Here is a 137,987-nt window from a genome sequence, read left to right as displayed (position 1 = left end):
TAATTTTTAAAATCAACCCCATAATTTTGTTTGTAATTCAAATGAATCCTCGTTGATACGACGTAGTTTTAAGGACTTGGAAATATTTCTCTTTTGGTCCTCTATAGTTTTGTGCGCGTTCTAATAAGCCCCTTTCCTTTTATTTCCCTTTTAAATCTGCCCCAGAATTTTGTCCTTCATTCAATTTTAGTCCTTTTGGTTTATTTTCATTTCTTTATTATTAAATTAATCACTTTTAATATTATTTAATATTATTATATTTACTATTATTTATATTATTCTTATTATTATTAATAGTAGTATAAGTTTAATTATATATACATATATCTTTAATATACATATATATATACATATTTATGTAGCATTATTAATAGGTGTTTCTAACATTATTATTATTTCTAATATGTATATACTATGTAAATATTTTAATACTATATTATGTATACATTTTTTATATATATTACGTATACGTATCTTTTTGATATTATATTATATATTATTATGTATATGTCTTTAATGTTATTAAGTTGTATATGTTTCTTGTACTATTCCATGTATGTATTTTATATATCATCTTATGTACGTATTCTTAAATACTATGTTACATATATATATATATAATTTAAATTTTTAATACTATATTATGTATATATTATTATTATATCTATTTTTATCCCTATTATGTTTATTGTTAATACTAGTACATATATTTTATTATATGAGTATATATATACTTTTATATAAAGTATTATTTTCATACATCATCATATTTATTATTATACCTATTATTTTCACTATTATCACTTATTTTATTTTAATATTATTATGTGTTATTTGGTGTACATACATCTTTTTATTATTATTATTGTTAGTATATGTTCTATTATATAATATATATATGTATGTGTTTATGCAATATTATTAATAATTGTTTTGTAACATTATTATTATCATTTCTAATATGTATATCTATTTTGATCACTATATTATGTACATACTCTTAATATTATCATGTATCTATTTTTAACATACATATACATATTCATGTAGTATTATTAATATATATTTGTTTTTGTTATTAATATTTCTAATATATATTGTATATATTCATTTTAATATTATGTATATATATATTATGTATATATTTAATATTATTATGTATACACTTTTCATTCCTATTATTATATACTTTAATATATATATACATATAGTACTATTAGTATTTTTAATATTACGTTTATGTCACTCCACTCATTATTATATGTTTGTATATATGTTCGTCTCTATCTTATGTTTAACGCTATTGTTATCATGTTTAATATCGCATACGTTGTTTGTTTTTTAATATTAGTATCGTAGATATTATTTGTTTCGATGTATTTCTAACTCTGCCATGTCTTTTAATTTCAATAAATAAGGCAATATACCGATCTAACATCAAGCCATCGATTTCATCGCTATGTTGGGTGAAATTCGTCGACTCGTGTTAAAAACGGAACACCCTTCTAAAAAACCGAAAACTAAAAATTCTCATTTTTCAATTGGATCACGATTAAATGTCAAATTGAATTCGTACTTTTGAAAATCAAGACAACACGAGTTTAATAAAGATACCAATTTTGGGCATCGCGAGGGTGCTAATACCTTCCTCGTGCGTAATCGACTCTCGAACCCTATTTTTCTCTAGATTTTCGCGTAGACCCAAATTTGGCCTTCATTTTTGTTCAAGAATAAATTTTCTTTTCAAAAAGATGAGGTGTCCGATCACACCTAGAAAAAGATCAGTGGCAACTCCCTCTCTTTTTTTTAAAAACCGATTTTCAAATTTCTAATAAGTCACCTCAATTAGCGATAGAAAGCAAAGAAATTTTTACGTCGCTACAATGCTTTTATAATATTTTGTAAATTTTATTAATAATTTTAATAATTTTCTATATTTTAAATATTTTTTCATAATTTAAATTTTTTATTTTTTGTAATTTATATATATTGTTATTCTAATACTTCTTAATTTTTTTTGCAATTTTTTGATAATTTTAATAATTTATATATTTTATTTCATTTATAATTTTTTATAATTTTTTGCACTTTTATATGTTTTTATAAATTTATAATATTTTTAATTTTTATATATTAGTATTATTTTTATATTTTTTTATTATTTTTATTATAAAATATCATATTTCGTTGCATGGTACAATTCTGGTGTGCCATATGGCGAAAATAACCCTTAAAAATAGCTATCATTACTCTTAAATGGTTAACCGTTAATTTCAACGGTTAAATGATTTAATAAATTGAAATTTTATCCTTCAATAGCTCGACTGAATGCAAAAAAAAATTATAAGGGCTTAATTGATTTTTTTTCTTTTTGAAAAAATTCAAGGACTTTAAAGACCCTTTAGCTTTAATTTTTGCATCATAGTTAAAAAATTTCAATGCATCAGACATATGATATACTCAAAGAATTTGATCCGAAAACATAAATTTTCTTAAAAGAAAAGATAATTAAATTAAAATTAAATTTTATATGTAACAAAGTAAAGCATTTCTAAAATAATAATACTTTGTTTTCTTTGTTAAAGTAAATTTTGTTCTTTTCTTGCAAATTAGGCAATTACTTTGGTTATTTTATGGGTTTAAGATTACTTAATCATGCCATGAATACATGGACAACATTCCACAATCATACAAAATTGTTATCTATATATTCTTATATATCTAATTGGCCCATCAATTGAATTTAACGATTAATGTGATTAAAGAAGAAAATAACTAATGAAAAGATTTAATTGATTTTTCATAAACGGCAAGAATTTCATTGGAAACCAATTAAATCGAATACACATTGCACTCTTAAGCGAAGAACGTAGGTTTGAACCTTGAAGACAACATTATTAAGAAAGGCAATCACGAACCTAAAACATGAACAATAAAACAAACTTGAAAAATAGTAATAAAAAAAAGTGTCATTATTTATGATACTAACTTAATTATTTTAAATATTTTATTAACAATTTTAGTAATTTTCTATATTTTTAAATGTTTTTTCATAATTTAACAATTTTATTTTTTGTAATTTACATATACTTTTTGTTATTTTCACCATTATTAATTTTTTTGGAAATTTTTAATAATTTTTATATTTTATTTCATTTATAATAGGTTCTTATTTTTTTGTACTTTTATATATTTTTATAAATTTATAATATTTTTAATTTGTATATATTTGTATTATTTTTAATATAAAATATCATATTTCGCTGCATGGCACAATACTTGTGTGCTACGTGACGAAAATAACCCTTAAAAATAGTTATCGTTACTCTTTAATGATTGACCGTTAACTTTAACAGTTAAATAGTTTAATAAATTAAAATTTTAACGTTCAATAGCTCAATTGAATTAAAAAAAGTATAAGGGTTAATTGATCTTTTTGGAAAAATTCAAGGGCTTTAAAGACCCTTTAGCCTTTATTTTTACATCATAGTTACCAAATTTTAATGCATCGAATATATGATATACTCAAAAAATTTGATCCGAAAACATACCAATTCAAAAGAGTAAAGAATTTCTTAGAAAAAATAGATTATTGAATACAAAGAAGAGTTTATATGTTATAAAAAAAATCCAAACAAAGTAGAGCATTTCTACAACATTAACACTTTGCTTTCTTTATTAAATTAAAATTTGTTCTTTTCTTGTAAATTAGGCAATTATGGATTTAAGATTACTTAATCATGCCATGAATACATGGATAACAGTAGTAAACCATAAGAAATTATTATGTTTAAATATTTTACTCAGATTTTATTGTTATCTATATATTCTTATATATTTAATTGATTCATCAATTGATTTCAACTATTAATGTTATTAAAGAAGAAAATAGTTAACTGAAAGACTTAATTTGGAGCCAATTAAGTAGATGAGCTTAATTTTTTTTTTAAAAAAAATCATAATTGACTTTTTACTATCTATAAACAAGGACGAAGCCAGAAATTTTTTCTACGAGGGGCCAAAATTAAATTGTAATTTTTACGATAGTAAAAATACAATTTCACCATTTGAATATATTTTTATAATTTTTAAAAAATTAAATCAAACTTTTATTATTTTTAAGGGGACAATGTGCAATTTTAACTTTATTAATTTTAAACCTTAAAAATTTTAGAAGACCTAAATAAAAAAAATTTCATTTTAAGGGGGTTCCCCTTCATACATCTATGCCTATAAGCCAAAAACACCAAAGCACAAGTGTTATGATGTTTGCCTTTCCAAATTATCACACAAGTGTTATGATTATATAAAATATTTTAGGTAAGGATCATAATTGATAAGTTGAAATATTTAAGTCTTATGATTTTGATTTTCCAAATTATCTTTTCTAGAAAAGAATTTCTTAGGTGGTATTTGAAAATCATAACTCTAATATATAATTTTTCTAAATTAATCTTAATTTCTAATTAACCTATTGTCAATTAAAAATTAATTATTAAAATACCTACGCATATTTGGCCCATAAAAATCATTTTTTTAATTATAAAAGGAGAAATATTAGTGTTTAACACTTGTGGTGTCTCTCTTTTCATTTTATTGAGAAACAATATTGTTATTTTATTTGAAAAAGTATGTTGGACATGCGTTAGTGTAAATTAACTAACGTGTCTTAATTCTAAATACCAATACATCATCTTATTTACTTAATAATTTTTCATTTTTTTTTATTTTTTATAATTTTTATGTTTTTATAATATTTTGTAATTTTTATTAATAATCTTCTATATTTTTAAATACTTTTTCATAATTTTACAATTTTTTTTGTAATTTATATATATTGTTATTTTAATACTTATTTTTTGCATTTTTTAGTAATTTTTACTTTTTTATTTATAGTATATTTTTATAATTTTTTGCACTTTTATATATTTTTATAAATTTATAATATTTTTAAATTTATATATATTTTTATTATTTTTATATTTTTTACGATTTTTAATATAAGATACCATATTTCTCCATATGACATAATGCTTGTGTATCACATGGCGAAAACAACCTCCATTACTCTTTAACTGTTAAATGTTTAATAAATTGAAATTTTAACGTTCAATGACTCAATTGAATGCAAAATAAGTATGAGAATATAATTGATTTTTTTAAGGGCTCTAAAGATCCTTTAGTCTTAATTTTTATATCATAGTTAAAATTTTTTAACGCATCAAATGTATGATATACTCAAAGAATTTGATCCAAAAGCATACCAATTCAAAGAAGTAAAGAATTTCTTAAAAGAACAGATAATTAAATACAAAGTAAAGTTTATATGTTATAAAAATCCTAACGAAGTAAAGCATTTCTACAAGAATAATACTTTGCTTTCTCTATTAAATTAAAATTTGTTCTTTCCTTGTAAATTAGACAAATATGAGTTTAAGATTACTTAATCATGCCATGAATACATGGATAACAGTCAAAAACCATAAGAAATTGTTATGCTTATATATTTTACTCAGATTTTGTTGTCATCAATTGATTTCTAACTATTAATGTTATTAAAGAAGAAAATAGTTAATTGAAAGACTAATTAATTTGGAGCATTTACGTAAAAATTCACGTGTATGTTACATAAATAACTATATATTCTTTTTAAATATTAAAAACAAATGTTATTCATAAAATAAAATAAATTTAAATAGACACAAATTAGTTGATTGGAATGAATATTGAATGTTTTGAAATTAGAGTGTGCAATTAAGTGCTCGGACCGTGCCTTTTACATTTTCCAACGGTTGTGTATGTCTATTGGACCATACATTTTATTTATAATTTTGGAATTCAACATTTCACTCTAGAAGGGACCAAATATTGGACCATACATATGACTGACTTTTGAGGCATGTTGATGGCCAAGGTGCTTCAGAGACCCCAATGATTATCCGCAACAACAGCAGCGGCATTGAACTACAATTTTGTTCCTACAAATAATTGCTAAGATGCCCCTCAAGTTTGTCAATCTGTCCAAAATATTTCAATGTGATACATTGTATTTGTTGTATAACATAGAGTTTTTGGAGTGCTTACTGTCGTTTAGGTGATGGTGTTGAATGAAACAAGTTTAAGCAGACATTCTTGTCATTCAATGAATAATCTTTGCTTAGTTCCTTTTAACTTTTATTTACTTAATAAGTGGTACTGAAAGCTCATGAAAATAAATAAATTTTGGCATAATAACTTACTTTGTCCTTCAATTTTATAAATAAAAAATCATTTTAATTGTCCATTTAATTTTTCGTCTTTTTTAAGCTTTTCAACCTGCATTATTTATTAAATTATTTTAAAATAGATGAAAGAATTAACACCTATTAATTTTACTGATGTGGCATCTACGTAAAAATTCGCGTGTATGTCATATAAATAAGTAAATAAATTTTTAAAAATATTAAAAACAAATATTATTCATCAATTGTTATTCATATAATAAAATAAAATAAATTTAAGTAGACATAAGTTATAAGTGAAGAAATGTAGTTGATTGCAAAGAAAGAAAAAGAAATGAATTAGGGTGCCAGCTGTGGTAAATGTAACAAATATTGGAATTAACCTTATTTATAATTTTCAATTGTTGTGTATGTTAATTGGACCATACATTTTATTTATAATTTTGGAATTAAGATGTGGGATCAAATATTGGAATTAACTTTCATTTATAGTTGAGATTTGAATTCAATTGAGATTCAGATTTGTTTAATTTTCCTGACTTTTTATGTTTTTATTTCATATAATTAATTATGTTGTATTCAAGACTTCGTATATTTATACTTGTAAAATAAATATATACAAAACAAACAAGTGCAATAAAAAAAACATTTAGCATCAAGGAAAATTGCATTAATATATACAATAAAAAATATTTTAAATAATTAATTTAGATAAGAAATAATTCAAATAACTATTAATTTTCATAATTCAAATCCAACACATTAATCACACAATAATATGGAAATCAAATCTTACACACTCAAACAAATCATAGATGAACTATTGAATTCAAATCAGACAAACCCAAACAAATCTTACACAAAGCAACTCGTAAACCAAATCACACTTTGAATTTGAGCATCTTTTCATCGAAGAAGTAGAAATGAAATGTCAAATCCTTTTTGAATTCCTTGGGTTGGATAAAACCTCCGATGCTTTCCATTTGAGCAAATCACACCTCCAATCATGAAGACAAATTCATGAAAAAATAACAACATTGACGATTTTAAAAAAAATGGCTCTTTAATCATCCAGACTACTTACCATAAAGCTTTAGACTTGTTAATTCAGACATTTGCAATGGATAATATAGTCGCATGTAGACTCTTCACATTTGAGAATTTCTTCTTGGCAAAGCTTTCCACAACTAGAGCATTTAGGATAGCCCTTAGCCTTCCTAAAAAAATTAAGATCATGATGATGATTGTGATCATAATAAGGAAATGTGACCCCATCCTTGACAAATGGAAATTGTCCAAGAATACATTTGGGATGAGCAGTAGTATCGCAGATTGAACAAGAATAATACTAAAGCCTTGGATCTCTTTCTCGTTCACAAATATCACAATAACTTTGCTCCTTATCATCGTGATAAGTAAGGTTTAGCATGTGTTCATCAGTTTTGTGAAGAGTTGAATGTGGCAATGTTAAGCATCCAAAATCCAAAGCAAATCTGCATTCTCCACATCTAAATGCACCATTGTTGTTCTCAACGCCACAACCATTACATTCCTTTTCGTAATTGAAATCATAAAAGAGGAAGTGTTGGTGTCCTTCACATTCAATGATATCAACAACTTTATCACACCTTATGCACATATCCCACCACTCATCAATTTCATAGAAGAAACCACTACAACTTTGATCACAAAAGTCACAGTTCTGGAAGTCTTTAAAAAAAAGGGTGGCACTGGCTTGACGAAACCAATGTTGCTTGATTCTTGGCAATTCAACACAGGTTTTGTGAAGAAAAAATGGGCATTCTGAGCAATAATAGAAGAGAGTTGAGATAGATAGCATGCACCCATCACATTTTCTATCAATTTCCTCCATCTTGTCTGCTAACCCCAAGTAATATTGATGAGTGAAATGTTGAATCTTTGTAGCTTCCCCAACTTCATTCACCTCAATAACACGAATGATAGAAGACTGCATAGATTTTTCATAAAACTCCTCATATTGTTTTCATCCTCAATTACCTCGTACAACTTTTCATTCTCTAAGACACAATTCACATGGACAACGTAATTGCAACCTGGCTTCCCACAAGAGTAACTGCCACGATCTAGTTTCACCTCATTGAAACAAATTTTGCAGTCTTGTCTTGTAAGCTCTCGTGTTTGAAGAAAATGTTTGTGAAAAATGTAGTGATCATGTCGAGAAAATTTGATAATGCGTGGGAGTGAAGTGCATTTCTTGTGGACTTCGATGCAACATTTCAAACATATATAAGAAATATAATTTCCCTCAGTGTCACATGCATCACAAATGAATGAACCTTGTCTCCAAAGCAAGGAGAATGGGTGCTGATGGCTACTTTTATCTTCAACAATAGACCTCGGCCAAGCACATTCAACATTGATGTTAAAATGGCAAAGAGAACAACCGTAAAAAGGTCCGGAATGTTGCTTTTGGCATAGGTTGCACAAGTAGTCACTATCACTACGGTTAAGAATAAGAGGGTGTAAGCGATGTGTAAGGTGATCAATTTTAGTGGGTAACTCATCAAGGCATTTCTTGTGAATGATGAATGGACAGTCAGGATCACAAATATATATAGCATCTATCAATGGTTCATGACACCAGGAGCAGTTAAATCTTTTGGGTACATCTATAGTCGTGGGACTTTCTATGAAGGTTAATGGATGTTGGTGGATGTCATGTTTGGATGGTTGGTTAAATTTATATGAAGAAGATAAATAAGCACATTTGATGTCAATGGAAAAATAACATGCCCTACATTCATAAAAAAAACATGTTACGTTTTTCCTTGTATAATACACAACCATATACCAGGTCATTATCATAGTGTGGCCTTTGTCGAAGAAAAAAACCTTGGTTTGAGTGCTCGGGATGGAGAGGGTAATTAGGAATTTCAAGGGGCCTCTGCACATTGCTTGTGAAGGTGATAATTGCAATGAATACAAGTGAAGCATGGAGCTGAAAGCAGTTCCCCGCATCCATCGCAGTAAGCTTTGAGAGCTTCATTGCTTTGCTCTGCCAGTAGCACCAAGGGATGTTCCTTGTGAAAAAGATGCTGAATTTGTTGCGCCAAGGGATGTTTCTTATTCTCATTATCCAACCATTCAATAACTTTCAAGTACATAAAAGTTTTGTCCAATCCTGATTTCAAGCCTATATTCTTATCCAAATCTTCTCACGAGCCTTTAAGTCGAATCAAGTGGCCCAATCCATGATCAAGTCTAATTGTTATACAAAGGACGATATGACTTAAAAAACAAGAAACAACACGTATTTTCAACCAAGCAATTAGAAACCTAAAAGAATACCCAGATTCTATTCACCGCAATAATATAAACTATTTCTATACTGAATGTAGCGACGGAAATTTTTTTTTGTTTTCGATCGCTAATTGAGGTGATTTATTGGAAATTTAAAAATCAATTTTACATTTAAAAGGGGAGTCGACACTGATCCTTTTTTCCTAGGTGTGATCGGACACCTGATAAATCCTCTTCTTTTAAAAGAAATTTTTTTTTTTAAAAAAGAAGGCCGAATTTAGGTCTACGTCAAAAACCAAAGTAAAGTTGGGTTCGGGATTCGGTTACATGCAAGGAAAGTATTAGCACCCTCGCGACGCCCAAAATTGGTATCTTTATTAAACAGGTGTTGTCTTGATTTAAAAAAAAAACGAATTCAATTTAATATTTAATCATGATCCAATTGAAAAATGAGAATTTTTAAAACACGAAAATTTCGAAAACTCGAAAATTTTTGAAACCCGAATTCTTTTTTTAGAAAAACACGAAAAATTTTGGAAACATGAAAAGTTTACAACACTAGAATTTTGACAAATTACATATCCTCATCTACATTTTAAAAATAAAATTTGATCACTTACCAATAATCACAAAAATAAATATCCTATTTTAAAACACGAGAATTTTAAAATTTTTCGATTTTTTTCTTTTTAAAAGGACGTCCCATTTTTAACACGAGCCAATGATATTCACCCAACATAACGATGAAATCAACGACCTTATGTTAAATCAATACGTTGCCTTATTTATTGAAATTAATTAGAAGAAAATAAAAATATTTCTAAAATAATAAAAAGAAAACTAATAATAATGTTGTAATAATATGTGATCTAAAATATATATTAAATTTGGAATGAGTAAATAATAATAAAAATGGTAAGAATATACCGAAGCTCAATATTATGGGTTATTAAAATTAATCTCTTTTCTCCTCGGGTTGCTGAAATGGGCCTTTGTTGGTGATCGTCACTGGATCAGATTGCCGCAAATAGAGTCGGGTTGACCCGACTATTTTAAAATTTATTTTTTTTAGACCAAATTTTTGCATGGCCTAAATAAAATTCACATAAGGACAAAAGATTCAAATCATTTCAGCCTATTACAAAATAATCCCAACCCAACTAACTTCATATTTCAAACCAAACTAAACCCAACTCACTAATTTAAAATAATAATAATAATAATAATAATACAAACCAACCCAACTCACTAACTTAAGAAACCCAACACAATCAACCCAACCCACTAACTTAATATATCACCCTACCCACTAATTAACCCAAACCAAATTTAACCCATCAAACCTTTCATAAATCAATCCATTAACTAAAATATTTCTTTCTTTTTTTTAATACTAAACCCCCCAGACAAACAAGTCTCCAACAGCAAACAAAGAAAGAAAGAAGAGATCCAAGCTTCAAGCCGTCGAACCCCCCTTTCTCCTTCCACCGTGCACGCCACCAACAACCATCGTATGCGCCGCATGAAATCAAGCTACGGGTAGTTGAGGTTTGGGTTTTGGGGTGGCTGATAATTGATTGGCTCGGCTATTTAGAGTGGGTTTCGGTTTGGGAGCTTGGTTGTGGTGTTAATGGTGGTTATTTCTTGGTTGCTTGGTTGCTTGCCGGATATTGGAGTTTTTTTCTGGCTTAGATTGCTGAATGTTCCTTTTTTATTTTTTTTGCTGGAATTTTTTTTTTTTTTGCTTTTGAAATGGAATGTTTGTATTTTGCTTTTGAAATGGAATGTTTTTATTCTTGCCACAAAAAAGAATCCTCATTTGTGTTACATTTTCTCCGACTTTATAGCCGATTTGAATACATATTACATTGTTCCTTTGCTGCTTTTTTTCTTGCGTGTTTTTCTCTTCTTTTGCAGGTGGGAGTAGTTGGAATGGGTGTGCTGGTGGCAGAAAATAGGGGTGGCACTAGGTGGCTAGGGTTTTGTCTTTTTTTGAAAATAAATTTAGGTTGTATTGGGCTAGGGTTTAATTGTTTTGGCCTTTGATGTAATAGGGTCAAAATTGGCCTACAACAGCTACCCATCTTTGCTCATTGTCGTGTAACGAGAATGGAGCAAAGACTTTAAAGAGGGCTAATTTTGCCCATTCTCGCTGAGTCCCAACTTCTTTGGTGCTCCTCTTCTTCTTGTAGCTTCGTCCCAGTCCACTGCGTCTTATAGCTTTGATCTATCTCACCATAACTTCAAAGATATGACTCGTAGCTTCACTTTACTTGCTTTTTTAGGGGTCTGAGGTTCATAGCTTCGTTCTGCTTCACTGCTCCACTGCAAATTCAAAGAGATAAGGTCTAATATCTTTAGTCTGCTCCACTACAATTTCAGGGAGATAAGGTCTAATATCTTCAGTCTGCTCCACTACAACTTCAGGGTTCCGTAACACTTCGTGGATATCAGACTTGTAATTTCAACCTGCTTCACTGTAACTTCAAGAAGGCAAAATCTGTCTCTTCGATTAACTCCAATCTTTATCCTTTATTGAGAAACAAACATCAAAAATAGATCGGCCTGCGAACTTAGTGTGTGACCTAGGACTCAACTCACCTCTCGTAATGTGAGTTGATTTTTAAAACAGAAATTGAAAATATCTCAGCGTGTGACCCAAGGCTCAACTCACCTCTCGCAATATGAGTTAATTTTTTTGAAAAACAGAAATTGAAAACACCTTAGCGTGTGACCCGAGGCTCAACTCACCTCTCGTAATATGAGTTGGTTTTTTTTGAAAAATAGAAATTGAAAACACCTCAACGTGTGACCCGAGGCTCAACTCACCTCTCGCAATATGAGTTGATTTTTTTGAAAAATAGAAATTGAAAACACCTCAGCGTGTGATCTGAGGCTCAACTAACCTCTCGCAATATGAGCTGATTTTTTTTTTGAAAAACAGAAATTGAAAACACCTCAGCGTGTGACCCGAGGCTCAACTCACCTCTCGCAATATGAGTTGATTTTTTTTGAAAAACAGAAATTGAAAACACCTCAGCGTGTGACCCGAGGCTCAACTCACCTCTCGCAAGATGAGTTGATTTTTGAAACAGAAATAAAAACATCAGAATACCAAAACATGTCATCTAGTGGAACTCAGGTCTCTTTTCCTTTGATTCAGTACAGCTATCATCACATTCTCTTGCTCTACTGGAGTACCTGTATATGTCATGCATGATGTTATCATGATATGCACATGTTTGTCTTAAATGCCTTTATGCCTATATAATTATGCTATGCGCCTTAGGCATGTTTGTCGTATGTCCTTCTTCGTCACGATTTTTGTGATGATCTGTATTCATTACTTCGGCTCTTGACTTTTTCTTTAGGCCCTGTACCCGTCCTCAAGCTTTATGAGTAATCAACGTTTCTCAGATGCCCCTGGTTGAACTTTGTCTTTGCTTTGAAACTCTTGTACTTATCAAATTCTTATCCGGGTAATGTTCAACATTTCTTTTGTCTAGAGTATGTCATTTCACTATTTATCATTTAAATAAACCACATAATGAGATGCATGAAAATGGTCAGGTAGAGACAAAAAGGGTACCTCACATTTATTTATTTCAAATGTAGCAAACGAATAAAGTTAACCAATGATAGTAAAAAAGCGTCATAAAGAGAAAAAGGATCGCATTCAACGGATACAAATACTCTAGATATTCAACTTATGAACTCTTCCACGTTCTTCAATCAAGAATCTTTTCGAGCATAGCTTCTTGCCTAGAAGATTTCGAGCTACTGAAAATGATTCAAATACTGTAGTCTTGTTGTTTGACCCACCATTCAACAGCCTTGTTCTTTAAGCCCAGGTTTGCTTCATTAGGATGTCTTCTCAGGTTTTCATCCTAATCATTTTTGTTCATCGAGACGCTCTTTTCGGGTTTTCACCTTGATCTTTTTTTTTAAGCATAATATTTCTTCACAACATCTGAGTTCACTGGATTCGGTAACTCCTTCCTATCCATCTCGGTGAGAATCAAAGCTCCACCTAAGAAAGCCTTCTTTATGACGTATGGTCCTTCCCAATTTGGTGCCCATTTTCCTCATAAGTCCTTTTGTATTGGGAGAATCTATCTCAGCACGAGTTCTCCTTCGTGGAATTCTCTTGGTCGTACATTCTTGTCATGAACCGTGATCATTCTCTTTTGGTACATCTGCCCATGACAGATTGCCTTTAAGTGTTTTTCTTCGATAAAATTTAGCTGGTAATATCGAGCTTGAACTCATTATGCTTCCTCTAGTTTCGACTCCATTAAGACTCGTAGAGAGGGGATCTCAAGTTCGATAGGTAGCACAGCTTCCATTCCATAGACCAGAGAGAAAGGAGTTGCTCCCGTAGATGTCCGTATAGATGTGTGATATGCATACAAAGCAAATGGTAGCTTCTCGTGCCAGTCTTTATATGTCTCAGTCATTTTCCCAATAATCTTCTTAATATTCTTGTTGGCTGCTTCAACAGCTCCGTTCATTTTCGAGCGATAGGGTGATGAGTTATGATGCTTTATTTGAAATTACTCACACACTTCTCTCATCATCTTGTTGTTTAGATTCAAGGCGTTATCTGAAATAATCCTTTCAGGCAAATCATATCGACAAATGATTTTCTTTTTCAAAAACCTGCAAACTGCAATCTTCGTCACATTGGCAAACGAAGTGGCTTCTATCCATTTCGTGAAGTAATCAATAACCACAAAAATGAACTGGTGTCCATTAGAAGCTTTTGAGGAAATTGGCCCTATAACATCCATGCTCCACATAGAAAAAGGCCACGGAGAAGTCATGACATGAAGGGAGAAGAGGCTGCATGAATTTTATCACCGTAAATTTGACATTTGTTGCATTTTCTTACAAAACTAATGCAGTCACTTTCCATTGTCAGCCAGTAATAACCGAGTCTCATAATCTTCCTGGCCATAGCGAAACTATTGGCATGTGTCCTACAAATTTCCTCATGGACATCTTCAAGTATTTTTCTAGCTTCAACAGCATCTACGCATCTCAAGAGCACTTGATCTTTTCCTTTTTTGTACAGAATGTTCCCATCAAGAACAAATCCTATTGCCATTCTTCTGATTGTTCTTTTGTCGTTCTCATTTGCTTGTTCGGGATACTTTTGGTTCTTAACATATTCTAAGATATCATGGAACCATGGCCGTCCATCTGGCTCTTTCTCAATGCTGAAGCAATGTGCAGGGACTTCATATATGCTCATTTGTAGATGCATTATTTTTGTTTCTCTGTTTGCTTTAAACATTGAAGCCGAAGTGGCCAGGGCATTAGCCAATTGGTTTTCTTCTCGTAGAAAATAATTAAAAGTTACTTCTTCGAATTCTTTAATCAGCTCTGCCACTAGATCACTATATTTAACCAATTTCGGATCCTTCACTTCTCAATCTCCACGGATTTGGTAAATCACCAACGCTAAGTCTCCATATACTTCTAAAGTTTTGACGTTTCGTTCAATAGCTGCACGAAGTCCCATGATACAGGCCTCATATTCTGCTATGTTATTGGTACAGAAGAAATTCAGCCTGGCCATGAATGGGTAATAGTTCCCTTCTGGCGATACTAAGACTGCTCCAATCCCATGCCCCAATACATTCAATGCACCATCAAAGCTTATCTTTCATAACTTCTCTTTTGATTACTCGCATTCTTTTTCCGTAATGCACATCAAGTCTTCATCCGAAAAATCAAATCTCAATGGCTCGTATTCATCCGTTGTTTAAGTTGCTAAGAAGTCAGCTATTGCGCTTCCTTTTATCGACTTTTGACTCACATAGACGATATCGTACTCCGATAGTAAGATCTGCCACCGTGCTATTCTTCCTAAGAGTACAGGTGATTCCATCATATACTTTATTGGGTCCAGCTTTGAAATTAACCATGTCGTATGATGCAACATATATTGCCTGAGCCTTCGAACTACCCAAACCAAAGTACAACAGAACTTTTCAATTGACGAGTACTTTGCCTCAACCTCTGTGAACTTTTTGCTAAGATAGTAAATCACCTTTTCTCTTTTCACTGACTCATTATGTTGCCCCAATACGCAACCCATTGAATTCTTGAACACAGTCAGATACAATATTAACGGTCTTCCTAGAGTTGGCGGTACTAGCACCGGAGGACTAGACAGATGTTGTTTTATCTTTTCAAAAGCCACTTGGCACTCTTCGTTCCATTCTCCCGAATTATGTTTTCAAATGAGTCGAAAAATTGGGTCACACTAGTTGGTAAGTTGAGCAATGAACCGAGCGATGTAGTTCAACCTCCCTAAAAATCTTCTGACTTCTTTTTGCGTGCACAGAAGTGGTAGTTCTTGTATGGCTTTTATCTTATCTGGATCAACTTCAACGCCTCTCTCGTTGACGATGAAGCCTAACAATTTTCCCGAGGTAGCCCCAAACGTACAGTTAGCCAGATTGAGCTTCAGCTGAAACTTTCTCAGTCTTTCGAACAACTTCCTGATGTTCCCAACATGCTCTCTTTCCCCCTTCGATTTGGCGATCATATCATTGACGTAGACTTTTATTTCTTTGTGCATCATGCCATGAAACATCATTATGGCCCTCTGATATGTTGCCCCAGCGTTCTTTAATCCGAACGACATCACTTTATAGCAGAATGTTCCCCACATCGTTACGAAAGTAGTTTTCTCCATATCCTCAGGAGCCATCTTTATCTGATTATAACCTGAGAATCCATCCATGAACGAAAACAATAAATGTTTGGCTGTGTTATCCACAAATGTATTGATGTGTGGAAAAGGAAAATTATCTTTAAGACTTACTCGATTCAAATCGCGATAATCCACACACATTCGTACCTTGCCGTCTTTCTTCGGTACTGGGACTATGTTAGCTACCCATTGTGGATACTTGGAGACTCGTAGGAAGCCAGCATCAAATTGTTTCTTGACTTCTTCTTTTCTCTTTAACAGCATTTCAGGTCTAATTCATCATAGCTTCTGTTGAATGGGTTTGCATTCTGGTTTCAGTGGGAGTCTATGGACCACTACATCCTCATCCAATCCTGCCATGTCCTGATATGACCATGCAAACACATCTTTGTACTCATGAAGTAAAGCGATCAAATCATCTTTTGTGTTATCTGAAATGGAGGTCCCAATTTTCACTTCTTGCCCCTTTTCTTCATTTCCCAAGTTTACTATCTCAACAGATTCTTGATGAGGCAGAATCTGTTTATCTTCTTGTTCTACCACTCTTAGTAAATCAGAAGACGAGACATAGTCTTCAACATTTTCCTCAGCTTCGAACTCTCCTAAACAAATAACCTTCTCGAAATCGATTTCAAGATTTGTAACGGGTTTGTTCATATCGTTGATATCTGAGCACCTGAAAGTTGAATGGAAAAGAAAACTATAGAGGAACATCAAAGTATTGGGACCAACAAGCATAATGGCATGATGTGAGATATATGCAATGACAGGCTGTGAGAAGAGCGAAAAAAATTATGAAGTTAATGAGAATGAAAAGACCACGATAAAATGCATATTCATTAATGTTCATTTAAAGGATAAAGAACAAATCATAAGCTCTTACAAAAGAATCCCTCTATTGCTTAGGGACACACAAAAAGAAGAGTGTTAACATTAAGCATTACTCTGGAGAAGACTTAAAAACTACAAGGAGATCAACAGCAGTCCAATTGTTCAAAACGAATCAGGAGGACAAGGGCGTATCGTTTAAACATCTTTAATTGCATCACTTCTTTTGTCAATGACATTTATACTGACATTCTGAAGACCCATTTCAATTAATAACAGCGTGCTTCGTGAATTATCTTGCTCGGGATATATCATTCCTGCAGATGTAAATGTTTTTGACAAAAGAGGGTACGTTATGGGCTTCCATTCTAATTATCGGCCTAAGACTCTTGCAATACGCCTTTCTCGATCTTTCTGCAACTATTTTCTTCCCTTTCGTATATCCGGCTGGAACCCTAAACTATATTAAGCCTTGTGGGGCACAGGTTTAAGAGCTCTAACTATCCCTTGCTGATATCTTCCCAAACCTTTCCTCGCTCAGGCTCTCTTTCCCACAGTCAGCTTGATTTCCATCTTGGTATTCCTTGACAGCTTAGGCATGGGAATTCTATTTCCTTCAGCAACAAACGTAGCATTGAAAAATTCAAGGGACCGGAAGGAGCATTCTACTGCATCTTTGCTTATTTCGAGGTATGGTGCATCAGCAAAGATAGATGCAACAATGTCTTCTTCACCCGCGACAGTGATCGAACAACCATCCATGATAAACTTTACTTTTTGATGGAGAGATGAAGGAACCGCCCCAACAGAGTGAATCCAGGGCCTTCCCAAAAGACAATTATACGAGGGTGTGATGTCCATGACCTAGAACTCGGCATTATAAATATAGGGACCCACTTCTAGAGGAATCTCAATCTTTCTCATGATTTCACGCATTGTCCCATGAATGCCCTTACTGTGGAATGACAGGGCCTTAAATAGGACAGATCCGGAAAGCGTGGCCAAAGGCATGAAGTTGAGTGCCGACTCATTATCGATGAGCACGTTTGGTATTATGTAGCCTTTGCAGCGAGTCGTAATATGCAGTACTTTCACTGAGCCTCTACCGTTTGGCGGTATCTCTTCATCACTAAAAGAGATGAAATTGTCAGTGTTCAGATTATTCACCCACCTATCAAGCTTCTCAACAGATATGTTGTTTGCTACGTAAGCTTGATTTAACACCTTCAGCAAATCATTTTGGTGTGGCTCTAAATTTAACAGTAGAGATAAAACCGAGATTCGTGCTGATTGCTTATTCAATTATTCCACCATATTGTACTCACTATGCTAGATAAATTTTAAGAACGCATGTGCTTCCTCCTCATCCATACGCTTTTTAGTTTCTTGCACAGGTGGAGTTTCCTGCTCGACTTCGTCCTCGTACATCACTACATTTCTTTTTTACTTCTAGTCACTGTTCTTCTTTATCGACTCAATCTCTTTAGAATAACACCGCCCACTTCGGGTAAAATGGCCTACCTCCCCAACATCTCTAGTTGTGGCTTCGGATTTTTCACCTTCAGGTGTGACGATGTTAATGTCGTATTTCCACGGTATCGCCTTGTCGCCCTTGTCATGGAAAGGAAATGGTACTTCAATGATCATCTTAGGTTTCACCGGTTCCTTCCTTGCATCGTAATAAATTACGAATGGTCGATCGGCACTATACGGGAGACCTAACGATTGATTGTCAAAGGCGCATACTTCTTCTTCATCAGCCTCTTCCTTTTTATTAAAGATTTCAATCTCCTTATTATTCATCATTTCTTGTAATAATTTTCTAAATTCTTCACAGGATTGAATGTTATGCCTTTCAAGACAATGGAAATTACAAAAACCTTGACCTCCTTCTCCAAGAATTTTGTCGGTGCGATAGAGTAATCCATTCTCAACCAATACCTTCCAGATTTTCTGCAAAGACGTCCTTACTTCAGCAACACAACTTTTTGTTTGCCACTTACCCTCCTCCATTACCGCGTTCACATTCTCTTCAGCATGGTCAAGGAACGGGTTTCCAGTTGCATTACTAGCACTATCGAATCGCAGGATGCCCGCATCAATGAGTCCTTGAACTCTCCTCTTAAAGGCAAGGCAATTCTCCGTAGAATGCCCCTGGTTTCCAGCATGGTATATACAACTAGCGTTAAGATCGTACCATTTTAGGTTCGGGGGTTTCAGGGGTGCCATATAATGGGGAGATATCAATTGTTTCTCCAAAAGTTTTGGGTACAATTCCTCATACGACACAGGGATAGGAGTAAATTACGGTCTCTCGGGATTGGACCTTGCTGGTCTTGCTTCGTTTTTAGGTTAGCTTTGAGCGAGGACAGTGCTTTGTGGAAATATGACGACGGGTCTTTGGTTGTTCGTGGCGTATACGGGGTAAGAAGGAGGTAGTTCTTGGTAGTAAAGGTTTTGTGGAGGAAAATAGACGTTTGAGAATGAGTGATATCGCGGTTGTGGTTGGTTTGAGTATGGGTTTGGAGTATAGCGGCTTCTAGCTCCCACAATATGGGTTTCTGGCTCTCTTTTCTTTACGAGTGCCGCCTTTCTTGAACTGTCAGAACCTTCCATCCTTCTACTCTTGATGGCACTCTCAATAAGTTTCCCGGATATCACAATATCCGTAAAGTCTTTTGTGGCACTTCCTACCAACTTGTCGTAGAATGACGCTTTCAACGTGTTGATAAAAATGACCGTTATCTCAGTCTTAGTCAGTGGAGGCTCCACTTAGGTGGAGATATCTCTCCACCTTTGAGCGTACTGCCTGAAGGTCTCCGTTGGTTTCTTCATCATCATTTGCAGTCATTCGGTCAGGCACCATATCGGATACGTGTTTATACTGTTCACAGAACGCTGACGCTAAATCCTTCCATGATCGAATCATTTCTCTATTAAGCTGATTATACCATCGAAGAGCTGATCCGACTAAGCTATCCTGAAAACAGTGTATGAGCAGCTTATCTTCATTCACATAGCCGGTCATCTTCGGGCAAAACATGATGAGATGCGCTTTTGGGCATGTTATCCCATCGTACTTTTCAAAATCCGGTACCTTAAACTTTGGTGGCAAAACTAAATTGGGTACCAAACTAAGCTCTTTAGCGCTCAGTGTAGAGAAGACTTCAGTGCCTTCTATCACATTGAGCCTTTTCTCTAGGCTCCTATATTTCTTCTTTGCATCGTGATCATCCAATTTCAATCTGTCTATCTCTGCTGGATCGTCCAAATCTGGAACGGGTGGATCAGTAGGACTAGCCCCCGAGTTTGATACGAACATTCCTTGCCCCAGATTAGTAGGTGGCGCATTTCGTTACTCCAGGCCTGTAGGTTCCCATTGAGCGTACCCACTTTGTGTTGCATGGGCGTGCGGTGGAGTAAATCCTGGAGGATGGGTCGGATCCTGATCGAGGTTAACCCTTGACTGTGGTTCCACAACGTCAGGGTTTATAGGTCCATTTTCTTTTGCCAGAGCACACATCATTTCCATCATCCTGGCCATTTAGTCCCTTTGTTCGAGCGATTCTTCTCAAGATCTCACCATTAGATTTCTGGTTTCTTGTTGTGACTTTGCCAACTGTTTCTGTAATTTCCTTTGTATTCTTTCCATCCTCTCAATCCTTTCGTTAAATTCAACCTCCATCACTTTAACTTGTCGACGCGTCCTCTATGAGTGACGTGATTCCAGGCTTGTAGTGTCGCAGCTGCGGATTATACGATTTTAGCCTCAGTGAATGATTAGGGTAATATGTACATGCAATGAATAAATGAATGAATAAATGTCAAGTGAATGTTAGTCATGAATGCATATGCAAGAATTTGGTGTTGATTTCAAGATAGCCCCTATTTAGGCATTTCATTTATCAAAAGCCTTTTATAAAACATTTTGTCATCATACAAACTTTCTGGCTATATCGCTATATTTCTTCACTCGTTCTAAGTATTCCGATATGTTTGATCTTCGGCTCGGTGATAAAATTCATGCAGCCCCTTCGCCCCTTCATGTCATAACTTTTCCGTGGCCTTTTTCTATGTGGGGCATGGATGTTATAGGGCTAATTTCCCCAAAAGCTTTTAATGGACACCGGTTCTAAAGATTGATGTTTAAATTGAAAGATCCAGAGCCGAGAGAAGCTAAGATCGTAAGAAATGACTTAAGAGATCTTCATCTGAAAAATAAGAAATTAATAGGCACTATAAAGAATAGTGGGCTGGGCAAGTCATCAGCGGAATGGAAAGAAGAATTAAGCAACATCAAAGGCGGGATGAAATTCTGGAAAGGGAAAGCGAAGAAAGAAGAGGGAAAAGCTGCGCAGGCTATGTTAGAGCTAAGAAAGAAGAATACAGAATACGAAACTGTGTTTACCGAATTAATAGCTAGTCGATCTGAACGTCGAGAGCTGAGAGAGAAAATGCGAGAATTAGAAAAGACGCTACAAGCTCGTCAACAACAGCTAGATACTCTCCTAGAAACCTTGCAAGAAAAGAATAGTCAGTATGACAGAGGTACTTGCGCCTACGGAAGAACCCTCTATGAAAAGGACGAGAAATTGAGCTATTTGATGAATGAAATTCGTAAAGCAGCTATGCACGTGGTACAACTATCAGATAAAGCCGAAGTTCTCAATTGCCAGTTCTCCCCGAGCCGAAGATCAAACATATCGGAATACTTAGAACGAGTGAAGAAATATAGCGATATAGCCAGAAAGTTTGTATGATGACAAAATGTTTTATAAAAGGCTTTTGATAAATGAAATGCCTAAATAGGGGCTATCTTGAAATCAACACCAAATTCTTGCATATGCATTCATGACTAACATTCACTTGACATTTATTCATTCATTCATTCATTGCATGTACATATCACCCTAATCATTCACTGAGGCTAAAATCGTATGATCCGCAGCTGCGACACTACAAGCTTGGAATCACGTCACTCATAGAGGACGCGTCGACAAGTTAAAGTGATGGAGGTTGAATTTAACGAAAGGATTGAGAGGATGGAAAGAATACAAAAGAAATTACAGAAACAGTTGGCAAAGTCACAACAAGAAACCAGAGATCTAATGGTGAGATCTCGAGAAGAATCGCTCGAACAAAGGGACTAAATGGCCAGGATGATGGAAATGATGTCGGCTCTGGCAAAAGAAAATGGACCTATAAACCCTGACGTTGTGGAACCACAGTCAAGGGTTAACCTCGATCAGGATCCGACCCATCCTCCAGGATTTACTCCACCGCACGCCCACACAACACAAAGAGGGTACGCTCAATGGGAACCTACATGCTTGGAGCAACGACATGCGCCACTTGCTAATCTGGGGCAAGGAATGTTCGTATCAAACCCGGGGGCTAATCCTACTGATCCACCCGTTCCAGATTTGGACAATCCAGCAGAGATAGCCAGGTTGAAATTGGATGATCACGATGCAAATGAGAAATATAAGAACCTAGAGAAAAGGCTCAAGGCGATATAAGGCACTGAAGTCTTCTCTGCACTGAGCGCTAAAGAGCTCAGTTTGGTATCCGATTTAGTTTTGTCGCCAAAGTTTAAGGTACCGGATTTTAAAATGTACGATAGGATAAAATGCCCAAAAGCGTATCTCATCATATTTTGCCGGAAGATGACCAGCTATGTGAATGAAGATAAGCTGGTCATACACTGCTTTCAAGATAGCTCAGTCGGATCAGCTCTTTGATGGTATAATCAGCTTAATAGAAAAAAGATTCGATCATGGAAGGATTTAGCGTCAGCGTTCTGTAAACAGTACAAATAAGTATCTGATATGGTGCCTGACCGAATGACTCTGCAAATGATGAAGAAGAAACCAACGGAGACCTTCAGGCAATACGCTCAAAGGTGGAGAGATATCTCGGCCCAAGTGGAGCCTCCACTGACTAAGACTGAGATAACGATCATTTTCATCAACATGTTGAAAACGTCATTCTACGACAAGTTGGTAGGAAGTGCCACAAAGGACTTTGCGGATATTGTGATATCCGGGGAACTTATTGAGAATGCCATCAAGAGTGGAAGGATGGAAGGTTCTGACAATTCAAGAAGAGCAACACCCGTAAAAAAAGAGAGCCAGAAACCCATATGGTGGGAGCTGAAAGCCGCTATACTCTAAACCCATACTCAAACTAACCACGACCGCAATATCACTCATCCTCAAACGTCTATTTTCCTCCCCAAAACCCTTACTACCAAGCACCACCTCCTTCCTACCCCGTATACGCCACGAACAACCAAAGGCCCATCGCCACATTCCCACAAAGCACTATACCCGCTCAAAGCCAACCCAAAAATGAACCAAGACCAGCAAGCCCAATCCCGAGAGACCGCAATTTACTCCTATCCCTGTGTTGTATGGGGAATTGTACCCAAAATTTTTGGAGAAACAATTGATATCTCCCCATTATATGACACCCCTGAAACCTCCGTACCCAAAATAGTACGATCCTAACGCTAGTTGTGTATACCATGCTAGAAACCAGGGGCATTCTACGGAGAATTGCTTTGCCTTTAAAAGGAGAGTTTAAGGACTCATTGATGCAGGCATCTTGCAATTCGATAGTGCTAGTAATGCAACTGGGAACCCGTTCCCTGACCATGTGAAGGGAATGTGAACGCGGTAATGGATGAGGGTAAGTGGCAAACAAAAAGCTGTGTTTCTGAAGTAAGGACACCTCTGCAGAAAATTTAGGAGGTATTGGTTGAGAATGAATTACTTTGTCGCACCGACAAAATTCTCGGAGAAGGAGGTCAAGATTTTTGTAATTTCCATGGTTTTGAAGGCATAACATTCAATCTTATGAAGAATTTAAAATATTATTACAAGACATGATAGATAATAAGGAGATTGAGATCTTTAATAAAAGGGAAGAGGCCGATGAAGAAGAAGTATGCGCCTCTGACAATCAATTGTTAGGTCTCCCGTATAGTGCCGGTCGACAATTCGTAATTTATTACGATGCAAGGAAGAAACCGGTGAAACCAAAGATGATCATTGAAGTACCATCTCCTTTCCCTTACAAGGACGACAAGACGATACCGTGGAAATACGATATCAACATCGTCACACCTGAAGATGAAAAATCCGAAGCCACAACTGGAGATGTTGGGGAGGTAGGCCATTTTACCCGCAGTGGGCGGTGTTATTCTAAAGAGATTGAGCCGATAAAGAAGAACAGTGGCTGGAAGCAAAAAGGAAAGGCAGTGATGTACAAGGCCGAAGTCGAGCAGGAAACTCCACCTGTGCAAGAAACTAAAAAGCCTATAGATGAGGAGGAAGCACAGGAGTTCTTGAAATTTATCAAACACAGTGAATACAATGTGGTGGAACAATTGAATAAACAACCAGCACGAATCTCGATTTTATCTCTACTGTTAAATTCAGAGCCACACTGGAACGCTTTGCTAAAGGTGTTAAATCAAGCTTACGTAGCAAACAACATATCTGTTAAGAAGCTTGATAGGTGGGTGAATAATCTGAACGCTGACAATTTCATCTCTTTTAGTGGTGATGAGATACCGCCAAACGATAGAGGCTCAGTGAAAGCACTGCATATTACGACTCGCTGCAAGAGCTACATAATACCAAACGTGCTTATCGATAATGGGTCGGCACTCAACGTCATGCCTTTGGCCACGCTTTCTAGAATTCCGATAGATCTGTCCTATTTAAGGCCCTATCATTCCACAGTAAGGGCATTCAATGGGATAAGGCGTGAAGTCATGGGAAAGATTAATATCCCTCTAGAAATGGGTCCCTACATTTATAATGCCGAGTTTCAGGTCATGGACATCACACCTTCGTATAACTGCCTTTTGGGAAGGCCCTGGATTTACTCTGATGGGGCGGTTCCTTCATCTCTTTATCAAAAAGTAAAGTTTATCATGAATGGCTGTTTGGTTACTGTCGCGGGTGAAGAAGACATTGTCCCATCTATCTCTACTGATGCACCATACCTCGAAGCAAGCAAAGATGCAGTAGAATGCTCCTTCTGGTCTCTCGAATTTATTAATGCTACGTTTTGCTGAAGGAAATAGAATTCCCATGCCTATGCTGTCAAGGAATACCAAGATAAGAATCAAGCTGACTGTGGGAAAGGGAGCCCGAGCGAGGAAAGGTTTGGGAAGATATCAGCAAGGGATAGTTAGAGCTCTTAAACCTGTGCCCCACAAGGCTCGATATGGTTTAGGGTTCCAGCCAGATATACGACAGAGAAGAAAACAGTTGTAAAAAGATCGAGAAAGGCGGATTGCAAGAGTCTTAGGCCGAGAATTAGAATGAGAGCCCATAACGTACCCTCCTTTGTCAAAAACATTTACATCTGCAGAAATGATATATCCCGAGAAAGATAATTCACGAAGCACGCTGTTATTAATTGAAATGGGTCTTCAAAATGTCAGTATAAATGTCATTGACAAAGGAAGTGATGCAATTAAAGATGTTTAAACGATTCGCCCTTGTCCTCCTGATTCGTTTTGAACAATTGGACTGCTGTTGATCTCCTTATAGTTTCTAAGTCTTCTCCAGAGTAATACTCAATGTTAACACTCTTCTTTTTGTGTGTCCCTAAGTAATAGAGGGATTCTTTTGTAAGAGCTTATGATTTGCTCTTTATCATTTAAATGAACATTAATGAATATGTATTTTGTAATGGTCTTTTCATTCTCATTAACTTCATAATTTTTTTCCCTCTTCTCACAACCTATCATTGCATATATCTCACATCATGTCATTATGCTTGTTGGTCCCAATACTTTGATGCTCTTCTATAGTTTTCTTTTCCATTTAACTTTCAAGTGCTCAGATATCAACGATATGAACAAACTCATTACAAATCTTGAAATCGATTTCGAGAAGGCTATTTGTTTAAAGAGTTCGAAGCTAAGGAAAATGTTGAAGACAATGTCTCGTCTCCTGACTTATTAAGAATGGTAGAACAATAAGATAAACAGATTCTACCTCATCAAGAATCTGTTGAGATAGTAAACTTGGGAAATGAAGAAAAGAGGCAAGAAGTGAAAATTGAGACCTCCATTTCAGATAACACAAAACATGATTTGATCGTTTTACTTCATGAGTACAAAGATGTGTTTGCATGGTCATATCAGGACATGGCAGGATTGGATGAGGATGTAGTAGTTTACAGACTCCCACTGAAACCAGAATACAAACCCTTTCAACATAAGCTAAGACGAATGAGACCTGAAATGCTGTTAAAGATAAAAGAAGAAGTCAAGAAACAATTTGATGTTGGCTTCTTACGAGTCTCCAAGTATCCACAATGGGTAGCTAACATAGTCCCAGTACCGAAGAAAGACAGCAAGGTACGAATGTGTGTAGATTGTCGCGATTTGAATTGAGCAAGTCCTAAAGATAATTTTTCTTTGCCACACATCGCTACATTGGTGGATAACACAGCCAAACATTCATTGTTTTCATTCATGGATGGATTCTCGGGTTATAATCAGATAAAGATGGCTCCTGAGGATATGGAGAAAACTACTTTCGTAACGATGTAGGGAACATTCTGCTATAAAGTGATGCCGTTCGGATTAAAGAACGCTGGGGCAACATATCAGAGGGCCATAGTGATGTTTCATGACATGATGCACAAAGAAATAGAAGTCTACGTTGATGATATGATCGCCAAATCAAAGGGGGAAAGAGAGCATGTTGGGAACCTCAGGAAGTTGTTCGAAAAACTGAGAAAGTTCCAGCTGAAACTCAATCCGGCCAAATGTACGTTTTGGGCTACCTCGAAAAAATTACTAAGCTTCATCGTCAGCGAGAGAGGCGTTGAAGTTGATCCAGATAAGATAAAAGCCATACAAGAACTACCACCTTCGCGCACGCAAAAAAAAGTCAAAGGATTTTTAGGAAGTTTGAACTACATCGCTCGATTTATTGCTCAACTTACCAACCAGTGTGACCCAATTTTCGACTCCTTTCAAAAACATAATCCGGGAGAATGGAATGAAGAGTGCCAAGTGGCTTTTGACAAGATAAAAAGTATATATCTAGTCCTCCGGTGCTAATACCGCCAACTCCAGGAAGACCGTTAATATTGTATTTGACTGTGTTCGAGAATTCAATAGGTTGCGTACTGGGGCAACATGATGAGTCAGGGAAAAGAGACCTGAGTTCCACTTGATGACATGTTTTGGTATTCTAATGTTTTTATTTCTGTTTCAAAAATCAACTAATCTTGCGAAATGTGAGTTAAGCCTCAAGACACGTTGAGATATTTTCAATTTCTGCTTTTCAAAAAAATCAACTCATATTGTGAGAGGTGAGTTGAGCCTCGGGACACGCTGAGGTATTTTCAATTTCTGCTTTTCAAAAATCAACTCATATTGCGAGAGGTGAGTCGAGTCTCGGGCCACATGCCGAGGTCTTTTCAAATTTTGTTTTTAATTTCTGTTTTTCAATTTCTGTTTTTCAAAAAAATCAACTCATATTGCGAGAGGTGAGTTGAGCCTCGGGACACACGCTGAGGTATTTTCAATTTCTGTTTTTCAAACAAATCAACTTATATTACGAGAAGTGAGTTGAGCATCGGGTCACATGCTGAGGTGTTTCAAATTTTTGTTTTTTTTTAAAATCAACTAATATTGCGAGAGGTGAGTTGAGTCTCGAGACACGCTGAGCTATTTTCAATTTTTGCTTTTCAAAAATCAACTCATATTGCGAAAGGTGAGTTGAGTCTCGGGCCACATGCCGAGGTCTTTTCAAATTCTATTTTTAATTTCTGTTTTTCAATTTCTGTTTTTCAAAAAAATCAACTCATATTGCGAGATGTGAGTTGAGCCTCGAGTCACATGCTGAGGTGTTTTTAATTTCTGTTTTTCAAATAAATCAACTCATATTTCGAGAGGTGAGTTGAGCCTCGGGTCACATGCTAAGGTGTTTTTAATTTATATTTTTCAAACAAATCAACTCATATTGTGAGAGGTGAGTTGAGCCTCAGGTCACACACTGAGGTGTTTTCAATTTCTGTTTTTTTCAAAAAAATCAACTTATATTGCGAGAGGTGAGTTGAGCTTCAGGTCACACGCTGAGGTGTTTTCAATTTCTTGTTTTTTTTCAAAAAAATCAACTCATATTGCGAGAGGTGAGTTGAGCCTCGGGTCACACGCTGAGATATTTTCAATTTTTGTTTTAAAAATCAACTCATATTGCGAAAGGTGAATTGAGTCCTAGGTCACACACTAAGTTCGCAGGCCGATCTATTTTCGATGTTTGTTTCTCAATAAAGGATAAAATTGGAGTTAATCGAATACACATATTTTGCATCCTTGAAGTTGCAGTGAAACAGGTTGAAATTACAAGTCTAATATCCATGAAGTGTAGCGGAACCCTAAAATTGTAGTGGAGCAGACTAAAGATATTAGACCTTATCTCCCTTAATTTGCAGTGGAGCAGTGAAGCAGAACGAAGCTATGAACCTCAGACCCCTAAAGAAACGAACAAAGTGATGCTACGAGTCATATCTTTGAAGTTGTGGTGAGATAAATTAAAGCTATAAGACGCAGTGGACTGGGACGAAGCTACAGGAAGAAGAGGGGCACCAAAGAAGTCAGGACTCGACGAGAATGGGCAAAATTGGCCCTCTTTAAAGTCTTTGCTCCATTCTCGTTACACGACAATGAGCAAAGAAGGGCAGTTGTTATAGGCTAATTTTGACCTTATTACATCAAAGGCCAAAACAATTAAACCCTAACTCAATACAACATAAACTTATTTTCAAAAAAAGACAAAACCCTAACCACCTAGTGCCACCCCTATTGTCTGCTATCATCACACCCACTCCAACTACTCCCACCTGCAAAAGAAGAGAAAAACACACAAGAAAAAAAAGTAGCAAAGGAACAATATAATATGTATTCAAATCGGCTATAAAGCCAGAGAAAATAGAACACAAAGGAAGATTCTTTTTTGTGGCAAGAATACAAACATTCCATTTCAAAAGCAAAAAAAAATTCCAGCAAAAAAAAAAAGAACATTCAGCAATCTAAGCAAGAAAAAAACTCCAATATCCGGCAAGCAACCAAACAACCAAGGACTAACCACCATTAACACCACAACCAAGCTCCCAAACCGAAACCCACTCTAAATAGCCGAGCCAATCGATTATCAGCCACCCCAAAACCCAAACCTCAACTACCCGTAGCTTGATTTCACACGGCGCATACGTTTGCTGTTGGTGGCGCGCACGGTGGAAGGAGAAAAGGGGGTTCGGCGGCTTGAAGCTTGGATCTCTTCTTTCTTTCTTCGTTTGCTGCTAGAGACTTGTTTGTTTGGGGGGTTTAGTATTAAAAAAAAAAAAAGAAATATTTTAGTTAATGGATTGGTTTATGTAAGGTTTGATGGGTTAAATTTGGTTTGAGTTAATTAGTGAGTTGGGTTATATATTAAGTTAGTGGGTTGGGTTGGTTGTGTTAGGCTTCTTAAGTTAGTGAATTGGGTTGGTTTGTATTATTATTATTATTATTATTATTATTTTAATGAGTCGGGTTTAATTTGGTTTGAAATATTAAGTTAGTTGGGCTGGGATTATTTTGTAATAGGCTGAAATGATTTGAATCTTTTGTCCTTATGTGAATTTTATTTGGGCCATGCAAAAATTTGATCTAAAAAAAATAAATTTTAAAATAATCGAGTCAACCCGACTCTATTTGCGACAATTTGATCCAGTGACGATCACCAACAAAGGCCCATTTCAGCAACCCGGGGAGAAAAGAGATTAATTTCAGTAACCCATAACATTGGGCTTCGATATATTCTTACCCTTTTTATTATTATTTACTCATTCTGAATTTAATATATATTTTAGATCACATATTATTACAACATTATTATTAGTTTTCTTTTTATTATTTTAGAAATATTTTTATTTTCTTCTTAGGTTGTATTGGGCTAGGGTTTAATTGTTTTGGCCTTTGATATAATAGGGTCAAAATTGGCCTACAACACTAAAATTAAAAAAAGGAAAGTTAAAACCTTACATTTCATCAACCAAACCCTATGTATCAAGCACAAAAAATTTAGACTAAATTTGACCCAACCCAGCACACACAACATGCACTTTACACCAACCTTGACCCGAACCCGAACCCTTTTCTTGTAATCCTTGCAGAGTCTATATAATTTGAGTGACTAAACACTTTGGGTTATGTAATAGTGAACTTACTCTGTTTCAAGGGCTGCGATTTCATATCTCACTTCTTCTAAATGTTCGTTAATGGCAGTTACAGCATCTTGCACTCCTCTAATGGCTTCCTTGAGAGCATTATCATACTCGGCATTTGCTTCTGCTTCTTCGGTTCCGGCAGCTTCTGTTATCTCCTGGAGATGCACACATTCATGCTCCATTGGCTTCTTAAATGAGCAATTCTCATGGTTCACCAAACGCTCTGACGGACGACCTGCCTTCTTCAAGACCTGAATCGTGGCAGTCTATGTATAGAATATATATAATACACCGTCAGCAGAGAATGCAGGATTTTACAATAAGGCACATATTAAATATAGCCATACAGGTAAGAAGGTTGATGACAAAGAATATGTATCATATATATTTAATATAATATCGAAATTGAGTTTTATGTACCCACACCTGACGCTCATCTCCGATCACATAGAATGACAACATTAAATTGTAATTCCATTGTTCAATATAATAATCTTAGCAGCAATGGTACAAGAATGACTAGAGACATACCAAATGTAATTTCTGCTTTTCCTGTGTTTGAATGGCTCTGAGAAGCTCAGCTAGATCAACTCGGCAGTAATTGGGGTTTAAAAACAGAGATTCCATCTCAAGGACCTGCAGTCAAACCAATGATGTAGTAAGAACATATGGTCTCAAAAAAATGAATCCAAAGTTTATGAATGATCAGCTGTTGAACTCGGAACTTGTTTTGAGCAATCATTGAACTCTACTGTGATCTCACTGCAAAGCTGCTGGTAGGCCAATTCCCCTCCCGATTTCATATACTCCGAAAAACCCCTGATTAGTTTAATGCCAAAACTAACGTTCAAAATTCTCTGTAAAAAAACATGGTAAACATAACAAAAGCATAACATATAGTACATTCAGTCGAAGCCTTTTGAAGCATTATAATTATACCAGGCAAAGAACACACAATACAAGCAAACGAGAAAAACAACTAAAAACATGATACAAAAAATAATATGAACATGAATAGTTATCTTTAGATAATCTTTTCATGGTTTCTTTTGTTGCATTGGGTTGGTACTGTAGCAGATTTCAGCTTCTTTTGGATGATAAAAATCATATTTATCCAAATAATAATACGAACAAGACAAGAATATACGAATGTATCAAAATCTACATAACATGAATTACTGAGTACAGAGAGTTTATAAGTATACAACACCTTAAACATTATGACAATAAATAAAATAATTACGACATAAAACAAAGATCACCAGGTCTAAAGAACACGAACGTACATTCTCATCACTCAAGGACACAATTTATTCCATGAAAATGGTTCATTAAGCATCAAAGAAACCTTTTTACAAACAATTTCCTATTCTTGCACCATGTCCATAAAAATTTTAGAAGTATATAATACCTTAAACACGAAAACTACACAAATACATGACTTTCCAAATTTAACGAATTCAATATCATACAAGTTCAAAGTACATTCTTATCACTCCAACACGAAAACAACATGAATATATGAATTATCAGCCGTAAGAAACGTTTTATAAACAATTTCCTATTCTACTCTTTTCATTTCAAGATAAAGCTTAAGTAAGCGTTAGAATAAGTACATGCATTTCATACTGAAAAACCCAGGTTCTAATTAGGCGCATGGATTCGCTTATTTACCACCAAAATATATACAAATAAGAAAAAAATTAAACCCCAAGGGAGGGATTTCAAGAACTACTAGACGCATGGATTAACTATTCATTGATATTTTCCCTGATTTTTAGCAATAACACTAGTATTGATTAGCGAACCCAAGAAATAGTTATGAATAAGAAAAAAAGTGAAACAAAAGAATGGATTTAACAAATCCAAATCAAATTTAGGGGTTTCTTTTTGGGGAGAAAAAAGAAATGAAGAAGGCTTACGTTTTAAGCTTGGAGTAAGCCTGAGCTCTACGCTGTTGAATTTCAAGGAATTTGCGAAGTAAATTGAGAATTTCATTGCTTTTACTGCAATTGCTGTTTTCTTGTTCAATCTCCATTGAGTCTTTTATTGAAACCTTCTTCTCAAAATCTTCCATTTTTTTCCTTTTCGAATTTGCCCCTTAATCCGATCTCTGCAAGTTTTCTTCGTTAATCTTCTGCGGTCACGCCTCCCTCTAAGAAACTGGAAATTGAAATGCTTCGTATTTACACTGAAACCAACAAATAACTTAGAAGGCTTTTAAATATGGGGAGTTAGAACCCAGCCCACTTTTTAATCTGATTTTTTTCTTAAATTTATTTTTATATTATTATTCAAATATTTTTGGATAAGGATAAGGCTTTCAGACTTAAACCCTTAGTTGCCTTTGCGATTCTCGATTCAATTAATTTCAACAATTATTTAATTTAATTAAATAATTATAAATTTTAAAATTAATTAGTGAAAAATTATTAAAAAAATAATTTAATTAATTTGATTATTTAATCGATTGAATCTTAACTCGATTAATATTATTATCCATACAAAATAACGTAAATTTGAATACGCTAATCTACGTTACCTTTCAATTTAAGAGTTTAAAAAAATTTATCTATTTAATTAATTTTTTATTTCGATTTAATTAATCTGAAATTATTTATAAATCACCAAATTAATCTCTCCAAACCGATACTTCGTCCAATTTGATTTTAATAACATTGAATATGATGAGATTTCCCCCTCCAATATTAATTGCCTTGGTAAATTCTAAAAATAGTCACTTTTATTTGTTTTAAGTTACATTTTATTCACTTATGTTTGAAATGTTATGTTTTAATCACTTACATTATTGTTTTGTTACGAAATGATCAATTTACTGTTAAACTCCATTACCTCCCTAACAGCAGTCCTACGTGGCAGTTCAAATGAGTTTTAAATTCCAACTGGGATGTCTAATTGCTGGAATAAAAATAGATTTTTAATTAAATAAATTTGATTTAGACTGTCACGTAGAACATCCAAGTTGGTATTTAAAACTCATTAGACTACCACGTGGGACCTCCGTTAAGGAGGTAACGGAGCTTAACGGTAGAGTGACCACTTCGTAATAAAGTGATAACGTAAGTAACTAAAATATAACATTTCAAACATAAGTGATTAAAATGTAACCCAAAACAAACAAAAACAATTATTTTTGTAATTTACTCTTCTTTTAATTGGTTCTTTCAAAATTAAATATCAAGATTAGTTATTTCAATAATTTTTTAATCTTTTAATTGGCCTTTTAAAATTAATGGATTATTTTCTATATCATCCAAAATATAAAAAATTTTAGAGACGATATTATCAGAAGGAACAATTCTAGTGTACCCTAAAATGACTATGAAAAATACCAAAAATAAAAGCTTTGAACATTTCTAAAACAAAAACACACTCATCATTTATTCCTTAAAAACGTAAGTTACAATAGTGGATGTATTGCAATTTCATGATACATTCACGTTGCGGATAAAAAAAAATTATGAAGTAAATATATTTATTAAAAGTTCACATAAAAGTTAATTGATATTACTCGTGGCTCGGCCTATTTAAAAAATGGGTTTTAATTTTTGTTTAAACCCATTTTTCGAATCTATATTTTTATTTAAACCTTCTTACTTTTTAAACCAATCTTCAAATCTAGATGAGTGACTCGACTCATGATTAGATACCTTATTCATTGTTCGAGATTTTATATTATTTGAACTTGAACCCGTTTTTATTATCTTTGAGTCTAAACCCACATATTTTAAATATTAACAATAATAAAGTTATTTAAAATTTACATAATAAGAAAAACACTATATATGGTAATATTATCTTGTCTATATCTATAAGATTTTACATTTGACTGAGTCATATATGCTTAATCAATATGCTTTAATACATACATATATACATATATATATACATACATATATACATATATATATTCTCACGTATTAAGTCATGGCTTGCCTAAACAATGTAGTCAACTGCCCAAAGTTGGGTGGTTCTAACCATTTTTAATTATTTATTTCCATTCTTTAACTTTTATTCTAACTTCTCACTGAAAAAAAAATTAAAAACTTTTTTTCTATTTAATAATTTGTATATTCTATTAATTATATTATATATATATTAAAAATTCATTTATTTACATCATATTTTATAATTGTATTTTGTATCGTGGGAGTGTACTTGAGTTAGTCTCATTTTGTATGTTCAATTACATTTAAAGTTATTTAATTGAATTTGAATTTATTGAGTATTCATTTGTACTCCTCTCTTATGAAGATTTATTTATATATTTATAAGGTACAATCTTTTGATATGATGTATTAAGATTAAATAGGTCTTTGTATGTTGACACGTATTTTCTCTTAGAATTAACATGTGTCCTCCAAATATGAATTCGTCTACATGGTGACAAAGAATATAGGCGAACCATGCAGGCTAACTACATGATAATTGAAGTAAGAAGAATCAAGTTGATCTTAGGCTTAGTTTGGATGGGCGATTGGGTGCGGTGTGGTGCGTTTAGCTTACTTTTTGTCTCACGCTGCAATATCGCTACAGTATTTAATTTCACCGCCACCGTTATTTTTACACTAACCGCAGGAAACGCACCGCCTATCCAAACTCACCTTTAGTTGGATAGCGGGTTGGTCTAGGAACAGATAATGACAAACATTATAACAGAATTCAAATTAAATTATTTCAACACTAATATTTAATTGAACAATCAAGAAGCCTAATTGAGTATCTTAAATGTTCATTTTATAATTTATAAAAATGATCATTTTAAGATTTGTGATTGTTCTTTCTAATAATGTAATCTCTAATATTTAAAGTCGAATTTTTAAAAGTGTAAAATGTTCTATCACTTCACTCAACGCGGTAAATAATTTTTATTTTTATTTTCTAGAAAAAGTTGTTAGTTAATAGTTGACTTTAACTTTGTCACTTCATCATCAGCTACTTCCCCTTATAATATATTCCTTTGGTTCCATCTGAGTTTGGTTCATAATTTATACCATAAACTAATGAATCAACTGTTTGCCAATTGCTGATGTCAATCCGCGTTTCCCCTTATTTTTTCTCGATTATGTTGACTATTTTAGCAAACAAATCCTCAAGCTTCAACCTCATCCGCCATTGTTGCTTGCTTTACAAAGCTCAAAAGCTCTTCAAATCATCTCATTTTCATTGATTTACCCATGGGACAAGATAAAGCGAAACTAGTAGAAGAATACGAAATCCTAGATATACTAGGACGAGGTGGATTCTCAGTCGTAAGAAAAGGTATAAAAAGAAAGAACGGATCAGATCATGAGAAAACACAAGTCGCCATTAAAACACTGAAACGATTCGGAACGACGCCGTCACCAGCTCGAGTCGAGAAAACAATAGCTTCGATGGCGGCGTTATTGCCCACGCGTAACCAGGTTTCCATCTCCGACGCGCTGTTGACGAACGAGATCCTCGTCATGAGGAAGATCGTCGAGAACGTTTCGCCGCATCCGAACGTGATCGATCTCTACGACGTTTACGAAGATCAAGCCGGGGTTCATTTGGTGCTGGAATTGTGCTCCGGCGGGGAGTTGTTCGATCGGATAGTGGCGGAAACACGGTACTCGGAAGCCGGTGCGGCAGCGGTGGTACGGCAGATCGCGGGAGGATTAGCGGCGATCCATAAGGCGAACATTGTTCATAGAGATCTGAAACCGGAGAACTGCTTGTTCTTGAATAAAAATAAAGATTCAACGTTGAAGATCATGGATTTTGGATTGAGTTCAGTGGAGGAATTTACGGATCCGGTTATCGGGTTGTTTGGATCCATAGATTATGTTTCACCGGAGGCGCTTTCTCAAGGGAAAATCACAGCGAAGAGCGATATGTGGTCTTTGGGTGTCATCTTATACATCTTGCTTTCGGGGTATGTTCCCAAAATCTTCCATATTTTTTCCCGCTGTTCGAAATCTTAAATTATTTATTATTATTATTTGGTCATTGAATTTTTATTTTTATTTTTGTTTTAGGAAAATTGAGAAATTATATTTTTATTTTAATTTATCAGAAAATTAAGTCTAATTGAGTAATATTATTACAATTGACATGAAAATCAATTGTTTAATAATTAACAAAATTAACATTTCAGTCATTTGTCTGTAAGCAATTAGTAAATATCAATAATTTAATTTTATATATTTACCAATTTCTAAAAAAATTAAAATAGAATTATTAATTTTATAGCTTTTTTTTAAGTAAAATGATATAATTCATATTAAAATTCTTTTTATTTATTTAGGGTTATATTTGATTCTAGGGGTGTGTAAATTTCAGGTAAAGCTGAATTAATTTGGTTAACCGATCGAATTCAGTTAATCAGTCGGTTAACCGAATTAGTCCGGTCAAGGTCGGTTAATAATTTTTTGGAAATTTGGATAACAGTTTGAAATCGGTTGGTTAACCAAATTAACCAAACTTAATAAATAACATTATAATATATAAGTATTCAGTCAGTTCAGCTAATTTTTTGGAAGTATAAATGAATCGGTCGGTTAATTCGGTTAATATTTGATATGTTTTCTACTTCTTTTAATAAAAAATAAAAAATAAAAAATATAAATTTCGGTTAACCGACCGAATTAACTGAAAAATTTTGATTTAGTTAATTTTTTTAAAAAAATTCAGTTCTATTAACGGTTAAGGGTTTAATAAAGTCGATTAATTTAATTAATGGTAATTCGGGTCGGTTAACCAATTTAACACCCCTATTTGACTCGATTTATCTCGATAATTTTAAATAAAAAAGAATAGCTTATGATTCGTCGATAAACATGTTTAAAGATTGAGCATTTTTAAATATGTTTGCATAATCTAAAATCAAAACATTCTTTTGAACTCTAAACTAATATACATGTTAAATGTATATACACTAGCCAAGCAAAAAGAAATTTTGGGAGGTCAAATTTAAATTGTATATTTTTTACGGTAGTAAAAATGAAATTTTATTATTTTAATAGTTTATATCTTTATAATTTTTAAAAGATTAAATTAAATTTTTATCATTTTGGGGCTAAAGTGTAACTCTACCATTATTAATTTAAAATTTTATATATTATAAAATGCCTAAATGAAAAATCTTCCATTTTAAGGGGTCAGGGCCCCTGCCAACCTCCTCTGGCTCTACCAGTACTGTATATATATATATATGTATCTAACATCCTAACTCGAGTATGATAATATAGCTATTTGGTACTTAATTTTAGTTTCAAAGTTCAATTTATATTTAAATTACTTCTTTTTCCAATTTGATACTTGAATTTGACTTTAATGTTTAATTTGATCTCCATACCAAATGATATCATGTGGCCCAATGAGTACTAGACATATGTTCTCTAGTAAAAAAATATAGGTACTTAATTGGGATAGAAAAATTTAAGTATCAATTTGAACATTAAAACTAAATTTAGGTACCTAAATGGGATAAAAAAAACTTTAAGTATCAAACTAAAAAAAATTCAAATATCAAATTAAACATTAAAACTAAACTCAAATATCAGATTAAAAAATATTTTAATATTAATTTAACATTAAAGCAAAACTTAAGTTTGAACCTAATATAGCGCAAACATGTACATATTCCTGAATTTACGTAATATATTCACGCCATAATTGTAATGCCATTTCCTTACTTTCATATTTTGCAGGTATCCACCATTTATTGCTCAATCTAATCGTCAGAAACAACAGATGATCATGGCTGTATGTTAATTAGTTTTATTCCTTCTTTATAATTCATTGGATTTATTTGAATAATAAGTTAAAATTTGATGCCTTGACAGGGAGAATACAATTTCGATGAGAGGACATGGAAAAACATTTCTTCATCAGCAAAGCATTTGATTTCTAATCTGTTGCAAGTTGATCCTGATAGAAGACCTAGTGCTGAACAAGTATGTATATCATCTCCTTTCTTTTAACCCTTTTTACATTTGAAGCAACAGTCTATGGTTGGATTTGGATGGTAGCATCTATTTAAAAATATAATAATTTTATTATAGTGAGATCTTTTTGCAGGGACGTATTTAGCATGTTGGCAGGTCCGTCTCCCTAAAATAGAAAATTATTCATTTAGGCATTTTAAAATTTTTAAAATTTAAATTTAGTAAAAGTAAATTTACACTTTGCACCCTTAAAATGATAGAATTTTGATTTAATCTTTTAAAAATTATAAAAATATAGGCTATTCAAATAGTGAAATTGTGTTTTTACTATCATAAAAAATATTACAATTTAATTTCGACCCTCTAAATATATATATATTTTTTACTTCACTTCTGCTACTGTTGATTATGTCAGGTAAGATTTGCATGGAGAAATATGAGTTTACCTTTTTAACCTATTCAATTGGTTTTGACACTAAAAGAATGAAATTAAATTCCAAAAAAAAAAACATTTGATAGCTGGTTTAATAGGTTGCAAGTCACTAGTAAAATTTCCCGACTTTTAACGTGATTTAATTAAACGGTTACAGTTTTTTTTTATATTTTAACCACAACCATTAATTTAAAAAGAATCTCACCTTAGGGCTTGGACTTACCTTCAGTTTTATTCGAATTTGAAAAAAAATGACGATTTAAAATTAAAAAAAAAAAGAAAAGAAATGCAAATTAAATCAAATGCCTTCTTTCAATATGTACAGCTTCTAGCTCATCCATGGGTCATTGGGGATTCAGCAAAGCAAGAACAAATAGATGCGGAGGTTGTTTCAAGATTGCAGAGTTTTAACGCTCGTCGTAAGCTACGTGCTGCCGCCATAGCCAGTGTGTTGAGCAGCAAGGTTTTACTAAGGACGAAGAGGTTAAGGAGTTTGCTAGGCTCCCATGACCTATCAAAGGACGAAATTGATAACCTCAAGTCGAATTTTAAGAAAATGTAAGCATCCAAAACCGAGCTTTTTACATTTCCCTTTTTAATAAGTTTGAGATTTCAAATATTAACATTTGCAATCCTTCCCTTCTCTAATATTGAACAAATTAAATCTCATCCTAATTAATTCATAAAAGATAATTTTCAAGTAATTTTGAGTTTAGATCCAACATCTACATCTCTTTCCCCATTCTCATATTGTAGCCCGAACTCGGATCTTACACTAATCATATAATGCAATCACTTTTACAATAGATCTAGAAAATTGGACATTTTCCTAACTAGTTCTTAGGACCATTCTTAAGGGATAGTGATCCTCCAAGTTTGGCTCCCAGCACTGCAACCGTTTCACGCATGCACTTATCCTTGATTGTAGTCTTATTAAGAGATAATATTCAATAAATTTTACAACTCAGATATTAGTTTATGCATCCATTCTTAAATATAGTATTTGGTAACATACAGATGTGCTAACGGTGACAATGCTACTTTACCCGAATTCGAGGAGGTGCTAAAAGCAATGAACATGTCTTCACTACTTCCCCTGGCTACTCGTATCTTTGACCTATTCGATAGCAATCGAGATGGTACTGTTGATATGAGAGAAATTGTGTGTGGATTTTCCAGTCTTAAGAATTCTAAAGGAGATCACGCTCTTCGCTTGTGCTTCGAGGTACATCTTTTATTTATCTTATTTTATAAATACTTTTATATTTAATGTATTTATAGTGTTTTAATTTAGGGTTAGTATTTTTTTCAAGGTAAATTTTTTTTAACTCGATAAACGCAGTTAAATGAATGACATGTATTAATTTTGATTTTGTGTATTATCCAAATAATTTTTTTTAAATTATGTACTATTAAGTTAATTACATGATGCTTTTTTTTATTAAACTTAAAGTAATTTATACATATATACATATGTATATGTATATATCATAAAAATAAAGTTTTTCGTATTTTTCAAAAAGGGATTACCTAAAATTATATATATCGTTAAAGTAATAGAAACATAAGATTTTGTTAGTTCTATGGTTTAAAACTCTTTGAATTTTAGTAATCATGAAGAACTTCGAGACCCGTTCTTAATATTTTTGAGGCCTTAAGTAAAATAATAAAATGAAATTTTAGGTCCCTTAAAAGTTGATAAAAGAATTTTGACTTTTAAAAGTTAACTTTTTTTGTGCCCTTAAAAGCTGGAAAATAATATTTTGAATCCCTTTTAGTTTTGGGCCCTGGGCAGCCGCACCTCCAGACGACCCCCAGGATCGGGTCTGAGAACTTCAATGAAGGAGATTTCAATTATTTTAGTAATTAGAAAATGGTCCTATTACTATCCTAGCTAAGGCAAGTTTTTTTTTAAATGAATTTTTTTCAATTATTTGAAAATTTTGAGATATATTCTATAACATGTACAATAGAAAAAATGGAAAATATAAGAGAAAAAAACCCTAACAACAACACGACTAGCATAGCTTGAACTCAAGTCACACTTGAAAGAATAAATATCTTGACCATCAAACCAACACACAATGTTGATCATAAACTTTTTTTTTATTCTATTTATTAACAAGCTTCTATTTTCTTGGCTAACAGATGTATGATACAGATCGATCTGGCTGCATTACTAAAGAAGAACTAGCATCAATGTTAAGAGTAAATTCACTTCCTTATTCTTATAGTTTCTTTTTTTCTAATTAATGTGGATGTAGGTAGTGGTGTGAGGCAATTTTGACAAATAACCATTTTTTCATATTTTTATAATATATATTTATATTGTGCACGTACTAAACAAATTTATATACCAAAGTTTGCTACTAAATATAAATATATATACTTTTTACAATATTACATTGAAAATCATTAGTAGAAAAAGTGGGATGGAGTTACATGAAATAGTTATGGATATATCAGTGTTTTTAATTAGCATCCATGCAAGAGTGGTGTTGAAGAGGATGAGGGGGCTTTTTATCTTGGATCATTCTATCGTCATTTCTATATAGATAAGGGCTGCAAACGTTGTTAAGTAGGATTGTTTGTGACTTTTCTAATCTTTTATGGGAACTAAACTTAGAGTGATTTTTTAATATAATAATTTATTTTTTACTGTATTCCCGCAACATGTTTTAAGGATAATTGCATGAATAAACAAAGATTAATTAATTATTTTAGAAGTGTGCTGTATATAAAATAATGAAGGTTTCATTCATTACAGGCATTGCCCGATGACTGTCTTCCACCGGATATTACAGAGCCTGGAAAGTTAGATGAAATATTCGATCGAATGGATGCAAACAGCGATGGGAAGGTTACGTTCGAAGAATTTAAGGATGCCATGCAAAGAGACAGCTCTCTCCAAGACGTAGTCCTCTTTTCTCTTCGACAACAGTAATATTCATGTCTTTCCTAACTTGAATTATTAGTGTAGTTCTGAATCATGTTGGCGAATTTTGTGGTGGACGTGGTTGCGGGTGTTTTGACCATTATATGACATTTCGTCCTAGTGGTAGATGTGAACTTGAAAGTGTTTTAAGGAAATTGATAATGTCATGATCGAAATGTGATGAGTAAAATGCGACAATGATAATTTTCGGTAGAACTTTGATTATTTATCGAAGAAGTATTCTGTTTTTTTTTTTTTTAAATTGTGATTCGAATATAAGTTATCGTTGGTGAAGACAAACATCCCACCAATAGATTACAATAGAAGTTTCGTGTTTTTAAATCATTATTTCTAGGTTTAAGGGTATAAATTTTTTTCTGAATTTTTTCAAAAAAGCAATTATGATCTTGATTGACCGACATTGACCATTAATTTTTAACGATCAAGATGATGTAACAGTAAAATTTAACTTTTTTGTTCTGTTTTTCGCCAATTGAGATGTCAACCCGGATGTCACATGTATTGTTGATGACATATCAGGAAAGAAAATGTTCATCAACAGTACACTAAGTTTTGACCGTTTACATACTTAATTAAATGTAAAAAAGAAAACAAAAGTTTAATTATTATTTTTTAAAATCGAGAATTTTTTTGCACTCTTAAGCTTTATTTCTATTAATCATTGATAAGTAGTTTATCGTTTTTAAAAATAATATATTAATTGTTTGAGATATAAAAACATGAATTTAAATTTTATAACTATTTTTACCTATTTCAAAAGGGAACACTAAAATTTGCATATAATAAATTCAATAAATTTTACTAAGAAAGTTAGGTTAACATGTATTTTTAAATTTAACCAAGCAGATTTAACTTTTACCTTTTGGGTCATAATTGAAATTTCAAAATTTAAAAAGTGAATTAAAGTACAGGGACTAAATATACAATTTACTTAAAGTACAAATACTAATAGTAGAATTTCACCTTTGGTATTCTTAAATTTGTCGTGTTCTCCTCCAAGTGGACTAAGGATGGGCCAAGATCCAAGTGGGCTAACCCTTATCTATCCTTATCATTTTCCCTCTCTTTAACTCAAAACGCATCGTTTTGGGGGTACTATAAATGGCTGGAAGAAAACCCCTAATCCCCAATTTATTCTCTAGTTTCCTTCCCGCCATTCCTTTCCCCATATTTCGCCGACGTACGCCACCGTCTGCCGTCGCCATCGGCCGGCGTCTTTTATGATTCTTTTTCTTTTACTTCCCTAGTCTCTTCGTCTTCTTTCTTTTTTCTGGTTTAGTTTTTTTGTCAAATATTAAATTATTTTTTTCCTTTTTTAATTGTTTGAAAATCTAGATCTTGCAGTCGTAAAACCACTTGTTAAAATTGATTTTTGGAATCCGCTGTGATTTTAATAACTGTTTTCTTCTCAAAGTTGGGGTTTTTAATGTTTTTAAATTGTATTTGTTGTTGATTTTTTTTTAAAACCCTTACAGCTCGTGTTCCTCAATCAGTTCCGAGTTGCAAATAATTGAATCCGTTAAGTATGAAGAAGAAGATTTTATAATTTTATACATATATTTTCTTGCTCGTAAATTAAAAAAAAAACAGAAAAAAACTTAAACCCAAGCTTCCAATCACAATCCCACTTCCATGGCTGCCGTTGATAAGTACAACGTCGAGTCTGCTGAAATTCTCGCAAACAGTGCATTGGTCCGCCATTTTCTTTTTCATTTAATTTACATCTCTCCAGCTCTTTTTTTTTCTCCCTTCTTGTTGTTTATTATTTTTTATTTTATTTGTTATAGCATTTGCCAATTACACAAGCGGCACCAATTTATGAGCAACTCTTGACCATCTTTCCCACTGCTGTAAATTTCTTCATTTTGTTACTTTTTATTTTACTTTAAAGTTCAAATTGAGTTGGTTTTTATTTAGTTTTGAAAGTGAAAATTTCAGGCAAAATATTGGAGGCAATATGTGGAAGCACAGATGGGAGTAAATAACGACGATGCTACCAAACAGATCTTTAGTCGTTGTTTGTTGAATTGTCTTCATGTTCCTCTCTGGTAAATGCTTTCTAACACTGTTTCTTTCATGAAATATAAAAAAAAACCAAAAATTTAAGGCCCCGTTTGGTCCTTTACTGTTCCTTTTATTTATTTTACTAAGCACTTTTTTATATTGTTAAAAAAAATTGAAGAAACAATTACTATGGAAACACAAATTCTAAAGTAATTGCTCCTTAAATTTACGTTGTTAATTTTTTTGAATTCTGGAATTAGTTTTTATTCTTTTCCGAATGCAGATTTTGTAGTCTGCTATGGGAACCAAAAATTAAGTAATATAGACCAGTTAAGATAGGTAAGATAGATAGTTTTGGTCTATATTACCTGTACTCTTTATTTTCCTTAAAGTACCCATGTTTGACACCTATGTTTGAAAAATATTTGGAGTTCTGGATATTGGTATGGGGTATAATCCTTTAAGTATATGAAAAAAATTATTAAAAGAAAAATATTACCTGTGTGAAACTCTTGCTGTTGACGCTGACCCCCAACTCCGGGTAACATAAGTTTAGGTAATAAATATTTTAGCCCTTTTAGATTATATGGCAATTCCTTAAACCCTAAAGTTAGAAGGAACACCTTTGAATGGTGCATTCTGAAAATTAACTTCTTGGAGGTTTGGTTACATGTTTCTACTACTATTCTGAATAATGTTTTCAAACCATCAGGTTTGCTGCCATAGGAAATCATTGTGTTCTCTCTTCTTTAATTTTCTTTTTAAATGGAGCTTGGAAGACTATTACTTTGGGAAATAGAAGAGTTTTGAACCCTAAGCATGGAATAAAAAGCAACCGAACATAATAGTACTACTGTTAGGTTTGACAAAACCCACTGAGTTGTTCTTCTGAACAAGCAGCTACCATACTTATTGCATCTATGTGTATATTGCCAATTATGTGTGCGATTAATCAGCCTGTTTTGTTGTTAATTTGTTTTGATGACGTTATAAGCAAACGAGTACATTCTTAGGCTTCTCTCTCTCACAGACACACACACACACATTGTTTTAACATTCATTTCAGAGATCTTGAACCAGAATTAGCAAAATGAGCGGATACCTCTTGTCATATATTTTTCCTGCGTGTTTTAACATTCATTTCAGAGATCTTGAACCAGAATTAGCAAAACGAATGGATACCTCTTGTCGTGTATTTTTCCTGAAGGAATGAGAATTTCATTATGTTAAGGTTGAGTGTCAACATTAATATGTCTTCTGTAGTGTTTTGTGCTGTGGAGTTAACTGGATAGAAATAATGCTTACTTGATGTGAGAACTTATTTCATCATGTTCCTATTGGTTTTGTAGGCGCTGCTATATTCGATTCATCAGGAAGGTCAATGACAGGAAAGGTGTAGAGGGTCAGGAAGAGACTAGAAAGGCTTTTGATTTTATGCTTAGCTATGTTGGTTTGTTTTCTCTTGAACTTTAAAATCTTTTGGCTTTTCTCTTTTGCAGTACATATTGCTTTTGTTTTGGTTCAGGCATTTTAGAAGTAAAAATGGAAAGGATTTATATATGTGTATGTATATGTATTTGTGTGTTTGCGCCTGTTTCTATGCTGGAATGATCAATACAGCAGTCTTTATACCCTATTCAGAAAACTAATTTTCCCTTTTTCTGATGTGTATGTTATCAGGAGCTGACATAGCATCTGGACCCGTATGGATGGAGTACATTGCTTTTTTAAAATCAATGCCGGTTGGTGAAGTTTTTTTCCTAGATTTTCCATTAGTGTAAAGTTCCATTAACCTTTTATGCATTTATATGCTATTTTTTCCTTAGAAAGTGATGGTTTGCAGGCTGCCAACACTCAGGAAGAAACACAGCGAATGACTGCAGTGCGAAAAGCTTACCAGAAAGCTGTTGTTACTCCAACACATCACATTGAACAGCTATGGAGGGATTATGAGAATTTCGAAAATTCTGTTAGCCGTCAGCTGGTAAGGTTTTGCATCATGGTGATTACTTTTTTGGTTGGGTAGTTTCTAGTTTTGCTCTGGTGCAGGCATTCCATGTAAATTTATAGAATGCTGTACTTATTATCTTATTGGGCAGGCCAAAGGACTTCTCTCTGAGTATCAACCAAAATATAACAGTGCGAGGGCTGTATACAGGGAACTGAAGAAATATGTCGATGAAATTGATTGGAATATGCTTGCAATACCACCCACCGACTCCTGCAAGGTATTTTCTTGCCAATTTCAGCCTTTTATTTTTGATTTTCATTTTTTCCTTTGGCTCATTGAAGTTAAGTGTCTAGTGCATGCACTTAAATTTGGATTGGTTATATAGGGGTAACCGTTATCGTATTATGGAATTGCTGTGAAACACTAGTGTTTCTGTTGCAGCGCAAGAATTGTGAAAGGTAGAGCAAGATGAGAAAATTATGACTGTGATGAGATATTGTATTAGTTAAAAAATGGTATTTCTTGGAAATTTTCTGGTTAAGTGGCTTCTTGATTGCATCTTGTGATTTTGGTTTAGTGTCGTGTGGAAATATTAATCCAACATAGCACTCTCTCAGTCTGTCTTACATGAAACTTAAAAGATGAGAAAAGAAAAGAAAAGAAAAGAAACTCTTAATTATTGCTATTGTTCTTGAGTAGCAACAATTATTTCTATTGTTCTTGATTAGCAAAAAAAGGTGGTTAATGATCTGAATTTATGTTTCTGAACTACTGAAATGAATGAAGAAACAGAAGAAAATATAAATTCTAGGTTTAAGAGCTAAAGCTCCTTGAATATCCGGAGTTGATTGCTTCACGTAATCTATATCTTGTTGTATAGTTTCTAAATTTTGAACTCCTAGTATGATGGAGGACTCTGTTTAAATAGTATATGATTTACTGTCTATTGCAGAACAAATTAAGACCAGATTAACATCAAAATTTATGTAATGTCAGCTTAAGTATTCAGCAGACTTCTAAAATTGAACTAAAGCTTGGTAAAAATGGGATCTACCTTCTACCTACAAACATAAAATTAGTATTGTTCAATTAGTAGAAGTATGCAAGTTTCAGAAAATTCCTCGTCCATGGACATGTGCTAAATTAAAGGCTTCAGCATTTTATATTCTTTGTTGCACTTAACAGCATGAAACCTTGCACTAGTAACTGGCATTGTTCATGGGTTAGAAAGACAAGTGCCAAAATAGGCTTTGAGAAGTTTTAAACTATGATGCAAATATGATTAGGTTTATATGCAAATAGCAAAAGTCTTTACAAGGTTGCAATGTCTCTGCTGATTGTTCTGTGGTGGATTATATGATAGGAAGCTGACGACAGCTGCATATGTTTAATATTTGAATACTCCTTTTTTCATCGAAGATGTTACTATCTTGATTTCTGGTTTCCTTTTCTAATATTTCATTGTTATCTATTACAGGATCAGATGCAATGGGTTGCATGGAAGAGGCTTTTAGCTTTTGAGAAGTAAGACGCACAGCATTTCTTCCCCGCCCCCCTTTTTATGATTTAAATTTCAGCCATGGTAGAAGGTTCATCGACCTGGGCACTACCACTCTAGGAATTTACTATTTTTTAATTAAGAAAATATGATCTCTTGAATTATGGCACAAGAAATGGTTTCTTACTTTTTATTTCATTGTTTTTGGATATTGACATTTTTGGTTCTAATGAGTATAAATATCATATGAACTGGAATAAGTTGAGCAGTTACATGGACTGCCATCAATATCTCTTGTCAGAAGGTGAAACATGTACAAGAGCAAAGAAAATATTTGCTGATTGCTTCTATATGTGTATCATTTTAGTATTTACAAATTATTATTTTCTGGTGGTTTGCAACAACGTTTCCACTTCTCTGATGTGCCTGTAATAAAATAAATTTACACAGCAATTTTTGTATATATATTTTAAATGTATAAATAGCTGAAGATTTATGTTATGGTCGGATAAAAGTGCATCTGTTCCTACACTCTTGAATACTATTATTTACATCCTTAACCTCTTGAATTCAACTTTGTTGCAGAGGAAATCCACAAAGGATAGACAGTGCCTCCAATAAGCGAATTATATTCTCGTATGAACAGGTAGCTTAATACTCAGTATTTCATTTAATGATTGATATATCTACTTTTGGCTATTATGTATGTAATACTATTTGCACCCACTTGTCTCTAAACTTGATATCTTTTTCTAGATAGCATCTTCAGCATTAATGCATTTAAGCTTATGTGGAAATCTAGGGAGTCAATCCTACACTTATTTCCTAGCTTTTGTTTGCAGTTGCTTATTGTGCAATTTTCTGAATACTTTTTGCATTCAAGAAAGTTTCTACAAAGCAAAATCTGAAGCTACTAATAAAGAGCAAATTTATGTTTAATCAAAGAAGAAAAAGAAAATAATGAAAATGGGCTCAAATACTTTATCCATTTAAGCATAACTGTTTCTTGTAGAATAAAAAGGTACTTCACCCTAAAAGGTGCAAGATGCTCTTCTTAAGTGCATTGTGCCTTGGTGTAGCCGCATGCCTTGACTACATTAGATGATATGTTAAGAGTGGGCAAACTAACATGCAAGTTGTTGTTTGTGTGTATATATGTGTGATAAGCATAGGAATACAATTCTGTCAATAAATTAAAGGGCGATACATTTTTATCCTACTAAACATGCAAAATTTTCCTTTTTTGCTCAACATGCACCCTTTCCTTGTGAGAAGTATAGAGTGTGATACGTCCCTCTTTTAATTCTTAGAGGTAAAGTTAATTAATAACTATGAAAATAAAAGAAAAGTGAATTTCATTTACTTTTTTTGCACCTATAGTCTTGCAAAAAAAGTTCACTTTGGTGGGTCAGGTGCGTGCCTGATCAAATGCTCCTCAGGCCCTCACTAAAAGGGGTCTAAGATACTTATGTTGTTTATGGTCAAAGTGCAGCATTTAGGCACGCCTTGGTGTGTGCCTTGACAATATTGAGTGTAATGAATATTGGTACCAGTTTCTTGTATGAGTAGGTGAAAAAAGGATTGAAATATTCTCAAATGTTACTAACCTTTAAACTATATGGTGACAAAGAGTTCTACAAGTTTCACTTCTTAATTTTGATAGTACTTTCTTTCAAAGAAAAAACTGTTAGTACTTGTAACCTCTAGGGGACCATTGAATTTTGTTTGTTTGTAGTGACCCTTTTATTTATTATTTTCTTGCTGCATTTATTTCTTTTCCTCATTCTTTGTCTCTATTAATGTTATTTGCTGCATTCTCATGTACCCAGTGTCTGATGTATTTATACCACTATCCTGATATATGGTATGACTATGCTACATGGCAAGCTAAAAGTGGCTCCATGGATGCTGCAGTCAAGGTATTTCAGCGAGCCTTGAAGGCTCTTCCTGGTAATTGGTTCTTTTCTCTTTGGCAAGAAAGTTGTTCAGAATATTTCTAGTAACATATTCTCATATGTATCTAGCCTCTGCCATGGTGTAGCCCTGTTGCACCTTTCTTCTTTCACTTTCTATAACTTTCCATCTGGTTTCTGGTTTATCAGAGTCAGAAATGCTGAAGTATGCATATGCAGAACTAGAGGAATCCCGTGGATCGCTTCAAGTATGTAAATTGTTCAATCTTTCCACTTAAAGTTGTTTAACTATTGGCTCTTTGCCTTTTTGATTTGCTTCCCCTTTGGTGCAGTCTGCAAAGAAACTATATGAAAGCCTTTTGGGGGATGCTGCTGAGACCACGACGCTGGCGCATATACAAGTAAGGAAGTTATAGGTTGTTAAATATAGTAGTTTTATCAATACATTGCAAGGAGTTAAGACAGCTTAAATTGCCTCCTTGTTATCAAGTGCGCACATGGTTTTCTTATATGATTAAAATTAAGGTTATTTTCTCTAAACTAAGGTTATCTCTCCAATTTTTGTCTGTCCTTAAATGGCCTATAAGAAGTTATGTCATAGCACTATTTTCTTATTTATTTTAGTGACTGTTTCATAGTTTCTTGCTGCAGTTTATTCGCTTTCTAAGAAGGAATGAAGGTGTTGAAGCAGCTCGCAAGTACTTCTTAGATGCTCGCAAATCACCTAGTTGCACATACCATGTTTATGTTGCTTATGCATTGATGGCCTTTTGTCTTGACAAGGACCCAAAGGTGCTATTTGTTTCATTTTCTCAAAAAAAAAAAGAAAGAAAGAAAAGATTATGATAGCTTGTATGTGGGGAAGTGAAAGGAATAAAGGAAACAGTGCTACTTAAGATGATTATTATAAGAACCATTCATTTTCTTGTTTCTTCTCCCCCGGTTTGTGGAGGTTTAATGTTATTACATGATCGAAACAATTAATTATTTTCCAACAAAAAAATTGCCATGTGAATAATTTATTAAAAGAAAAAACCTCGCCATAACTTTTGCTGTTACCATCCTTTATGCAGGTTGCTCACAATGTTTTTGAAGCAGGGTTGAAACAATTTATGCATGAGCCTGTATATATTCTAGAGTATGTTTGTTTTTTCGTTATTTTTATTAGCATATTAGTTGTTACCTCGTTGGATAGTTTTGTAGGAATTTGTTCTCTTTGATGTTTTTCTTGAAAATGAACACTGGTAGTAAAAGCATTATATATATTAGGTCTCCAACTTGAAAGTAAAAGTTCAAAATATCATGCCAGTAAATTTTGAGATAAGTCAAGGTGTTAACTCCTTTCCCTTTATTATACTTACCCTTGTTGCGTCAATGGCTAATTAAACAATAATTTTACTCTCATCATTTAAAATTCTTGGTTTTCTAGTTACTGCTTAGAGGGAACTTGACATATTCAGTCATTTGTTTTATGAAAACTTAGACTATTTAGATTAATCCCATGCAAATCATCTAAGTCAGAAGAGTAATTACATGAACCATTGTTTTAGAGTTCTCAATTCAAGTTTTCTTGGTCCTATAACGTTAGTGAAATCAGGTTTTTAGTTTTGAAAGAGAAATTGTTGGGAAGAACAAGATATTAGATTAAGAACAGCTCGTGCGAGTTCCCTGCATGTGGCTTGAGTGCTGAAGGCCCTGTTGATCTGTTATGTGGTTTGCAGTTATTATTTTAAATATTAAGTAAATGTAAACTTGTGTGCCTCAAGTGTTCTTTGGATGTGATCAACTTGTTCTTAAGTGTGCATATAATCTGCTAAATGATTCATTGCTTTCATTGCAATTAATGTTGTACAATATGGATAAAGACACTGTTATATTCTGATATGTGCAGATACGCAGATTTTTTGTCTTGTTTGAATGATGACAGAAACATCCGGGCATTATTTGAGCGAGCCTTAAGCTCACTACCACAAGAAGAATCTATTGAGGTACTATATTGAAATTAATAAACTGTTTCCTTTTTTTTTTTAGTTAGTTAGTTAGTTAATTAATAAACTGTTTTTTTTCTCTTGGAGAAGTTGTATTAAGTTTGTATATAGTATGACAAGGATTAGAGAAGCATAAAATTTTCTGAGTAGTTTACTTGAATTAAGTTTGTATATGGTTAATCAATGTCAATATCTACAGCTACCACTAAGGATGTGAATGCGAGAACAGATCCCTTTTCTGATTTATTATAAAATTTTCTAGAAGTCATTGCTAATGGCCCTTGTCCAAAATATTATCAACCCTCAACATGAAAATGGAAATAGATATCCGACTGTAGGGGAAGTGTGCACATCCTTGGTTTTACTGTTTTGCACTTTGAAGAGAATCTTACTGACTTCTGAGCAGTTAGAACCAGCAGAAGGTGGCAGCATCTTAATTAATCTTCTCATTCACATCCATGACAATACACCTTTACAAGCTTATGATAGAAGACCTGAAAAATAGTTACTATTTGAAAATGCAATGTTTTCTTATTTTCAGAAAGTGTATCTTTTGAAATGACTAGTTTATATTTTGTTTGTAAAACAGTGAGTTTTGGTTATATTTTGTTAACATTATAGCATCTAATTTTTGAAATTTCCCTTATTTGCAGGTCTGGAAACGATTCACCCAGTTCGAGAAAACTTATGGCGATCTAGCTAGCATGTTGAAGGTAGAGAATTTCTGTTGGGTCATACTCGGTACTTTAATATATTTCCAGTGTGTTTTCGAAGCTGTTGAAGATTTCTTAGATCCTTGTTTCTTTATGCATGGAGGAGTTCTTGATATTATTTTGAATCTGGTCTAGATCTGCTTTGCTGAACAATATCTTCAATTATGTTTTAGATGTCAACCCTCAATCATCATCTTTGGGAGTTGTTCCCCCCCCCCCCCTCTTTTAAGAAGAGCCGTAACTATTGTTTTATCCATGTAGGTTGAACAAAGGCGGAAAGAAGCTCTTTCTGGAACAAGTGAAGAGGGTGCTTCTGCACTGGAGACTTCTCTACTAGATCTTATATCACGCTACAGTTTCAAGGATCTCTGGCCCTGTTCCTCCAAGGATCTTGATCACTTGTCCAGACAAGAGGTTTCTCCTATCAGGATATACCATTGTCATTTTAGATGGATTACATTCTAGGTTGCATCCTTCATCATTTGTTTGATCTATGTGTAAATATTCATGTGTACTTGTGAAGTTGAAACATTATTGAAGTTCTCAGTGATGCTTTTACTTCATTCCCTTTTAGTTTTTGCATGTTTAGTTTGTCTGGCTATAAATTGTTTGACGGAAATATGCTTCTTGTTGTGATAGTAGTCTTAAGATTTTAAGGTATCATGATTCTGGGGATTGACTAGCACAACATTAGGATGTATAATCTTTGACTTTCCTTTGTATATCTGATTATTAGTATAAATAAGTTGTGTAATGTGTAATCTTTGACTTTCCTTCTTAGTATATCTGATTATTAGTATAAATAGGTTGTGTAATGGAGTGTATATACACAAGGAATATCTTCAGAACATAATTTTCTCTTTTCCTCTTCATTTTTTCTTCTCTTCTCACTGTCTTTTTCATGGCTGTTACAGCCAAAACAGTAACCAGCAGCAGCCCCTCTTTCTTCTCTTTCTTTCGATTTCACACTTCTCATAAATGGAACATTTCAATCAGAAAATGGAAAAGAGGAATCCGTTGCATGAGAAAGAAAATTTCTAAGGTTGTTGGTTTGCATATTTAACTGGGTTAATCTTATAAATCTTGAGGGAGAAAACTTGTGACATAATGCAGACTATTAGTTAGAACTATGTTTGGTGATACACATTGAGAGTAGTAATTTTTGGTAATAGAGAGGATAGTTAAGCAGTACAACTAACGATTATGAATGGAGGAGGGTAAGACTAGGACATTTATTAAACATTGGCTTAGGACTAATAACTATTATTATTTATGTGCAAGAAGGTAGAAATATTTGTTAGTAAGTAAGACTTCTTAAAAATTGGATGTAGGATTAATAGTAGTAAGAAAACCGTGTTTGGTGCCGACCCTGGTCTGTGAATGGTGGTTTGCTCTTTAGGTGGGGATTTTGATGATTACCTGATTTTGGTTTATGCCTGTTTTGGCAAGAGCATTTTGGCATCTATGTTGAAGCTACCAGCCAAAAGAATGGCAGCTTTATGCTTGGTAGCAGTTTAGAGTAGTATTGAAAATTTTAGAAGGGGACAAAGATACACACATACAAACACATCGTGTAGGTGCAAACCTAAGAAGAAGAATGAAGTTCCTCTAGCAAGTATCTTAGCCAAATAAGTCCACAGAAGAATGAGCTATAGCTGTGTAGCCTTATTTGGTATTTGGTCTTGCAACAAGGGCCTTCTTCTTAATCCTCCATGATACAGATAGTTGTAGAGATCTCTATCAAAATCTTGAGGATGGCAGGTGAGTGTCATACAATTGATGACTGTTTAGGTTGATCTGATGTATTTGAGAAGTATGTCGTAAATAAAAGTAATATGCTATGTTTACGACTGATGGGAAATTTTGAAGTTCATTGATGTAATGAGGTTGGAAATTTCCATGTCAAGATAACCATGTACCATTTCAAACTTTTTCTATAACCTATCAGCAACTAGGGATGTTATTTTTTTATTTTAGTCATAACCTTGATGTTTGTTATGGTCATTGTAATGTCATTGCAAAGGCCAATGTAATTTGGCTCCTTTTAGAGCTTCTGATTGTACCGGATGCATATCTGCCTTTGGAACCTCCAGTCAAAATGAAATATTATGATCTTTTCTTACCCCAGATTATTGAGACCTGTCTTGATAACATGATTAACATCTACTTTTTAGATGCTTTAAGCTTGAACATGCTTTATTGTTCTTTCATAAAACCGCAAACTTGTTGCTCATGTCTCAGCAATAGATATGAAAAAAATTGGGACTTGTTTATGTGTAATTTCTTTTTCCTTTGAAAACTGTAGCTATAACTCGTAAAATTGCTTCTGTGCCTCTATGTTCAAATCATTGAAATTGCATTTGCTAATTTTTGAACTCGTTGATATTCTCTTCAGTGGCTCTCTAAAAACATTGGTAAGAAAGTGGATAAGTCAGCTCTCTCTAATGGATCTGCAATGACAGGTAGACTGTTTCTTGTTCCAGGTTACTATTAGTACTCATTGGGCTAATTTTTGTTTTCATTTGTGCAGATAAGAGTACATCTGCACCATCAGGTGTTTCGACTGCTTCTCTGAAAGTCCTTCGTCCAGATACGTCTCAGATGGTGATTTATGATCCAAGGCAGCATCATGGTACAAACATTTACTTGAATAAAAATATATGCCTCAATAGTCATGTGATTTTTTCAATGGTATTCTATTTTTCTTGGCAACTTCATTGGGCCATGAATGGACGCAGTATCTCATTTTGTCATCTTGTTTAATTATGGTGTTGACTTGTTCATATACATTGGTCATTAGCAGTATTGAACTTGAAGCTAAAGATATCCTTTGTGTAGACTTATGCAGTCATTTATGCATGAAATAGGCATATGATTCTGTAGAAAAAATTAGACCTCGTTGCCTCAATAATCATGTGATTGTTTCCAATAGTTTTTTAGTTTCCTTTTCTATTTTAGGTTGTTGTCTTTTTTTTTTAATTAAGGTCTTATCTATATGCTTTGGTCATTAGCGAGATTGCAATAGAAGCTTTCAAGAAGTCCTTTTTAGAGACTTATGTGGTCATCTGTGTATGAATATTCAAGTGCTGCTTTGATGTGATTAACAAAATTTGCTCTTCTGATTCTTTCTAGTGAACTTCTGATGTAATTTGACTTGGAAATGAAATTAACCAAAACTATTGTTATTGATGTAAGTGATACTGGTAATGAGAGCAATTGAAATGCTCCGTAGGGTTTATTTGTCTGATTGAGCTCTTCATTCTGGGGTGAGGTCCTATGGCTGATTCTGGGATTTATCTTATTAGATGATCCTTGATGCACACTGGTGAATACGAAGGATTATGAGATGTGCATGCACATGAGTAATTTATAAATCAAGCCTAAATCATTGATCTATAAATATCAAAGCAGTTTTACTTAAAACTGTCATATATGTCCAAGAATATGCCTATTCATCTTTGTATAACTACTGTCGTGAATCTTTGAAATGGCAAACCAAATATGAGTATTAAGAGAAAAGAAATATAAAATGTATTAGAATGGTAAATGATAAAGAGAAAAGCTCAACTTAGCCAAAGGGCCAGGCATTGAAAAAGGAAAGGAACCATAGAGATTCTCCAATTTTCAAAGTCAAGGGTGTTGGCTTAGAACGGGTCAAACATAAACATGTATCTCCTACGCTACTATTATGCTTTTAGAAGTGGTGACCCGTAACTAGCTTATAACTTTTTTGAAAACAGTTTTGTATTAACTTCAAGAGAAATGATGCTGGGTGATCGTGTGGTGCAGTGCAGTTATATTTCTGTTTTCAGTATATTAACTTCAATAGAAATGGTGCTGGTTGATCATGTGATGCAGTGCAGTTATACTCCTTGGTGTAACTTTTAAGGAATTATAGCTGTTAGGATTTTACGGTGTTTCTTTTTCCATTCCCTTTTTTGTGTCATTTCCTCATTGAGATAGAAGAGGGAAGGTTTTGAGAGAGGCTAGGGTCGGGTGTTTAAAATATCTGATATGTACAACGAATTATTTTATTTTGCTGTTCTTTTGGGCTTGATAATGGCTTTAAAGGTCACTAGCTTTTAGCAGTTCTGCTTATTTACCTTCCGGCAATTGACATGACTTGAGTGGCAAATATTATACTTTTACCTTTTATAACATTAAATTGTATGCTTGTTGAATCATATTGAAATGCTAGATACTTAACTGACTGAACTTGTTTTAATGTAGGAACTACAGTTCCATCAAACACCACTACTGCAATTCTCGCTGCTTCCAATTTGTCGAATCCCATGGCTACAGTTGTTGGTGCTGCTTCAAACCCATTGTCCAATCCCACAGTTTCAATGGTAGACGGTGTATCCTCTAATGCATTTGATGAAGTACTGAAAGCAACACCACCTTCTTTGTCAGCATTTTTGGCTGGCTTGCCTTCTATCGAGGGTAATCTTTCAAACTCCTACTGCAGTTGTGCATGCTGTAATATCTAACGCTGATTGATATTAACCTATAATCTGTATTTGAATTTGAATTATGATCCAAAATGCAACATATCGATGATGAAATACAGCGATGCATCTGCTTGAATTTCTCTGTCTAGCTGGCCTTTTTAAGTCTCTTCTGACCTGGTATCCTTGGAAAATTATTTGTTTTGCACTCTTGGCATTTTAATATCCTATTAGAATAACTAGTTTATAACTTCGGAATAATGATTCATTGTCAATTTTACCTATTTTTTTATATTTCTTTAATTTTTTAATTCATCACAAGGTTCATGCCATAGGGGCAAAGCTAGAATCAAAAAATAAAAAAGAACTTCATTGAGGAAGAAAATTCAGAGAATAAGGTAATAAAACCAAAAAATATAGCAGCTGAGAGGATATACAGAGCTATGTTTATCCGACTCTTCATTTTGCTTGAAGTATCCATCTTCGATACCCCTGTCATTCATTTTTCTTAAAGTATATGTTTTCAACACCCATGCCCGACGATGAAAGAACCTCTTTGAGAAAGTTATACGATGGATTTTGGTGGAAAATATTTTAAGTGAATTTTCATCATAGTTTCTGTGAATACATTAAATGGTATATGTACATGTGCAGACACAAAACTATGTTACTTGGGTTGGGGGCAAGTGTCAAATAAGGATACGAGTATGGGATGTGATCCTTGTTTGATACCCGTGTGGATGCATGTTTGGCCATCGGTATGGGATATGATCCTTAAAAGGATTCTTCAAATAGACAGAAAAACTTAGAGAAAACTGAATATTTCCATATTTGACACATATTCGTATCTTGATATTCACACCCGCGCTGAGTAACATAGGGTGGTAGTAAGATCATTAAGTACATGATAAATTTTAATTGCTTATCTCAATTTGCGTCTGTCACCTGGTTATTCATTTCTTTTGGTAATGATTTCAGGTCCGGCACCAAATGTAGACATTGTATTGTCTATTTGTTTGCAGAATGACTATCCAACTGTCCAGACAAAAAAAGCAACGAGCCTTCCATCTCAAAGGACTGCAGGTCCTGCTCCTAGCACAAGTGATCTTTCTGGGTCAAGCAAGTCCCATCCCATTCCCAGTAATTCATCTTTCAGGCCACGGGACAGACAGCTCGGCAAAAGGAAGGATCAAGAGAGTAAGTTACTTGCCATTACTTTCCTGGTCTGAATATCATTTTTATTGAGGATCAACTGCATTTTTTCTTATTTCTTATTGGAATGGGTGACTGGTCATGGTAATTGAAATGAATTTAATTAGCATGTGTTTTCTCATGTTGCTTCAACCCTTCAATTTTTGAGGTATTCAGTGTATATCTGACATAATCCTGGGTATAGGGATATTATTTTCCATGGACTCTCCAAATCTTGAAAAATTTGGATATACTCAGGTTAGACACAACAGAGTCCGAGTAACATAGGTGCTGTGGCACATGTACGTGCACAGTTTTGTTAAGTCTAGTTGGGTGCCTTTGTTAGTACATTTTTGGGGAATGGGTACGTGTCACAGGGCCATTACCCTCTTCCCCAAAAAACATGTCTTGTAGGATTGCAATGCACCCGCTTATATCCCCAAGGACTAAACGTGTGACATACGGCTATGGGAACATCCTCATATTAGCGTTAGTATTGAAGATCCGTTGTTAATCAGTGTGTTACTGTACAAGACTCCATTGCATCTAACCATAGGTGTTGTTAATCAGTGTGTTACATCCGTATGTTTAGATAAGATAGGTGTTTTTAACTTGTCATCCATTTTGAGGGGTAGGATTTGGCTAATCTGTGTGTGTTTATATTTTACAAGGGCAAGAAGAGGAGGAAAGTACAACAGTACAAAGCCAGCCACTGCAAAGAGATGCATTCAGAATAAGACAAATGCAGAAAGCAAGAGGGGGTTCAGCTTCACAAACAGGTTCAGTTTCTTATGGAAGTGCTCTTTCTGGGGATCTCTCTGGCAGTACTTGTTAAATCTTTTTGTACTTGTATTATATACACTTAGCCACTTTCGCAAATTCTATGTATAAATTATTTCTTTTATATATTCATATTCATATTTGTGAGAGTAATTTGAGTGCAGCTCTTCATTGTTTGTGTTTTTTTCTCCAGTCTTGGACATGGTTTCTTATAATTTGGATTGGATGAGCTTAAATTATTCCTTTTATTTATTTTTAATAATAAAATATGAAAGATTTAAAGGTCATATTTTGCTAGTTTCCTTGTATTATATATAAGCCGTATAGACGATCGATGTGGTGAGAATCATGTCGCCATGGATCCTGAAGTTGAGCTGCAAATTGCAAAGTCCAAAGGACATCTTCAACGGAAGGACTAGCGGTCAGGTCGGGTCATTGGACAGGCATCTCAGGCATATGTCCATCACTGTCTTCAAGGATTCAGTTGAGCATTCTATGATAATTGTAGGATCCACTATGCTTCTTGGAGCTGTATCATCCATCTTATTGCTCACTTGTACCTGCACACAAACTGGAACAATAGCCAATCCATCACCTTTAAGTATATATAATGTTTGATTCAAGAGCTTTTATATTCAAGTGAAGAGTGTGGATCATATTTTAATTTATTAAATTATTAATATATTAAATATAATTAATATACAGGTCATTATATAAACTTAAAATATATTAAAATATAGGGTCATTTTATATTTTAAGTTTATCAATTATTTATGTTAAAATGTTTTTAATATTGTGAGTTATTTTAACATATGGTCTTACTTGAATTCATTCAATATTTTATACTTCATTAATATTTAAAATATTTATTAAAATTAGTTATATTTTAAGTTTTATCTTGAATTTTTTATACAATTTTATAATATATTTTAATTAAAAATATTATATAAAAATGCACGGAAGTGCATGGGATATTAATAAATATTTAAATCCATATTTAATAAAAAAAATAGATAAAAATAAATAAGAAATTGAGACTTGTTATATTATTTATATATCACATAATATGATTACTAAATTTCAATTAAAAACCAAAATATGTATTTACAAAATAAATAGCAACTCAAAACAGAATATTAAAAGTTATTTTTTAAAAAATTATTAAAATTAGAAAAGGTATAATATAAAAATTAGCCTTTTTAACGTATATATTTATTGTCAATTTGATCTTTATTTTCTTTTTAAATGGAAATACGAACTAAAATATTAAAATTTTAAATTAAATCTATTTAAAAGTTCAAAAAACCTTATTTTAACCAATATCAAATAGAAGAAGAATAGTTATATATGGATTCTACTTATGCAATTAATGTCAAATAAAAGAGTAATTTTATACTTAATAATGGGGATTTGTAGCAGGTTACAATCTTTTCCCCCACAGATCTTCTTATTTTGCCACTATATCTTATTTCTTTAACAGGAATTTGGGTCATATAACTCTAACATTATTTTTAAATATTTTTCATAATTTTAAAAACTATTTACTGATATAGCATATAAGATAAATAATGACATATTAACTTTGCTCGTAAACTTGTCACCAATATCATTTAAAAAAATTGATATTTTAATTAATATTTTGGTTAAGTAAAGTAATTTGACTTTTTCTAATAAAAATTAATGATTAAATTTAATTAAAAAAATAAGAGTTAAATTAATAGAAAATATAAATACTAAGGACTAAATTTATGATTATGGCAACTACAAATTTCTCCTTAAACCCTAGATTAAGTCCCCAACACCAAAACCCTCCATTTCTCCGACCTTGTTCTCTGATGTCCATTCTCCGAAAACTCAACACCAAATTCCCTAACCCACAATTTATCTCCAGTTTCTTCTTCACGCGCTTCTCCTCCTCTGCTCAGTATGTTGACCCCGGTCCATTCGACGACCCATTTCCCGACGAGCCCACATCGTCCTACTACGACCACCAGGTTTACAAAGCCGGCCGAAATGGAGATATGGCGACAGTAGGCTACCTTCTCAACAAGCGAATAAAAGACGGGTGCTTCAACACCATGAAAACCTTCAGCTTCATCACCAATACGGATTCCTCTCTCTCTATCCTCGACCCTTTGATCCAAACGTTGTCTCGTTTAGACAAAGGCGTCACGCGCAAGCAGGCTTTCGATTTGCTTATAGCACGTCTCTGCAAGATCGAGAGAATCGAAGATTCGCTGCGCGTGGTTCAGACGATGATGGAGAAAAGAGAGTTGAACGCCGCCACCTTTCATCCGATCGTGAACGCGTTGTCGAAGAAGAAGAGGATGGAGGAGGCGTGGCGGGTGGTGGATATAATGAGAGTCGCCGGAGTTAAACCGGACGTGACGGCGTATAATTATTTACTGACTGCGTACTGTTCCGAGAGTAAGTTGAGGGAGGCGAGCGCGGTGGTGAAGAAGATAGAGGAGGAAGGGTTGGGTGCTGATATGCGGACGTACGACGCGCTAATATTGGGAGCGTGTAGGGTGGGGAAGGTGGAAGGGGGTTTGGTGTTGTTGAGGAGTATGATGGATGCTGGAAAATCGGTGATGTATTCGACGCATACGCACCTGATAAATGGGATGTTGAGTATTAGGTATTATGACGGGGCGGTGAGGTTTGTGAAGGCATGTGGAGGGAGGGATGCAATGTTGGATCAAGAGAGTTTTGGGGTTTTGGCTAATAAATTGGTGAGTTTGGGAAGGGAAGTGGAAGCTATGGTTGTTTTGAGTGAAATGAAGAAAAGGGGATTGTCGTTCGGTAAAAAATTGAATGATTTTTATGAAATGCATCTTAGAAACATCAGCTAAGGTTGGTTTTCATTTTGGTTGATAATTTTTTATTTAGTATTTTTATCGCACATTAAATGTGAATAATAAGATTAGAAAGTATCTTTTCGGGAAGTATATAATTTGGTTTGAAGGTAGAAATATGGATGTAGGATTTACTAGTAGTAAGAAAACCTTATTAGTTGTATGTTTGGTGCCGCCCTGGTCTGCGAATGGTGATTTTGGTTTATGCCACTTTTTGCAAGCAGCATTTTGGCTTCTACTAGCCAAAAGAATGAAGGGTTTATGCTTGGTGGCAGTTTTGAAGTATTGAAAATTTTAGAAGGGGACAAAGATACACACATACGCACACATTGCGTAGGTGTAAACCTAAGAAGATGAATGAAGTTCCTCTAGCAAGTATCTTAGCCAAATAAGTCCACAGAAGAATGAGCTATAACTGTGTAGCCTTATTTGGTACTTGGTCTTGCCTTCTTCTTAATCCTCCACGATATGGATAGTTGTAGAGATCTCTATCAAAATCTTGAGGGTGGCAGGTGAGTGTTGATCTGATGTATTTGAGAAGTGTGTCCTAAAATGTTTACGACTGATGGGAAATTTTGAAGTTCATTGATGTAATGAGGTTGGAAATTTCCATGTCAAGATAACCATGTACCATTTCCAACTTTTTCTAGAACGTATCAGCAACTAGGGATGTTATTCTTTTATTTTAGTCATAACCTTGGTGTTTGTTATGGTCATTGAAATGTCATTGCAAAGGCCGATGCATAATTTGGCTCCTTTTAGAGCTTCTGATTGTTCCAGATGCATATCTGCCTTTGGAACCTCCAGTCAAAATGAAATATTAAGATCTTTTCTTGCCCCAGATTATTGAAACCTGTCCGGATAACATGATTAACATCTACTTTTTAGATGCTTTAAGCTTGAACATGCTTTATTGTTCTTTCATAAAACCGCAAACTTGTTGCTTATGTCTCAGCAATAGATATGAAAAGAATTGGGACTTGTTTATGTGTAATTTCTTTTTCCTTTGAAAACTGTACCTATAACTCGTAAAATTGCTTCTGTGCTTCTATGTTTGAATCATTGAAATTGCATTTGCAAATTTTTGAGCTCCATTGGTATTCTCTTCAGTGGCTCGCTAAAAACATTGGTAAGAAAGTGGATACGTCAGCTCTCTAATGGATCTGCAATGACAGGTAAACCGCTTCTTTTTATTCTTGTTCCAGGTTACTATTAATGGATCTGCAATGACAGGTAAACCGCTTCTTTTTATTCTTGTTCCAGGTTACTATTAATACTCATTGGGCTAAATTTTGTTTTCATTTGTGCAGATTAAGAGTACATCAGCGCCATCTGGTGTTTCAACTGCTTCTCTTAAAGTTCTTCGTCCAGATACGTCTCAGATGGTGACTTATGATCCAAGGCAGCATCATGATACGAGCTTTTACTTTAGTAAAAAAATATGTCTGTGATTTTTTCAATGGTATTCTATTTTTCTTAGCAACTTCATTGGGCCACGAATGGATGGAGTATCTCATTTTGTGTTGACTTGTTCATATACATTGGTCATTAGCAGTATTGAACTTGAAACTAAAGATATCATTTGCGTAGACTTATGCAGTCATTTATGCATGAAATAGTCATTTATGCAATCATTAGCAGTATTGAACTTGTTCATATGCAGTTTACAAATCAGTGATGGCTGCAAACTATAAATTCCAAAAGCCATCAGCAGGTTTATCCACGAGAAATTTGTTCTTGTAAGTTATTCGGATTCGAGTCAGATAGACGATGGATGTGGTGAGAATCATGTCGCCATGGATCCTGAAGTTGAGCCGCAAATTGCAAGGTCCAAAGGACATCTTCAATGGAAGGTCGAGCGGTCGGGTCATCGGACAGGCATCTCAGGCATATGTCCATCACTGTCTTCAAGGATTCAGTTGAGCATTCTTTGATAATTGTGGGGTCCACTATGCTTCTTCGAGCCGTATCATCCATCTTATTGCTCACTTGTATCTGCACACAGTTTTTAGTTTTGCCTTAAAACCTAAACCCATGTTCATGTTTTTTATTTTGTTATCTGTAATTTTGTGTATTTGTATTTATGTTATATTATATTTTAATGATTTATTTTGTTATTTTTAAATCGGATAATCATATCGTGTCTAATATTACTAAATTCATAAAAATTAAAGAAATAACTCACAATATCTTTGACAACCATAACATCACTTTGGGATATGATTGGCCTTCCCACCAGAATTTCCATCAATATTACACCAAAGTCATAAATATCATCCTTCTCTACCTCTTTTTCCCTGCATTTTTAGTGCCAAAATTAATATTTATTTTGTTATAATCATATTTTATATAAATTTTAAGACACTTGTATATCGGTATTGTAATTATCATATATAAAGTTATTTAGAAATTAAGAAGTGTACCTTCCTCCAATGTTTGATTTGAGTCCATTAGAAGAAACTGCAGCACCACCCTGAAATTGATAAAAAAAAAAAAAAGTTCATATGCATTTAACTCAAACAACTTATTTTTGTTTATAATAAATCTATCAATTATAATAGGGATAAAGTAATATTTAGTCCCTCAACTTGGTAATTTTTCTCAATTTAGCCCTTCAAGTTTTTTTTTTTGTCTGTACACATTCATCTTGGAATCTAGTAGCTTTTCTCAGTTTTGGTCTATATAATGATGTGACACGAGTGTCAAGTTATTATAGGGACCAAAAGAAGAGAAAACCGTCAAAATTAAGAACTAATGTGAACCAAAAGTTTAAGGACCAAAGTATAAGAAAAAGAATACTAAGTTCGTGGCTAAATGTTGTTGATTGTAAATTACTAGTTTTCATACCATAAATCCAGCATTTTGATGAGCTAAAAGAGGGAGATTATAAGTGCAAATCTTGACATGGAAATTGGGATCCAACAAAACATCAGTAATCTTCAAATGATTTGAGAAAACTCCTGGCATGATCCCAGTATGCAGGAATTGTATCCCCTTTGCTACCCCTATTCCTGCTATTATTCTTTGTGCCCAATTCAGCGTTTCCCCTCCACCTGCTCGGACGCGTATTTGTATTTAACTATATTAGCTTATATTCACATTCACATTCACATTCAAACACGTATTCGTTCCCAACACGTGCATATGATAGAAATGGATAGGATTTACCACAAATGGAACTTCTCAAGGTGCCATTTGGAAGGGATTCGAACACGAAATATACGATGCCGACGGTTGAATCATCAGGGCAACATTCGAAACAGTGACCAATGCAACTAACCAAGTGGTTGTGTCTGAGTCTTGAGATCATCTCTATGTGTTGTGTAAACATGGTGGGGCTGTGTTTTTTTCTCATCTTTATGCTTCTGATCACAATTGCTGTTCCATCTCCAAGTTTTCCTCTGTAAATCTGTCATTTTTATTTAATACAAATAATGTAAGTTCTTCAATCATCAAACTTAATTTTTGCTGAATCATATGAACATAACAATACTACAGTATAATTAACCAACTACATGTCCATAAATCACACTTATACTTGAGTGTGAATCACATGCTACACCCAAAGAAGAATTTTAGATAGAAATATCAACTCCTTTTTTCTTTGAAAATTTTTATTTTATAACAATTAAACAGAGAATGAGTAATTTGATTAGTTCAATGATAAAGAAAAAACTTTATAAAAATTGTTATGATATTCACGACTACCGCCACCAACCCGCCGGGTCTGACAATTACACCCAAGGGCCGGACTAAGGTGACAAGCACAACTCCCTGGTTACGCCTTATATGAGTAACATAGTTGTAAACATCGATAGATTGTAATCTTATATTATTCCGGCTATTTAATTTTCTTAAAGCATTCATGCCTAATAATTCGTCCAACATGAATATAAAGATATGATTCTTTAAGACCCTTCTCAATATTAATAAAATTAATCATTTGAATTACGAATTGTAATTTATAAATTAAATATTCACTTTTTTCAAAAATAGTCTAAATTAGAATCTTTATATAAAATTAACCAGCAACCAACGATTAAAATATATAAGAAAAATTAGATAGCAATTAGATTCGTATTTTGGACATAAATAAAATGACATGATTCATTAATTTTTATTAATATATATAAAATAAAAAATATTCGTATAAGGTACATACTTGAATAAGTGAAGGTTCACCAACGATGGATGGATGAGAGAAATTATTAGTAGCCTCCTTTAGTTCTTCCAAAGCAAAGGCACGATATGTAGGGAGGTTTGCTCCCATCTTCATTGTTTCTGATATATACCCTGCAATTTATACCAAAAAAAAAAAAAAATCACCAAAAGTAATATTTAGAATTGTTCATGAGTCGGGTTTAAGTATGATATGAACATATTTTATGTTTGTCTAAGTTCGGTCCAACCTAATATATGACCTATCATTTTGTCCAAAGCCATCTATATTTATGAAATGGTTAACCCAAACTCATTTTTGATTGCATATATTATTTTTTAAAATATATATTTATTTTATTTTATTTTAATATTTTATTTTTTTATTTATTATAGTTTAATATATAATCATCTTAATTTTTTTAATGTTTAGTATCATATATTACAATAGATTTAATCTTTTATATATTATAAATTACATAATATATAAAAACAACATGATATAAAACATGACAAATTTGAAAAATAAGCCGGGTCAGGCTCAAGCTTTGAATGTATTTAATCGGGCCTAATTTTTTTTCTAAACTCATTTTTGAGCTTAATATTTTTGCTTAAATCCTCTCAAATATTGGGTAAGCCACTAGACTTGAGTGTATACCATAAACAGGCCTAGTCACATCTTACCATTATTCGAACTCTTTATTTTTCTTAAAATATTTATATTTGTATTCATTTTTAAAATGATATTTGATTTTCTTTTGTCAAGCATACAATATACTTGATCTTCGTACCAAATCAATGTAACATATATAGTTAATTCTCTGTACCACAGTCTCATTTATTTGACAAAAAATTAAATATTATATAGAAGTAGCTGTTATACACTTATAATAGCATTTAAGATACTTATAACAACATCTAAGATTTAGATTATATTTGAATATTTTTTAAAAAACATTAAATTTAAAACTATAATATATATTTGTTTTCATTATATAAAATACGAATATATTTTTTATATAAAATTTAAACATTTTATTAAAATAATATTTTGGTTAAAATTTATTATTTTTATTTCACTTAAGATAGAACTGAATTTATTAAAATTTAAGACAAAATTATTATAGAGAATAAATTTTGTAAATAAGGCACTTCATATTTTAAGGCTATTGATGTTATAGAGCCTAAAATTAAAACATAAAATATTTATTTTACAATTAATCCTGATTATTATAATAAATATTGTCATAAAATGTAATTATTATACTTTCTTTTTAATTTTGTCACATTTAATTAAGGTTAAATTGAATTAGAGAAGATATTAAATATAATAAAATGTATAATAATAATAATTTATTTATCTCTTTAAAAATTAATGATGTGGCATTATTTGATTCATATTTAAAAATAAAAAATTTTATTTTTATTTTAATATAGATTATTCCCTTAATTTATTATTATTTTAAACTTTTTTATTATCTTTGTCTTTGTATTGATGTAACTTAACTTTGAATTAAAAACTTTATAATTAGTATTAATAACAATATTAGTATAATTTTCTTTTTATTTATATAAAGTATAAATGTTAAATAACTATAAAAGTTAGGTTAAAATCCTATAATTTGCGTATATTTTTCTTATTTTTTTTACAAAAATAATAAAATACATTCAAAATAATACAATTCACTTTGTAAAGTAAAACTATTTTAGTCATTATCCAATTGAGTTTATACCCAGTTTACTTGTAATATCAACTCTGTAAATTCTTAATATACAGTATAGATACCTATCATATATCTCATACATGTATATATATATGAGGAGGGATCCATTTACATAGTATGAAAATTAAAATAGTTTCACATACAGTGGTGTATCTAGAGGGTTGGGAGGTGCCCTAATCCCCTAAAATGGAAAATTATCTATTTAGGTCATTTAAAAATTTTAAAATTTTAAATAAGTACAAATAAAATTACACTTTGTCCCCCTAAAAATAATAAAAATAATTTAATCCTTTAAAATTTATAAATAGATAGACTATTAAAAATTAAAATTTAATTTTAACCGTCCCTGAAAAAAATTTTAGGCTTCCCCCCTATTTACACACTTCCATAACTATTTATATGATTAATATTTGAACGATTCAAACATTAAATTTATCAATATAATTATATTTGTCATGCATGTAAATTTTCGAATCGATCCGATATCTCTATCATATCAATTTAAAATACTCTATATATTCATATATATTTATCGTTGAATTTTTTATATAAAATAATTAAAAATTTTAAATTTACATCAAATTTTACATGTATAATTAAATGTTAAAATATTAATCATATAAAAATTATGAAAATGTATAAAATTATTTTTAATTTTACATTGATTTTTTTAGGATTAGAGGTTGAAAAATGGAGAGAGAGAGAGAGAGAGAGCGAATCTTACTTGCATCAGATAATAGCTTCACTGTATTAACTGTTGAAAGCTTCTCAGTTATCAACCTTGTTGAAGGTCCTTTCATGGCCGCCCTTCTATTTCTTCTCTGAAAAACCCATAAACTCAAACCAACTATCACAGCTAATCCAACGATCCCTCCCACTAAACTCGATACAAGCACAGCCATGGCTTTACGTTCTTTATGCCGCAACTTTTGAGGCGAAACTTCGACGGCCAACGCTTCGTTATGGCAGAAACTCGAAGGCTTTTGATTTCCTTCTTCACCGGACAAACAGTTCCCGTCATAAGAAACAGCCCCTTCCTCGACTTTTTCTTGCAGACACGCCGGCAGCTCGCCGGTTAAAAGATTCGAAGACAAATTAATAAACACAAGGTGTGCATTGCAAGACATGTTTTGAAACAGCTTGCCGGTGAGTTTATTACCGGAGATATCGATGTAATTAATGGAAGGCAGTGAAAATAAAGATGGAGGGAAAGGTCCAATGAGTCCATTAATGGAGATATCAAGCTTTTCAAGCTGAAAATAAGAGTGTAATTCATTTGGAACACTGGATTTAAAACTGTTGTTACGGATATCAACAGTGACGACCTTGTGATGTAGAACAGGGAAATTTGGGCCAAAATAATTGTTTTTTAGATCAAGTATTTGAAGATTTGTCAAGTTTTGAAGACCGGGTATTTCCCCAAATAAATGATTATCCGCCATAGCCAAAACTCGAAGGTTGTCAGAGCTTGAAATGGAGCTTGGAAGTGACCCAAAAAGTGAATTATTTTTCAAACTCAAAACAGCTAAATCATTAAAAGAAGAAACCCACCGAGGGATTTGACCAGTGAACTTGTTATGATCAAGAACAAGTGTCTGTAAATTGTTCAAATATGAAAGTTCCAAAGGGATAAAACCATCGATGTAATTGGAGCTTAAATTGAGTATTTCCATGGAAGAAAGCTTACCGATAGTAGCAGGTAAAGGACCCCATAAACCTAATGAAACCAAAGAAAGGACTTTGAGATTTGATAAACTTGAAATGCTTGAAAACAGAGCATCAATGGAGAAATTTTGGGGCAACGATGGTGGGAAAACGCCATTGTTGCCTGTGATGTGAAGCTGGGTTACATTGTCTTCGTAACAAACTATAGTTAAAAATGGCGATGATTCGACGTTGCAGAAATCCCAAGTGCTGTCAAAGATGGTAAGAACCGATGGGTAATTGAGGAACTGCTGGATTTGCTTGAGAGCATTGTATTGAAATGGTTGAAACTGGTCTGAGAGATGAACACAAATAAAAAGAGTGGATAAAAATAGGAGAGAAGTGTGCATTAAAACTAGACTTGCCATTAAAACTACCGGAAGTTGTTTCAGTTGGAACAAAGATTGCATGTATATATATATATCTGTGTAAATTCTGAATCAATTTGGCATCTTTATAATATCAATTGAGTGTCGCATCAATGTTAAAATTTTAAAAATTCGGCTCCACCGATTCAATTGGTTTAGAGTAGGTTTAATCAGTTAATATCAATTCTTGATTTAGTTAATCTAAGCTATTTTTCGGATTAGTACTTTGATTGATTATCGATCCAGTTAATTTGATCGGCTGATATGGTCTGACTCAAACAACATTGAGTGATATCTATTTAAAGATTTCATTATAGTGGGTGTCTTTTAAATCAATGATCGAAGTAAATAAGGAGGAGAAGAAACATCAATCCTTTGTTGATCGTGTCACGTAAGATTTACATTGAGAAATGTAAATTTATCTTTTAAACAGTTCAACTACTTTCGACATAAAATAAATAAACTAATTTTTAAATAAAAGTAACTAATTCAATACCTGATTTAACAATGTTTAGGTCACCAACTCAAGTTCCTAACTTTTTAGATGGTTTGATCAAATTATTACAATGTCCTTATTCGGTCGTTAATTTAAAAAAGATCTCACTATAATAATATTTACCTTAGACATTACTTAATTGAGAAAACAATTTTTTTTTTATTTTTAATACAAGTTTTAGAAGTATTTTTTATTTCTAATTACGGCAAAAGTTCTAACTTGAAACATAGTTCGAATAAACCAAAACTCATCTTATTTGTGTTGGCAATCTTTTTTAGCCAAAATGTGTTATACGTTAAATTGGTTATCTCTAAATATTATCTATGGTCACCTATGGTGTTCATTTGTGCAGAATCAAATTTCAAAGGATTGGATCAGAATGTTTCAAAGTAATCCAAGTTTCCTTATTTATAGAGATTGGATCATGTTGGCTCCAGAATATTTTGAATATCTCAATCCTTACCTTAGCCTTTACGAGTATAATTGAAGACCGTTTTGTATATAAGATAATATGATTGTAATTGATTTATAGAGTAACCTAAAACTCTTACATATGTTTAGCTTGTATTGAGTAAAAATTAATTGAGAAAACACTTTTCATTTTTCATAAAGGACCCAATATTTCGAGTACAAAATTGTAAGTAAACTCAAGTGAACCACTTAGTTTATAACTAATCTTTCAAGAGAAAAACTTTAGTAAAGAGTTATCCAAATTAGAATAGAAGAGTGAGGTTACTACATAGTGAGCGTATAGAACTTAAACTATTGGTTATTCCTTGTACTCATTGGAAGTATAATGAATTAGCTCTCTAGGCAAGACTCCGCATTTATATAATGAGTTCACATTACATAAACAAGTATATCGTGTTCATTTCTTTTCTTACTTTAGACTTGTCACTTGGTACAATCGTAACTTACCAAATATTTAAACTTGCGACAATCAAGAATAAGCGTAATTTTTTAAATTGGTATCAGAGCTAGAGAGAAAATTTTCCACCAATAAATACTAGGTTAAAATGTTGTTTTTATAAATACATATTCAATGGTTGAAATTTTTTTTATCAAATTGTATAGAAAGTCATTGTGCTATGTGTTTTTGGAAGATATAATGCTTCTATTATAATTTGAAAGTTTTCTATCCCTCTACTTTTTAAAAAGTGTATTTTTATTTTTGAGGATAACGTTTTCAGTTAATTCTCTCATATATTTTTAAACATATGGTGATGTAGCATATGCATCTCGACATATCTTGTACCATTGGATAAATATTATACTATTTTTTTATCTTTTTAAATATGCAAAAAATTATTAAGGTATATATATCACAACATCATATATTTTAAAAATAAGTCACGTCAGATTATTTGACAAAATCGATAAAAAAAGCTTGACCTCGAAATTAAAAATATACATTTCGAAAAGTAAAAAGATTAAAAATAATCAAATTAATAATAAATCCATTGAAAATATACAAAATTTTTACATTTAAAAATCTTTAGAATTTTTTATCTTACTCAATACTTCACTTACTTGAAATTTAACTATTATATAATTAAGGGATAAATAGTAAAATTGTACATGAACTACGGTTAATATGCAATTGTATACATGAACTTTGATTTCGTGTAATTTTATATATGAAATTTTGATTTGATCAAATTCTTGTAAATTATTAACACAATTATTGATATAAAATTTATATATATATATATATTGCATACATAAATAATTAAATTTATCCAATATAAAAATAAATTGATGTATTTATTTCTTTAAATGTGTATGATTAAATCAAAATTAAAGTTTCAAATATACATTTAACCACAATTAGAGTTTTCACGTGTATAATTACACTAAATTAAAGTTCATGTATACAATTACACATTAAATTAAAGTTAATGTATAATTTTAAGATTTTTTTATATAATTTATATATTTCACAATTTCAACCTACTTCAATTCAATTATAAAGTAAATCATTTTTTAAGAAATTTTTTTTGGCATATTTTAATTTTTATATTCTATTTCCTTGTTTCATCACGTGAATAGTGATAATTTTAAGATTCCAAAATTTAAAAAATAAAATAAAATTAAGCATAGTAAAAATATATAATACAAGAAAAGTAAACATAATAATTTTAAATATATATAATGAGTTTTGTCATGAGATGGTCTGAGTTGGTCAGGAGATGACATTTTTCCCAAGAAAGAGATGAATAACGGGTAGGGGCAGAATTCCATCCCTCTAATAATAGCTTTGGATTATTTGCCATCTTTTTCTCAAATAAATATATTAATGTTGTCCCTATGTTCTCACAAATTGGTAATTTTTGTAATTATATTTAATTATTTATATATTTTAAAAATATTCATATATTTTGGTATATTCGGAATAAGTGAAATATGATATTTTGTGAGCTGAAATTCATTTTTAAAATAATTTTATATCAATAAATAAAAAAAATGAAAAAAAGAGTTGTGCCTGGTTGTCCTAGGTGTCATAATCGAAGAAAATTTGACGGGTAGGTCCACTAAGTTCACGGGACTCACACACTCCAAAAATTTATTTTTCAACTCTGAAGAAAGATCCCTATTCCCATGTCCCCAAAATACTATATATAATTGGTTTTTTTTTCAAAAATAATCTAAATAAATTAATTACTTATGAAAATGACTCATTTATAAAATCGTGTATAAGAATGACCTATTTTGAATAGTAAATTTCGGTATCGTCAATGGCAATGACGACACCGAAGGTTTTACGTACATGATTTTGAAAGTGAGTATTTTCGTAATTAATAAATTTTTTTAAGTATTTATGTTTATGCCACGTGCTGTGGATTAAAGTCTTTGATGAATGTGCACATAGTGGAACATGTGAAATATGAGGAGAAGTAGTGAATCGCTTAATGAAAATTAGGACTACCTAAGTAAATATGAAAAATAATATATGTAATCTGATAAGATTTGATTATAATCTTAGTGGATCATGTAAATCCCTTAATAATCTTAATTATAGATAGGCTTTAATCTTGACCATTGATATAAAGTAAATTATACGGTTAGACCTTGAAGATCTCAACTATAAATAGAGTATTTTCCCTCATTTGTATTTAGATATGTAGAGTAAATTGTACGTTTAGATATAGAGAAGCTCAACTATAAATAGAATTTTCTCCTCTCATTTGTAATTATCTAAATGTATCTCATATAAAGTTAGTCAATATAATTTGACACAATTTACTCAAATACTTTGTGAGCGTTATTTTCTTATAGATTTTTTTGTTGTTTTGTTGCTTATTTGTCTTTTAAGTTACTTCCGTTTTATTTTCAGTGCTTTAAAGAATTTTCTGTATGAATTCTTACTTTCTAAGAGTTAAGCTAACTTAAACGAATTTAAAATTAAGAAATCGTCTAAAGCCACTTGAGTTACGAAATTAAAATTTTAACTCGTGACATTTATATATTAATATATTTGTAAGCACATTTATGTTTTTTTTTATATATATTAATTTATTGTATCTAAAATTATCTGATCTAAATAGAGAAAAAATAAAAGGCGACACCAAACTTTGCTCATATAAATTTGAAGGTACATATAAAATAATAAAAATAATGAGTCACGGGAGAGTTTGGTATACCAAGCAACATGCTATATGTTGGAAAATGGTTGCATGACATTCTTTTTTGTTTGTTTTCTCTTGCCTTTTTCTTCTTAAGTTATAACACGTAACACGATGCGTAAACGATTACTTTTTGTTTTTCTTTTGTCCTGGTTATATCATATTTAGAGGTGATGTTGGTGGGGTTGGGCTTAATAAAAAGTTAAGTTTGATTTATAGATTTAGATTAGGCTCGAAAATAGGTTTAAAATTTTGTTTGAGTTTAGTTGAAATAAAAATATTAAAATTTCAGCTTAGTTCAGGCTACCTGTATTAATTTATTTATATATTTTAAAAATATAATATATTAAAAATATTAAAATAAATATTTTTCATTAACTTAAAAATAAATTTAAAAAATATGTATACTTAAATAATATTAAAATATGTACAATTTAATAAGTAAATGTCTCTAAAATAGTAATAAAATTAACAATAAAACCAGACTTATATAATATCTAAACAATAACAACAAAATAGTAGCAACATAATAGTAAAATTATAGCAAAATAGTGAGAAAACAACAAAAAAATAGCAAGAAAATAGCAAGAAAACAACAAAATAATAATAATTTTTTTTTTTGCAAATTCGGGCAGGACTCAGGCCAAAAAAGCCTTACTTGAGGTCGGACTAGTTTTCTAAACAAGCATTATTTTTTTTTGTCCAAGCCTATTTTTTGAGTTTATATTTTTATTCAAACTCTCCCACTTTTTGGACGGGCCTTCGGGTCGACAAGTTTAATCATATCTTCCTACTTTGTTTAGTATTTTTTTTTCATTTTAGGAATGAGCAATTTTTCTCATTTAATCAAATAATTTTAAAATATATTTGACTAACCCAATTAATATTGATTGGTTGACCTTAATGAGATTCATAAAGAGGAAAAGACAATGGTTATAGTAGTAGTTCACCTTTGGTTAGGGCAATGAGCTACTGAAAGAAGAGTTTCGTAAAATTGTTTGAGGAGGTAGGTTTAAATATGAAGAGGAAAGAGAAGTAGTTTTTGTGTCTTAATCTCTTTCTCAAATGTTGTAGTGAATTTATATACAGGAGACAAGAGAGTCTATGCACATGAGCTTGCTAACAGTAGAGTTATATTTTGTTCTTTTGCAATGGCAGCAATGTAACTTCTTAGAACAATTGAATAATTAATGAACCTAACACCCCATGTGAATCTAGTGAGGATAGTCTTGAGAAGGTTTGCCAGTCTACTGGTGCCCAAGGTTCACTAGACTCTCCTGATTAAAAGTTCACCCGGTGTGAATACGTTAACCTGAAGTTTGCTTGTTGATGACACGTAAAGGAAGTATAACAAATCTTTTTTTAGAATAAATTATTTGTGTCATAATCATGTAGTATCATGTCAAAACTTAAATAAATAATTTTAAATGTGTTAACATATCGTGTTAAAATAATTATGTTGTGTTGGTGTTTTGATGGTAAAAACTTGATTATTCCTCTAAAAATGTTGGTTTTACTTCAAATATATAAAAATAAATCAATTAAAATTATGTTTCTCTAAATTTTATGTAATTAAAAAACTATAACTTTGTACCGATACATATTAAACATAAATATGAAATAAGTATATTTTAAAAATAAAAATAAAAGTAAATTAAAATATAAACAAATTGTATATTAGTCATCGACGTCTTGTTGTTGTTTTTGCCAAGTAAGTTCATATGGTGTAGTTATATGTAGTTTTAATGTATATATGTTGAATTATGATTTTGTTTGTATGTAAATGTAATTAGAATTGTTTACAATTTGGTACAAAAGGTGATGTGTTAAATGTGCCCGAGTGAACGTATTAAAGGCTAGGATACGACTGACATGCCAAAAAGGTTATTTGCGCGCTGGTACGAGAGATATGTGATGGTACAAAGTTATTGCTGATTATATCGGAATCCAACATTTCTTTCAAATTACTGAGTTATATGCCTCTACGGAGACTCCGGTGTGGTGGAGGGATGTATTGTTATACAATTATATGTTGCCTACGGGTTTTGCATTTTAGTGCTCTGGTGTTGTGTAGTTACTGCTGTAACAAACAATTAGTGTGGCATAGTTACGCGTGTATCCAAATATGTTTACTATAGTTCATCCGGTTAAATGATTAATAAAAAAGAGAAATGACAACGAAATGTTATGAGTTTGAGGTTCAAATGCAAATATGATGATTTGATATTGCATACAGAATTGAATTGTGGATTCTATGTGAATTGTACTAAATTGAATACCATATTAAATGTTGAATTGGTATATGACTCGGTTGTGTGATGAAATCATCTTATTATTGTGAAATGCTGTGTCAGACAAATTATGTCGAGTTAGTTAGTTTGATATGTTTTTATTGTAAATTGAGGTAAGTTTATTTTTTTAGTACGTATAGATTTACTGAGCATTCAAAATGCTTACTTAGTTTTTTTCCTATTTATGTAGATTGTTTATTTGCGGAACACGTCGACCGGATCACCTTGAAACCCACACTATCCTGTTATCGATTCGATACATTTTGCTTGTTTTAATATCAGTTATGTGGCATGTACTTAGACGTTAACATATTAGTGTTTATTTTGGATGCGAGTTTGATTTGAACTATGGTTGATGCTTGAATATGAGATTGTTAATATTTAAGCATAAAAGTGTATATGTTTGGCATTATATTCAGCTAAACATGAAACATGAGTAGCAAATTTGGTTGTATGATGGTTTGGATAAAAAGATAGAATTAAATGATGAAGTATGTTTGAATAATTTATAAATTCACAACTTTAAATGACATGTTTAAATGTCTAATTGATGCATAATAGTTTGGTGATTATGGAAATGGTAAAATGAATGTTTGGTATATGTTTTGAATTGGAGTGTGCTTATAGGCACCATTTGAGTATATTTTGGTTTGGGCATGAAATGGATACTAAAATGGAAGATTTTGACATATTTGACACTAAAGTATTGATATAATAGGAGAAGGTATCGATATTTAGTATTTTCCAATCAATTTTTCAAACATCGAGTCCCAAAATGATATCGATACTGAACTAAAGTATTAATAATGTATATCAGAGTATCGATACTTTACAAGGGTATCGATACGTTAGGTTTTTATTTGATTTTTGCAAACCATCGAACCTTAAAATGGTATCGATACGTAAGTGTAACACCCTTAACCCCGTCCCGTTACCGGAACAAGATTGCAGAGTATTACCAGTCATTCAGTACATTTGCACATAAACTAGTATAAATGCAATATATCTATCTAAATATAATTTTAATGGGTCCACAGTACTTTACAAGTGTAATTAAAACAAATCGAGATTCAATTCTAAAGCTTAGTAAATTTTTTGTGAAATTTTAAATTTTCTTCTTTTGAATAGTACCACACGCCCGTGTGGCTAATTTAACATGCCCGTGCGGCATGGGACACGCCCGTGTCCTCAACCCGTGTGCAACATTGACTTTTAAACACGGCCATGACACACGTCCATGTGGCCTGCCCGTGTACTAAACTGACTTTAAGATACGACCGTGGCAACCAAGGCACACGCCCAGATGACAAACTATGTGAACTCAAAATGAACCTTGTATTTTAAAAATTTACCAATCCTGTAAATTTTAATCCACAACCAATACAAATACCAATATTAAACCAATTCAAACGCATGTTATATATTATCTAATACTTAACTTTAAACACTTATTATGTATCATTATCAATTTACTTATTTCACTATTACAATTACAATTACAATCCAATATAACACACTTAAGACATCCTAGGTACATGCCATTACCGATAATTAACATGCTTTACCTTTTTGAGTTCGGGATCGACTTATGATGCTGATTCGACGATCTGTCTTTAACCTAACCTGCGCACGGAAACAAACCGTACGCTGAGTATGAACTTAGTGGTATTTCTATAAACCGATACTTAAGTCAATAATAAATCATATATCAAAGAACCTTGAGAATTCAATCTATTACTCCTAATAATTCAATCATTTTTTTATATATATAATGTTAAAATCTTGTTAATCACTTTCGATGAAATGTATACAGTTTCAATGTTTATTCATTATCCGTCGATTTTTCATATTTATTCAGTAATAACCTGTGTTCAGTATCATTCGGACATTCAGTAGCAATCCATTATTCAATAACAATTAGTTTTTCAGTACTTTTATTTACAATTCATTTGAGTAATAATATTATTCACCTTTCATTTAATATTTTGTACTATCTCATTTCAATAATAGTCAATATTCTTTGGTACCAACCAATTGATTCTTATCATTCAGTACTAGTCAATCAACAGTAATAATCGGTTAATCAGTAATATTCATTTATTCAGTATCAGTCGTTTATTCTGTAACAGTCAATTATTCAGTAGCAGACAGTCTTTGATATTTTTCATTACCCCTATTAACATGACTCGGACCTAGACGGATACACGGATCTAACCCACACACCGGGGATAGTATATAGTGTTTCATCGGCAGAAGCCGAAATACACCGTAAGGGTAACAGTAACAGTAATAGTAACAGTAGCGGTACACAAAGTACCTCATCAGAACAAATCCGAAACAGTAACAGTAACAGTCAGGTACGAAGTACCTCTTCGGAACGAATCCGAAACAGTCACAGTAGTCGACACATATAGTGTCTCATCGACGCACAATCAGAATATCCCTGAACACTTCCAATCCTATAGCATCCCAATTATATCCGACTAGCCCGACACTGTTAATAGGGTATTCAGTAAACTTTTAAATTTTCAATTTTATTTGTAATTTAATTTCAATTCAATTTAATACATTTTTCCATATCAATCTACATGCAATTCAATTGCAATACAATATACATTTTGATTCATTTCAATAATCATAAAACACAATAATGCTTACCTTAATTACTTACCATAACATTCAATCAAAATATAATAATTAACAATTAAATTTCACTTTTTAATGCATCACCCTGTACATTAAATAATAAATTCAACAATTAAATATTAAGTTCGGATTATAGAAACACAAACCGTAATTTCCAAGCTAACCCTCGTTGACCTCGTCTTTTCCTTTCTTAACCGAAGATTTTCCGTCACCCCGTTAGCTATAAAATTAATACAATTTATAATCATTAATACAGTACAATTTTCAAATTGAATGTTTCAATTTTTATTCAACTTTTGTCTGAATTCCAATTTAGTCCCAAACCGAGACTAACTTTTATTCTTTACATTTAACTTAATATTTTCATTCAATTTTCACTTTAAACTAATTTCAGCTCTCTAATTTCAGCATAGAACCATAATTTTGAAATTCTTTCAATTTAGTCCCTACTATTCAAAACTTATGAATTACTTTACAATTCAATGCTTATCTCACTTCTAACTTAAATTTTTATCAATTTAGCCCTTAATTCATCATTTTATTCAACATGAACCATATTTAGAAATCCAATAACTTTCAATATATCAACTTAATTTCATCAAAACCTTGTTCCAAAGCTTCTAAAACATAAAAATTAAGTAAAAAGGGCTAAATTGACTTACCTATTTAAGCTTGAAGCATCAAACCCCCAATTTTCCCTTTTTCTTTCTTTCCTTTGTTTTTCCTTCTTTCTTTCCCTTATTTCGTCCCTACTCTTTCTCCTTTCTTTTTCTTTTTCTTTTGTTTCTTTATTTCATTTACTTTACTATATATATATTATATTAATATAATATAATAATTCTTATATTATAAGTAATTATATAATTGTATTACTCATGTATGTATTTTGTCGAAACCACCCTTTTATTTAAAAATCTTTTAAAATTTTAACATTTAATGAAAATACAGGGGGAATCGACTGTTTGAAAAACAAATTCATGGAGTCACCACCGATCCTTTTGTTCTGGTATGATCGGGTCGCCTAAGAATTTAGTTATTTTAATAAAACATTTTTGGTTCACTAAAACAACGATTTTGATCTACGAAAATATGAGAAAACGGGCTCGGGAGTCGGTTACGTATGAGGAAGGATTAGCACCCTCATTACGCCCAAAATTGGTACCAAATCAATTAAATACTGTCCTTATGTCTAAAATTAAAAATGTTTTTGAAATGCGGTTCTTGTTAATAACATTTGAATAACCCGAGTTGGTTGCTAAAAATCTTCTTGTTTCGACGTCTGAAAGTTTATAATTTGAAATTAACAAAAGGATGCCCAACTATTTGGTCCAACGCAAAATCGAAACCCAGCACAGTAGGGCACGATTCCTCGAATTTCCGAACATCAAACATTACCTCACCTTAGAAAATACGAGTGAAATTCTGAAGGAATCTTCGATTGTTTTGAGCGAATGAAAAAGCGCAACCCAACACAATAGGGCTCGATTCTCAAATCGCCAAACATCGAACATCGCCTTCGTTTTGAAAGGTTTTTAATAAACATGAATGAAAACCTAAAGGAATATTCGATTGTTTTGAACAAACGAGAAATCACAACCCAGCACGATAAGGCATGATTCTTGAATTGTCAAACACCGAGTATTACCTTCATTTTAAAGGATTTTTAGAAGACCTGAGTGAAATTTTGAAGGGATATTTGATTATTTTAAACAAACGAGAAATTGCAACCCAACACGTTAGGGCACGATTCCACGAATTGCCAAATATCGCATATCGCCTTCGTTTAAGGGATTTTAAAAGATATGAGTGAAATTTTGAAATGATATTCGATTATTTTGAGCAAATGCGAAATTGCAACCCAACACATTATGGCACGATTCCGCGAATTGCAACATATCAGATCTCGTCTTCGTTTTAAAGAATTTTTGAATGAATGATTATAAAGCTAGCTTAAGACGTATTAATTGGATTTGAAATAAGATAAAATTAATCATAAAAATTTGGGTTTTATAGAACCACATTTCAAAAATCAAGTGAAACGATGATATGGGGTAAAAGGCACATATGATGGTACGATGTTTGATGAACAAGAATATTAATCGATTAGCAGAATAATCAATTAAAATATAATTAATCTAGAAATTATAACCTAATTTCAATCATGTATGATGAGTAATTAACAATTCAATAAGATGGATACCATGCAAGGAATGTATATATATATATAACAACCAATAAAGTATATGGAAAACATAATGGAATTTAGAAGTCAAAATGGTATAAGATTAATAAACTCGTGCTGTATAAGTTGACAAGTTTGAATAGAAACTAGGAACAAACATAACTATTGAAATAGATATTAGAAAATGAAAGTTTGAATTAAATCATATGTAAAATAATTTAAACACAAATTCATTTAAAAGTTGACAAAGTATGTGATAATTTAGATAAAATATGATGCAAAAGAATGATAAAGATGCGCAAAATAGATTTATAGAACATATGTACATGCGAGTATATTATAAAAAGAACATGAGATTAATAATAAGATATATATAAATCTTTAAAATAGCCTAAAAATTATACACACCCCTATATTAAAACATTTAAATGATAGATTATATAAAATACAAAAGCAATGTAATATAAAGAAACATAAAAAAAAATTTTTAATTGAAAGAGTTTCTAAAATTACTTCATATATACGTAAAGAAAATATTTGGTAAATCACAAAGAAGGGTATTTTATAATGAAAAATATATTAAAGTAATAAGTGTGTTAGTACGTATATATGCACATGTAAATACGTGTAAATTTATATAAAAATGATAATATGTTTAGGTTTAGTAATGTATATGAATCAAATACATATACTAATATAAATGAATATAAAATAACTTAAATCTTATATAAAATATATATATACAAAGCACATTTGAATAGCAAAAAAATACGTATTAAAATACAAGGATAGAGTCAAAAGTCATTATATGTATGAAAATACATTAACTTTATTATAATATATACATAATATGTATAGTAATACAAAGGAAATGAACATTTAAAATGTACAAAATGTGATAATAACATTACGAAAAACGAATCTACAAGAATGAAGAAGCAATTATCAAGATTAATTAAAATGTACAAATAAAATCAAATAAAAAGGGGTATAAAATAAAAGGACTCGATTAAAATTAAACTAAAACACATGGGGTAATTAGAAGATAAAACAGTAATGATAAGAGGACCAACATCCAACGCGCAAAAACATCTAGGGACTAAAGTTGGAAATATACCAGATTCCAAAACGCTGCGTTTAGGAGTGGGTTATATTGCAAACGGATGTAAGTTACAGGGCCAAATTAAAAAACGAACAAGACAAGGACATTGGCTGATTTGAATATGGCGCGAAAGGGGAGGGACTTGTGCCGAAAATAACCCATCCAAGACCAGGCACGCGAACCTTGAGTTTGTGCGGGTCGGATTATCGGGTATAGGGCTACCCAAAAGGTATTGTTTTAAGACCATTGACATTGGCCCAAACAGCATCACCTAATACCCCCCCCATAAGAGCCTAAACTAACCCTAGGAAAATGCTCAGCCGCTCATATGAAGAAAAGAAGAAAAAGATCAAAACTTCTCCCTTCAATATTCGGCCGACCGATGGTTACCCACGACTGTTCCTCTGCCTCTCCTTTCAACCCCTAGAACAGTCAATCGAGGCTTCATTGAACCAAGGGGATCCGTGGGTCTTGCTTACCAGCCCCAAATCGCCACTGTGTTTCGATGGTGGCGGAACAAGCAGGGACTCGAAGGCTTCGGAACGCAGAAAATTTCTTCACTTTCTTTTGCTTCTTTTTGATGATAAAATAATAAAGAAATCGAGTAAATAAAAATAGAAAGAGCAGAGAATTCAAAAAAGAGAAGGGAAAATCACCTCCTCTGTTTTTTCGATTGATTGTTATTATCTTTGTGTTCGTATTGCCTATTTTGTATTCGTACCTTTACAACGATTAAAAGCTTGGCTTTTATCGCCGAAAAAAGAGAGAAAAATAAATCGAAAATATACAATATATTTTTGTTTCTATTCGCTGCTGCTCTGTTTGTCTGCTTGCAGGTACGGGTGTGCGCTGGCGTACGGGGCGTGGGCGTGGCGCCAGGAGGCTGGGGCGTACGGAGGCATGGAGCTGCTGTCAGGTTGCTGTTGCGGCGCAGGAGAAAGGGGGTGACTTAGGGTTTGTCTTGGTTTAATATTCTGGGCCTATCGGGCCTTGTAAATTTGGGTTTAAGTTAAAATTGGGTTTTGGGTCATGGTTTAGTTATTGGTTTTGGGCTGATGGGGTTATGTAGCTGGGCTTGTTGTTTGGGTTTTGGGTCAAAGCCTGTAAATGGACTGTGGTTATTTTACTATTTATTTATTTATTTTATATTTATATATAGGTTTGGGGTTTTTAGCGGGTCCGAGCCAAAATTAGTCACTACATATTGAATTCATTACACATGTATATTTATTACCATACATTTGTCAACTTTTAATTTATTTCATAATAAATATCAATTTAATAAGAATAACATTAATAAATATCAAATATAAAACCATAATAAATAATAATAATAATTTAATATACATATTTATGCATAAAAATTAAAGATTTTTATGCATCTGCGGCCTCATTTAAGACAAATGGCATAATTTCCATTTTGGTCCTCTTTATTTTCTTTTAATCTACAATTAAATTTTCACACTTTATTCAATTTGGTCCTTTTACTTAATTACTCTTAATTAAATTAAATCCACTTAATTAAACTCTAATTAACCACTCATTTTACTTCGTAAATATTTTTAATAAATATTTACGAATCTGTTATTCAGAAACGGAGAACCGAAAATACACTTTTCCGGTAACAGTAAAATTCAGGTCATTACATAAGGTATGGTATAATGACTGTATTTATGAGACGTTTGATTGTTTTATTTTCAGTATTTCTGACGATAGTTATTTCGATAACAGTTGTAGCCTCCCGTAGCTCAGACTCGGTAATCGAATCTGACGAAAAATGTTACATATATACTAGTTTACATTTGAAAACTAACATGTTTAAAAAATTAAATCATCACTATTAAAATCATTTATTTCAACATTGTTCCACACATCTTTATAATTTAACACAAATGAATCAATAAATTATAGTCATTGTGATATATGTTGTATGTAAGTCGTTTTAAAAAATAAATATGTAAAATATTAATAAATAAAAATTATATGACAAATAAATTAATTTGTAAAAAAGATAAATTAAAGTAAAGAATTTGTAAAAACTAAAACCTAAACCATACAAATCTAGTTATAAAAATAAAAATTGAACTCAGGTATTAAATCGAAAAAGTTAATACTTTAAATTAAAGAATAAAAAATACGAATAAAATTAAGCGAAATAGGCTTAAAATTTAAGTAAATTATCTAATATTTTAAGATGAAATTATAAAATATATATAATTAAAAATGATGCTAGAAGGATGAATGTTACAAATACAAAAATGCAAGCATACATAATTTCATAATAATAGAGAGTTAAAGTGTCAATCATGGATACAAATTCGATAAAAAATTATAAGTTGCAACTCGATAAAATATTTAATATATACAAGATAGAAAAAAGATGAAATGTTAAGAGACTTTTGGGTCAACATGGATCCCGAGTCATGAAAGTTTCACTAATACAAGATAGTATAATTACAGGTATAAGTGTAATTGAATATAAGTTTGAGCAATTACAGTAATACGTAGAATCAATCAATATAATATACAGTAGATGAAGAATCAAATAAAATCCACGCAAAGTATATACACACGATGGGGAGAGACCCATGCATCGAAAATGTAGATGATAAGACTCAAATTTGAGCCTTTAAGATTTAAAACCTCAATTTTTGCCAACAATACTAAGACTTAATTCTAATTAAAACGTTATTCAAAACAACTCATTTAATACATTATTTCCATTAATTCTATATAAATAATATATATTATATTACTTTCTTTTTTTAATTTTACCCAAATCCATTTGGACTAATTTGAATTTATGAGCAATCATGGGATTGTTAAGTGTGTATAATCCCAAAACTCAATTTCACAATTTGTGTTTTGTATTTATATTATTATTTTTTATGTAGGATCGTATTTAAAGTGCTACTATATGTTTTAGTTCAATATTTATATTATATAGGTTAAATTTTGTTATCATTCCTTGTATTTTGCGAAGGTTGTGAATTTAGTTCTTATATTTTAATTTGATCAATTTTAGTCTATCTATTTTTCAAATCGATCAACTTTAGTCCTGTACATTTCGAGTTTTGAAACTTTAGTCCTGATCCAAAACAGTAATAATTCAATTACTAGTCATGTATTAAGTGTACAATTTTAGATTTAGTCCATATTCTCCATTAGGATCATTCTAAGTCCCTATACTTTTCGAAATTTGAAATTACAATCTTGACATAAATCACCGTCGTTAATCAATTAATTGTATTTTTAGTGAGTAATATCTGAAAATAAAAAGCTGATGTGGCATTACATATATAATAATATGTTTGTCGCATCAGATTTTGAGAATAGCAGAACTTAATAAATTTAACCGTGATAATAGAGTGAGGACTAAAATTTAAAAAATTAAAAAACATAAAGACTAAAAATGATACTAAATTTATAACTTTTGTAAAGTATAGAGTCTATTACTTAAATAAGTAGAATTTTAATTCAAGTCCACCAAAACCAAATTGAATTAAAAATAAATTTATTCAAACTCGATTTGAATCGGATCCGATTTATCGAATTAGAAAATTAACCCGACCCGTATGGAGTGACAGTGCAACGTCGGTGGGAGGAAATTAGCTAGACAACAGCTGGCCTTCAATGAAGACTTTTGTTAGTGTTTAGGTCTACACCGCACAAGACATTACTATTTTTTTCAATACGCATATGAATAAAATTATTGTTTTTAAGTAATTAATTAAACTTTAAAATTATTGATTAAATATTATGAGGGTTTTTTTTATTGGAAACAATCAAATTTGAATTTATGTGTGTTATATTAAAATTTACAGTAAACTATATGATTAGTTACTAAAATATGGTTAAATTTTTGTTTTGATAACTTAATTAAAAAAAAGTTATAATTTGAGGTTAGTATTGGAGATAAGGGAAAAAAGTATTTTGAATTTTGGTTAATAGATTTATAACGTAGAAGAGAAGGAAAAAAGAGTTCTCGATTCGTGCATGCAGTACAAACAGAGAAATCTATATAATATCGATTTTAACAATTTAATGACTTAAATGAAAAATCTTGAATAGTTCAATGATTAAATTATAATTTTTATTAGTTAGATGGACAAAACGAAAATTTACTCATAATTTAGAGACTAATAACATAATTTACCCTAAAATTTAAGCGTTTTGGTACCAAACCTCCGACATTAATTAAGAAAAAAAAGGGGTAATTATGCTTTCCACTTAACATACTTTTCCAACATTTGGAATTTAATTGCTTTATTTTTAATTTCTCCATTCTAATGAAAATTAATTGATAACACCGTAGAAAAGTCCAGATTAAGTGACATTTTTAAAAATAAAAAATTTACTTACTTACATGGCTAATATTGCATGTGGAAGATCAAAAAATAAAAATCTTGAATTTGATATTGTAAGGCAGGGGCAGATCTAGGGGCTACAGGCCCAATCATCTAAAATAAAAATTTTAATTTTAATTTTTTATAATTTATAAAATTTTAAATTAGTAATAGTAAAATTGTACTTTAGCTCTCTAAAAATAATAAAATTTGATTTAATCATCTAAAAATTATAAATATATAGATTATTAAAATAATAAAATTTTATTTTTAAAATTTTTTACTTCGCCCCTTATAAGGTAGAACTATTTTAGTGAGAGAGAGAAGGGGTTGATGTATATATTTTGTTTACATGGCTTCTAAGTAGAGGTGTTCATGGGCCGGGTTGGATCGGGTTCAGGCCGAGCTTAATTATGATATTAGCGTACTTTATATTTGCTCAAACCCGGCCTGACTCAAAATATGAACTTAAAATTTTACTTAAATTAGTCTATATTTGCAAAAGGTTAACCCAAACGCATTTAGCCTCGCCCATATTATTTTTAAAATTTTTAAAAAGAATATTTATAATATAAATTTATAATATTTAATAATTTAATATATTTTTTATTTATTAAATTTTTTTATATAGTTATCTTAACATTATTTTAATATTTACATTAGAGTAGTATTATACATTTAGTATATATTTATTTTTTTAATGTATTCTAAATTACATAATATAAAGTATTATAAATTTAAAAATGGTTCAAGTCGGGCCGGGCTAGAGCTTTGAATGTTCAAACCCAAGCCCGGTTCATATTTTAAAATAGTTTAATTTTTTTATCCAAATCTATTTTTCGAGCCTAATATTTTTATCTAAATCCTCACAAATTTTGGATAAATCTTCAAACATGAAAGAATAACCCGAGTCATTTCTAAACAGTTTTAAACTAAAAAAAGTCTCATAATTCAATTTAATGGATTAATTGAATTTGGACTGCGAAGTCAAACTCGACTTTTGGAATTAAAAAATATATGTAAGGGAAGTTTGAAGAAAATTAAGGAGTGATTGACCAGTCACTGTCCATATCGACTTCTTAGCTGGGTTAGTGGAAATGTCAAGGAAAAATATCGAGCTTTAACTAGTTTTGCTCTCTCTTTTCAAACTACTCTCATTTTTTGTTTTTTTGGTATTCTGCTCATCAAATTCTACATTTCTTCAGTCTTTTTCAAGGTATGATTTTATATTCTCTTGATTTAATTACATTTATTTTTATACTATATTTAATGTAGGTTTGTGAATGATAAATGGCTTATCTAACATTTTGTTTATCTAAGATTATTCTTATGCATTTTGTTTTTCTGGTTGAATGTTTGATTCTTTTACATTCTGTTCGGTAAGAAAGAAAATCAAGGTAAGAACAGTTGTGGAAACTGGAAAGAAAGAAATATATGAAGGATGGATCTTTTTATTATTTGTGTTTGGTGAGAAAGATGGATAAATAGAAAGAGGTAATATTTAAAGTAAAAGGAAAATTGTTAGGTTAAAATGCATTCTAAGTCCCTATACTTTTTTGTACATTTAGAATTTAATCTCTGTATTTTTATTTTAATTTTACTACTTTGCAGATCACTTTGTTAAATTTTTATTTTTAAATATGAAATTTTGATCATCATTTAGCATCCTCATTACACTTCATCATCTCATTGTTACGTTATTTTGGCATCAGAGCACATATTTAGCAGTGATTTTAATCTGAACATTATTATATCGAAAATTTAAGTTGTAAGAAAAAGGAAACATAAATATACGGATACATATATATTGAATTATCTCTGAATATTCATTGATTGTTGTTGCAGATAAGTTAATCAAATGGATGCTTTGTCTGTCGTTGGAGGTGCACTTTTAGCAGCTACATTTCAATGGTTGTTTGCAAAGTTGGATTCTACACAATTATTAAGCTTTGCAAAACAGAATCAAGTTGGCTTGGAGGTTAAGAAATGGAGGAATTTGTTGTTGAAAATCCAAGCAGTACTCGAGGAAGCAGAAACGAAGCAAATAACCGATCCCTTGGTGAAAATCTGGGTTTCCGAGGTTAGAGTTTTGGCTTTTGATATGGAAGATATCTTGGATGAATTCCCACTACTGTTTGACGAAGCTCAAACAAACAATTCATCGAACATGTCCTGTGCATGGTTTGCTGGTACAAGACGAAGCCATTCCATGCCAGATTATGGAATAAGAAGCAAGATAAAGGATGTTACTGATAGATTACAATGCATTTCATCGGAGATCAATGGTCTCGGTTTGAATTTGACAAAGATAGCTGTAGGAGACATGTCCAAGTCCTGCAGGTTACAAGAGAAAAGACTAACTACTTCTTTGATTGGAGATCATGTGTGTGGTAGGGAAACTGAAAAAGAAGATATTCTTCAATGGCTGCTGAAGGGTGATGAAAATGGAGTATCTGTAATGCCTATAGTTGGTATGGGAGGAATGGGCAAGACCACATTGGCTCAACTTGTTTATAATGACGAAAGGGTTGCCAATCATTTTGCCATCAAAGCTTGGGTTTGTGTTTCAGAACAGTTTGATCTTATGATGGTGACAAGAATAATACTGGAGAAAGTTTTGTCGAATTCGTATGAATGTTCGAGTGATCTAGATTCACTTCAAGTAAGGTTGAAAGAGGAGTTATCAGGGAGGAAGTTTTTATTTGTTTTGGATGATGTTTGGAGTGAAAGTTACCATCAATGGGATCTCCTAAGAAGACCCTTCAAAGCAGGGGCACCTGGAAGCAAAATAATAGTCACTACTCGCCATTGCAAGGTCGCATTGATGGTGGGAAATGTCGCGGCTTATCATCTGCACGCATTACCATATGATGACTGCTTGTCATTGTTTGCTCAACATGCATTTGGAAGGAGAGATTTCAGTGCACATCTGAATGTTGAAGAAATCGGACAAGGAATTGTAAGAAGGTGTAAAGGATTACCGTTGGCCGTGAAAACCCTTGGAGGACTTCTGCATGGTAAGCGAACTTGCGATGAATGGAATGACATATTGACTAGCAAGCTATGGGATTTACCAAATGAAGGGAATGACATTCTTCCAGCTCTAAGATTGAGCTATCATCATCTCCCGTCTTGTTTGAAACAATGCTTTGCTTATTGTGCGATATTTCCCAAAGGCTATGAATTCGATAAGGATGAATTAGTTTTCCTATGGATGGCAGAGGGGCTTCTTCTGCAGCAGCCAAAAGGAATGGAGCAAATGGAAGACTTAGGCCACAAATATATCCTCGATTTGTTATCAAGATCGTTTTTCGAAAGGGCAAGTAACAAGGAATCGCGGTTTGTGATGCATGATCTTATCAATGACTTAGCTCAATTTGTTGCAGGAGAAACTTGCTACAGTTTTACAGATAAGTTCAAGCACGTCAATATATCAAATGCGAGCTTTGAAAAGTTCCGTTACTTGTCTTTTACTAAGCAGAACTTCGACACTTCTCAAAGATTCGAAATGTCTCACCACATGACGTGCTTGAGAACATTCCTATCGTTTTCTCCATTCTCGCATTCATTTCGCAGCTTTTTATCTAACAGTGTGCTGCATGATTTTCTGCCAAAATTGAGATATTTGAGGTCATTATCTCTTTGTGACTATAACATCAAGAAGTTACCAGAATCAATAGGGGAATTGAAGCATTTGAGGTATCTCAATTTATCTCGTTGCGTGATAAAATGTTTACCGGAATCTATAACATCCCTTTTCTACCTGCAAACATTGATCTTAAACAGGTGCTATAAGCTCTGCCGGTTGCCTGCAACTATCGGGAATCTAATGGATCTTCGGCATCTCGATATCACACACACGAAGGCTTTAAACGAGATGCCATCAGGGATAGGTAAACTGAGAAATCTGTTGACATTGCCTAAATTTGTTGTGGGGAAGTTGATGGATTGAGACTAGGAGAATTGAATGGCCTATCACATCTTAGAGACCAGTTATCTATTTTGCAGTTGCATAATGTGTTGGATATACAAGATGCAAGGCATGCTAATCTAAATGAAAAGAAGGGCCTCCAGGAATTGAAGCTAGAATGGAGTTGTGATTTTCATCACTCGAGAAACGAGACACGTGAGATGGAAGTTCTTAACTGGTTAAAACCTCATCAAAACCTGCAAAAGTTAACAATTAAGTTCTATGGAGCTAAAGAATTCCCTTCATGGGTAGGTGATCCGTTGTTTTCTAAAGTAACACACTTGGAGATTAATCATTGTCCAAGAATCACTTCCCTACCGTCGCTTGGACAATTGTTGTCATTGAAAACATTGATCGTAAAAGGCATGGTTGCAGTAAAAACAGTGGGCTTTGAGTTTTACGGCTGTGGTTCTTCTTCGATTGAGGCTTTTCCATCACTAAAGATTCTAAGATTTGAAGATATGTTAGTTTGGGAAGAATGGTCTTCTTCACTTGTTGGCATTGAATATAGAAGGGTTCGGCAATTCAAACGACTTCATGAACTCCAAATTTACAATTGTCCTAAGTTGGTATCCAAATTGCCAACCAATCTTCCATCACTCATAAAACTTGAGATCTGCAAATGCCCACAGTTAACATATTCATTTGTAAGTCTTCCATCTCTTAGAAACCTGAATTTGGAGGAGTGTAACGAGATGATTTTCCGAGGCATGGTTCATCTCAAGTGTCTTAGGACATTGGAAATTACCAACATTTCTCATATTGCTTGTTTGCCAAACACGTTCAAACAAGACATGATAGCACTTGAAGATGTGAGGATCGAAGAATGCACTGAACTGACATCCTTGTGGGAGGATAGAAGCAATACAGACAACCTTGTTTGCCTTAACCGTATTGTGATCAAAAAGTGTCCCATGTTTGATCCCTTGGCAAGGGAAGCTCATCAACTTGTTCCATCACACAATATCGAAGCTTTGGAGTTACTTGATTGCAACAACCTTAGAAGGCTACCTAATGAGTTATTTAACATCTCATGTCTAAGAATATTGAGAATTATAGGGTGCAAAGAGCTCAAATCATTGGATGGGATAATGAAGATAGATAATGGAAACAATGGCAACATCATGCATCTCGAAAAGTTGGAGATAATACATTGCCCTTCTCTCAAATATTTTCCGAGTGGAAAATTACCCCCTACTCTCAAGAAGTTAGTCGTCAAAGATTGCGAGCTCCTTCAAGCTCTACCCCAAGGAATAATGTCTAATGGTGATGATGATGATGATGCCATGCTGCATCTTGAAGAGGTAACCGTTGGAAACTGCCCTTCTCTCAAATCCTTCCCAAGGGGCAGATTTCCTCCATCGCTCAAGACGTTGCTTATCGAAGATTGTGAGCTCCTTCAAGCTTTACCGGAGGGATTGATGTGCGACAATGACAAGACATTGCATTTGGAGTGTCTTAGAGTGCAAGGACTTCCATCTTTGATGTTCTTCCCAAATGGACAACTTCCGAAAACCCTTAAGAGTCTCGTTGTGTTCAATTGTAGAAGATTAGACTCATTTCCAGACAGGATGTTGCAACACAGCAAGGCACTTGAAACCATTGAAATTTCACATTGTACCAATCTGAAGGCCTTGCCTCTTGACTGCTTCAACAGCTTAACTCGCTTGAGTAGATTGGTAATAAGCGGTTGCCACGGTTTAGAATCCTTTCCGGAATCTCAACTGTTAATGCCTAATCTCAAGTTTCTAAGGATAAACAGATGTAAGAATCTTAAGTCCCTTCCTCAAGCAATGTACAATCTCAAGTCACTGAAAGAGCTGAAAATAAAGAGTTGTCCAAATATCTTGGCCATTCCTGATGGTGGTTTGCCTCTGAATCTATCACTTCTTTTCATCGATTGTGAGAACCTGAAACAACCGATGTCCGAATGGGGCTTAGACAGGCTTATCAATCTTCACCATTTATGGATCCATTGGATATGTCCTCCAGAGAATGTTCTTCCTACTTCATTGACTGAGCTTTATATTAGAAATGTAGCTGATCTAAAATCTTTACCTCAAAAGCTCTTGAAAAACCTGTCATCTCTTCAAGTCTTGGACATTTCTCGTTGCTATCAACTTCAGACATTGCCGAAAGAAGGCCTGCCTCCTTCACTTGGATCACTCAGGATTGATGAGTGTCCAGTTTTACAACATTGGTGCTTGGAGAACAAAGATTCTCGGCGTTTGATAGCGCACATTCCGTGCCTTTGGATAGGTTAAAGATCAATAGGGTCCTATATTTGGATGTGGCATTAGTGTTTATTGTACAGATTCGGGTTTGGATCATTTCAGGTATACACTGTTTACAGATTCTGAATTTTTTTTTCCCGGATTCGGTCTATCTTAGCTTCAGTTCCTTTTCAGGTTGTACTCTCTGGTTGCTGTTGGAGAACATTACACTGGCAGCATGCTTAATACATGCAACTCAATCAGGAAGTGAAGTTTCCGATGGTAGACAGTTGAATAATGTGTGCGAACCTACCATTGGAAATGGCATAACAGCTGGAAATGACTACTAAAACCCTGTACACTGAGAAATAAGGGGAGGAATCCGACCGAAGGAAGGCTTGTGTCGGTAGCTAGTCGAAGAGACAATAGCTTACTAGCTTGATGATCTGCCACACTGAAAGTTGAATTATCTTTCTATAACATCCATTGAAATATTTTCTTACTAAACTTTCTAGCCTTACTTGATCATCAAGGTTTTATTTGCAAACAAAGAGAAGACCTCTTTGTTCATGGATGTTCAAATATTACATCTTACACTCATGTAAATCAAATATGAATAAATTTATCTTACTTGAGCTCATGTACTAATAAATTTATCTTACTTGAGCTCATGTACTAAGGTTTTCATATATTTGAAGGATCTTTTGAGAATCGTATTTGATTTAACTTTAAATTAATACAAAATAAAATAACACTTTGACTTAAAAAATGATAAAATTTTGATTTTATTTTTAAAAAAATTAGATATGAGCTATTAAAATTATAAAATTGTCTTTAAAAAAAAATAGTGAAATTGCATTTTAACTCTCTCATAAAATATATAACTTAATTCCGAACCCAACAAATTTTTTAACTTCGCTCCTGAATTAACTCCAATACCATTCGCCCACCATTGACTCGTATCTATTGATCAAATGTATTCTCTTTAAGGGCTGGAAATAAATTAAAATAGAGCTGTTGTCAAACCATTTCATCATCAAAATCCAAACTTGACCACCCAACACTATCATAGGGGTTGGAAATAAAAGAAGCTTGAACAAATGAATCTTTATTTATATTCGTTTGTTTTTTTTTAATTTTATATTCAATTCATGATTTAAAAGAAAAATTTTAAAATTGTGTTCGTGTTCGTTTATTTAAAATTATATTTATTCATTTAAGTTAAATGAAATGTACACATTCTTGAACATATAATTAAATATGTTAACCAATAATATTAAAAGTAATAAACAAATAATAAATAAATATATATATATATATAATTTTTTAGACCAATAATATTAAAAGTAATAAAAAAATAATAAATAAATATATATAATTTTTTAGATATAAATGTATATAAATAACCAATAATGATTTTTAGTAATTTTATAATTTTTACTTTTTACTTTTTACTTTTTACTATTTACTATTTATTTACTATGTCATGAATTTTTAATTCCTTAAGGTTTTAGTAAGTGTTGAAATGTTAGTATTTATTTTATATATTTTAATATTTGTATAATTAACTTTTATAAGAAATTTAAAAATGGGGAGGGATTATTTATATCAATGTTTATTTATAATTGATATTTTAACAATTCAATCATTAAATTCATTAATATAATTGTACTTGTCATGAGTCAATGTAAAATAATTTTTATAATTTTATATATTTTTTAAAAATATTTTTATTATGACTTGCCGCTTGTCATCTTTTTGTTGGTTACTAGTGCCATATCATCAAATTTTCCTGCAAAGGTACCAAAATATATTGCTGAATTGAAGTTTAGGTATTAGTTAGATACAACAAAAAGAATTAAGTACCAAATAAGGGTGAAGTAGAAAATATTTTTAGGGGGCTTGAAATTAAATTATAATTTTCAAAAATTAGATTAAAATTTTATCATTTTTAGAGAAATTAAATTGTAATTTTACTTTTATTAATTTAAATTTTTAAAATTTTAATGGACCAAAATAAAAAAATTTAAGGGGCAAGGCTCTACCAACTTCTAAATTCACCCTTAGTACCAAATAAATACTAGTGGATAAGTTCAAGGGTAAAAATATATTAACCTTTTTTTTAAGACTAAAACTACACTGATAACTATGATATTTTTGTCACTAATTAAAAACTTTTCGAGTTGGTCACTGATAGTTTTGGAATTTGATATTTTGGTCCTTTAATAATGAAAGTTTAACGAAATTTTTAATTATTGACATAATATCATATTTAACCCTTCAATATTTATATATTATATCGATTTAATTTTAATTTTAAAATTTCAATAAATTTAGGACTCACCATTAACAAAATTTATTAATTTAATTTAATTCTTAAAAAATAAAAAATAGATAAAATAAAAATATTAAAATATTATATAACGATTTTTTTATTAAAAATCTAAAATTCTATTAAATTCAAAAAAGATTATTACAAAAAATCATTTCCCTTACTCGCTCCGTACTGCGTAGTCCAGAGTTGGCTTGGCCTCCGAATTTTTGGGTTCAAGTTCCCCCTCCAAGGCCTCCGTTTTCGTTTCTTTCTCTTTCAAATATCTCCTTCAAGTAAGTTCCTCTTTCTCGCACTTGTTCTTTTTTATTTGATTCTTAGGGTAGAAATTTTGGGTTGTGATTGCCTTCAGCAAATTCTGTTTTCTCTCTATTCAATTCATTGAATAATTACCACAAATTTGTTTTTGGATCATCATTTAGACCATTTAAATTTGTTAGCTTGCATGGTAGAATTTGTCATTCCTCTTTTTACTTTTTTTTTGTTCTTCTTTGAAGTCGTTGCGAAATAGATAGCCATGTCTCTTTCTACTTATATTTGCTTCGAGATTTTCTAGTACTTGCATTTGCTATGTCAAAATCCTTTGTGTTAATGTGGTCAAATATCAGTCAATTCTTTGAGTTGCAGCTGGTAATTAATATAAGATTTTTTCTCCAGAAGGTTATAATTCAGCTCTTTTCAGTAGTATGTATGGACAAAATTCTATGGAGATGATTTTATGGTAGTATTGTGCTTTTTACGAGAGTCTAAAGAGAAGTATCCTTACTTTTAGTTTACCTCATTCCTTAAGCAGATTCATTGAAGTTGTAGAGCTATTTTAATTCAAGAAACTTCCCTTTGTAACGCTATCACTAGCAATACCATCTATCAATTTAAAGATTAAAAAAGTTAAACCTATTGTGCAAGCATTCTTCAATTTGTGTGAAAATTACAGAAAACTATCATCTCCCGAAGGGAGAAAGGAGCACCAACTATACTAGAGAATTTCATTGTCTAGGTGCTTCTTGGCAGATATGTTGAGACTTCTAGACAAAACCGATAGTTTCTTAAATTAAGCCTACAAAAAGTATCATCTCCCAAAGGGAGGAGAATTTCTTTTTTCTTAAAAAAAATTAAGCCTAGTTGTTGCTACCTATGATTTTTTTTATCGAATAAAAATATTTTTAGTAATTTTCTATTTTTAAATTTTTTTGAATTTTTTGAATTAGGACTAAATTGACAAATCTTGTAAACGTTTAGGGCTAAATTTGTTGAATAATTTGGATTGTTTAGAATTATGACCAAATTGATAGAATATGTAAATATTGGAGGGCTAAATTTATTAATATGCCAATGGAAAAAAGCCAATTTGTTTAAGGGGATCTAAAATTAGTTATCTATTTGCAAAATAAATTTTTGGTAGCAAATTGAATATAGAAGCCAAAGTCCAGTAACATTTGGTATATTAACCTTGTTGATAATAAGGATATGATTTAGTTAGTTTTAGTTCTAGCTGGCCCGTTTTCTTTTTTTAACCTTTGCTCTCTCTCATGCTTTTGCTTTCATTATTTCTTCAAACTTGCAGGTATAGAAGTATTACAATTTTGCCGTTATTTGTTGAGAACACTGACCAACTTAAATATAATTAAGAAAGTGTGAATTAAGCTCCACAGGCTCAAGTATGTTCCTTTCACTGGATGGTGAATTAGAATTTTATTTTTGGTTAGTTCATCATTTTGTCAATCATTTTATCAAACAGTTAACATGCATGCTTGAGTTGCTATGAATTAAATTCTTTTGCTCTGAAGTTGTATTTTATTTGCCATGGTTCATCATTCCTTCAATCATTTTATCAAACAGATAATGTGCATTTGCAGCGAATTATATTCTTTTGTTTTGAACCATAAATAAAAAATATTAAATCATTGTAATTTCCAGGTTGAAATGGATGAATTGTTGCAGAACCATTTGTTTGCAACTCATGCAATTGCTGCTTCAGGTTCTGTGGTTTTGGGCACTGCTCTTACTTATCCTCTTGATACTATCAAATCACTAATTCAGGTTCCCCTTTTCTTCCTTTTTTTTTTTCCTTTTCATTTTAATGACCCTTTTTCTAGTTCAATAAAAGATAATACTCTATTTATTTCCAATATGCTTAAAATTTGAGGTGAGCAGGTTGGTTCAGGTTCTGCTAAACAATTAAATGCCTCTCAGGTTATAAAACGAGTTCGAGCTTTTTCAGGGTATTCAGGTAAGTCCTTGACCTTCTCTTTTATTTACTTATTGTTCTAAAAAATACTGGTCTTCCACCTTTAAGTAAAAATGTTATTTAGGCAAAACTTATGAATGTTGCGTGGCTGTTAGAATTTTTAACTTACAGTAAATACAATGATTGTATATTTCGTGGAATGGAAATGTGATGTGATTACTTTTTCTGTGTTCAGTTTTTACATTAAGGGGTGGTTAACAAATGTTAAAGTTTTGTCGAATACTTTATCCTTCTTATCCTAGTTGCTTTCAAGTACACTAAGAATTGAAAATGAAGAAATGTTCTTTGCTGATTTGAAATAACATCATAAATCTGTTGCCTGTAATTTATATATTTGGCAATATGTCATGTTTGACCAAGGCTTTTAGTGCCATGAGAGAAAATGGTGGAAGATAGATGGAGAGAAAAGCTTATGCGCAAAGTTAATGCTCTGTTCTTTTTTATGGAAGCAAAACTGTGGAGGATAATGTACAGTAGCAGCAAAATGGATTTTGTTGCAGCCAATGCCTTGATATTTAAACTAATGGTATGTTCAACGAAGACAAAGTTGACATGGTTGAAAGGTTTAGCTGTAATTTGGGAAAGCATGGAGCACAAAGAATCTAACTTGTTTAGTTAAAAGATTAGAGTTGAATGATTAGCGGTTGTTTGCTTTAATGCCTTTGGATAGGAACAAAACCTGTTAGAGCTATGGTTTGCTTTGGTACCAGCCCTTTTTTTAAAATGCAATAGGCACAAAAAAGATGGATTGTTTGATTGAAGCTCTCTTCATTTTTTTTTTCTATTCTTTTTGTTTTCTTTTCCAGAAAATAATATCAAATAGAAAAAAAAAAGTTTGAAGTATTGAAAATGGAGTGGATGGAGTCTTGGGACAGTCAGAAATTTGGAAGATGGACAATCTTCCTGTTTTTGATTGATAGCACTCAGAATTTTGAATATACAACTATAGAAACTAAAATTTGCAGTTCCTCTCTCCTCAACACTTTCTTTTGGTCCTTCCTTGCTTTCTAATTTTAGCATTGATTTTTATTGGGGGATACAAGTATCCAAACTTTTAGAAGACTTTGAGTTTTGCTTTATTTTGAAATATATAGGTTTGTACAGTGGCTTTGAGTGGTTTGCCTGGGGGAGAACTTTTGGTATGGCAGCTCGCTTTGGAATATATGAAGTTTTGACAGCCTTCTATAAAGGTATTCTTATCATCCACTTAATTCTGTTTTGGAAGTCATTTTACCCTGAATGTTGTATTCTTGATATAACATGTTTGTTGCTTTGTTTTCTCCAACTATTTGGGTGTTAAAAAACCATGAAAACCATATTGTTATATTTATGGCTGTTACAGAAGAGACATCTTAGGAGCTATTATGGTGTTGATTGTTGTAGAACGTCAACCTGTTATTTTATCAAATTGCAAGTAAATCAGAAAGTTATTCCATCTTAATTTGGTTTATGATAATACAGTGCCATATTCAGAAACGGAGGACCCTTATCTCAATTTTTTCTGGTAGTGTTTTTCTTTTGACATTTTCCAAAACCAACTGAATTGTACTGTTATCACTCCTACAACCTAGCTGTATATCTAGCACAAGTATTCTTATTTCTTTTTGCCCTTTCTGGTGTCCAATTTGCTAGTTATGTGTAAACATGTGTCGTAAAATGGGTACGGATGTTTGAAAATTAATTTTTTAATATCATCATCTCTTCATTGTACTTGAGAATGGGATTCAATTCAGTATCTGTATTGTAATGGGGCTAAAAATCTCGATTCTTATACAATTTCTAAATAATAATCTTAAAGTATTTGTGGATTTTACTCCCTCTGTCCCGTTTTGTTTATCCATCTTTCCCTTTTTTAGAGCTCTTAAAACTATGCCCTCTTTCTTTTTTTATGAAAACCTAAGACATACTTTTTTTTAAGTTTCACATTCGTGAACTTTTTTTAACCTTTTGACGTTAAAATCCTTGATACCTCAATTTTATAAAAAAAAATTAAAATTTAATATGAGTCGAAGCTTTTTTTAGTTTTTTGTTGAAGTCCAATAAGGACAAGGTTTTTCAGACGTAGTATATAAGAAGCCTAATGGTTATAATCAGGTGATTCATTTTGTGATGACTGTAGTAGCTGCAATGATGTGTTTGCTATCAGTGATTGCTTCTTCCCCAGTAACTTCCTCCTCACTATTTGAAGATTTTCATGTAAATGGAATAATATAAGAAAATAATTTAAATGAGCTTTTTCTTTTCCCATTACATCCACAAATTTCACTGCATTATGTTTATATGGCTGTTCTGCAGATGGTCGAGAAGACAATTTTGTGTATGTCTCTGAGGCCCTTATGGCAGGGATGGCAGCTGGTGCTGTCGAGTCACTAACAAGCACGCCGTTTGAACTTATAAAACTCCGTGCACAGGTTACTTCTGCTTCTCGTATTACAAGAGCATCATCAGCATCAGAAAATAAAGCTGTTATGCCAGCAGTCTCCAAATTATTACGTGGATATACTCTGGATATGAAGGTATTGAACAATGCTGTAGGTATGTTGTCCATCTTAAACAGCAAGCACTCTAATATGGTCGGTGCCATACAAGAGTACCCTTGGATGATGACTGGGTCTGGAAGGCCACCACCAGTTTATGATGTTCGGAGACCATCTGAAATTATTTCGTTGGAAGGATGGGGTGCATTATGGAGAGGCCTTCGTTCAGGAATAGCTCGAGACTCTGTATTTGGTGGCATATTTTTCTCTACTTGGGAACTTTTGCACCAAGTTATGCTTAATTGGAAGGCAGCTGGGATGGATCCCCCACCCAGGTGCTTTTTTGAGCTTTTTCCTTGCTATTTGGTGCATAGAGTTTCCCTGGTGGATATCATTGGTTGATTAAATGCATGCAACTTCTTATTTAGTTTATTATAAACCTGCAACATCGTTCTAACCTATGTTACTTAGAATCGGGTGTGAGTTCCAGATATTGATGTGGCTAGTAGGAATATTAAAAGTTTAATGTTTTTCCATGTATTTGAAGGGTTATATCCTCATACCCATGTCCAAATGTGTTGGACGTGGGTACTCCACGCAAAATGAAGAGTCAAAGCAACATTGGTTTCAACTATGTTTTACACTTTATGTCAAGGAGAATAGAGAGAAGGATCCTGAACCAAATATAGCTGAAAATCTGCTAATTCTTGGTTCAAGTTTACTGTTGTCTCATGGGGAACTTCAAACCTTTATTTAATGTACTTTTACTGTGTTAATGTGATAATGCAAAAATCTAGTGCTTGTAAGGTAAAGAAATTATTAAAGAAAATTGAAAACAAAAAAGAAAATGTTTTTAGATGCTCAGGGGTGTTCTCTGAGGGAAGTTATTAAGCATTGTATATGAGTCTTGTTATTGATGTTCTTTCTGGGCAACTTTAGATGCTAAAGTTCATCAAGCTTGTCAAACTTATGATCGAGGTTCAGGGATTTTGTGTGTATTTATCAAACTTCTCTTAGTATTTGTTATCTTCATAGGTTTATGAAGAACAAACCTTTGTTTCTCTATCATGTGTGTCTGTTTTGTCAACAGACTAAAAGAAGGAAAAGACTTCAGAAAATGTCTTAGGTTTCCTTGCCTTTGCGTCTTTTTGGCATTTATAGTATACTATTGGTTCTTGATTCTATCCAATGAAGGTAGTCCTTTCTGATCCCTTCAATCTTACCCCTTCTCCCTAAGGTTTAAACCTGTTAACTCTCTCTTTGAAAGGACCAAGTTAGTGTTCCCTTGAATCTATGCTTAGTTGTTAATGTATCTATAACTTTGTCTCTATCTGCATATGTTTAAATAAAGTCTAAGACTTCGATTCTTTTTCTTATACCGCTTGTTGCACTTTATTTGCGAATATATTGGATATTCCCTTTTACCTATGTTTTTCTTTTTGGAGAATTTTTGTTGGCCTTTGTGATAGAAAGGTGACCATATGATAAAAGCATACTTCTTGGGTCAAATCATGATTTTTAAATTAGACAGACAATCTGAAGCAGATTTTATTGCGAACCAGAAATATAATATTTTTGTTCCTTTAAAATAAAGATCATTTAAAGTTAAAGCTCATCTGGGTGCTTAGCTTTTTGTGACCTTTTAGTCTAGTCCTATAATTTCCATGTAATTTATGGTTAATATTATCTTAGGTTTGTATGATGATGTATGTAATCAGAAGTTCCTATGACATGCTTTTCCTTGTTTGTAGTCTCACAACATTTGCTGGTTGTTGGTCCGTTGTGCTTGGTTACGGTTGTATACTGGTTGTTGGTCCATTGTGCTTTGTTGTGGTTGTATAAAAGACTAACATGAAATCAAGATATGAAATATCAATCATATGGAATTTCTGTAATCGGAGGTTCTTGTGACATGGTTTTTCATGTTTGTAATCTCACAAGATTTGCTGGTTATTTGACCGTTCCACTATGCTGTGGTTGTATAAAATGAACATGATATCAAGAATTTAGATGGAATATCATTATATGTAATTATGTCTAATCATCTGCGATTAGTTTCATCATTGCCTGAACTTTTAAGTAGGATTTTGATGGTAGTTTATGTGGCTGAAGTTCGAAATCCTTTTGTTGTTCTCCCTCAGGTATGATGAAGAAATCGGTCCACTCTCCCCTTTAGCTGCTAGTCTTGCAGCAGGATTTTCAGGTTCAGTTGCTGCTGCAGCATCTCATGGTTTTGACACTGCCAAAAGTCGATCACAATGTATAGTGTTGCCCAAGGTATTTCTTTTACTCGACATCACTTCGCCTTTGATGACTGCTTTAGCATGTTGGCTTTGTTCATCCAATTTAACCTTTTCTGTCAGCTTTCCATACAATCAGTTAGCATGCAAGGTGTTCCTATTTTCATCTTTGTCAATTTACCTTTTACGATATATTTCTTCTTTTTATTCCCTTGAATGTACCCTATATTCTACTCAAAACTCAATAAATTGTGATTGTTTAGTCTTCATGTAACTCAAGAAAAAAAATTTTAGAAAAAAAGCAAGTATGAAGTGAGACACTATGTTTACTCGGACTCGGGTATGAATGGGTATGTGTCCAAGATAGATTGGTCAGATTTTTTGAGTTTTTCCATGTATTTGGAAGATTATTGGAGGTCATATGCCTATAACCATATCTCAAACACTAGTGTTTCAAGAAAAATGAAGAGTCAGAATACCATAGTTACAATCAATGCTATATTCATGGTATTTTGATTTGACTAGCTCATATGTCAGATTGCCTTCATATATCCACTTTTTCCATGCAGTTCGTTTCAATGGAGAGAAAGCTTCTCAAGTGGAAAACACCAGGGAAGAGATTCGAGAAACTCACCGGCATCCACCCTGCAGATAGAAATATCTTATTTCGTGGCATTTGGTTACGGATGGCTCGTAGTGGAATTGCATCATTTGCAATTGTGGGAAGTTATTACTTCTTCATTACTCATCTTGTTTCCAGTAATTGATTCTTGACTGCTCTGCATCAGTAAAGAATTTGGAAGGGAAGAAAAGGACAAGTGGGAAGGGTCAAAATCAAGTAGGAAATGGTGGTTTGCTGATAGTTTCTTAAGCCTCCATCACCTGGACTCTTTTCATATTCCCTTTAAGTACACATGTTCAACATGTATTCGAACATATGGGGTTATGATCCTCAAGCATATCCAAGTTCGATACATATCAGCACTCCTCATTTCGTAACAATGGTCCTAAATTCTCAACTGACCACATCTTGAAAAAGAAAGTTTTGATTTTCTTTATATTTGGAAATGCCAGCTTTAACATTGCAATTTATCTTTCTCATGAGTTATATCAATTAGTAATTTGTGAAGTCTTTTACTAACATCATTGGATCAAAAGAAATTCATTAATGTTAACTTGTCCAAAGTATGCTTATTTTTATTTAATAAAGCGACATCAATTTTACTATTTCGTGTAATATATCTGCTGTATAATATTAATTATTTAATATATAAATATAGTATTTTTTAAATGGTAACACGGATTACTGTACCGACCTAAGCTTATTAATAAAATTAAAGGCGATTCTAAGGGTGGCTAGCATGGGTCTTGATCTCCTTAAAATGAAAATTTGTTATTTAAGTATTTTAAATTAATAAAAGTAAAATTATATTTTGACCCTCTTTAAAATTATAAAAATTTAATTTAATATTTTAAAAATTATAAAGATATAAACTATAAAAAATTAAAATTTCATTCGGCTCTCTAAAAATTATTTTGGCTTCGCCCCCTGTATAAAACCATAGAGATACAAAAGATATCCATTTTTTTTTATGCTTCAAAAGGAAAATTTCAAAGCAAAATAGTAACTTGTTTGTTTCATATTGTTATTGGATTGAGAGTTTTAGTCACTATTAATGCACCGCTGAACAAGGTTCGTTAAAAGACTTTTCATTCCACATTCATTCTCATGGTAAGTTTAGTCATACCGTTCGCTACTTTTTTCTTCTGTCTTGATATATGTATTTTCAATAAATTCCTCACTTTCTTCCTAACAAGTTTTGATCTCGAAGCTGATTACTTAACAGGTTAACTACCTCTATACAGTCCATTTTTAAGATAATCTTCTTAACTATATTCTCTCATGCTAATTTAATTCCCTCACCCCCCCCCCCCAACAAAATAATTCAGCTTTCAGTACCGAACAAATCCCTAACTTATGGAAGAACCCCAAAACCGTCCCCCATTGTCCCTAACTACTCCCCCACTGCAGCAACTGACGAACCAGCTCCCACAAATACATCAATATTCACCTTTATCCATTTCCCTTCCGTCAGCTCCCATCTTATCCCCCTTCTCCCCTTCTAATGTAAAGGATATCCTGTTATTATTTCGCTAAGAGCACAAAATACAAATCACACATTTCGATTTGAGGGTAATATTACCTACATTATTGCAATTTGAGATGCTTTTGCATACAATCATTTAAGAAACTTTGCAGAAATCCCACTATTCATTTTGTTTTGGAATATATTTTCTGAGAATCTCATTATTCTTTTTTTCTTTACTTTTGTAGATGTGTAGGGAATTTTCATTTTTTATCCTTTTCTTTTAGAGGCTTTTACAAGCAATTATCTATCATTCTAATTGATGACGTTGAAGATTTGTCGTCTTCTGAATGGGAGTCTATTGAACTGAGCAATTATGAGTTAGAGGTGTTAAGGATAAAGTATTCCTATCGATAATTTTAATGATTTAAATTTTTTGATGGTAGAATCGTTTGTAGAAACTACGAAAACTAACAATGTTCCTTTTCTTAAGGAAAATTGACTCTTCTAAAAACTTTACCTCCAACCATTAATAAGAATTTGACTGAACCTTTAATAACACTATTAATGACAAGAATGTTCACCAAATATGCTATGATTGAACTATTCTAAAAATTCCATCAAACTAAATTTATAAAACATCAAGGTTTGAAAGTTATGCTTTTTGTAGTTATGTTATAAAAACAGAAGAAAAAATTCGGTATATTCATAAGGAATATGAAACCATCTAATTACTAGTTAAAGTTGTTATCAATAAACGAAAAGAACAAAATTATAAATAAATCCATTTTAGATTAGTCCAAGTAGATGTCAAACCTCTCAATGTTGAAACTACAAAATATACATCAACTTTTATTATCTTAAGAGACCAAAAACACAGGTTGATTTTAATCATTTCCAAAATTTTATGATTTCATTAAACAATAAAAACAAAAATCCTTTGACCCTTCAAGCTCAGATTCTTAATTACAAAATGCGCACTCTGGAACGAAAGTGCTAATATCAGTATATCTATTCCATTTCAAAGCCATGTACTCCGTAGTCGGGCCATACCAGTCTTGGCTAACATCATGACGCAGACAAGGAACAAAAAACATTTATTCTAAGTTACTAAGACTAGACTATTAGTGTAAGATATGGATGTCTCTGATATCATATCTTCGTACCTATTCAAATATTTGAGAAGTCCTTGAAGGACTATATCTTCGTATCTATTTTCAGACATCCCAAAAGTCCTTGAAGGATCATATCTTCGTATATATTTTCAGATATCCGTGGGACAATGGCACCTTCCAGAAAATTAAAGAATTGATCAATATAGCATTGTTTTAATTTCTTCTCCATTTGCAGTTCAGATCTCTACTTCTACCTTTCAGTACAAAAGTAAGACAATGACGCCATGAAACCAGAGTTGGTTTGCATGTGAGCTTATTGGTTTCGGCAACCCTGATGTTCCGGCCGTCTATCAAAGAATCAGCCATGTCATTAGTTGGAAGAACAGCATCAGAATGTCTCACAAACGTGCTTGTGGTTCTACAGTCCCTGGAGAAGCAGAGTTTTCTTTGCTTTCCCTCTCTTTGGAGGTAAAAACCTCCATTTTAGCTTGAGAGCTAAGGTAAGATAATGACTGCAACCATGAAACTAAAGTTGGTTTCCGAGTGACATCATCTGATTCAGCGACCTGGGCATATAACTCATTAAGAACCATGGTCTGGCCTGTTTTTGGCAGTTGGATAATTAACTGTGCTAGCAACTTCATTAGAGTCGGTAATACCTACACAAATAAGTAAATGTTAATACCATCTAGTACTTTGTTGCTCAGACTCCAGTGTGATTGTCAGATATATGAGTGTATGTCAAATATGGATATGTTTTATTTTTTCTCAGTTTTTTTCTCTGTACCTATATCTAGAATTTATCAGATATTGACTATTGGACAAAAAACTTCAAAAAAATAAGTCAGACAACATAGGTTTTTAACTGTGAATGTGAAAGTTGCTTCTTATGCTCCATATGGATGAAATAGTATTTACCTGTATATCAACTAGAGAAATAAGACGTGAAAGCAGCTCGAGGATTTTTTTACAAGGCTCTGGCCCCCCTTGCCAGTTTTTCCAGTCATCGGCCTTTAAAGCATTCGCATCACTGAGGAGGTTATTAGCTTTATCAACAAGACTGTGAATGCAATAAAATGTTGCTGGGCTACCAGCAGGAAGATGTCGAACTAGGGCCGCAACTCCTGAAGCCATGCCCTCAAAAGGAGTAATGTCGGGGTATCCCTATATTCATAACAATGAAGAATATTAATTTAGTCCCACAAGTTTGATAACATGTTTCAGGTATTACTACTGTCTGCTTCGATAAGTTTTAGGTACCTCTAAAGATCTTTGCATGTAATAAAAAACAAGTTGCTCCTTCAGTGACACTAGTTCATCCTTGAAGTGTTTTCCTGAAGACATGAATGCTACAAACATTGAATGTGAAGCTCGAGCTACTTTTCCGTTTGGATGTCCCATATATCTAATAACCATTGTTATCAGGAACCAGAGTTTATAATATGAATTGTAAATTTCTCAAGTAAAGTAACCATGTATTTTAGGATACAGGAACATAGCTGGAGTGACCACCCTCCTAAACACGTGGGCCGGCAATCGTTCAATGCAAGTTGGAATAACCCGGACATAAAATAAAACACGAGCAGTTTGTACCTCATCTTTGGACCATTCATACCCCATTTTCTGCTTGGACGAAAAGTCTACAAGACAAAATTCAAGTCCATGTAAAACTAACAATTTATAGAACAAAAACATGAAAGATATCCAGATCTTTAAACTGCTGCAAAATTACTTGAGCATCTAAACCTAGCACTCAATGAAAACAATATGTAAACATCAGCTTTCCATGGCCAAAAGGAGGGGGAAGAAATATCACCTTGCCAAGTGGTCAAGTCAACGTAGGTGGGCATGGATTCCACGAAAGAGATGCATGCAGACTCGTTTTCCTGAACACATGCAACAACTCTTCGTATTGTATCCATATATTCAGGCAAACGCATACGTCGGAAATACTCTAAGCAAGAGAAGGAAACTAATATCTGGACTGATTTCTCCCTCTGTATTTCTTGAGAGAAGTTTGAATTTAGTCTCTGCTTTGTTACCGCCAAAGCAAAAACCACAACCATAAGAAAAGCAGATTCCGCAATTTTCTCCAAATCAACTAGTAGCTCATTGTTTCTTTCGCGAAGCAACAAAGCAACCTGCCGGTGACCAGAGTAGACATCCCGACAGTAGTCCCATATAAGACTCTCCACTAAACTTTTGCTGTCCTCATCTGCTGAGACATACTGGTTGCAGAAAACACCAGTTATGACACCTGCTTCCTTAAAAAGAGTACAGTCCAGATGTCTTTTAATCTCGTTGGTATCAAATTCAGACCCACTACCATGGATAAACTGAAGAATCTCCATATATAAGTGGCTTAAGGGAAAGATTTCCCTTAACAATGCTGATGCAAGGCACAGAAGCACAGGGGCAGTGAAAGACACTGCACCACTTCTAGCCAAGGCTAATGATAAACATTGTCGAAGAATACTGTTCGCAGAATCATTATCTGAGTTTATATAGCCTTTAGTTTCAGAAATCAACTGTTGTGCTACAAAGGCTATTTGATTCTCAGCAGAAATCCGTAGTCTGGAAACAAACTCTAACCCTTGGCCATTGGCTGCTTGTCTACTAGCTCTCAATACTCCTGCTGCAACCATAACAAGAGCAAATGGAACATAGCTCGCCTTCGAAGTCCCTAATATCTGCTGTGAGAAAGCTTCAATTTTCTTAAGAGAACGTGATTTTATGCAACCAGAAACAACCCATTCAACCAAATGCAAGATCATTAGAGCCGTAGGAACTGTACTACGAGGCCCATCTTCCTTTCCCCAAATTCCCAACAAAGAATCCCAAACTCTAACAAAATGAACATCCAGAGAAGAAGATAATGCATATCCAATCCCAGCCAGCACATCTGGGATAATTTCTTCTCCTAATCTAACCAATTTATAATCTTCTTCCAACAGCCTACAAAGCAACTCCGAGCATGCTATTTTCGAGCTTTCAGATACAGAAGGCACAAATGAAATGGCCCCTAAAATAAGAATCCCTTCAGCAAGAAAAGAAGGACTTTTCTTCGAACCAAATTCAGTAGCAAATACATGAGAAAGGACATCAACAGCTGAATCAATAAGTGCAGTGGATGGCCTGAAAGACTTCCTCACCCAAATATAAAGAAGCCTGAGCAAGATAGGATATGATTCGGAAGGAAGATCGAAACTTCGGGATGAGAGTACAGATAAAAGAAGTTTGGCTTGAGGATCAGCAACATGGAGAGAAGCTTGTGAGTTAAGGAGGGTTTTCAATGATTGGAGGATAAGGGGATTAAATGTTTGGTTCTGAAGCGAATCCCGAATCTCAGACCAAGCTTGAATTATGGCACGAGCAGACGAAGAAGAAGTCGACAACGAAGAGTGTCCAGAAACAGAGTAGCTAATACCACCAATATTAGTCCTCAACCATTGTTCGAGAAAAAGGGTATTAGTTTGTCTTGCCATTTTATCAAATATTCATTGCCAAACTGCAGAAACATAAACAGCAATACAACTAGGTGTCAAAAGGACAATCTCAATTCTCAACACCATTATTACTAATCTAGAATTCCAAAAATAATTAACCAACACAAGTCCACATATCCATTTGCAAAATCAAAATCCGGAAAGTCAAAATTTGATCAAATTTTTCAAGCAGTAATTCGAAATTCAAAATTACTTTTCCATTTTTATCAACTATTCATTCCCAAACTGCAATATAACAAGGGTTCAAAAGGACACTCTCACTATCAGTTCTTCAATCAATATCCCTTAATAATGATTAATAGCCAAATAATCAACCAACCCAAGTCAAAGACAAGTCGAATTGCAAAAACCGAACCGTGGGAAGTCAAAATATGATCAAATATTCAAGCAGTAATGGGAAAGCCAGTTTCCAAGTTCAATTGACTGAGAATTAGCTTTAATAGAAAAAACCCAAAGAAAGAATCAAAGTTAAAAGGAGTTTTTGATTACTTACAATGAGCTTGAGAATAGAAATTCCAATCCTTGGTTCAAATATTTGATAAAAAGGAAACGTTGATTCAAGGCGGTAACCCTGTTTATATTTCTGCAGCTGCTAGTAATAACTTCATGATTTTCTGGATAACAACACCGTGGCTGTATTAAAATCGTAATTCATTTATAAACATGAAAAAATTAGGTAATAAATTTAAATTTAGTTGAAATTATAAAATTGTGATAAAAAAATTAGAATGTTTTGTCTTCAATTATTATTATTAGTAGTGCCAAGCTTTTTTAAATTTATCAAAATATAAAAAATATATTTATTCTTTTATTAAAAAAATATAAACTTTTAATAAATTTACAAATGAATTATAACTAGATTGTCCATCGCTCGGCCTGTGTTAAATTTTTTATATAAATATAAAATTAAAAAAATAACACATTAAATATACTAAAAATATTAAAATAAATATTTCTAAATTTAAAAAAAAAACTTAAAGAACGCGATAAATACAATTTAACAAGAAAATACATCTATAGGAGTAATAAAATTAATAATAAAATAAGAGTTATACAATATCCAAATAATATCAACTAAATATTAGCAATATAATAGCAAAATGATAGCAGAACAATAAAAAAATAGTGGCAAAACAGTAAAAATCAGATTAGGCTCGAGTCAAAAAAAGCTTACCCGATGCTCATCCCGTTTAGAAAACAAGTTTTTATATTTTTATCCAAATTTATTTTTTAAACCTATACTTTTATTCAACCTCTCACACTTTTCGAATAAATTTTTGGATCATGGATCGGTGAACTAACCTTAAACAAGTCTAATTACGACACAGGTTACAATAATTTCAACCCATTAAATGCCTTAAAATTATATATTATGGAGTAAAAGATAATTAAAAATAATTTTGTATCTTTCATCATATTTGGTGAAAAGTATTTGAAAAGAAAATGTTGTTTGAATATCACACTTTTCGTCGTGTTTGTTTATTTATTAAGAAATTTAAAGTTGTACTTAATTTTTTTGGTGTTTAAATTAAATGTTTTATGAACAATAAAATTAGTTTTTTTATAAAAAAATCAGAAAATAATGTTGCTACTTTTTACTGTTTTTCATTGTTTTGCTATAATTTTATTGTTATATTGCTATTATTTTGTTGTTATTATTTGTGTATTATATAACTATTGTTTTATTATCAAAATTTACTACTATTTTAGAGGTATTTGTTTGTTAAGTTGTATTTATTTTAGTTTTATTTAAGTATTCTTTTTAAATTTTTTTCATTTGTTGGGAAACATTTATTTTAATGTTTTTAGTGTATTTGATTATTATATTTTTAAAATTTATTTTTATATAAAATTTTTAAATGCAGGCGAGTTGGGCCGAGCTCGAGTTTTAGTATTTTTATTTGAGTCGGACTTGAATAAAATTTTAGATCCATTTTTCGGGCCGAGAATGGACAACTCTAATAATAAGTTAGTGAAACGGTGAGTTTTGGTAAGTTAAAAGAAAAGGTGAATTTTGGGATAAATGTAATGGGACATGAGTTTTATTGGGTGTTAAGGTTTAAGTGATATTGTGTATATTATTAGTAATGGTTTGATAGTCTCTTGTAACTACTTTCTCCGATTGGTCATTTAAAATCAATTGGAGAAAAGGGTATGAAAAACCAATTAATCACTCAGTCAAATATGAGTTTCTCTTCTTTCTCTCTTGCTTTTCTTTCCTTTTTTCTTTGTAAATTCTGCTTTTGCATAAGATATTTTGATATTCATTTATTTTTTAAAAAATATCTTTCTAGAGTTTTTTTTTTTTTTACAAAAGCTTGAAAGTAGAGCTCTTTTTCTTTCTTTTAAGATTCTTTCCATCCTTTAAAGATTTTTTTTTAAGTTTTAGAGTTATACTTGATCACTTCTCCTCGTTAAGTAAGTTTAGGTATTGTTAGTAGTTTATGAGAATAAATTATATTAAGATTGATCTAAAAAGTATAGTTTTTAGGTACTATTTTTTTAAAATTTGGTAATTTTTGTGTATTTTATTCCATATCATTAACATATAATTTTGGTAACCTAAACACCTTACCCCAAATCTTGAATCTTGAACTTAAACCCTAAACCTTGAACCTTGAACTCTAAACCCTAAAGTTTAGAGTTTAAGATTTAAGGTTCAAAGGCTTAAGGTTATGAGTTATGAGCTTGAAGTTTAAGGTTCGAGTTTAGGGTAATAGGTTCAAGTTTATGATTTAGGATTCAAGACTTAAGATTCTAGACTTACAGTATGTTTGGTTGGATGGAATTGCTATGCCATTCCTACCTTATTCCGCGCGCTACAGTGATTCATACGTTTGGTTCACCGTTTAAGTGATTCTGCAGTTTAGCTATTACAGCCATATTCCCTCACCTCCTGTAATAGGTATTCAGTAGTGAGGGCACTGAATTGCTATTCAACACACACGCCGAATACATTTTCAGATTTTGGGACCAAAATAGCCTGATTTCTTCTCCCCAAAATTCTGCTCCAGATTTCTTCCAACCTTTTTCTCCAAATCAAGCATCCATCCATCTACCCTTCATCTTCATCTCCTCAAAGGTACGTTTTCTTTTTTTTTTTTACTTCAACCCGACAGCTTCTCTCACCCAGCCTCTCTTGCTTGCTTTGCCTCTGGCCACTTTCATTCCTCCGCTCTTTCATGTCAGTCAACTGAAGTCACCAGTTCCTCCGTTCTTCTCGATAGCCTCTATCTTGTTTATGATTTCAGTTTAGGGGTTTGCTCTGTTCTGTTCTTTTTTTTTGCTTTTCTTCTCTATGATTCTTGTTTATAGCAGAGAAATAACTGTTTGTCTTATTGTTACTGCTAGTGGATGTTCATTAATTTATTGATTTTGGTTCCTCCCTAATGCTTTATAGTTCATATTTAGTTCATCTGTGCCTTTTTTATGGTTCTATGTTTTGTTGACCTAGTTTAGGATATGGATTAAATTTGGGATATCTTCACATTTGGTGGTCTTTGTTGATGCTATTCTGCACTGAACCAATCTATCTCTATGTTGCTTGATTTGCTTTGTCTAAACCCTATACCAGTGGTTGCAGGTTGATAGGCCACTTGGCTTAATTACTTACTGCTTGTTGTTCCTCCTGATTACTATATTTGCTTGTAATTTCTGGTTCTTACTTTTGTAGACTCATTGCATTCTATTATTTCTACTAAGCACAATAACTCAGACTTGACTTACTTTCTTGCTATAGTAATCTGGAAATAGATGGAAACATATCTATGAAATGTTGTTCTGTATTTTTCTTCACAAGCACATTAATAGAAAACTGTATAATTTATCCGGATGAAGTATATATTAATAGAAAACTGTATAATTTACCCGGGTAAAGTATGTATTAATAGAAAACTGTATAATTTATCCGGGTAATGTAATGAACCGAAAGTTACGGTATCGGAAATTGAGTCTTGAGTACTGTTTCCGTGAAATTTATTCATGAATATTTATTAGAAATATTTATGAATTATAGTTGAATGGTTATTTAATGTTTGATTAAGTTAAGTAGCTTGAATTTAGAATAATAACTAAATTGCATACGGTATAAAAGTTTAATTATAGATTAAAGATTAGTAAAAGAGACTAATCTAGCAATTAGACCCTAAGTGCCATGTGTGTGAATGTATGATATAACATGTGTAATAGTTGGTATATATGTGTAATAGCTATAAGATATTTTATGTTATAACTATTACACATGTTAATTTTATATTTATTATAGGTTAATAATAATATAATATAGTATAATGAATAAAGAATAATGAGTAAAGAAACATAGAAAGAGTTACAGAGAGCAAACGTGAGAAAGAAAGAAAGAAAGAAAGAAAGAAATAGAAAAGGGAAATTTGAGGATTAAGGCCCTAAAGCTTGATTGGTAAGTTGTTTTAGCTCATTTTTTTTATGATTTTTATGTTTATGGATGCCTAATTCAAAGTTCTACATGTATGAGGTTAAAATGAAGAAAAATAGAAAATTTTTAGATATTGATTTAGTTGAACAAATTGAGGTTTTATGGGTTAAATTGATAGGAATTGAAGTTAGAAGTGAAAATTGAGTGATTTATTAAAAGAATTCTAAGTTAGGTTTAAATAGGGATTAAGTTGAATAGAGCTCAAAATTTATGTTTTATAATGAATTTTATGAGTTAGAAATTGTTAATGAGTTGATTAAAAGAGAATATGAAGCTTAAGTTAAAGAAAAAAAGATTAGTAATGGAAAAAGGACGAAATTGGAATTTTTGTAAAAGTTTGATAGAAAGTGAAAATGTGTTTTATGAATTAGTATATTGATGATTTTTAATTGTATGATTGTTAGTAGCAAACGTAGCACCGGATACGTCATCAAAGAATGGAAAAGAGAAAGTGAACGAAGACATCGATTAAATTCGATAAATAGTAGTTTGTATTTCTATAAACCGAGCTTAATCGTTATTGCTATATTTGATATTTATATTGTATGAAAATGTGAATGAGGTAAGTATTTTTACCATATTGAAATGAATGTGATTTTGAATACCCTATTAACAGTGTCGGGCTAGTCGGATATAGTTGACATGTCATAGGAATTGGAAGTATTGGGATATTCCAACATTGAGTCGATGAGACACTATGTGTCGACTACTGTTAAAGTTCCGGATTTGTTCCGATGAAGTACTTTGTGTACTATAATGTTAAAGTTCCGGATTTATTCCGATGAAGCACTATGTGCTTATCCCGGAGTGTGGGTTGGATCCGTGTATCCGTCAGTGTCCGAGTTATGTTAATAAGGGTAAATAAAGTAAAGGTTATTAAAGTACTGATTGATATTAAATAATAGCAATAATGTGTTTGAATTACCATGTTTTAAAGTTGATTAAACTATTGTTTATAGAAATACCACTGAGAGTATTCTCAGCGTGCGGTTTATTTCCGTGCGCAGGCTAGGTACGAAAGTATAAGGACTCAGCATACAAGCCGATCCCCAAACTCAAATTGGTGAAGTGTCTATCTTTTTAGAAAATGGAATTGTACCTAGGATGTCTTTTGGTTATTTTGAAAGTATCTAAGTTGTTAAGTGATATTTTGGTATGTTTTGTAAATGTTACCAAAACCTTAAGTATGGTATGTTTTGATATGTTAGTGATGAGTAATAAGAGGAGTTGTTGGTAAATGTTGTAGAGAGAAGAAATGAAGATGTTATAAACTTAGTTATCAACATTTTATACTAAAACAGATTTGGACAGTAACAGTAGTCCAACTTTGAAAATATACCAAAAATAGTATAAAGTGAATTAGATGATGAATAAAATATTTAATTGAAGCTTAATGAATCTATTTTTATATGGAAGAAACAAAATAGGTAAAAGAGTTGTATTTTATGAGATATTTACGTTTTGGTGAAACAGGGTTAGAACAATTTCTGGATTCCCTATTCTTACTTTAGAAATTCACCATAAATTGTGTATTAAGAATTAGGACTCAAACTTTATTTGTATGGATTCCTTATTGAGTCTATTTTTAATTGAAACAAATGGCATAGTCATTGGATTTCTGTACAGGAAGAAATTTGATTTGTAGTGCACAAGGGTCAGAGTAGTCGAACCCTGAAACAGGGGAGACTTTTTCTAATAAACTGTACTAATTGGCCTGACCAAAAATTCTAGAAAAAAATTAGTAAGTAGATATATGAGTCTAGTTTCAGGAAAAATTTACGGAATTGGATTTCGAGTTTCGTAACTCGAGATATGATTTTTTTAGCGACCGTGACGCAGATGGATAGTTTACTACGAAAACTGTTTAAGTGCTAAGATAAGTTTTGTAATGTCTCCTGCTTGACTCCGGCAACGGTCTCGGGTAGGGGGACGTTACAATATTGATTGGTATCAGAGCTAATTAGGTTTAGTCGGTTCTAGGACTAAATCGAATGTCAATGTGAATCTAGAGGTACATGCCATTACTGAGTCAAATTTGAGTTGGGATTGGATGCTGATATGTTTGTTGAATATTTTTGTTTTATAGCATTAAGAATGTCTGATAAAAGCATTGAGGATACTGATCAAGAGATGTATAGTGAAGATGATGAACCGTATAATGTGAATGAATTGGAGTCTGCAACTCCAAGTGTGAATCCAGTGGGAAATCAACCGAATGTTGGAAGTGATAATACTGAAGTCTTTAGAATAATCGCCGATGCCCTTCAAAAAGCGGTAGGAACTATGCTTGCTACGTCCTCTATCCCTACTACCCGAAAAGCTCCAATTAAAGAATTGAGAAAATATGGAGCTACAGAATTTTTGGGTGCAAAGGGAATTGATTCGACTACTGCTGAAAATTGGTTAAAGACTACAAAGAGAGTTCTGAAGCAACTTGAATGTACACCACAAGAAAGCTTAGTGTGTGTTGTCTCATTACTGCAAGAGGAAGCTTTAGTATGGTGGGAATCAGTGATTCAGAATGTACTTGAGGAACAGATAAGTTGGGGCTTCTTTCAAAAAGAGTTTCAAAATAAGTATTTGGGAGAAATGTACATAGAGGACAAAAGACAAGAGTTCTTAACACTGAAACAATGTGAGATGCTCATAGTGGATTATGAACGAGAATTTCTGAGATTGAGCAGATATGCCACTGAGTTTGTACCGACTGAAGCTGACTGATGTAAAAGATTTTTAAGAGGATTACGTGATGAATTTAGACTACAGTTGATGCCTCTTAGAATCACTGAGTTTGCGGATTTAATGAAAAGAGCTAAGATGATTGAACAAATTCTCGGAAGGGATAAAAAGTCTGAAGTTGCTCGTTTGACTGAAAAACATCCCGGAATGGTTAGTTCAAGTCCACAGCTTAAGCGGTCAAAGGAATCACGAGGTAATTGGAGATTTAGTTCTCAATCGGAAAGGAGTGATCAAGGTCGGAAAAGACAGACTACTGTGTCTACTGGCAGTATCTGAAGTCCAGCTCAAAATACTGAAATTCCAATATGTGAGCATTGTGGAAACCGACACAAAGAGGAGTGTAGAAAGTTGACTGGAGGTTGTTTCCGTTGTGGAGCTACCGATCATTTTATTAAAGATTGCCCAAAGATATCTGGAACAACACCGACAGTAGTGCAAAGATCTGAATTTGCTTCCAGAGGCCAGGGATCAGGCCGAAGTAGTTCGTTTGCTAGAGGTGGTACTAGAAGAACTAGTGAGAGTGCTACACAACAATCTGAAGCTAGAGCTCCAGCTCGAGCGTATGTTGTGAGGACTCAAGAAGAGAAAGATGCTCACGATGTGGTGACAGGTATATTCTTATTGAATTCAACACCCGTTTATGCTTTAATAGACCCTGGGTCATCACATTCATATGTTAATACGAAAGTAGTTGAGACAAAAAAATTAGAGTTTGAATTGTCTAAAGTTATGATAGAAGTGTCTAGTCCACTGGGACAAACTACTTTAGTGAACCATATATGTCGAAGATGTTCGTTAATGATTCAAGATAGAATATTCCCTGTTGATCTTTGATTATGCCATTTGGCGACTTTGATGTTATTTTGGGAATGGACTGGTTATCAGAACATGGAGTGATTTTAGACTGTTATAAGAAGAAGTTTATTGTTCAAAATGAAAGTGAAGATAGAATTGAAGTAAATGGTATTCGGACTAGTGGGTCAATTCGTATTGTTTCGGCCATTAAAGCTAGCAAGCTTCTTCATCGAGGTTGTAATGCTTTCTTAGCATATGTGATTAATTCGGATTCAGTTGAAAGTCAGTGTAATAAAATTCGGACTGTATGTGAATTTTCTGATGTATTCCCTGAGGAATTACCTGGATTACCCCCTGATCGAGAGGTAGAATTTGTGATTGAAGTCTACCCAGGTACAGATCTGGTATCGATACCTCCGTACCGTATGGCACCTACTGAGCTAAAGGAATTAAAAGTACAGTTGCAAGACTTATTGGACAGAGGTTTTATATGTACATCCCCATGGGGAGCTCCAATGTTATTTGTTAAGAAGAAAGATGGGTCGATGCGGTTGTACATTGATTATCGACAACTCAACAAATTGACTGTCAAGAACAAGTATCCACTTCTCCGAATAGATGATTTGTTTGATCAACTGAAAGGAGCTTCCGTATTTTTAAAGATTGATCTAAGGTCGGGATACTATCAGTTGAAAGTAAAAGAGTGCGACATATTGAAGACGGCATTCCGTACGAGGTATGGGCATTATGAATTTTTAGTGATGCAATTTGGACTGACAAATGCCCCTGCTGCTTTTATGGATCTTATGAATCGGATTTTTCAGCCATACTTGGATCAGTTCGTAATAGTTTTTATCGATGATATTTTGGTGTATTCCAAGTCAGAAAAAGATCATGAGCAACATCTCCAGATTGTTTTGCAAATACTACGAGAAAAGCAATTGTACGAAAAATTGAGCAAGTGTGAATTCTGGTTATCAGAAGTTGTGTTTCTTGGTCATGTCGTATTAGCGGATGGAATTAGAGTGGATCCAAAGAAGATTGAAGCAGTTATTCAGTGGAAAGTTCCTAAGAATGTATCAGAGGTACGAAGTTTTCTTGGATTGGCTGGTTACTATCGAAGATTTATCAACGGATTTTCAAAGATAGCCTTACCGATGACCAAGCTACTACAGAAGAATATTCCATTTGTTTGGAATGAGCAATGTCAGAAAAGTTTTGAAGCATTGAAACGAATGTTAACAGAGGCACCGGTATTGACTTTACCAGAATCAGAAAGAGATTTTGTAGTGTACAGTGATGCTTCATTGAGTGGACTGGATGTGTACTGATGCAGAACGGGAAAGTCATTGCTTATGCTTCACGGCAACTGAACCGCATGAACGCAACTATCCAACTCATGATTTAGAATTAGCAGCTGTAATTTTTGCCTTAAAGAATTGGAGGTACTATCTTTATGGTGAAAAGTGCTATGTTTATACGGATCATAAAAGTTTGAAGTATCTGCTTTCGCAAAAAGAATTGAATCTGAGACAAAGGCGTTGGATAGAGCTTCTAAAAGACTATGATTGTGTCATAGACTATCATCCAGGGAAGGCTAATGTAGTAGCCGACGCACTGAGTAGAAAAGCTGCGATTGAATTACGAGCAATGTTTGCACAACTTAGTATCACTGAAGATGGAAGCCTTTTGACTGAATTAAGAATAAAGCCAGTAATGTTTGATCGAATCAGATCAGCACAGTTAGAAGATGATAAGTTGTTAAAGAAAAGAGAGATGATTCGGAATGGTACAACAGAAAATTTTAGCATTGATGGAAATGGCTGTCTAAGATTTCAGAATCGACTTTGCATTCCGAATAATTCTGAGTTGAAAGAGTTAATTCTTCGAGAAGCTCATAATAGCCCATTTGCATTTCATCCTGGAGGTATGAAAATGTATCGTGATTTGCGTGAATTGTATTGGTGGTCGAGAATGAAAAAGGATATAACTGAATATGTGGCAAAGTGTTTGACTTGTCAACGAGTGAAGGCAGAACATCAAGTTCCATCGGGATTACTTCAACCATCAATATTCCTGAATGGAAATGGGACCGAATAACGATGGACTTTGTGACGGGATTACCGATGTCTACAAGTAAAAAGAATACTATTTGGGTAATAGTTGATCGACTTACGAAGTCAGCTCATTTCTTAGCTGTGAGAACCGATTGGTCGTTAAAGAAACTTGCTGAGGTTTATGTTCGGGAAATCATTAGATTACATGGTATTCCAAAATCAATAATTTCTGACAGAGATCCAAGGTTTACGTCAAGGTTTTGGAAGCAATTACCTGAATCTTTTGGTACTCGACTTCATTTTAGTACAGCTTTTCATCCACAGACTGATGGTCAATCTGAACGGGTAATACAAATTTTAGAAGATATGCTTCGAGCCTGTATGATTGATTTTGAGTCTAACTGGGAATATTATTTGTCATTAGCCGAATTTATGTATAATAATAGTTTCCAGTCAAGTATACAGATGGCACCGTATGAGGCTTTGTATGGGCGAAGATGCCGATCACCCGTATGTTGGACAGAACTGAATGAGAAAAAGATGATTAGACCTGAATTGGTTCAAGAAACGGAAAGTACAGTTAAGAAAATTCGGGAAAGATTGAAAACTGCTTTTGATTGACAGAAATCGTATGTAGATTTGAAACGATGGGATATTGAATACTCAGTCGGGGATAAAGTATTTTTAAAGGTTTCACCTTGGAAGAAAATTCTAAGATTTGGTCAAAAAGGAAAATTAAGTCCTCGTTTTATTGGGCCTTACGAAGTTATTGAGAGAATTGGAACAGTAGCGTATTGATTGGCCTTACCTCCTGAACTACAGAAAATGCACGATGTCTTCCATGTTTCTATGCTAAGAAGATATCGATCAGATCCTTCACATGTTATTACTACCGAGAATGTAGAGATTCGATCTGACTTATCGTATGAAGAAGAACCAGTTGAGATTCTAGCACGAGAGGTAAAAGAATTACGTAATAAACGTATTCCTTTAGTAAAAGTGCTATGGCGAAGTCACAGTGTTGAAGAAGCTACACGGGAACCAGAAGAAACGATGAGATCTCAATACCCCCATCTCTTTTCAGGTAAATTTCGAGGACGAAATTTATTAAGGGGGAGAGAATTGTAATGAACCGAAAGTTACGGTATCGGAAATTGAGTCTTGAGTACTGTTTCCGTGAAATTTATTCATGAATATTTATTAGAAATATTTATGAATTATAGTTGAATGGTTATTTAATGTTTGATTAAGTTAAGTAGCTTGAATTTAGAATAATGACTAAATTGCATACGGTATAAAAGTTTAATTGTAGATTAAAGATTAATAAAAGAGACTAATCTAGCAATTAGACCCTAAGTGCCATGTGTGTGAATGTATGATATAACATGTGTAATAGTTGGTATATATGTGTAATAGCTATAAGATATTTTATGTTATAGCTATTACACATGTTAATTTTATATTTATTATAGGTTAATAATAATATAATATAGTATAATGAATAAAGAATAATGAATAAAGAAACATAGAAAGAGTTACAGAGAGCAAACGTGAGAAAGAAAGAAAGAAAGAAATAGAAAAGGGAAATTTGAGGATTAAGGCCCTAAAGCTTGATTGGTAAGTTGTTTTAGCTCATTTTTTTATGATTTTTATGTTTATGGATGCCTAATTCAAAGTTCTACATGTATGAGGTTAAAATGAAGAAAAATAGAAAATTTTTAGATATTGATTTAGTTGAACAAATTGAGGTTTTATGGGTTAAATTGATAGGAATTGAAGTTAGAAGTGAAAATTGAGTGATTTATTAAAAGAATTCTAAGTTAGGTTTAAATAGGGATTAAGTTGGATAGAGCTCAAAATTTATGTTTTATAATGAATTTTATGAGTTAGAAATTGTTAATGAGTTGATTAAAAGAGAATATGAAGCTTAAGTTAAAGAAAAAAAGATTAGTAATGGAAAAAGGACGAAATTGGAATTTTTGTAAAAGTTTGATAGAAAGTGAAAATGTGTTTTATGAATTAGTATATTGATGATTTTTAATTGTATGATTGTTAGTAGCAAACGTAGCACCGGATACGTCATCAAAGAATGGAAAAGAGAAAGTGAACGAAGACATCGATTAAATTCGATAAATAGTGGTTTGTATTTCTATAAACCGAGCTTAATCGTTATTGCTATATTTGATATTTATATTGTATGAAAATGTGAATGAGGTAAGTATTTTTACCATATTGAAATGAATGTGATTTTGAATACCCTATTAACAGTGTCGGGCTAGTCGGATATAGTTGACATGTCATAGGAATTGGAAGTATTGGGATATTCCGACATTGAGTCGATGAGACACTATGTGTCGACTACTGTTAAAGTTCCGGATTTGTTCCGATGAAGTACTTTGTGTACTATAATGTTAAAGTTCCGGATTTATTCCGATGAAGCACTATGTGCTTATCCCGGAGTGTGGGTTGGATCCGTGTATCCGTCAGTGTCCGAGTTATGTTAATAAGGGTAAATAAAGTAAAGGTTATTAAAGTACTGATTGATATTGAATAATAGCAATAATGTGTTTGAATTACCATGTTTTAAAGTTGATTAAACTATTGTTTATAGAAATACCACTGAGAGTATTCTCAGCGTACGGTTTATTTCCGTGCGCAGGCTAAGTACGAAAGTATAAGGACTCAGCATACAAGCCGATCCCCAAACTCAAATTGTTGAAGTGTCTATCTTTTTAGAAAATGGCATTGTACCTAGGATGTCTTTTGGTTATTTTGAAAGTATCTAAGTTGTTAAGTGATATTTTGGTATGTTTTGTAAATGTTACCAAAACCTTAAGTATGGTATGTTTTGATATGTTAGTGAAGAGTAATAAGAGGAATTGTTGGTAAATGTTGTAGAGAGAAGAAATGAAGATGTTATAAACTTAGTTATCAACATTTTATACTAAAACAGATTTGGACAGTAACAGTAGTCCAACTTTGAAAATATACCAAAAATAGTATAAAGTGAATTAGATGATGAATAAAATATGTAATTTAAGCTTAATGAATCTATTTTTATATGGAAGAAACAAAATAGGTAAAAGAGTTGTATTTTATGAGATATTTACGTTTTGGTGAAACAGGGTTAGAACAATTTCTGGATTCCCTGTTCTTACTTTATAAATTCACCATAAATTGTGTATTAAGAATTAGGACTCAAACTTTATTTGTATGGATTCCTTATTGAGTCTATTTTTAATTGAAACAAATGGCATAGTCATTGGATTTCTGTACAGGAAGAAATTTGATTCGTAGTGCAAAAGGGTCAGAGTAGTCGAACCCTGAAACAGGGGAGAATTTTTCTAATAAACTGTACTAATTGGCCTGACCAAAAATTCTAGAAAAAAATTAGTAAGTAGATATATGAGTCTAGTTTCAGGAAAAATTTACGGAATTGGATTTCGAGTTTCGTAACTTGAGATATGATTTTTTTAGCTACCGTGAGGCAGATGGATAGTTTACTACGAAAACTGTATAATTTATCCGGATGAAGTATGTATTAATAGAAAACTGTATAATTTACCCGGGTAAAGTATGTATTAACAGAAAATTGTATAATTTACCCGGATGAAGATGTATTAACAGATATACTTAAGATCTAGTTGGCACTTAAAATCTAGTTGGACTACCACGTAGGATTATCATTAGGGAGATAATAATAACATAAATGACTAAAATGTAACATTTCAAATATAAGTGACTAAAATGTAACCCGAGGCAAACAAAAGTGACTATTTTTGTAGTTTACCCATAAATAAAACATTGCAATATATGTAAAATTTATTAATGTATATATATAATAAACTCAAATAAACAATGAAAAGATAATAAATTCTTAGATATATATATTTGTTTAATTTAAAACAGCTTTTATAAAATATTTTCAGGAAATCTACCAAATAACGGAAAATATTTTACATAAATTCATCCAAACACCAGAAAAGTAAATCATTTTCTATAAATTATTTTCCGGAAAATATTTTATTGGCAAACAAACGGAGCCTAAATATGTATTGAAGTTTAAAAATAATAAAGCAGATTATATATTTTTTTATAGTGTTATATATTTTGATTTTTTAATTCATATAATAATAGTTATATAATGAATGTTATTAAATTATATTTTTTATTAAATTATATTTAATAATAATTATGTTAAAATATGGTTAAACTATTTATTATTTTTATTAAATTATTTTCAATAATAATCTTATTAAAATTTAATAACAATAACAATATTCATCTCCCTTAACAAAAATTCTGCTAAGGGTATTCTGTTCATTTTAGTTTTTTTCCTTATACTATTACAACATCATTCCATTCAACCAAACACAAGAATACTATTATAGTTCTATTCCATTCCATTCAACCAAACAGTTGAATTACTTATTACAGTTCTATTCCGTTACAGCTCTATTCCATTACAACTCTATTCAATTACAGCCCTATTCCATTACAGTGAACCAAACGTGATGTTAGAGTTTAAGGTTTAGGGTTTAGTATTTAAGATTTTAGATGTAGTGTTTAGGGTTTATTATTATAGGGTTTTAGATTTAGGTTCAAGGTTATGTGTTTGAGTTTATGTTTTAGGTTTTTAGGTTTTGAGTTTAGGGTTCATGGTTACGAGGTTTAGGGTTTAGGTTAAAGGTTAAAGTTGTTAATTTGAGTTTAAAGTTTAGGGTTTGTAGGTTTAAGGTTTGAAATTTTAGATTTAGAGTTCAATATTTGGGGTTTATGATTCATGGTTATGTGTTTAAGTTTATGGTTTGTGATTTTTGGTTTTGGGGTTTTTGGTTTAGAATTCAAAATTCTAGATTTATGGATTAAGGATCAATGTTTAGGATTTAGGGTTATAGGTTTGAGTTTAATGTTTGGTCTTCTAGGTTTAAGCTATATGGTTTAAGATTTTAGATTTAGGGTTTAAGGTTTAGGGTTATTAGTTTGAGATTATGGTTTAGGCTTTTAATTTTGGGTTCATGGTTTGAGATTTTAGATTTAGAATTTAAGGTTTAGGGTTGGAAACGCCATGAGTTAATACCTATCACTTTGTTTGTAGATATGGGATGTATCCAACTGCCGCAGGGTAAGAACAATGGAAGGGTATCGATCACGTCTTGGGGTGTTAGCTTGGAGCTCTTTTCTATTATCTTCTAGTAGTCATGACAAGAGTATTCTTCAAAGAGATATGCGTGCTCGGGATGATTTTTCCATTAAGCTTTTTGGACACAAGAAAGAGGTGAGACTCTTACTAATCTTCAGTTTGATTTAGCATGCTCAGCAAAATATATATTTTGCCCTGACAGTTGTGTATATATGCATTTATACAAATACTATTACAGCAGGATATTTGTTACTTTTTCAAACGCTCAGATTTTTCTGACATGCATCTCCTTTTATTTCATAATTGCCACTTCTTTCTCTTGTTTGTCATGAATTCATCGTCCAATGTTTGTTATTAGTTATTTTGGGAATGTAGTGCTACTTTTTTTTGTGTTCATTCATTTTTATGTGCGTATTCTGGAACTCTTGAGTCTGAATCTCTGGTGGCTTTTTGTAGGTTTGTGGATTGAAGTTGTCTTACAATGAACATGAACTAGTATCAGGCTGTAATGAGAACAGAGTATGTAATACATGTTTTTTTTCCCGTCTAATTTGTAACAACCTGATTTTGGGCTTAGTCGGAACAGTGGTTTCGGGACCACAAATCTGATGAGGAAAATTTCATTTTTATTATATTTTTATGGTCTACGATTTCACGAAATGGTTTCGTGAAAATTTCGTTCAAAAATTTTGACGTTTGAGCACTCATTTTAGTAAAAAAGATTAAATTGTAAAAAGTGTAAAAGTTGAGTTTTACATGTTAGAGGTGTCTAATTGTCATGAAATTTTAAATGGGTGGTCCTTAAATGATAATTAAATCATTGTATAATTTGTTGGACAAAAATGGCCTTGTTTGGGTAAAATTTGAAAGAATAGTAAAAAGGGCATTTTGGTCATTTATGGGTAAAATGAATTAAAAGACAAATTTTAAGCCCCAAATGTGTCCCTTTCTTCTTGCTACAGAAGAATGTACCAAGAGCAGCCATGGTTAGGGTTTGGCCAAGCTTCCAAGCTTAGTAGTAAGTGATTCCGAGCTCTGTTTTTAATGTTCTATGTATTTTTAAAATCCCAGTAATATGATCTGCTTATTTCTACCATTGTTTTGAGCTAGGATTGATGTTTAAAAATTTACCCATGAATGATATGCATGTATTTTGATGTTTAATGGTAGAATATGAAGCTTGAAATTTTGTTAAACAACTTTTGTTAAGCGATTTTACGTGAAAACGAGTAAAACGACATAATCGGTAAAAATACTTAATGTTCATAAGTACATGTTAGAGTGAGAATTCGATGTTTCCATAGAAGGGAAAAATGATCAGCATGTCATAAAATATAAGAAAATAAGAAGAAGTTTAATTTCCGAACCTTGGGCAAAAGTGCAAATATGCAAAAGTTTAGGGGTCAAAATGAAAATTTTTAAAAATATGATTTTTAGACCCATATGAATAATGTGACTAATTACTAGGCTAAATGTGATATTATAGGTCAAGAAAATCGAGATTTGGGTTTAAATCGGGGAAATACAAGGTTATGGACTAGAATGGTAAATTGCCATTTCTGGATCCGAGGTAAGTTTGTACGTAAATAATTTATCGATTCTTTTTATTTTATTATATTTTGTTATCATATGAAACGTGGCTGCCTATAGAATGATTATTTGTTGTAAATTGCAAATTGAAAAAGGACTATAAATAAATTGTAATATGTTAGAAAGTGAGGAATTTCCCGGTTGAGCCTTCGAAATAGAAACGATACGAATGATCTACTGTGAGGTCACGTGTGTAGTACTAAGTTTAGGCTACTACGTGTACCTGATTATTGGTCGCATGTGTAGTACTAAGTGCAGGCTACTATGCGTACTCGATAACTTCGATCACGTGTGTAGTACTAAGTGCAGGCTACTACGTGTATCAAATGGTTAGGTCACGTGTGTAGTACTAACTGCAGGCTACTATGTATACTGGATAATTGGTCGCATGTGTAGTACTAAGTACAGGCTAATATGTGTACCAGATAGCTTTGGCTATAAGTGTGAAAATATGTGTAGGCAACTAAGTATCAGTTATTATTCCGAAGAATTCAACAAGAAAATCGATTAAGTAAAAAATACATGTGAAGATGATTATATGATGAATAAGTGCAGGTATATGTTTAAGAAAATTTTGAGCAATATGCTCGACATTTGAGTGAACTTCGATAAGACAAAATGGATTAAGTGAAATTATTTAAGAGTGAATTTTAGTAGTAAAACAGTGTTGGACAGCAGCAGTTGTGTGACTTTAAAAATTCACAAAAATTTTGTAAGGTGAATTAAATTTAAAATAAATTATGGAATTAAAAACTAATGAGTCTATTTTTATATAAAAGAAATAGGGGAGCAAAAGAGTTATATATTATGTGATATTATAATTTTTGTGAGATAGTGTCAGAATGAATTTGAGATCCCCTATTTTGACTTGGAAAAATTGTTAAAAATTTTATAAAAATAAGTATGGGTTATAATTTATATTTTTAGAATAATTAATGAGTCTACTTTCAGGATAAAGAGACGGGAACATTATCTGAGTCTTGTAGTATGAGATAAATAAATTTTAGTGAAGAAAGGTTGAAGCTGTCTAACAGCGGAACATGGGAGACTTTGAATAATAAAATATACTTATTGACTAGACCAAAAATTCTGAAAATTTTATGGTGGAAATATATATGAGTTTAGTTTCTGGTAAAATTTACAGATCTTAATTTGAAGTTCCATAACTCTAGATATAAATGATTTAGTGACTGTGACTCAAGAAAGCAGCTTAACCAGAACATGTGTAAATGTACAATTGGGTTAGTTTTACTATGGAAAGCATGTTAGTAAATTGCTTATTATTTTCATTCGAGCTTATAGCGTAAAGCTTACCCCCTCCTTTCTATTTCTTTTAGTGTTGTCAGGTTAACTCGGGGTTGGAGATCGTCGGAGGCAGCATCACACTATCAAGCCAACACCTTGACAATATAAACACATATGCTAGAATTATCAAGTGAATGGCATGTATAGGGACCTAGTTTTTATAACATGTGTTATTATAATTTGGCCAAATATATTGGTTTTTAGTGAGCTCATGATTCTGACTTATAAATCTAGCTATTCATGTTATGTCTGATATTGGTGATGTGCATATGCTTGTTTGCCATGCATGGTTGGTAATATATTCTGTGTTGTTGTGAATGTTTAAGTCCGTTAACGCCTCGAACCCTGTCCCGACGTTGGATACGGGTGAGGGGTGTTACATAATTTATTCCTATCCTTATTAAATTGGTCAATTTTTGAACTGATTGAATGGGGAAACTCTCGACCATATGCAACTTCTTATTTAAAATCAACATTCAACTCAACCTGTCCTGAAACATTGAGCATACCGCTACTGTAAAAGCAATTGCATGGTCTCCTCGTCAGTATGGCCTTCGTGCATCAGGAGGTGGTGCAACTGATCGTTGTATTCGATTCCGGGATACAACCACTAACACACATTTGAGCTGCATGGACACTGGCAGTCAGGTTATCATTTCTTTTTTGGTCCTTATCATATCATGCCCCTTTAATTTGTCCTTACACAACACCAAACAGATATGCCACTAGTTCATTTTTGTGCCAAAGTGCTTAATACTAGAGTTTACAGTTATAATGTCCATTTAATGCATGATAGATAAGCAATCTTGTATGGTCTAAGAATGTCAATGAACTTGTGAGTACTCATGGATCTTCCTAGGACCATATAATTGTTTGGAGATACCCTACCATGTCAAAAGTATGCGAAGTTTAAATATAGTGTATATTTGACAATAGTTGCTCATCATGTACTTTTGTTCCTTTCTAAATTTTTTTTGTAATTATGCAGTTGGCTACTTTAACGGGCCATACAACTCGAGTTCTTTATCTCGCAATCTCTTTGCATGAACAGGTAAGTTGCTTTCCCACGCTTATGATGGTCACTAAACTAACTAAAATTACGATAAAGACAAACGCATCTATTGAATAATAGTATAGCTATGGTGAGTAGGAAATATTGTATTCATGATGACTAAAAATACTAGTAATGACTATTTTTCTATTATTTAGCAGACAAATTAATGGGATTGATTTTAATCTAAAATTAACTAACTAATTACTAAGAACGCAATAGAGAATGAATTAGGAAAATAATTGAAGAAAACCAATGAGATAGACAATACCCAAGAAAGAATCCACCTAGACTTCATCTATTATTCTGAATCTAAATTAAACAATTTATTCCCTTGTGTCTTGATCCGTGAAAATCCCTAAATTATTTTAATATCTCTTTCGAGAGTAAGAACAACTGACTCTAGGTTGATTAATTGAAATCTCTTTCTAATTAAAATCTCTATTGTCGCATTAACTCGATCTATGGATCCCTCTAGTAGATTTGACTCTAATCTGGTAGATTTATGTCGTCCTATTTCTAGGATTGCATGTAACTCCACTCAATTATACTAGATCTACTCTTAAACAAGGACTTTTGCTCCCTTGAAATAAGCACATTTAACATGAACCAATATCCTGAAAATATTAAAACATGAAACAAACATGTATAATTGAGAACAATAATCAAGTATTTATCATGTAATTCAGAAATCAAATAATAAGATTCATCATAGGTTTCATCTTCCCTAAGTATCTAGGGAATTTAGTTCATAATCTGGAATAAAAACATCTCAAAGTTAAGATAACAATAAGATATAAAGAAACACAATAAAACTTTTAGAGAAATTAAGTGGAGATTTTCAATTTTGAAGGAGATCCACTTTTGAGTTGCTTTCGATGGTGTTCTTCGAGTAATTTCTTCGTTCTTCTTTGCATGCCCCCTTAGGTCTTCTTCTAATATGTATTTATAAATTTTAGAATGCTCAGAAACCCTAAAAATTAGATTTTTCCGTGTAATAGGGAAGCAAGGTTCGAAATCGACACGGGCTAGTACATGGGCGTATGGTCAGCTCGTGTGGATCTGCCCAGGCCGTATGGATCCTGGAAACAACTCTTTTTGTCCGATTTTGGCCCATTTTTTGCTCCTTTCGCCCCCCTATGCTAACCTAAGTATAGAAACATGAATTTAAAGGATTAGGAGCATCAAATTCACTAAATTACATAATAAATCATCTAAAAACGCATCAAGAATGGGATTAAAAATATGTTACTTTTATAGCTTATCAGCTTCATAGTTACCCTCACCTTCTACTCTATAGCTGAACTTACATGTTTTTCCTATGGTGAAATGATCTTTTCTTTTATTTTTTTTTCTTGTAGAAAATAGTTACGGGATCTAGGGATGAGACACTTTGCTTTTGGAAGTTGTTCCCTATCTCTAAATCTCAGGTAATGGCGTACATTCTTGCTCAACAAAGCTGGTTTTTATTCAGTACTGTTGAATGCTTACTTTTGTTCTGTTTCGTATGCAAACTGCTTGTTAGCCAAAAGTTTATACAACAACTAATTTATTTGTCGACATGATGTTTTTATACAGAAAAGTGATAGCAAAGTAGGAGCATCATCTTTTGGACGAACCACAATTCGTTGACTCTAAATCGTGCTCTGAATTATCAGATTTCATGAAGAGATGGTGGGAGCATAACTCATGCTATGAAATACCAATTACCCATAGCTTGTCCCCAACCCATAATTAAGAGGATAATACGTTTCAGTGCACTCAAACTCACATCCTTCTGTATTTACAACAATACCATACAAATCAAGTTAAGACTCAATTGACATGTTTTCGTTTATTTAAATGTTTACAATTGAACTAAAATAAAAATTTCATGTATACAATGAACAGAAACACAATTTTCATGTGTATAATTATACCAAATAAAAATTCATATATCAAATTGCACACAAAATTCATGTATAAATTTAATATTTATTCCATTATTTTAAATAATTTAATAAATTAAATTTATAAAAAAATTGAACATTCATATTTTTAAAATATTTTTTTCTTTCATAACTAGAATTTAAAATAAAAAAATTAATTTTCAAAAATCAAAATATTAGAATTTAATTAGATTAAGGAAAGTAACAAAGATATGGATAAAAAGTAAAAAATATATTTTTATTTTGTTTTATTTTTAGAAAATGTTAATTTTTTATGAATAGAAAATGTTAATTAATATTAAGTAAAGTGGATAGTTTGAAAAAATAAAATTAATAAAATAATACAATAACTAATAAAAAACCATTAAACATAAATTTGTTTTTAACATAATTATTAAATATCTTTGACGTTGACCCACTTCTGTTGACTACCAATGATGTTGGGTTGTTTTGAAGCATGGAAGGTAGGAAAATTCTTGGCAAAGCTCACTACAGTGAGGTTTCTTGTAATAGCAGATGGAATAAAGGGTAATTCGGTAAAAAAAAATTGGAAGAAAATGTCCTTCAAATTTTTTACTATTCCCCCTATAATTTTTGCTAATTTCTCGTACTTTTTACATATTTTCAGAATTTCTGATATATTTTAAAAATTAAGTTATGACATTAAACATCTATTTTTACTATAAAAAATCATTTATATTTGGTAGTCCCTTGTAATTTTGATAATCCCTTTTTTCTTTATATTCTCTCGTGTTTTTTGATATTCGCCTTACCTCACATGTTTTTTTAGTACTCATCTCATAATTTTTTATATGTCCTCACGATTTTTTTATATGCTTTCGAATTAAGTTTTGGCATAAAATATATGTTTTTAACAATTCTCATAATTTTTGGTACTTCCTCACATTTTTTGACACTCATCTTATAAATTTTTTTTTTGTTATTCTCTTTTCTTTTTTTGCATTCCTTTGTAAGTTTTTCTACTCTTTCATGTTTTTCGATACTCTCTCATAATATTAATACGTACAATTAATAATTATCAAAAAAATTCTTAATATACAAATTAATATTTTACACTAAAAATATATATTTGCGATCATTTAAAAAATATTAAAAATTATGAGAGGATGCAAAAAAAAAAAGACATGTACCCAAAATTATATGAAAATATAAAAAAATGAAAAAATGCCATAAAATATGAATAAAAACAAAATATTATGAAACTTATACCAAAAATTTTATTATTTATTTGTAATCTGCTGAATAAGTATAAATATAAATTATTTAAAAAAATTATAATGCAATGAAAATACACTAAAAACCTATAAGAAAATTTATTAATATTTATATAAATATATAATATGAAGCATTTAAAGAATTAAAATGAGGTCTATATAAATTTTTTTAATAATTTATATAAAATTAGATTATACACAGTCGCATTGCGAGTGAAAAAAATTATATGAAAATATATAAAATTAACTTGAAAAATTCGTATTTAAAAATTTTTAAATCTTTTAACTTAATCGATCATCCGTTTTTAGTTTAAAAAAACTTTTTCTTCGTATTAGATGTTAACTCGTGAGAAAAAAACTTTTTCTACGTATTAAATATTAACTCATGAGACTAACTCGTGAGGTTGATTGAATTATGAAATAGTAATTAATTAATAATAAAAATATATGAAGGCTATCCACAAATAATTGAAACCTGACCTTTAAAAGCTTTGTTTTGTTTCCTTTTCAAGAGAAGAAGGAAAAATCTTTAAAATCAGAAATGGGTTATAAAACAATTAAAATCTGTTCTTTTTTGTCGTTTTTTCTGTATTTGAGACAGTAATTTCATAATGTACTTTCTCTTTCTCAATTATTTTTTTGTTCTCTTTCTTTTTAATTTTTTTTTTTATAATTTTTTGCCTAAATCTCTCTTTCCCCACTCCACCCAAAAGAAAAGCCCAAAGCTTCTTTTTTCAACTCGGCTAAATGAATCATTTTGACTCGTCGTCAACTCAGTTCTCAGTGTGAATGCCCAGATGTTCCTTTTTGACTTCTCAGGTACTTATAATCTCTGTTTTAATTCCGGGTTTTTCCTTTTTTTTTATATATATTTAATATGTTTTAGTAATTTTTATTTGCATGAATGGCGTTTGAATTTTTTTCTTTATCAGATACTTAGAGAATAGTGATAATGGAGAACCCTAAAACCCCAGAAACCCTAGAAGCAAAAAACCCAGATTTGGATCTCCTAGAGGAAGCTTATGAACCTCCTGATTTGCTCACTTTGATTGAAAGTAGTAATGGGTTAGGCTCCATTTTGGATGTTCAGCTTCAAGAAAATGGTAATGCTTTTGGTGGAGATAGCTTAGCCATGGATGTAAAAGAGAATGGTGTCAATATCATTGAGACTGAAGAAGGTTGTTTAGTGGGTGATGGAGTTGATAATGTTAAAGAGGATCAAGAGGAGAGGTTGGAACTGAGAGTGGACACTGGCATTGGAGATAATGCAGTTGTAGAACCTATTAAGGAAGAGGGGACTAAGGAAGATGATCGATCGGGGATTAATGGAGTTGGTTTAGTTAAGAGTGTTCAAGTTTCCGGAGACAACATTTCACTTTATGTAGACTTTTCGGGTCCTTTAAATGAAGTAAACAGTACTGGGTTAATGACGGGTAAGGAGGAGTTAATGGTTGATGGGCAGGAATATAAGTTTTATGTCGGTGATATTGTTTGGATAAGAACCAAAAGTCAGAGTTGGTGGCCAGGAAAGATCTTTGATCCTTCAAAAGTGCCGGAGTATGCTTTGGCTGGGGAGGAGAAAAACTGGTTGCTGGTTGGGTACTTTGGTAGTAGCCATGTTGCTTGGTGCTGCTTATCTCAGTTGAAGCCTTTCCATGTGAACTTCCGTCAGATGATTGGACGGAATAAAGCTCGTAGCTTTCTTGGTGCAGTTGAGAAGGCTGTGGAGGATTTTGGTAAGTGCCTGAAGATGGAGATGACATGTTCATGCATTTTGAAAGAAGATAAGTTCTTATCTTATGGTTCTTCGACTAAGGAAGGAGATTCCATGCCCGAGCGCAAATCTGGTCGACTGGGGGAGTTTTCTGCCACTCAGTTTGAGCCTGTAAAGTTTCTTTGTCAACTCAAGAGTTTTGCACAGGTTGTTTCAAAGCCTGATATGCTTGAATTCGTTGCCCTACAGAGCTATTTGTCAGCATTTTACTGTTCCATAGGACATTGCCAGTTGCCCTTGCACCAACTGTGGGAAACAACATATGATGCAGATAATGCAGGCAGTGGTTCAATGGGTGAAAGGGATAACAATGCTGGTTTAGCTGAAGGAAACAGCATCTCATATAAGTTCTTGCTGGAACAATCTGATGTAATGAAGAATGAGATGTTACAGCACAATCTGAATGGGGTTACAGTGAAGACGTCAGGTGAGAACTGGGGAGCTTTACCGGAGAGCTGTGAAGACATCATTGCTCGAGAAGGGGTTTTCTCAAGCAAACAGGCTTTGACTTCGAGGAAGAGAAAGAGGAAAGTTCATTATGAAAAGAGGAAAGTTCATTATGAGCTGAGTAGTAGCAGCACTCCGTTTGAAGGGCCTGATCAAGGCACATGTCTTTCTGTGGAAAATGGTGATGATGACAGTGAATTAAGAAATGAAACAGGCTATGAGTTGAGGGAACGAAAGAAGAGCAGGTACTTATCATATCCTTATGTTAACTTGGAAGGTAAAGTTTTACCTGTAACGGAAGATTCTAAAACTTTGAAAGTTTCTCATGAGGAGGTTAAGGAATTTATCGGGTCTCCTTCATCTGACAAAAGAAGTGCAAAGAGGTTCCAGAAAACATGGTATAGGAAATTTATAAAGGGAAACGATGTAACTGCTTATCCGGAGCTCAGCAATACATCTTCTGCTGATCTGCTTTCTGAGTTACATTTGCTAGCTGTTGATTGCCTGTTTCAAACCGAAAGTAAAACCTTTGGTCTGACTGAGTGGTTCTTTTCTAGATTCAGAATCTCGTCATATCATGATGAGTCCATTTATGAGATGCACTGCAAGAATATGGCTAATCAGAAAGAGGCTACCGTTACTGATCCTTGCTTGTTGGGGAATGATCCACATCAAACGAAGCCTACTTCCTCGCCCCTCACTTCTCCTAGGAATAAAATGCAGAAGAAAAAGAAGCTTACAGGCTCTGCAACATCAAACGCTAAATCTCCTTCTGGCATGTTAGATGGGAATATTAACTTAGTGGCATGTAACTTATCAGCAAAAGAGTCGCAGGCAATGACCTCTGAAGCACCTAATGGGAAACAAACGCATCAGGAGAATAAAGAAGCTAATAACATACCTGATTTAAATGGAAATAGTGCTATAAATCCAGGCTTATTTGTTGCAAATGGAGATAATGCGAGCTCCAGATCGTTTATGTTAGATTTTCAAGGGACTGGCCCACATTCTGTTGAAACAATTGCTGAACAAAGTAACAGAGAAGGGTTGAATGTTAGCCTGCCTGATTCTAGTGGACCTATTGCACCTCTGACAAGTCCAAACATGGTTTCATTTCTATCTGAAAGCAAATCAGGTCAGAAGAAGAGAGGAAGGAAGCCAAGAGCGCCATCCAGCAGTACGAACCCTGTGCTCACTTCAAACATACCGGACCTAAATGGAACTAGCACAGAACCCAACACATCGACAAAAGATTCACAGGAGGCAAACAGTGTCCCATCTACGGGAAAACCTGCACGGAAGAGGAGGAGGAGGAGGAAAGGTGAGATTAGTTTAGGCACTCCGAGTATGATTATAAATTATAATGGAGCAGGGACAAGTGGAAAACTCCTTGCAACCACTCTCCTCTTGACATTCACCCCTGGTGCTTCCATGCCTTCAAAAGAAGTTTTGGTTGCCACATTTTCCAGGTTTGGGCCCTTGAAGGAATCAGAGGTTCAGATACTTAAAGATTCTAGTAATGCCCGTGTTGTTTTTATGCGTAACGAAGATGCTGCAAAAGCATTGTGGAGTTTAGAGGAGAGCAATCCTTTTGGTGCAACCCTTACGAATTATCAGCTTCAGAATAACAATATTCTAACCACTCATCAACACATGGAGGGATTCCGGCTGCCTGCAAAGCTTACCGGCACAATGCCTCGCCTCGGTGATGCACCTCCAATTGACATTATAAAGAAGAATCTAGAGATGATGACATCAATGCTTGAGAAATCGGGGGATAATCTGTCTCCGGAGATGAAGGCAAAGCTGGAGAGCGAGATAAAAGGACTACTGAAGAAAGTCAGCCATTGTCCTGGATCCTCTTCCTAGTTAGAAGTGTAACTTGGGGAGGCTGCTTCTTCTATGTATGTTCTGTGATGTAGTTTCCTAAAAGTAGAGACTCATTTGTCTTCAAGGTAGCTACCTATCTGTAGTGCTCTCTCTGTGTTAGCTCTTAAAAGGAGCTGAGAATGTTTGTGGTTAATTTGTATGTGGGGAGAGCATTAAGCGGTGGCAATGATGTGCATCTCTTCTTAGTTTCTTTCAATAACTTTTGTCTCTCTTTGAAATGATGGTTGTTCTTAATAACAAACCTTGAACTTCAACTTCAACTTGGTGCCATTTTCACATAAAAAACCTTGATGTTTGTTTTGCCTGGCAAAGCTGAATGTCTGTATATGGTATGGGAAGCTCAGGGAAATATTGGTGCTTGTTTTGCCGTTCGGGACCATTTCACTTTCAACTTGTTTTTACCGCTTCTGTGTTTCTTTTAATATTTTTGAAATTAGATCAGTACTTAAATTGATTAGATTATTTATTCTTGGTTCGACCGGTTCAAATTATTAAAAATAAAAAATTATAAAAATAGGTACAATTCAAGTTAATTGATATATTTCAAATATTTTTTTTGATGTATATTTTTAAGTTTTTTTAATAAAATATATATTATATACACATGCAATTATGTTTTAATTAATATACAAGTTATAAGAAATTTTTAATTCACATGATTTAGAATATTTTCCTTCCTAAATTAAAAAAAGTAAATATTTTAATTTATTTTCATATAGTTTTAAATGGTTTTTTTTAAGTAATGACAAGTCCCAGCTAAATTTTATAAAAATGCTTTTTTTAATTAGGTTTTTAGGCCGTTTTCTGGGATATTTAAGGAAATAGGTCGATTTTAAAGAGAGTGAAAACACATCCTGTAGGATGCATTTTCTGCTTATGTGATTGAAAGCGCGTCCTACAGGGTATGTTTTTGCAATGGTAAAATTCCCAACGGTCAAAAACTCCAATGACTACAAAACGGCTAGTTTATTTGCTATATAAACCCAAGCCATTTTCTCCATTTTGCGTCCAAATCCGATTTTCTCAATTATCTCAATTTGGAATTCTCTCAATTCTCTCAAGTTTTTAGTTCTCAATTTTTCATTAAATTTCTCTAAAATTCTTATTGCTTTAAATTTCTATTTCATATTTTATTCATTTTAATTGATTTCTATAATGGTAAATACCCTTATTCATTTCAATGGCAACCACATTTCCGGTGTCCAATTGCAAATAGTAAGAAAATATTCTTTAACTTTTTTAATTTTAATTAAGTTCATTATTAAGTTGTTAACATTATTAAATTTATAGTTTTTTTTATTTTTTATATTTAGGTTGAAGATCGAATTTTAAAGACGTACATACATAATCTATCATCAAGGGCACTGCGTGTAATTGAATGATACTTGCAAGAGGTGGGATTCTTGCATATGTCTTGTATGCTAGGGGGTGTAGATTGAATCTCACACTTATCAACGTGTTGGTGGAAAGATGGAGATCTAAGGCACACACATTTCATCTTCTATGCAATGAGTGTACAATCACACTCAAGGACATAGCTTTACAACCCAGTTTACCGGTGGATAGGCTAGTCGTTATAGGATCAGTGATCATTGGCGGTTGGAGCGGCATTTGTGAACAACTATTAGGCAATGTGCTAAACAAGTTTTTTGGTAGCCGAATAAAAATGAAATGGTTGGAAGATAATTTCGATTATCTCGACAACACCTCGAGTGCACTTGAAAGAGAACAATATGTCCAAGCATTCATCCGGAGGTTAATCGGGGGTGTTCTAATGCCCAATAAATCTCAAAATTTGGTACATTTAAGGTGGTTATTACAACTCGTTGACTCGAAAGAAGCGAGCCGACTCAGTTGACGATTAGCTGTGTGGCCACGTTGTACCGTGCGATGTGCTAGGCAAAGCAACCATAAAATATTAAAATTAGTTGTTGCATACTCCTTCTGCAGTCATGGGCATGGTATAAATAACGGGGTCCACTAACACTAGATATTTATATTTCAAGCTCGAATCCTCCTCCGGCTTAAACTCCCCACTTCCCTCCTAATTCTTGACCCGAGCTCAGGAAATTATATGATCCGATTGAAAACCAATTCTAATGTTTGGGCTAATGCAAAAACAACACCAATATCAGTGTTACAAATTTCACCATCGTAATAAATAACAACTTTAACTCATCCACTCATCTTTAACCAAAAAACTTTTTCACATGTTTAAAATGAAAACATTATGTAGAAAAGAAGAGTACTAATTATCCAATAACAACAACCATGTTATTATTTAATCTAATTTAGTGTGTTGGGTTGATTTTTGAAATTCAGCTCTGTAACGTAAATAATCTTATCCTTACGTAAATTTTCTTATATCGATAGTCTGCTCGAAATTTCATTATGGAAGTTCTTGAACAAAATGGGCACTCATTTTATACCAAATACTACCTTCAGATATCAAACATAACTTCAGATGGTTCGAAAAGATTGTACATGAAAAGTCTAAGTGGTTTTTTTTAAAAAACGCGTCTTGTTAGAAGCGTTTAAAAAATATATATATATAATAAACAAATCTGAAATTATATTCGGATTCTCGGAATGTCTGAAAGATTATCCTAAGATTCCCAGGTTTTGGACAGTTTTCACGGGTTAGGTGGGGTTGAAAATAGGAGGGGAAAACAGGCCCCATAGGACGTGTTTTTAGCTGAGGTGGCAAAAATGTTCACTGAAAGCGCACCCTGTAGGACGTGTTTTCATTCTGCATGGTAGCCATGTCGGCTGAAAACGCGTCCTATAGGGCACGCTTTTAGTGAATATTTCTACCACCTTAGCTGAAAAAGCATTCTATGAGGCGCATTTCCCCTTATCATATTCAACCCTCACCCCAAACCGAGAAAACTTTCTAGAACTTGGGAATCCTGAGATAATTTCAAATTCACCTGCTACATATATTGTTTTTTTTTTCAATTCTTGCCCACCCAGTTTCCTATATAAATGAAGGGGTCGCTCCTCCTACTCCATAAACTCTCTCGGCCACCACCTTTCAACCCTAAAAAATTCTCTTAGAAATTGTTTTTTTTTGTTCAGTGTTGAAATTTTTTGACGAAACGATTTATTTGTGTTTGAAGGGGACAATGCGCTAGCTTTAAGGTGTGTTTGAGTTCAAAATAATGCGGTGGCACTCGAAGACTCATACATTTCACCTGTCATGTTGGGATGAAACCATTGCCTTAGAAGCTGTAACACCCCTAACCCGTATCCGCTGCCAGAACAGGGTTTCGAAGCATTACTACCATTTACAGACCACTAAAAAAAATTTAAATACTTACCGATTCAATGCATCATATAAATAAATATATTACCATTCAATCAACAGTTTGACACTTGTATAAGCATCAAACAACAACATTGTTAGTATACTTGCACATATCTCATATAAATTCAACATTGATATATCTATTTTCTCGACATATCGCACTTGAGTTTAATAATAGTCTTAACTTACATAATTTCCTTGTCTCAACATATCAAAGATAATCATATATGTACATGTCATGAAACATATCATGCTTTTACCGTTTCTTCATAAGCATATATCATTCATTTCATTATATCAAAATTTCATGCTCCATCATTTCCATATATTTTATGTATATTTATTCCGGTAATAGCTTATATCAAACTTAACATAAATTATATTCCATGTACTTATACTTATTTCGTTTATCTATCTTCATAATTATTTCATATAACCATTCGTCATCTGATACATATTACCTGAATATCAATTGTTCAAC

General features: G+C 32.6%; 11 protein-coding genes across 20 annotated transcripts; 8 read left to right on the top strand and 3 right to left on the bottom strand.

Moving 5' to 3' along the window:
• Positions 1 to 30,091: 30,091 nt before the first annotated feature.
• LOC107942971 (uncharacterized) lies at positions 30,092 to 32,542 on the bottom strand. The gene is made up of 4 exons (XM_016876701.2): positions 32,226 to 32,542; positions 31,029 to 31,122; positions 30,835 to 30,939; positions 30,092 to 30,569 (listed from the first exon to the last, which is right to left on the bottom strand). Exons 1-4 carry the CDS (start codon positions 32,378 to 32,380, stop codon positions 30,300 to 30,302), a joined length of 624 nt encoding a protein of 207 aa, XP_016732190.1. The 5' UTR covers positions 32,381 to 32,542; the 3' UTR covers positions 30,092 to 30,299.
• Positions 32,543 to 35,293: 2,751 nt separating this feature from the next.
• Positions 35,294 to 41,839, top strand: LOC107942972 (calcium and calcium/calmodulin-dependent serine/threonine-protein kinase). Of its 2 annotated transcripts, XM_016876702.2 has the most exons (7): positions 35,294 to 36,220; positions 37,998 to 38,052; positions 38,133 to 38,243; positions 38,993 to 39,225; positions 39,685 to 39,892; positions 40,816 to 40,875; positions 41,435 to 41,839. In XM_016876702.2, the coding sequence occupies exons 1-7, from the start codon at positions 35,502 to 35,504 to the stop codon at positions 41,609 to 41,611; spliced, it is 1,563 nt and encodes a 520-aa protein (XP_016732191.1). In that variant the 5' UTR covers positions 35,294 to 35,501; the 3' UTR covers positions 41,612 to 41,839. The 2 variants fall into 2 exon arrangements, with proteins under 2 accessions (XP_016732191.1, XP_016732192.1); XM_016876703.2 differs by lacking the exons at positions 40,816 to 40,875; positions 41,435 to 41,839 and adding an exon at positions 40,446 to 40,743 and having other exon boundaries at positions 35,304 to 36,220.
• An 886-nt stretch (positions 41,840 to 42,725) lies between these two features.
• On the top strand, positions 42,726 to 58,262 carry LOC107942974 (cleavage stimulation factor subunit 77). 3 transcript variants are annotated; one of them, XM_016876704.2, is made up of 22 exons: positions 42,726 to 43,315; positions 43,411 to 43,473; positions 43,562 to 43,671; positions 44,977 to 45,077; positions 45,308 to 45,369; positions 45,471 to 45,611; positions 45,727 to 45,855; positions 47,056 to 47,102; positions 47,662 to 47,722; positions 48,906 to 49,026; positions 49,179 to 49,237; positions 49,322 to 49,390; positions 49,641 to 49,781; positions 50,063 to 50,127; positions 50,881 to 50,977; positions 51,631 to 51,690; positions 51,952 to 52,104; positions 54,086 to 54,152; positions 54,221 to 54,322; positions 55,921 to 56,133; positions 57,117 to 57,335; positions 58,001 to 58,262. In XM_016876704.2, the coding sequence occupies exons 1-22, from the start codon at positions 43,256 to 43,258 to the stop codon at positions 58,162 to 58,164; spliced, it is 2,304 nt and encodes a 767-aa protein (XP_016732193.1). In that variant the 5' UTR covers positions 42,726 to 43,255; the 3' UTR covers positions 58,165 to 58,262. The 3 variants fall into 3 exon arrangements, with proteins under 3 accessions (XP_016732193.1, XP_040972095.1, XP_016732194.1); XM_041116161.1 differs by lacking the exons at positions 42,726 to 43,315; positions 43,411 to 43,473 and having other exon boundaries at positions 44,977 to 45,073; XM_016876705.2 differs by lacking the exons at positions 42,726 to 43,315; positions 43,411 to 43,473; positions 43,562 to 43,671 and adding an exon at positions 43,746 to 44,858.
• A 1,572-nt stretch (positions 58,263 to 59,834) lies between these two features.
• LOC121230774 (pentatricopeptide repeat-containing protein At3g56030, mitochondrial) lies at positions 59,835 to 62,538 on the top strand. Of its 3 annotated transcripts, none has more exons than XR_005928893.1 (3): positions 59,835 to 60,962; positions 62,075 to 62,139; positions 62,275 to 62,538. XR_005928893.1 is itself a non-coding variant. In XM_041116160.1 (2 exons), the coding sequence occupies exon 1, from the start codon at positions 59,858 to 59,860 to the stop codon at positions 60,959 to 60,961; it is 1,104 nt and encodes a 367-aa protein (XP_040972094.1). In that variant the 5' UTR covers positions 59,835 to 59,857; the 3' UTR covers position 60,962; positions 62,075 to 62,538. The 3 variants fall into 3 exon arrangements, 1 of the variants encoding a protein (XP_040972094.1); XR_005928894.1 differs by having other exon boundaries at positions 62,075 to 62,197; XM_041116160.1 differs by having other exon boundaries at positions 62,075 to 62,538.
• A 29-nt stretch (positions 62,539 to 62,567) lies between these two features.
• LOC121230773 (probable inactive leucine-rich repeat receptor-like protein kinase At3g03770) lies at positions 62,568 to 68,975 on the bottom strand. The gene is made up of 7 exons (XM_041116159.1): positions 67,571 to 68,975; positions 65,127 to 65,257; positions 64,133 to 64,373; positions 63,812 to 64,017; positions 63,388 to 63,437; positions 63,150 to 63,261; positions 62,568 to 62,959 (listed from the first exon to the last, which is right to left on the bottom strand). Exons 1-7 carry the CDS (start codon positions 68,958 to 68,960, stop codon positions 62,681 to 62,683), a joined length of 2,409 nt encoding a protein of 802 aa, XP_040972093.1. The 5' UTR covers positions 68,961 to 68,975; the 3' UTR covers positions 62,568 to 62,680.
• Positions 68,976 to 86,628: 17,653 nt separating this feature from the next.
• Positions 86,629 to 89,729, top strand: LOC121230772 (putative disease resistance RPP13-like protein 1). 2 transcript variants are annotated; one of them, XM_041116158.1, is made up of 4 exons: positions 86,629 to 86,820; positions 87,450 to 89,303; positions 89,391 to 89,497; positions 89,613 to 89,729. In XM_041116158.1, the coding sequence occupies exons 2-4, from the start codon at positions 87,463 to 87,465 to the stop codon at positions 89,618 to 89,620; spliced, it is 1,956 nt and encodes a 651-aa protein (XP_040972092.1). In that variant the 5' UTR covers positions 86,629 to 86,820; positions 87,450 to 87,462; the 3' UTR covers positions 89,621 to 89,729. The 2 variants fall into 2 exon arrangements, with proteins under 2 accessions (XP_040972092.1, XP_040972091.1); XM_041116157.1 differs by having other exon boundaries at positions 86,630 to 86,820; positions 87,450 to 89,497.
• LOC121230771 (putative disease resistance protein At3g14460) lies at positions 89,730 to 92,404 on the top strand. The gene is made up of 2 exons (XM_041116156.1): positions 89,730 to 91,910; positions 91,983 to 92,404. The coding sequence occupies exon 1, from the start codon at positions 89,736 to 89,738 to the stop codon at positions 91,836 to 91,838; it is 2,103 nt and encodes a 700-aa protein (XP_040972090.1). The 5' UTR covers positions 89,730 to 89,735; the 3' UTR covers positions 91,839 to 91,910; positions 91,983 to 92,404.
• A 1,848-nt stretch (positions 92,405 to 94,252) lies between these two features.
• Positions 94,253 to 102,174, top strand: LOC121230770 (mitochondrial arginine transporter BAC2). 3 transcript variants are annotated; one of them, XM_041116153.1, is made up of 8 exons: positions 94,255 to 94,394; positions 95,684 to 95,777; positions 96,037 to 96,159; positions 96,274 to 96,349; positions 97,462 to 97,557; positions 98,663 to 99,179; positions 100,986 to 101,121; positions 101,654 to 102,174. In XM_041116153.1, exons 3-8 carry the CDS (start codon positions 96,043 to 96,045, stop codon positions 101,849 to 101,851), a joined length of 1,140 nt encoding a protein of 379 aa, XP_040972087.1. In that variant the 5' UTR covers positions 94,255 to 94,394; positions 95,684 to 95,777; positions 96,037 to 96,042; the 3' UTR covers positions 101,852 to 102,174. The 3 variants fall into 3 exon arrangements, with proteins under 3 accessions (XP_040972089.1, XP_040972087.1, XP_040972088.1); XM_041116154.1 differs by lacking the exon at positions 94,255 to 94,394 and adding an exon at positions 94,465 to 94,567; XM_041116155.1 differs by lacking the exon at positions 95,684 to 95,777 and having other exon boundaries at positions 94,253 to 94,394.
• A 1,878-nt stretch (positions 102,175 to 104,052) lies between these two features.
• On the bottom strand, positions 104,053 to 108,443 carry LOC121202904 (uncharacterized). 2 transcript variants are annotated; one of them, XM_041116151.1, is made up of 6 exons: positions 108,286 to 108,443; positions 106,103 to 107,794; positions 105,776 to 105,926; positions 105,547 to 105,691; positions 105,205 to 105,450; positions 104,053 to 104,945 (listed from the first exon to the last, which is right to left on the bottom strand). In XM_041116151.1, exons 2-6 carry the CDS (start codon positions 107,769 to 107,771, stop codon positions 104,685 to 104,687), a joined length of 2,472 nt encoding a protein of 823 aa, XP_040972085.1. In that variant the 5' UTR covers positions 107,772 to 107,794; positions 108,286 to 108,443; the 3' UTR covers positions 104,053 to 104,684. The 2 variants fall into 2 exon arrangements, with proteins under 2 accessions (XP_040972085.1, XP_040972086.1); XM_041116152.1 differs by having other exon boundaries at positions 104,053 to 104,852.
• A 5,896-nt stretch (positions 108,444 to 114,339) lies between these two features.
• On the top strand, positions 114,340 to 114,966 carry LOC121230558 (uncharacterized). The gene has a single exon (XM_041115467.1). The coding sequence runs from the start codon at positions 114,340 to 114,342 to the stop codon at positions 114,964 to 114,966; it is 627 nt and encodes a 208-aa protein (XP_040971401.1).
• A 15,604-nt stretch (positions 114,967 to 130,570) lies between these two features.
• On the top strand, positions 130,571 to 134,459 carry LOC121230769 (serine/threonine-protein kinase ATM). The gene is made up of 2 exons (XM_041116150.1): positions 130,571 to 130,907; positions 131,021 to 134,459. The coding sequence occupies exon 2, from the start codon at positions 131,041 to 131,043 to the stop codon at positions 134,176 to 134,178; it is 3,138 nt and encodes a 1,045-aa protein (XP_040972084.1). The 5' UTR covers positions 130,571 to 130,907; positions 131,021 to 131,040; the 3' UTR covers positions 134,179 to 134,459.
• The last annotated feature ends 3,528 nt before the right edge of the window (positions 134,460 to 137,987 follow it).

Source organism: Gossypium hirsutum, chromosome A06, assembly GCF_007990345.1.
Source record: "Gossypium hirsutum isolate 1008001.06 chromosome A06, Gossypium_hirsutum_v2.1, whole genome shotgun sequence".
Classification (NCBI taxonomy): domain Eukaryota; kingdom Viridiplantae; phylum Streptophyta; class Magnoliopsida; order Malvales; family Malvaceae; genus Gossypium; species Gossypium hirsutum.
This window is presented reverse-complemented; position numbering and strand designations above follow the sequence as displayed.

Coding starts and splice junctions, on each gene's coding strand:
- LOC107942971 (XM_016876701.2), bottom strand. CDS start 32,380: ATGGAAGATTTTGAGAAGAAGGTTTCAATAAAAGACTCAATGGAGATT. Junction 31,123..32,225: donor GCTTACTCCAAGCTTAAAAC/GTAAGCCTTCTT, acceptor TAAACTAATCAG/GGGTTTTTCGGAGTATATGA. Junction 30,940..31,028: donor TCAATGATTGCTCAAAACAA/GTTCCGAGTTCA, acceptor GTTTGACTGCAG/GTCCTTGAGATGGAATCTCT.
- LOC107942972 (XM_016876702.2), top strand. CDS start 35,502: ATGGGACAAGATAAAGCGAAACTAGTAGAAGAATACGAAATCCTAGAT. Junction 38,053..38,132: donor AACAACAGATGATCATGGCT/GTATGTTAATTA, acceptor ATGCCTTGACAG/GGAGAATACAATTTCGATGA. Junction 40,876..41,434: donor AACTAGCATCAATGTTAAGA/GTAAATTCACTT, acceptor CATTCATTACAG/GCATTGCCCGATGACTGTCT.
- LOC107942974 (XM_016876704.2), top strand. CDS start 43,256: ATGGCTGCCGTTGATAAGTACAACGTCGAGTCTGCTGAAATTCTCGCA. Junction 47,103..47,661: donor AGGCTTTTAGCTTTTGAGAA/GTAAGACGCACA, acceptor ACTTTGTTGCAG/AGGAAATCCACAAAGGATAG. Junction 56,134..57,116: donor TGGCTTGCCTTCTATCGAGG/GTAATCTTTCAA, acceptor TAATGATTTCAG/GTCCGGCACCAAATGTAGAC.
- LOC121230774 (XM_041116160.1), top strand. CDS start 59,858: ATGATTATGGCAACTACAAATTTCTCCTTAAACCCTAGATTAAGTCCC.
- LOC121230773 (XM_041116159.1), bottom strand. CDS start 68,960: ATGCAATCTTTGTTCCAACTGAAACAACTTCCGGTAGTTTTAATGGCA. Junction 63,438..63,811: donor ATCAAAATGCTGGATTTATG/GTATGAAAACTA, acceptor TATCAATTTCAG/GGTGGTGCTGCAGTTTCTTC. Junction 62,960..63,149: donor TTATGGTTGTCAAAGATATT/GTGAGTTATTTC, acceptor AACTGTGTGCAG/ATACAAGTGAGCAATAAGAT.
- LOC121230772 (XM_041116157.1), top strand. CDS start 87,463: ATGGATGCTTTGTCTGTCGTTGGAGGTGCACTTTTAGCAGCTACATTT.
- LOC121230771 (XM_041116156.1), top strand. CDS start 89,736: ATGGAAGTTCTTAACTGGTTAAAACCTCATCAAAACCTGCAAAAGTTA.
- LOC121230770 (XM_041116155.1), top strand. CDS start 96,043: ATGGATGAATTGTTGCAGAACCATTTGTTTGCAACTCATGCAATTGCT. Junction 96,350..97,461: donor AGCTTTTTCAGGGTATTCAG/GTAAGTCCTTGA, acceptor TGAAATATATAG/GTTTGTACAGTGGCTTTGAG. Junction 101,122..101,653: donor AATGTATAGTGTTGCCCAAG/GTATTTCTTTTA, acceptor TTTTCCATGCAG/TTCGTTTCAATGGAGAGAAA.
- LOC121202904 (XM_041116151.1), bottom strand. CDS start 107,771: ATGGCAAGACAAACTAATACCCTTTTTCTCGAACAATGGTTGAGGACT. Junction 105,451..105,546: donor ACATGCAAAGATCTTTAGAG/GTACCTAAAACT, acceptor TTATGAATATAG/GGATACCCCGACATTACTCC. Junction 104,946..105,204: donor TTTCTCTAGTTGATATACAG/GTAAATACTATT, acceptor TTATTTGTGTAG/GTATTACCGACTCTAATGAA.
- LOC121230558 (XM_041115467.1), top strand. CDS start 114,340: ATGTCTGATAAAAGCATTGAGGATACTGATCAAGAGATGTATAGTGAA.
- LOC121230769 (XM_041116150.1), top strand. CDS start 131,041: ATGGAGAACCCTAAAACCCCAGAAACCCTAGAAGCAAAAAACCCAGAT.